This window comes from Artemia franciscana, chromosome 16 (assembly GCF_032884065.1).
Source record: "Artemia franciscana chromosome 16, ASM3288406v1, whole genome shotgun sequence".
NCBI lineage: Eukaryota > Metazoa > Arthropoda > Branchiopoda > Anostraca > Artemiidae > Artemia > Artemia franciscana.
The window spans coordinates 27,083,439-27,227,617 of NC_088878.1; the positions used below are offsets into that span (position 1 = coordinate 27,083,439).

Genomic DNA, 144,179 nt, shown 5'->3' on the forward strand with positions numbered 1-144,179 from the left:
ACAGACAGACAGACAACTTATTTTTATATATATAGAAGATATATATATATTCACAGGTGGGACATAGGGACACAACTACAATGGCGCGTAACTAATATGGTCCGTTACGACTTACGCGCGCGGGGGGGCTTGGGGGGTTGGGGCTCGAAGCGCCCCCAACAACTAGGTGTTGGGGTGGCGCGAAGCGCCACCCCAACAGCTAGTAGTCAATATAAATACATGGAGATTTTTCATCGTCATAATTCTGTGCATATGGACTGAAGACTGTCTACTGAAGATTTTAGTTTTGCGGGCTAGTTTATTTTCGGTTTTTGAGGACAAAATAATTTTTTCGACAGTAATTTGAATGGGAACAAGGGAAGGAGAACATCTTCCCCTCCCACCCTAAATATGTATGCATACTTCCTAATGAGAAATACTATACGTAAACAATGGCAAATTTTATAATTTAAAGACCTTTCCCCAGGGGCTATGAGGGGTCATGTTTTCTCAAAGACATATTCATTGGGCCTTCCAACTATGCTGAACAAAATCGCCATCCCAAAATTTTGATCAGACGATTTTGGAAAGAAAGTGGCGTGGGAGGGGGGCTAGTAGCCCTCAAATTTGAATGGGATCAATGGTAAATGGGAACAAGAACTCATGAATGTTGCATTCAAATTAAATAGTAATTTTTCTGCTGATAAATTTTAATTAATTTAACGAATAAAGTAACTATTCTTACTTTAAAACCACAAACATAAACATACAAACTTTAAATAAAATAACGAATTCTATTGGTGAAAAAAATTTATTTAATAAGGTCTTTAGGTAAATTTAAGACTTAGTTTAATCTAGTTTAAATTTATCATTTTTCAAACAGTTTATGGTAACTAACTGTAAATAAGGAGCGACCCGGCTCAATAGTAACCGAAACCTTAAAAAACGGAATTTTGATACAAATAGTTACTTCAAAGGAATTGTATTTTGATTTTGAATATATAAGTTTCATCAAGTTTAGTCTTACCCATAAAAAGTTACAAGCGTGAGAAAATTTGCCTAATTTTAGAAAATAAGGGAAACACCCCCTAAAAGTCATAGAATCTTAACGAAAATCACACCATCAGATTCAACCTACTGCCGGAGTTTTAAGCTCCTATCTACAAAAATCTACGGATCACGGATGCGCGTTTACTTGTTGTTTTATTCAGGAGTGATCGAATCGATCCAGTGGTCCTAGAATGTCGCAAGAGAGCTTATTCTAACGGAAATTAAAAGTTCTAGTCTTAGGACCAAAAAAGTGAAGGGCACCTAAGCCCCCTCCTAAGCTAATTTTTCCCAAAGTTACCGAATCAAAAAATGGAGCGACTTTAAAAAAAATGGAGCGACGATTAAAACTTAAAACGAACAGAAATCATTCCGTATATGAAAGGGGTTGTCCCCTTTTCAACACCCCGCTCTTTGCGCTAAAGTTTGACTCTTTCTCACAACTCTACTTTTTTAAAACAATAAAACTTTAGCATAAAGAGCGGGGCGTTGAGGAGGGGACAACCCCTTTCATGTACGGAATGATTTCTGTTCGTTTTAAGTTTTAACGTCACTTCTTAATTTCAGTTGAAAAAACTTCCTTTTTTTTATTTAATGCTTTTAAGACATGCTTTATAAGATTCTAAATGTTTCACTATAAATTTTAATTTCATTTCTTTTAGTCATACCAAGTACCTAAAAAGGAGACCTATCTCTGCTTCCTATGGAAAAAAGTGACTATCCCTGTTTTCCAAGGTCAGGGACTGTAATTCTTTTTTATATAGTAGGGCTTTCAACCATGATGATTCCAAAGGTCCACTTTTCATTTTAATCCAACGTTATTTTCGTTAGGTTTTAGGCTCTTCCTGAAATTTCTATAAATTTATTTTTACAATAAGCTTATACAGATAAAACTAATTAAAATAGTAGTTACTATTTCCGAATCATTTTTGATTTTCGATTTTTTCTCACTAAACATTTTTTTATTTCAAACCACGTTGTTAAAATTTGAAAAGGCAACCGGTAAACAAAGCATCAACAATTAGCAACTGGCTGAAATTAGAGATCCATAAAGGCTGATTTCCTTGACCATTAACAGGGGGAGTTTAAAATTTAATTGATTTCCTTGACCATTAACAGGGGGAGTTTAAAATTTAATTTGTATATTTCCGCATTCGAAACATAATTTATTTATATTTTCTGCATTTCTGAGAAGCTTCCAGTTCATTACTAGATAAACTTTAGCGTAAAAAGCTGGGGATTTAAGGGATGTCAACCCCCATCCTATAAGACACAATTTACTTTCGTTTTGAGTTTTAATCTTTCATAACAAAAAAGTTTTTTTTTACACAAGTCAGAAATGGTGCCATATCTTTATGACTTCGAGAAGTCGAAATTAGTTTTCCCGAGATAATAAATTCAAAGTTGGAAAGTTTTATTTTGAATTTAAATTATACTAGAGACCTCCGTTCTTTAGCACTGAGATCTTACTTTTAAGATCTTTCTGCACAGATTACTGTTCTTTAGTTCATCACTGTTCTAAGTTATCTTACAGCGCACTGATGTTAACAAAGAGTGCCAAGAACGCCTTTTTTCTGCCAAATAGAACGATGCTGAGAGAACTTTGATGACATACTCATTGTTGTTCTTAGACCACAGATCAGAGCAGAATGATGAAAGATGTTTGAATAAAAATGACATAAGAACTAAGATCTTAATCCTCAGATTTCTCTTAAAGTCGTTTTCTGTTCATGTTCAGGGCCCGGTTTAAATCTTTGACACCCCTAGGCCCAAGCATTTTGATGCCCCCTAGGCCCAATCAATTTTTTTGGAGAGACACAGAGATTTACGGGGTATCCGGGAAAATTGAAGGGATGGTGGAAGTCCTGAACAGAAGGCAACTGATGAGTGATGAACGAAAAGTAATGCAAGAGAGGGGTGATTTTGAGCCCTTAGCTGCCATTCTTGGGAGACATCTGATATAGATGTCCTTGTAAGTGGCTACAGAGTTCCTGTATTGTTTTAAAATCACTTTTCTGGCAGCGCTAGGCAGCGCTGCAGTAGGCAGTGCGCCTGGCACTTTGAGAATAAATTACATCAGTCCAGTTTTTGTCTAAAAAATTCCCTCAGTATTTTTTTTTTGCTCCTAGGCACTGTGCTTCCCTAGAACCGAGCCTACTGGATCTTTGCGTAAATCCTGCCCTGACAATGATTAGCAAAAGAATATAACGCTGTTTAAATCAAATCTCAAAGTTACAATCAGGCCGAAAGCGTTTGAGGGCCTGACAGATGGTTTTGTAATATTAACTGTTGTCCTTCAAAACTGCTACTATCTTCCCAAGTTGCTGTTAATTCATTTTATTGCGTGTCTTGACCAAGTCTGAGGTCGATGTTGCAACGTTTTAGAAATGTGGGTTTTCACCAGAAACACCAGAAACATCAATAGTCAGTAGTAAATCTTTTTGAAAAACATGTCTTTATTGGTTTCAGATACTGAGGCCATTAGAGCGATCATACAGTAGTTAAAATCCTTGTATCTGGAGGTCCTGCAGCCAGAACTATACAGCTGGGAGCAAAAGACAAGTTGACAGAAAAGGTTGCCAATCATTTACTATGGTGGCTTGTCAGCAGCGTTGCCAAAGCACTATAATTATACCGTTTTTGGCACAATTTAGAGGTTGTGGTACATTTAGAATTTTTTTGGTACAATATAAATTTTCCGGCACATTTTTGTATAACTTGCTCTTTTCTGCCCGGGACATCTGTTCAAGTTCTACTTTGGCGAAAATTCTCCTCTTGTTACGACAAATTTTTAACCTGCTATTCAGATGGTACAATTTTAGTCGGAAAGCTATGACAGTTTGTTTTGAAGTGTGGGTAACGCAGCTTATCACCTTCGAATAACAAAATTCCAATGACTGTCACATGGTACTAGGAACTGCTTAAATGATTCCCAATCCTCTCTGTCACTGAATTTTGCGGATTTTTGCCAAATTTTTCTGAAAGAAAGTTCGGTTCTCTGAAATCCTCCAAAAAAGTAGAGTTGATTAAAATTAACGATTTGAATTTTATGTGAAGGTTCGATTATTTACGAACATTAAAAACGAACATAAATCCAGGATAGTAGAAACACTAGCCCATGCAACTCCTAGGAAGAATATATATAAAAAGGAAGATACGAAATAAGAAAATAAGAAATATATGTAAATAATAGGAAGATAGAAATAGGAAAATAGGAAGAATTGTACGCGACCATCAAAGCTGGAAGGATGCGACGAAAAGGCAAGTGCCCGGTTCCCAAAAACTAAGAATCATTATAAAAGTCATGTAGCAAAAACCCTGCTTGTGTCTGCAGACCCTGCAGCCAGAGCTGTACAACTGACAGCAAAAGAGAATTTGATAAAACAAGCTGCCAATTGTTTACTGTGGCAGTTTATCAACTTCGAATGATAGAATACCACCGACCACTATATCGAAACTAGGACTTAGCTTGAATTTGGAAAAATTAGTGCGACCAGGAAACTTTAAAGTCTTCTTTTTCTAGTCACTTATATTCGCTAATACTTTCCCCTGGAACAAAATTTTGCCAATCAGAGCTAGATATAAGAACAAAACAAAAGTAAAAACAAAAGTAACAATAGATATATTAAATTAAAAAAAGCAAATTTTTTCAATTGAAAGTAAGGAGCAACATTAAAACTTAAAATGAACAGAAATTATTACGTATATGAGGGGGTTTTCCCCCTACTCAACATCAGACGATTTTGGGAAAAAAGTGGTGTGGGAAAAAAAGGGCCTAGTTGCCGTCCATTTTTTTGTCACTTAAAAAGGACACTAGAACTTTTCATTTCCTTTATAATGAATTCTCCCTGACGTTCTAGGCCCACTGGGTCGATACGATCACCCCTGGAAAAAAATAAATAAAAATAAATAAATAAGCACGCATCTCTGATCGTTCTTCTGGCAGAAAATTACAAAATTCTACATTTTTACAGGTAAGTGCTTAAAACCATTACAGCCGGGTTCTTTAGTACGCTGAATCTGAAGGTGAGATCTTCAATAAAATTCTATGACTTCTAGGGGGTCTTTCCCTCTTTTTTCGAAAATCAGACAAATTTTCTCTGGCTGGTAGTTTTGACGGGCAAGACTAACCTTAATTAAACTTATATATTTGGAATCAGCATAATAACCAATTATTTTGATATATCTATTGGTATCAAATTCCATTTTTTAGAGTTTCGGTTACTATTGAGCCGGGCCACTTCTTACTTGCAGTTCTTTACCACGAACACATCGCATAGTTGAAACACGGATCTAAGCATTTAACCCTCCCCCTGGCAATTGCCCTTCCTCCCGGGAAATACACCCCGGAAAATATCATCAGAAAATACCCCCGAAAAATACCCCCCAGAAAATACCCCCCTCCCCCGAGGAAAATACCTCCCGTAGAAAATACCCCCATGGAAAATATCCCCCACAAAAAATACCCCCTATAGATGCCCACCGTGGAAAATAAGGCTCTCCAAATTTGAGAATTTTATTTGAGATTTTTTTTTCCGTAAGAAGAAGGAACTTTGGTACTTCTGTATAATACGCCACTCGCTCAAGTTCACGCTGTTTAAAACTAGAGAAAATCCCGGTTTCTTCATTAGTTTCTTTCAGCTTAGCACGTGACAAGACAATGACAAGTGACAGAATTGATGGGAAACAGAATATTTGAGGTAGATATCAGTGCATAATGGGGGTGGGGTAAAGTATTTGGACAGTTTGAAGTCAAAAAAATAATTCTTACTTTATAATATGCAGAATAATTGTACCTAACACATTTTGTATTTTTCATATTTTCCATGGGGAGGGGGTATTTTACACAGTGGGGATATTTTACATAGCTGGGTATTTTACGGGAGAGAATTTTCTGTGGGTAATTTACGCGGGGATATTTTCCACGGGGGGTATTTTCTGAGGGAGGAGGATATTTTCGGGGGTGGGAGGTATAGTTTCCTAGGAGGGGGTATTTACCAGGGGATAAGCACCGAGGGAGTAAGCACCGGGGGAGGGGGTAAGTACCGGCCACCCTGAATCACCATGCGTTGGCCGAGTACTGATGAAAAATATCGTCGCAAACTTTTCTGTTGCTCTCAAATGGTCAAATGAAAAGCCATCAGCTCCTGATATCAAAATATCAGATAATAGTTGGGATAGAGCTCCAAAGTGAAATTGACCGAAAGGGGGGGGATTTGTGACCGTCGATGAACGTTTCGGGAAGATAAACTGCAGAGAAGAATAATATATTGAAGAGGAGTAATTGAATGATGAAGACTGGGTAAACAGAGATCAGACACAGGGCCACAGAGCTCATCTCGTCAAGGGATAAGAAGGCCTAATACAACCACAAAGAAACGAAAGAAACTCAAGTTAGGAATGCATTCCTTATGCAAAATACTGTTTTTTTAACGAAGTTCTGTAATAATGATGAAGATATGTAATGACGATTAAGATATTTCTATCAGATGCATTTTGGTAAAATACGAGGTGTGTGTGAGAGAGGGGGGTATCCACTTTTGATTACCAATCCATTGAATCCCCTTTGAAATTTATACAATCACCCTTTCCATATGTACTTTATGTTCCCCCAGGACATAACTTACAATCCTTGCCCTGAGGGATCTGGGGGGTTGTCATCCTCAGTGACATAATTTCCAGACTTTTCAATCACGTTGAACAAAATGGCTATCTCGAAATTTTGATTGGATGGGTTTGGAGAAATTTTGGGCGTTGGAGGGGGTGTTTGGAGGTGTAATGATGATTAATATTCCCTGATATGCATTCAGTCGTTTCTATGTTATAGATATAACCTCATTAATTACGTTTTTACATTTAACTATTTGATATTTTCCTTTTACGTCTGTTATACGAAATATGTGAATACGTGTTAATATGCGTATGTTGTTTTTATTGTTTTACCACTGTTGGATGTACTGCTTGGAGCCCTGTAAGTCATTTCTCAGCAAAAAAAAAAAGAAAACATAACCACTTAAAGTTATGAAGCATATTAATAAATTAATGGATAATATAGATGTCCCAGTGTGTATGGAAAAACAAACGTTCGATGAATATCTACTTATTGCACAGATGTTGGTTGAACCATGGACTACCACCAAATGGATTCAAGGGCACAGCTTGGGTTTTGAGTTGGGGGGGGGAGTATAAGGAATTTGCTGACAGAATCGTACAGCGTGCTGACAAATGCAGACACATAAGCTCAATTAATCTAATAGCATAAGGTAAAGTGCAAGGTGTCAGTACTACACGATGATACCTTGGTTGTTTTTTTTTGGGGGGGAAGGGGTCCTCCCCTTAGCAGCACCACTGAATAAATTACTCGAGTATCCTTAATCGTTGTAGATTACAGCAAGATTCTAGCTTGCAGAATTGGGTTAAAGTACAAAAATGTTATTTCAGTCGGTTTTTACTAAAATTATGTCTTCTTCCTGGACAAGACTTAAAAACTACCTAAAAAGACTAATTAACAAATCTTAGCTACCCTAAGAGCTACCATATCTGTAAATTAGTTGATCTATATGGCACGGTGCATCATACACGGTGCATCACGGTGTATTTGACGCAGGCTCATAAGAAAAATGAAGCACATATGCTCATCTTAGGAGTGCTGTTGTCGTTGAATAATCTTAGCACTACAAAGAAGGAAAAGAGTCTAATCAAATCAAACAGTTCGTGACTACGAACTGTAATAAGGAGCGACCCGGCTCAATAGTAACCGAAATTCTAAAAAACGAAATTTTTAATACCAACAGTTACATTAAAAGAATTACATTTTAATGCTGGTTTTAAATATATAAATTTGCTCAAGTTTAGTCTGCCAACAGTTACATCAAAAGAATCATATTTTATTGCTGATTTTAAAATATATAAATTTGCTCAAGCTTAATCAAAGTTACGTCATCAAAAGTTACGAGCCTGAGAAAATTTGCCTTATTATAGAAAATAGGGGGAAACACCCCCTAAAAGTCAAAGTAGCAAAAAAATGTTGATTGGAAACTATAGATAATTTCATCCAATAGAATTTAATATTAAAAACTTAATTAACAAACTGAAATTCTTAATATACTTTTACTCCCTTGTTTTACTTCAATAATTCCATTCCACGTACACACATGTTTATAGCACATATTATACTATACCATAGTGCATGTTAATGGACCACCATTTCCCCCTCAAATAATATTCTAGTGGGAATCCTTAAGAAATTATTGAGCAAAAACTCCAATGACGTGTCGGAAAACAATTTTCACTTCTTGTACTATCCCGTTATATAGAGACCCAAAAACTCTTCCCAAACCTCACTAGATCTTCCTACTTGGGGCACAAATTAACAAAAATTTTGGGAGAGGGAGCAAGGGTGTGTTTTCAATGAAAATATAAAAACAATTTGTTTAATATAGGGGGAGGGGGAATTTTTTCGACTTTTTCTATGAAAATCCCGAAAAAGGCCTTCTTCAGTGTCTAGGTGGGCAAATAAACAAGAAGGAGAGGCAATTCACCTTCCCCCTATTGATGTACCTGCTTCCTACCTCTTTCATTGTATTTTTTTAATAATAGGAGTTGGGGGTGATTTTGGCAGCGACATAGAGTGTGCTTAGTGGTGTCAGTTAGCAAAAAGAAGTGCGGAAGGACAAGGACTTTTCTTTTTATTGAGATAAAAAACAAGGAATTTTCTCAAAATCTAGGGGTATATTACCCCCTACCAATTGGTGTTGCTGAGTGTTTTTCTAAAAGGAATATAGAAACAACAGAACTTTGAAGAAAACGCGCGGCAAGTCCCTATTTCTTCAATAAATAGTGCCATAGATCTTACTAAAAAAAAGAAGGAAAAAAGAAAAATGAGAGAAAGACACTAAAAGGACTATCAAAATATCTGGATCAACTATCAATACAAAACAATCAAACAATTAATTTTTGTATTAACAAGACAACAAGTAAAGGTAATAATCGTACACTTGCAATAAATTTGATTTCACATTCATGAAAAATCGAACTTTGTGAGTTTACAGTATCAAAAATATGTTATTGTATAAAAATAATTTAACATATGTACAATGACCAGCTAGACTTAAAGGCCTAAAACTGAGTCAATAATATGAACAACACCATTAACTGCAGGTATGTCTCCTTCAACAACATTTGCACCGTTAACTTTTGTGGCTCCTGAAAAAAAGTGTACATTAGCAAGTCTGAAAACCTACTGGCAAAAAATTAAATTTAAATAGAACTTATTAATCAAAAGAATTACAAAAACTATCTGTTCTCTTCAGAAATAAGTAATAACAGAATAGGCTTACAAAACTGCGTCACAAAAAAACAACACAAATGGAACAAAGCACATTTTTTAATACAGAAGTACAGGCATTTTTATTCTCTCTTTTCAGATTTGAATCTATCTAATATCAGTGGTGGCAAATGGTAGGGGAGATTTTAGAGGGTGATCAGCCCCAAGAATTTTGCCCCCTCAAAACGACAAATTGTTATTTTTTGGCATTTCTATTAAAAAATCAAAAAATTGCCATTCCTCCTAGATTTTGAAAAATACTTGTTGCCCCCCCCCCATAAATTGCTGGGAGTCGCTGCTACTTCCTATTAATTTTTCTCTTTACTTATATGTCACTCCTGAGACCAAAGGTATTAAATTTGAAACACGATTTGTCAAAAATACCGATTTCTGCTTAATAATTTACACTGTAAAAAAAACTCAAATTTCGATAAAATATATTCCAACAGAATAACTCTGCTATGGGAATTTAGAATACCGTTGATTAACCCGAAGATATTTGAAGAGAATCCGAACATTCGAAAAATGTTGTTTTTGGTTTTTTGATAAGCGGTTTTGACTAGGCGTTTTGACTAAGGTATTGACTAAGGCGTCCAAGATAAGCCGAAGACGGTTTTAATATTAAAATTTCTAATTTTTCGCAAATTCCAAAATTTTCCGCGATTTTTGTGAGTCAGAAAAGGGAGAACGTTTTTGCACAGAAATAGAAATTTCTAAATATTATAGGAGCCAAATAGGGGCTCTAGGCGTTTCCCCTCCGAAAAATACCCCCTTCTCCTGCAAAATACCGTCCTCCCGCGTAAATTTTCAACAATACTCCTTTTAATTTTTGCTAGTTTTGCTAGTAAATTCCATTTCCTTGGCACCTCTCAGCGAAAAAAAAACCTAATTTTCTGCGGGTGGAACTTACCGGGGGTATTTTCTGCGGGGGATTATGTCCCGCGGGTGGTATTTTCCGGGGGAGGGAGATTTTCCGGGGGGGTTTCCTGGAGGATAAACGCCAGCTGAATTAACCGAACCTGCTTTGTTTGAGACCATCGAATAAAAATGTTGTTTCCAAAAAAAATGATAATAGCTGTTAAGTTACGTCAACAAAACTATCAAAACTGAGCCAAAGAGGGCTGAACGATGATAAAATATTGCGGTATACAAGCTAAAAATATAGAAAGTTAACCTAAACAATCTCTTTAGAAATGGTGTTACCATGATCAAGATCGATGATCAAGATGTCTATAGAGGCGTAGCTAGGATTTCCGACGCCCAGGAGTAATGTGCCCCCCCACCATCACTACCATATATAATTCAACAAAATATTGTATTTTCAGATTAAAAGAAAACCTGAGTTTGGTGCCCCCTTAGAGACTGTGTCCGGAGTCATCCATCCTCCTTGCCCTCTCCTAGGTACGACACTTGATGTCTAATTAATTTTAATTAGAGTGGAAACATTCTCGTCTTAAAGCGAATTCGTCAAAAATATATCACCTTCAGATAAAATCAGCACCCACTTGAACGTTACGAGTAGAGGGTTGAAGGGTAAGTATTATCCCTCCCCTTTTGGTATTTTTGCTGGTTTTAATGTCGATCTTCAGTTTGAAGTGTGGAAATAGCTTATATATATATATATATATATATATATATATATATATATATATATATATATATATATATATATATATATATATATATATATATATATATATATATATATATATATATATATATATATATATATTCTTTTTTTTGGAGAACATACATAACAAGATATGCGTGCTACTGCAGCGTGCTATTATCAATTAGCGCATGGAATATGATAACTGATAAAAGTTAGCATTGTTTTTAGACGTGGTAATGCTAAGATTGCATAATGGCATTGTTAAATTGCATAATTGCATGACTTAGCTTCATCTCTGAACTGGTCGATTTATAAATGAAAATCACCATCATTAATGTCCGTTAGAGGTGGCATATCCAGGATTTTCTTCACTTGGGGTTACAAAAACAAACTTGAAAAGAATTGTTTGTTTGCGAGTCAAAAATTTGTTTATATGCATTTTTGTCATGTTTTACGAGTCAGATAGAAATTTCAGGAAGGGGATTCAAACCCAGTAGATGGGTGGCAAAAATTTTCATGTGGAAGGTATTGGAATACATGGGATTATATAAACAGGTAAAGCTAGAGAACGCCTATAGGAGTTAAGCATAAAAAGATCATAAAAAGGTTGGTGTATAAAAACGCCAAACTATTCTATATACCTATTCTATATATTTGTTTTTCCCAAAATTGAGGAGCATATGCAATACATAGATGAAATTACAAAAATACTACCACAAATGAAACAAAAAACGACTAACAAAGGCTTAGAAAAATAAATGAGCGAAATCCGTCAAGAAAATTAAAGTACATAACATTACTTAAATTCTGGAAAAAAATAAAAAGAGAGAATAGAGAGAATATTCTAGAGAAAATATTTTCAGACCTACGATAAAAATTATCTATCTTAATAATAGCTAACTATAGCGGCTCTTTAATTTTAAATCTCAAGACTAATTCTGTGTCACTGAAACTAACTGGAAAACCAGATAAAAATTTACAATATTTAAAATAGAAAGCATGAATTGAAGAAAAATCAAAGATTTTAAAGTCTCAAAAAAGAAAGGGAAGGACAAAGAGCATACAGAAGGTTTTCAAATGGAAGGACAAAGAGCATACAGGCATTTTTCGGGGGGGGGGGACATTTCTTAGGGGGAGGTCCAAAAAACGTTTTTACAAAAAGCATCAAAATTTGTTTACAAGCATTTTGCTACTTTTTTACAGGTTAGACATTTGGGGGGGGGATTCAAACCCGTTAACCCTCCCACCTGGATACGGCCTTCGCCACTGCGTTATAAAGAGAACCTAAAATTTTACGTTAACGGGTAGCCCACCACGTAGCCGTATTATTGAACCAAATGCCTTTCTAATTTTTCTTAAAACATTTAAATCTCATCGAATTCGAATCTCAAGCTGAAGTAAAACACACCTTTATCGTCACCCGGTTTAATTAGTATGCCCATAAATAACTTTTCTTCTTTTAATTTTATTTCTAAAGTATATTTTTCTTCCCGTAACTTAATTGATGAAATACGAAAAAAATCAACAAAAAGGAAACGAAAGGTCAGTAACCGTCACTAATACCAAGGACGAAAAAACGTATCAATTCCGGTTTTTTTTTCGTTAATCTGTCATAAAACCAGTCCGTTTTTCGGTCACTGGTGTCAGGTACTCTTAACCTTGACATTGTAGAAGACAGGTGTGATAGTATTAACGGACCTGCCTAACCACTCATAATAGGTGGAAAAAACTGAATCATACAATGAAGAGGAAAAAGAAAAAAGCTTCCAACTTCAGCATGATTTAGCAGAGCCTTGAATAAAAGCCCTGACACGAAGCTGCTCTTTATAATGTGCTTGACATAAGGGTGACAGATTAATTGTCGAGTGTATTTTATTAAAATCTGTCCACCAATGGTGTTTAATGTCCTGTCCTTGCTCATGGCATCTTAAAATCACCATTATCTATTTCTTAATTTGTTTATCAAATTTCTAAATATTTTGAAAGAGTTAGCTCTATACAGGGGTGCTAATTGGAAACTCCCCCTCCTGTTTTGCCCTCCCCCTTATATTTTACAAAATAATTTTTGGTATCTTTAGTAAAAAATGAAGTTGCCTTTTCTCCTTAGCTGTTTTTTTATTATTAAAGTGGAAAAAATCCCCCCCCCTGTATTTTCGTAAATTAGTGCAATTTCATGATTTTTTAAATCATATACCATTTTTTTTTGTTAGGCTGAAAATGTTCTAATCCCGTCATTTAGACCATCCTTAAGGTAGTATTTTTTGCGTTTAAAAAATCTAAGAGGCTTGGCCAGCATTAAAAATTCTGAGGTGTCCCTAGGGGCATATTAAATTTCAAGTCATTTTATTTTTATCATTTTTTTTGGTGGGCGGAGGGGGAGTAAGGATGGCTGGTAGTGAGCGTATTTGTAGGGTTTGGTAAAGAGTAATGTTTACCCATACATGTTTATAAACTTCAGTTTTGTTTTCAATTTGTTTAACTATTTTAGTAAAACCCTTTTTTCATCTTAAAAAAGTTCCTTTAATCCTCCGTAACTATATTATCTGTTATTCTTGTTATATATGCTTATTTTAGGTTAGGATTATATTACTTTACGGATATCATTGTATACTACGCAAGCACATGGACAATAGTTTTACTTTACGAGTGGGGGGGGGAGTTCAAAAGGGAGAAAGTCAGAAAACGTTCAAAATAGATAAAATGGGTTGAAAACGTATAAAATTATGCATGAAATTGTTAAATTTACGCAATTTTAGGGGGATCGAACTAACATGATGTATGCCCCCTCCCTTCACCTACAGAAGATACGTAACTGCCGGAGCGTCTGAAGCTAAGTACCATCAGCAAGAACGGCATTCGTCAGTATTGTGACCTATATTAAGACAGAAGTACAGCCTGGTTTGTAGTTCTGTGAGGAGGTGACACAACCGATTTGGAAAACTGTAGGGGAGTTCAGCAACAGAGAAATATTTCTGATGTTCGTGATACGACTAAAATATCTAGTGTCAATAAGTTTTATCATTTATGCGATTTTCAAGGCTAGGCAAACGACAATCTTGTGTCAATTGAAACAGTTTTTTTTTTATAAACCTTACGTCATTGAAATGATATTGTTTTTTCTATCTCTTCACTTTTCAGTATTATATTTTTAGGCATTGGTTCCTATCTTTTAAACACAATTGTTTATTAACATTATTGCTATTACGGTATATTTTCGGCTTCTCGCTCCTTTTTCAACACCTCTTTATTTTCATGACCTCTAAAGAAAGAACAGCAGAACCGTTTTGACGTCTTTAAGAAGTTCATTGTGATTTAATGAAGAAGGCTCATTCACAACGAGTAGCCAATCTTTTGGAGTATAGTTGCCCTCCAGTCTTTTGGTTACTTAAAAAGGCAAATATAACTTTTAATTTTTTACAAACTTTTTTATTAGTAAAAAATATACGTTACTTACGAATTAACTTACATAACGAACTTTTATATTTGTATATTTTTATTACGTAGATAGGGGGTTTGCCCCCTCGTTAATACCTCGCTCTTTAAACTAAAGCTTAAATTTTGTCCCAATTCCTTAAGAATGACCCCTGAATCACAAAGGCCGTAGAATAAATAGTTGAAATTACTAAGAATGCCTATACCAATACTATATAATAAGAATTACTATACAATAGAATAATACAATAGAATAAATACAATACAATAGAATAAGAATTACTATACCAAAAAGATTGGAGGGCAACGATACTTATTTCACTAGTATCAAGAATTAGCTATTGCTAATTTGAACTAATAAGATTTTACATAGGATATTCTGATTGGCTGAAAATTCCTGAGAAATTCTCATTGGTTCAAATCAGCAGAAGCTAAATCTCGATATTACCAAATTCTCATTGTGAGTGGGTATTAAGCTAAGGTGAGAACGGGGTTTAATTGGCTTAAGGCCGTGATTAAGTGAAATAGAAAACATCGAGGTTCAAAATCAAAGTTAGGGTAACCTTCTGTCTCTCAATTCTCTAGAGACCGTCGATTGTCAAAAACCCTTCAAATAGCACTTATTTATTGGCGGAAATAGCAGGTTAATTAAACCAGCTTGTCAATCTGGTCTCTAGGGGTGTTATCAGCGATCTGAAAGATTCTTTCTGGCAACCGACTTATAAAATTTTCAGGTAGCTGAAAAAATTATATGGGACTGTTCGAAAACAGGAAAATAAATCGAAAAATGGTTGTAATCATCTTACAGTATTATTGTCTTCTGCTCATGATAGTACCGATTTTGTTCTAAAAGCAATATCCTTCATAGAGTACAATTACGAAAAAGAGCGAGACATTCTAAGATTTCTAAGCAATTAGAGGAAGTAGAGCAAAATCCTAGCAAACATTTTGTAGCATCTTCAAGAAGCTACAGCCTGATATTAAAAGCGGTATCTTTCCGCAAATAAATACTTTTGAGTACTTTTTAAATATAAATTTTCGATTTTAACATGGAATTTTCGGGTTCCATCAGTTCACTTAATCACGGCCTTAAGCCCTACTTCTTTACTAAAATCAAGGTGAGCAATTCGCGAAATTAATAAATATACTGTATACCTAACTGTTACTTGAAACAGTAATACACACTTTGGATCAACTTTTATTGCAGCCTTGACCTTCTAAAACTCTGCCAAAACAAACCCAAACAACAGCAAAGGGTACTATTATTTATGACGGTTTTAGGATTTATATTATTGGACAAGAATAACTAGAAGAGCAAGTATTTAAAGAATTTGATAGCAAAGAGATTGCGAAACGTGTTTCAGTTGGCGAGGAGACACGCCTGCCAACTTTTTTTCACAAGTTTCAAATATTACCTTACTTAATGTAAGAATGTAAAATGTTGTATGGTTGCTAATTCAAAATAATCCACCAATCAGAAAGATGTTTAAATTCTTATGGATATTATGTAAACTAAGGTGAAAAACCTACTTAGCAGTGACGGTTCTATGCCTGGATAAGGGGGAGGGGACAGCTGCCCCTCGGTTTTCCTGACATCTGACATTAAATTACATTTATTTATATTTCATACTTCTGTGGTATACCTTGCCCCCCCTCCAGAACAGGAGACCTAGAACTGCTACTGCTGTTTAGCCATTTGAAATCCCATGATAAGAGACCAAGCAGCTCCCATATATTCGGCTGAAAAGTTAGGGTCAATTAATTGTTCCTATACATAATGCTAGGGCCCAGGGATGTAACTCCAGCATTTTTATTAGGGGGCAAGAGGGGTCCATATTTGGATAGTCAAGTGGCATAGGCTATATAATAGTTTTTTCTTCAAATTTTTGCGGGAGGGCCACTACCACTCCTTGCCCCCCCCCCCCCCAAAAAAAAAAGATCCCCCTGCTAGGACCAGCTCTAGATTTCCAAGATCACGTTTTTCAAGCTTAATACCCCAGTCTTATCATAGTCATTGGTGTAATGACCAGAGTGGATTTAATTTATCGCAAAATTAGGCAAATCAACTAAAAAAAAATCTGACAGTCCGACAGTTGGCAAATTACATGGTCAGGGGGATTTATCATTTTTTCCCCAAGCCACCAATGACCAATGACTGAATTTTTCAGGGGGAGGATGAAGGCGATGGGCCTTTGAGGCCTGAGCCTTGGCCTGCAGTTTATGGATCCCCTCAATTTTAAAAAATTATGTTAAGTTGATCCATTAGTTTGAATAATCTATAACACTATCCTTTTAGCCCTTGTCTTCTAGTTTAGTCCTGCTAACCAACTAAGAAATCAACCCAAATAATCCAGTTCAATAGCACCACAAAATAATGCTGCCAATAGGAATTTAGCAATGCCCCTATATCCCTTGCGAGAAATCTCAAGAGTTCAGAAGATTTTAGATAATAATAATACATATACATCACTTGATATACTTTTTGATATGGGAATTTTAATTATATAAATTCTACCAAGATCCTAAGCCAAGGCCTCCGGCTGAAATTTTGATATTTTAGGACAAATCCAAAGAAGTAGCAACCATACCATAAAATAGGAAAAGTGGATATATCGTAGTACAGTTTTTGACTGGAACAGTTTTTGAAACGGTAAAAACCCTTTCTTCATTAACAGCAGTAGCGTCACCCCCCCCTAGGATTTTTTGCCCTCAATCCGCTGGGGGATTTTCATTGAATAATGCCCCTTTTTCGGTCTTTTCATTGAAAAATTGAAAAAACCTCAAATATGCCCACCCTTTAGATTTCGAAAAATAAATTTCACCCCCCTCCTCATATCATGAATTGACTTAACCTATTGATAGGATAATAGTGATTTCACTTTGCCATTTGCTATAACGCAAGATAAGGAAATTTATCAGTTACCAACTCATGAAACATGTTGTTGACTTTGTATAAAAATATTTTGCCTAGACATGTACACAGAAAGTTTTTGGGAGGGGGAGGGTAATATTAAAAACACTTGATAAACTGATAAGAGGTAGCAAGCAATCAAAATTGGGGGGACTGGTCAAACTTGGGACCACCCCCCTCCCCATGGATAAAGCCTTGCTGATGACCAATCTTAACTCTGCTTCGTTAACTCTAAGAAACTAGCTCAGAAATTCCTACTTTTGACACAAGAATCGCGCAACCCTCCTTGGGCTATATCCTTGCGGTAAGAAAATGACTTACCTCTTTTATGGAAGACGTGTAAAGGTACATTGGCAAGTGAAACTGGGCTCTGGAAGGCTTGAAGCCCAGCTGTGTATATGGCATCTTGGACAACATGCTTCAAAAGTAGCTGTTTCAAAGCAGTTGGGTTACCAAGAATCTTGTTCAATTGTATTTTATTCACCATTCTGAAAGCATTGTCAGTTGGTGCGAAAATTGTGAAGGGACCAGCTGAAAAAATAAGTGGATCAATAGTCGCTTAAATTTAAAACACTAACTGCCGCAAATTTGAGCGGCAGCAAGTTTATTATAGCACACTATTTCTATTGCTTGCAAAACTCAATTGCCATTGGAAATAATTTTTGCAGACACTTCCATCAGCAGTGGTACAAATATTGCACCAGCGACAGATGCAAGAAGTGGTGGCAAAAGGGCACTGCTCCCTGGTGTGGGTATAGTTTACTTTTTTTGCAGTTTTCACTCACGTTCATACAATTATGTCACTGGGTATTTTTGACATTTTGAAAAATACATTTTTTTGGTTTTCATCGAAAAATACTAAATTTGGTATTTTCGTTAAAAAATTGAAGTAAAAAAAAATTGATTCCATCTAGATTTTGATGCATAAATTCACCTCCCCAAACATTTTTGAGAATTGACCCCCCTTGCTTCGTCAATTACATAAATGCCAATTTTCAAGCTACAAAGTTACAATTCTAAATAGATTCTATTCTCCTTCCCTATGAATCTGTAAAAAAATTAACTATTCTAATCCTCTCCCCCAATTCCAAATACTTGTCCATTAATGTCAGATCCTCTAAATGAGGGGCCCAGATGACCTTCCACTTGTCATTTAGCATTTTTAACCATTTACATTACTGACAGACAAAAACTGCCATTTGCTGTCTGTTTAGTTTCATATGGTAAATATTAAGTCTTGTCTCCGTTTAGGGATATGTTTCCCAACTTACAGTTGGTTTTAGGACCACTACTTAATTGCTACCCGGAATGGGGTATCAGGTTATTTTGGGGGATAAGGGGTAAACTATGAAAGTCATTTTCATATATATTTCAAAAATTGGAAAACAAGGGGAGTTCGGTTTTTAATGAAAAAGACCTCCATATACAGCTTTTTGTAGTAGCAGCTGGCAAATTTAAAAACAAGGAATTTGGTAAAAAAAAAGAAGAAAAAAATAGCCTAAAAATATATGGCATCAAACAGCTTAAGAAAGTATAGCTATCGTTTGAAGATGTAGCTGTCTTTGGAAATCCATTTATTGTTAATGGTTAGTTCTTACGAACAACAGCGTTGTCAAATTAGCTTTGCTTATGTATTTACATGATTCAACACTGGCGGTGGCAACACTGACAAAATGTGGGACTGCCTGAAAAACCTTACAATTTTGAAACAACCAAAAGTTTAAAAACAAAAAATCTTGGATAACGGGGGTTTCAGGTATGGATAGACCTAAAGCCAATCCATGGGGCACAAAATATTTTATTTTGATGCACATGGTGAAGGCCAGGTACAGAATAAATGCTTGGAATAAAATTTGGCTCTGCCAGTGGCATTTTAACCCCCCACCCCTGAAACGCCGTAATTATTGCAATTTTTTACTTTTTGGGGGACACATTTCCTAAAAATCACTCCCTGGACCCGCCCCTGTTCTTGATAGTTTATATGAAAGAGCATGTTTTATGTATTTTTATATTTCAGAGAATGGGTGTTAGGCCTACCCCTCCCAACTGGGTACAGCCTTAATTGCCTTCTCTGTATTTTTTTTCAAGTCGTGTATGAAAACGCGACGTAGCAGTTTGTCTAAATATTTTCGCAACACATAGGCTACGCATCTGCTGAGAGGACAAAATTGTATAATTACTAAATTTGTAGTATTCTCGCGGCAATATAATTATTCGTCGGAAGTAATAAATTTACATGAATAGCCCGAAGAAATAGCAAAATACCATAATCATTGCCTCTTATATTTGCTTAACATTGACCTTAAAAAGAATTATTTAAAAGTAAAGAAAAAAATTACTAACAGGTTTTTGAGTCACATCCAATTATCTGCTAAATTATATACAGTAATCAATAAAAAATAAAGTAGGAATGCACAATTTAATAGCAAACATTAAAATGTAGTAAACATTTAAACACGGATAATATAATAGCAACACTTTTCGTAACCAAAGTCAAATTAATTAAAATTATCAAGAACTAAGCGCACTGTTTAAAAAAAAATAATTGAGTAGTTCAGTTGCCTAATCAATTTAATCCATTGTTAAATTTTAGGGATGTTAGTGTCAATGTATTGAATCCGTCACATTGAAACATTCCTCATAGTGGAGAGAGTGCTGGATCAAACTATCCATAGTAAGATATTATCAGTAACGAGATGCCCTTTTCAATAGAGCCGTTCCAATGGTAGGGGGTCTGGGGCAAAATTATTTACACCGCCCCCTCGTCCCAACTCAAATATAAGCAAAAACCAAATCAAAGAAAAAATTTTGATCAAAGTGGGTAACCGTCCCTGTCCTTCTGCAGCCCTGGCACCCAGGGTAGCTGCCCCAGTCCTTCTTTAAACGGCTCTATCTCAGCCCCCTCGTCCTAACTCAAATATAAGCAAAAACCAAATCAAAGAGAAAGTTTCGATCAAAGAGGGTAACCGTCCCTGTCCTTCTGCAGCCCTGGCACCCAGGGTAGCTGCCCCAGTCCTTCTTTAAACGGCTCTATTTTTCGAAAGAAACCAAAACTTTAGAAAACAGATTTTGATTACAATATATGCCTCATCAGAATTTACTTTTCATGTTGATTCTAAATTTGCTCATGAAAAATTTTTAGGGCAGGAAAATTTGCCTGATTTTGGAAAAAGGAGTTAAACAACCCTAGAAAAAGGGTATCCCTTTTATGCAAAAAATTTATTCATTGATCAACGGTTTGACAAGGTATTTGGACACTGAGTAATAAATAAATACTTTCAAAGGCAACTACTACATGAAGCCCTTAAAACACCTTCTTATATAAAAAAAAATATTTTTTTTTCATCTGGAAATAAGGAGCAGCATTAAAAATTAAAACGAACCTACATCATTCCAGGTATGAGGGGGATTGCCCCCTTCTTCACGTTAAAGTTTTCTTAAATTTAAAAAAAGCTTTTTATTCTAATTAAACGGCCTTTGTGTTTCAGGAGTCACTCTTAAGGAAATGGAACAAAAAGTCAAACTTTAGCGTAGAGAGCGAGGTAATAAGGAGGGGACAACCCTCTTCACACACGGAATAGTCTTTGTCTGTTTTAAGTTTTAAGGTTGCTCCTTACTTTCAGTGGAAAAACACTTGTTTTTCACTTTATTTAAGAAGGCATTTAAGGAAATCAAGTGCGGATTTGATCGAATTATCACAGAAAAAATAAAAACTTGAATATAAATGTTGAGATATTTGGACGTAGAGATCTAGATCTAAAAAACACGACAGGTTATAGCGAAAACACCAATAAAATAGTGAGAAAATAAAAGGACGAGGGGCTAGTATAAACGTCATATTATAGGTATGACCGCCGTGAATATAGACAGGACCCTACTTCTTAAGGGGCGTATCTTATCAGAGATGGGATTAAACTACAAAAAAATATACGAATTGTAAAAAAATATAGGAACAATGGGGGAAAATAATTGAAGATCAGAACCGAAGGCCTCCCCGTCGCGTACATATCCATGTTCGTTAAACAAAAGTTTAGCATTATTTAAAATTACCTCTAACGTCGCTAAGCACAGGGACAAGTCCAGCTTTTTCAATTGCAGAGGTCAGCAGCGTGAATCGTTTCTTCTCGTCAGCCTTCAATGTTGAGTACACATCAGCTTGGGGGATGGGGAACATTACTCGATCAATAATATGCACAATACCATTGGTGGCTTTTATGTCTGTCTTCAAGATCCTGGCACCGTTCACAGTAACGACCTAAGTTAATCAGCATGATTAAATAAATATAATTAATTAGTTTAATTAAAATAAATTATACCATTATGTTTAATTTTAAATTATAGAATAATATAATTACTATAATATATTGTTACATATACTACATATATTATTACATATACAATATAATAATATAAAATGTTACCATGCAATTAAACAATAATTACAATTAAGTAATGTTTAAATCAGTGTCTTTACAAGAATTTTAAAAGAGATTTTTCTGATGTAAGTATAATGCAAAGTTAAAACTTAAAACAAGTAAAAAAAAATGTGCTTCGTATTTTATGCCAAATACATCTTCAAAACTAGTTCAAATAAACTTGTGCATGATATTTCCCTATATTTGTAGATTTTTGAAAAGCTAGCACTTAACTGAAAAAAAAAACAACATAAAAACAGGAGCTGAAATATAAAAGACTCACAATAGTATTTCATAAGGCTCTCAATAGTCTTTCTATAACTTTTAGCATACAATTAAATTCTCTAAAAAACTCAAATAAGGTCAGTTTTCAGTAGAGCACTAGTTGTCCAGAATTGTAAAAATACTTCTGTCTTTATGATAATGTATAACTACACCTCTGTGGCAAATTTAATGGCTTTGAGCGACACATCATTAGGAATTTATACAGACTCAATTTACTTGCTTTTAATAAAAAAATATCCACCGCCAGGCTTGTATCAAGGATTTTGTTCAAGAGGAGGGGGGGGCTCACAGGTAATATTGATTATCAAGATTTCTGTTTTTGATAATTTGTTTGCATGTATTTTGGTTAGTTTTATACGAGAAGGACAGAAATTTAGAGAGGTGTCAAATCTACTTATATATCTGTAAGAGGGGCTTATTTCCCCTGTACCCCGTCTTTTGTTTTCCTATACCTCCGTGTTAAAAAGTGTGCCTTGATTCTTTGGTTTATTTTTATGAAATACTTTGCAAGCTAGTCTCACTATCCCTTGTTTTTGGAAAGATTAATAGTCCCGGCTTTTCAAAACTGGATTAAATAATAATGAACAATGAATTATAATCAATAAATAATAATGAACAATAAATTGGACAGAAATTTAGAGATGGTCAAACCGGCTTAGATATCAGTAGGAGGGGTCCGATTTCCCCTGCTGTAACCCGTCGTGCCTTGAATCTTTTGGTTTGTTTTTGTGACACACTTTGCAAGATAATCTCACTATTCCCTATTTATGGAGAAATAAATAGTCCCTGATTTTAAAACCGGATTAAACAATACTGAACAATAAATTTAGACAGAATAGAAAATGCTATTTCTACCAAAATAAATAATTCCATCGTTTTAAAAGGTGGGTTCTCTTGATTCTAAATCCTGAAGGTAAGTCTTGGTCACAGGTATATCTTGATTGATTCTTTTGTGATTAATATTAAGCCAGTAAGAAGAATGCAAAGTTTTTGACCCACAGTATTTTTTAAGTAAATTCACTGTTTTTCTGTGGTTTTACTCGTTTTTAATTTCTTTTATTGTAAGACTGACCGTTATATAATTACTAAAAATATGATTCGCAAAAAATACAGTTTTAACTCAAAAATTTGCGCAAGGAATAAAGGCAACATGCTATCCATTATGTTTTCCCCTCTGTTGGCCAACGGCGCACTAAATCTTTATTTTGTCGCTGGCACGCCAAGAGGTCACATATGAAATTCGCACCCTTCTAAAAAAAATTGACAAAAACACTTTGCCAAGCAGTTCTCAAAAGGAAGATTAGCAGTACAACGTATGTTCCAGTACATTTTGATCCTCCTCATCTATATTGCCCTGCTGAACCTCTCTTAGAGAATAGCATCGAATTTTTTTTTGGCAACGAACCAAATTAAAAATTGTCAGGAGTTAAACAATACTGAACATTTTTTAGAAGGCTATTTAAATTCTCCAATTGAAATTCCCCTATCCCACATGGGAAAAATTAAACTTTTATTGCCTTCCTTTTAAGTTATACGCTAATTCTGATGGGTGGAACCAATTTATAATTTGGCTCACTATAGCAGAAGTGTGAACACTGCTTTTAAGGACGACAGAGACGATTTATGTCCAAAACTATTGGCTAAAACACTCACTTAAATGAAACGAAGTTTCAGCTTAAATTATAAACTTGCACAAGAAATGACGGTTATATTCTAGGTATTAATTTTCCCACTCTCTGGGCCTAGGAAGATAGGCCACGTTTAGCGGATGAAGGATGATTGGTCGCAGAAGTCTGTTATTCTTGGTCCTTCGTTTGGGGCCAAACAAAAAGCAGGTTGTCCTTGAATGGGGTAAGAATAGGCTATAGGAAAGGATTGAAAGGAAACTGGAACTTCACGAGAAGGGAGAAAAAGTGAAGCTTCCAATAGAATGAGGTGGAGGAGGACTGTACGCAGCTCTATTGACCTAAAGCGGTTTAGTGTTGCAATGACTTATTAGTGGCAGTTGTGTAAGTTGTGTTAGATGCTTAGCTTGAGGACGACTGCACGCTAAATCTTTATTAATAGTGTAAAACTGACTTGCAAAAAACTACAGTTTGCTCGAACTATAAATTTACGTAAGAAATGATGGTTATATTCTGTCTATTAATTTTCAGGTTCTGTGAGTATTCAGCTTAAGGCCGGCCACACTAAATCTTTATTATGGATAAAAAATCACGAAAAAATGTGGCCTTAAAATTTTTCTCATATATTATATCATTACTATACGATAATTACCAATCAAAATATGCGAAAGTGAAAGGTAGTTGTAATAAACACATTGTTAACTAATAGTTGGATAAACTTGTGTCCAATACTTGCGGTATTGTCTTTACGGAAAGTTCGTGGTTTGGTAATTTGATCCTTGATTGAAGATTGAATTACATTCTTTCGGTGATATCAAGTCAAGAAATCTTAAATTATGATAAAAAAAAAATCTGGAAAATCTGAAAATAACAGGAGGGCGGACACACCCAAAAAGCCGACCTTTGCACATAACCATGATTTTCGTTTTAAGGCAAGGGGAGGAATCTTGATTTTTTTTAAAGAATTACTTTTTGCAAAAAAAGTCATAAAAGACACACATTTCTCGAAATTTTTGATCCTTCTCTTAATCAAAAGTAAAATAGACTTGTAATTCTTTACCCGTTCAAAGCTCTTCCAGCCCTTAGTAAGAACTAATAATAAAGATTTCGAAGTTTGCTTATAAAAAATTTTATGGCTATGTAACTGCTTGTACTTTCTACTGGGTTAAAATTTCATACAAAAGAGCCAATCACGTTTTGAGTTTCTACTAGCTCAAAATTTGATGTTGCTAAAACATGTAAGTACTACAACGAGTAAAAAAGCGGCGCTATTTTCCTTCCCTTTCTGACAGGCGTTTAGCAAATAATTTGAAATACTAACAGAGTTAAAGCCAGGGTTCTTCAATAACCTGGTGATTTGTGTACTGATTTTGTGTTTTTTTTTTGTTTAGGCAGTGTAAAAAATCACTTTAATAGTGATAAATCATTAGGGATGGCAACCCTGGTTAAAGCACACTTTTTTTACTTGGAAATGTAAGAGAGTAATGTGTTTTTTCTCTTCTAATCCTTACTTATGTTCAACTTACTTAAATATGGACGAGATTTTAAATTAAGTCAAAGCAATAGCTTATTACAACTAATTCTAGTTTCCAATTGAAATCATTGAAGCCTACCCAGAGAAAATGTTTATAACAAAACCATTTAATGTTCTTTTATTTTTACGACACTTTAAAGTTCCATTAAGTGTTTTTTTTTTCTAGATCGCTAACTTTTAAGTTGATGACCTTTAAGTTCTGCTTCGATTTTAAAACTATATCTCAGAGAGAAAATTTAATGCTTGACCATAGTTTTTGAGGATTATTTATTTCATCGACCTGAATTGTATATTAATTAATATATAATAATTGTACAATCAGCACAATCAGCACACAAGAAACAGTATTTACGTATTAGGTATTAAAATTACATTAATTGTATATAATTTTGTTTGGGGGGGGGGGGGTGAATCTTGTATTGTTTGTTTAAATGAGAGAGATTTATTTGAAGTTTGAGTTGATTATGTTTATGTTGTGATTTGTAATGGAATATATATTTTTATTTGTTACTGCTGTACATCTACAAAACTTTAAAGTTTTTCTTAGTGCGGCAGCATTTTGTAAAAGATGTGTTTTGGTTTTGTATGTGAAGAAAATAAAATTAATTTAAAAACAGCAAAATTTCAGTAGTCTTTAGAATTACCGCAAATATTATGGGTTGGGCAACAGGGACACTTGGTAATTGGCATAGGTTTTACTGGTATTTAGAGGACACTGGGGTTAACTTTTCAGTACTTACGTGTTATCCCGACTACACTTAAGAAGTTTTATCTGTTTAAAACTGGTTTTTCTGTGTGCACTCTTAGCTTAGCCTGAGTGAGATAAACTGCTATACAGGTATATTTTAATTGAATATTTAATATATACAGTTGGTTAGATTAGATATTTAATATAATGCGTTCTGGGCGGCCTGCTTCCCAAAATTCTCTGTAATAGTTTCCACATTTTTTTTTTTACTAAAGTATAATACTTTCATCATATTTAGGTATATTTCATTATGATTAACGTAACTTTCACTTCTTGAGTGTGGTCGGGATAACACGGAAATACCAGCTTTTCCAGTCGTGTAGCAGCGTATAACCATTGGCTAGGTGGTATTTGCACCTTTTTAACTATCAACTCCCTCATTTCATTTAGAAGAATGAGAAACTATCAGTCAGATCGGAGCACGGAATAAAATAAATTAAGTGAATGTTCTTAAGCTGACCTAGCCAGCCATGACAACAGACAACAATTAAAGATAAAAAAAAAAAAACATCAAACGAGACTAAAAAATAAATAAAAAATAGGACAGGCCACAGTCTCGTTTGTTGTCTGTTAAATAAAATAGGGTTTTTACCTTTCTTTGAGTAGGTAAAGAGTCGTTCAGCACAAATTTTCTTTGAAGTTTTGAAAAAATTAGTAGAGCTGGGTAAAAGAAACTGTGTTTACGTATTATGACGACCACACTGTTGTTCTTGATCTGTTGTAAAACCGATTTCTCTGTGTGAATTCGGAGATAATTAGCTTAGCTTGAGTTAAATAAACTACTATACAGGTATATTTTAATTAAATATTTAATATATAGAGTTGGTTAGGTATTTAATTTAATGAGTTCTGGGCGACCTGCTTTCCATTATTCGCTGCTGTGGCTTCCATAATTTATTATTAAAGTAATATGTTTTCATCATAATTTGGTATGCTTCATTATGATTAGCCTAACTTTACTTGAGTGGGGTCGCTATAATACGTGAATACACATGAAACTTCCAGGAAACAGGTTAAGTGGTCTTGGAAACCTTCAGATGCATTATTGACTTAAATATATTATTTATCTATAAGATATCCAAGAAAATGTGCCCAGAAACGGATGGTTTCACTTACCTTCAATGGTTTCCAGTCATGGTCTTCTGCTTGTGTCACCTTGAATCTCAACGGAGTTCCAACAACAGACTGCAGCAAGAAGTTATCAGAAAGGGCAATCGATGGAATCAAGTTTGGTACCATATGGTGCTTCAATAGCTAAAAGATAAATATACGTGTTACTCGCTGTGATTAATAATTTTATTCCTTTTGAAAACCAAAATTATGGCCTTATCTAAAATTCAATAAGACCACAATTAAGGCCACACCATGTGCTTCAATAGCTACTGAAGCACACCATGTGCTTCAGTGCTTCAATAGCTAAAAGATAAATATACGTGCTACTCGCTGTGATTAATAATTTTATTCCTTTTGAAAACCAAAATTATGGCCTTATCTAAAATTCAATAAGACCACAATTAAGGCCACACCATGTGCTTCAATAGCTACTGAAGCACACCATGTGCTTCAGTGCTTCAATAGCTAAAAGATAAATATACGTGTTACTCGCTGTGATTAATAATTTTATTCCTTTTGAAATTATGGCCTTATCTAAGATTCAATGAGACCACACTTAAGGCCACACCATATAATGCTTCAATAGTTGAAAGAACACTATGATTAAGATGAATGATATGTTCTTCAATTAGCGAGAAATTACTGTTTTGTATGGTCACACACAGTGTCTACCATAAGATGCTCCACTAATCAAAAAGAAAAAAAAGTGTACAGTTGGGGCTGTTGAGAAGTAAGCACTATACAATTCTGAAAATAATTTTAAAAAAATCCTAAAATAGTCACATATATCATTCCTATAAGTGCTTCACTTTACTTTGTTACGTATTTCACTTTACTTTACTATCTATTAAATAAAATTCGATACGTAAATTCTTTGCAGCCGAACAGTATTCTTTTCAATTTTTAAGGATTTCTGTTAAAAAAAAACAACTATACGTCGGAATGAACCACTGATTAAAAAGGGTCTTAGTTACGGTCTTATTTCAAATACACACAAGTTCATACGCTAAAGTCAATAGTTATTTAAATTATATCTGCTACTGCCTATGGATAATATAAATAATACATTCTTTCTTGTAAAAAAAAATAATAATAATAACATTGTCCCAGGTGCAATTTTTGGCATCCTGGCAATGACAGAAGGAGGAGGGATTGAGGATTGTCATGATCGTGAATGAGCGGCATCTTGACTGAACATCAACTATCTTCCGAGCCCTCTTTATCTTTTTGAGGATCAGAAATAGCTATTTACATCTTGGCAATAAGTAGACACCGATATACATCCAAGACAAAAAATTCTAGCTTTTTCTAAAATGAAATTCTACCTTTTTTGGATTTCTGAGCATTTCTAATCCGAATTATAAAAAAGACTGCATCCCCCCTCCCAGAGAAATCTTGCGTACATGACCTGGGTTCAATCCCACTCCTAGTTAAATGTTTGACAGTAATAAATTCTAGCAACTTCCTTTGAACGTACCAGATAAAATCTATTTTTCTTAGAATTTAAATTGTATAGAACTTAAATTATAATTTATTCGATAGAATTTAAACAAAATTAAATTAAATTTAATATTGCCTAACGGTTAAATTTTGCTTACAATACAATTCCAGACAACAGAGACCAAATATTTTAAAGAACTTGAAGAGCACTTTTTTTAATTAAAGTGAGAATTTTGACTGAGTTAGTAAAAAGAAAAGTCTGACAGAAATCAAAATCCCCCTTACCGATTTCAAACCTTCTGGATCTTTTTCAAATTGGGCGAGCGAAGCTTCCTTTCCTCCGAATTTGGCAGTTAAAAAGTCAAATGCCTTATCTGTTGGTACAAACACTGTGAAAGGACCTAAGAAGGAAAAAGTTGATTAAAAAGTACCTTTCATCGTAATAAATAATATTTCTATCTCGTTATCTAAATTCAAACGTGTCTGAAACTAAAATAATAATTCTATTAGGATACTAAGGACATCAAAATGAAAACGTCTTTTGTCCCCGTGCTCCATCTTAGGCTTATTTATTCCTGAAAACCAGGATTTTCTTTTAATTGTTACAAGAATATTTAGGCAAAAAGCTTCGCGCTAAGTTTCCGTGAACAGCGTTGCCATCCTGAATCGTGAAATAAACCAAAAATAAGTGGAAAATAATCATGTGAATTTGACTATGCTCTTTGCTTGTAAATATTCAAATATAAACAGTCTTTTTATTCTCTCACAGGTTATTTCCTGTTTACGCGTGTAGCCTGGTAAACATCCTTAAGGTACGCTTTTATCTTTGTTTTATTCATCTGATTCAATATTTGTATTTTACATTATGAAAATTAAGTAATAAAAGTGATATTGTTAAAATCAGAAGAAAATGAGGATTCTAGCGATATGTGAATGAAGATTGCTACAATAAACTGATAAATATAAAAAAATAGGATAATTCATCTTTCTTAGATGTTCTTGTAAGTGAATTAACTAAAAATTTGAAATGTTTTAGTTATGAATGATTGTAAGATACTTGCGTCTTATAACCACCACACTCAAGTTCTGTCGAGAAGTGAAGTTTGGTTAATGCTAATAAAACAAAACAAAATATGATGAAAATATAATACTTTAACAACAAAATTATGAAAACCATAACTAAGAATTATGGGAGGAGGGGCCGTACAGACCGCATTATATTAAATACGTAACCTAAACTAACATAATCTAACTGAAATACCAACCAAATATTTAATTAGAATATAGCTACAATATAGTTTCCCACCAAGCCGAAGCTAGCATTGTCGAGTATAAAGACCATGAAAGCCGATTATTGTCTTTGTGATACATGATCTTGAGTGTGGTGGCTCTAAGACAGAAGTACCGATTTTAATAGCGAACTCGTATGTTTCTTTCCAGTTCCTATCCGACAGCAAGATGTTAGAGTTGTATTCTTGCATAATTTTAATCATTCAATCATTGCTTTTATACCCAGTTTACTACCAATTAATTTGTTGGTCTTTTGCCACAATAATCAGGAAAGTCAAACTTTCTAGAGTTCCATGATAATTTATTTTTTTCGCTCATTTTTCAAAATTGGCGAATACTAAGGGCTAAAATTGTATGACGGCATTTGGAAATATTTTCATTAAAAATTGAGTTTCCATGTTTGCCTGTTTTTTAAAAGGGAAATAAAACTCCTTGGAATGAGTCCAGGTTCATTCCAGTAAGATACTGCTGAACTACTAAGTTAATCTTTTTCTGATTTCTATGTTTTAGAAATTTGCCTACTTGACAGGTCTACACCTATTGGAATTTACACAATACAACATTATACCCTAGTTTTTAGTTTCTTTTTCTCCACTTCTAGTTTTGAAAATGCAATTCATGTTACTTGAGTAGAGTTTTAAGCCATATTACTGGTTTTCATCTAAATTTAGGAAATGAATTTGCAAACCTTTGAATTTTCATAAATTGGGATTGTGTAGAGTCGTAAAGCTGAAATCACTTTTCATGAACTTGAAGATCTATTTTGGAAAGTTCCAATTTTATAAAGAAATGTTTTTGAAGGTGCCCTCTAGAGGGAGGAATGGAGGTAGGTACTTCAATGTACCTTCATGAAACATATTTTGGTCTGTAGATCTACCTCTGAAAGTTTAACTTTCCTAGCCTAACCGCTTTCCATGACAGTAAAAAGCAGCTTGTCTACAATTCTAACAAGGTATTTTCTAATAGAAATTGTTTTTAACTGGTAGCCCCAAAATTGATTAAAGTTGCATATCCAAAATAAGAGCAATAATAAATAATAATTAGTGATTATTAACAAGAAGAGATTATGGACGATCATGGTTTCGAAGTCAAACAAAAAAATGTATATTAAACCAAGAAACTAAAACTTCAGGAACTATTTTTTCAATATTTTAAACCTAAAGCTAAATAAAAATTTTGTTTAGTGCTTTTTTTTATATTTCATTAGGTTAAAAACAAACGCGGTTCAAATTTCGTATAGGCGGATTTTGTTGTATTGACTTCAAAACTGTGGATCTTCTGAGAAAGAAAACTTGATATGATTTTATTTAATGAAAAACTTTTCTTCTGGATATCCTTCGGAAACATTTTGCGGTAGAAAGTATCCGGGGAAGAAATGTTTGTCCCGATAAACCTACCTTACGTAAATTTCTTTTGAGCCACAAGCCAAAAACTACGTAATTTTCTTATTGTGGTTCAGAGCTCAATAAACTGCAATTACGCCATAAACAGATATGATTCTGTGGCCCATATTAAATTCTTGGAATATTAATCTCTATCTGTAAAGGACGGATCTCACGGAGTCAATAAAATTATTATAGATGTCCTCATAGTTAATACATCCGTTTTCCTCACATGACTTTGTTGACTTTATTGCAGTCACAAAAAAAGTTAAACTTTTTCAACAGAGCCAGCAAGGTTCCAATAGCAGAAGGCTTCTAGGAAATTCCAAATGGACAACTAGAAACTAATAACAATTAATCACTTCTCTGATCTGAAATAACCCACACATATGTGATATAACAGGCTAATAATGTGTAGAAATGTAATAGTGTCTACTTGTTCAAATCTTTTGCTTTGAAAAAAGTAAAGGTTACACTAAAAAATACCTTTAGATCAAGACTATATTATTAAATAAAAAAATGCTTAGGAAGGTGGCAGGGTCGTACCCAGGATTCTTTTTCGGGGAGGGGGGTTACAATTTTTTTAAAGCACCAACAATTTGTTTCTAGTCATTTTTTGCTACGTTTTTACGAGTTGGACAAGCATTTTGGGGGGAGGGGTTCAAACCCCCTTCCCCCTGGATACTGCCTTGGAAGGTATATTTCTCCGCTCCATGTCTGATTAAATTTAAGGTTATTTGGTGCAAAAAATTGCTGTAAAGTGAAAAAAGATAAAATTCTTAGGCTATATGAGCGGGAGAAAATACGGTATAAAGCTTTATGGAAAATATTATTAGCTTTAATGATGCTGTGAGAGCCATGAATAAACATTGTATAAGTTTCTAAGGTTCTATGGAATTGCAGGATTTTTTCCCATGAAATTTATTTTAATGGTCAAACCACGTTCAATAGAGCCCCATAATAACGTACATGCAACAAGTTATTCCACTCACTTTCCATCAATTACAATTAGCCCTTTTCGATACGGGGTACATCGAATCACTGCATGTGGACCACTTCCCCTCAAATTACAATTATAATTTTGTTCTGAGTTTTCTAAGAAATAAAATCAGCATAAATAATTATTTTTTTTCAGAAGACAAAAAACACAAATATAAACTTTGTATTTATGATAAATCAGACAATAAAAGTGGCCGCCAAAGTTTTGATATCTTGAGAAAAGTATTTCAATGATTACTTGATGTAGCTGTTTTTTATTTACTTTTTATGTCAATATTTAGTTATTTATTGTTTTTAATTTTTTTTTTGTTACTATTTGTTGCAATTGAGCAGATGGTTTAATAGATTGATTCATTATATATATAAATATTTTTTTCTGTTGGAGTAGCACCTTTTAACGCTATGAAATATGATAAGATTTATAAATGTTTAAAAGATGACAATTCTTACCTTGTTTTTCCAGTACGTCATCCAGTTCGGCAAGAATAACCAAATCAATCAAAGAATTCAGGCCAAGCTTCTCGACAACATATGGAATGGTGCCAAAAGCCCACTGTGAATCATTTGCTGGTGTTGTTGGAATTTCTTGTGGAGTAAATACTGGTGGCTGTTGACCTGGAATACCTTGAGCTGAGAGTAAAGCTTGCTGTTGAGCCAACTGACCTTGAGAAATTCCGGCAGGTGCAGCAAACTGAGCAGCGTTAAATCCAGTAGGGACATTAGCGATCTGGGGCTGGTAGCCTTGCTGCAGAGCAAATTGTTGATTAGGTTGAACCGACTGAGCAGCAATGGGGCGTGCGACAGGTTGTTGAGGTGCTACCTGAGGGGTTCGATAAATCGGCTGAAGAGGTAATTGTGAGTGCGCTTGCGGTAAAGAATGCTGCTGTTGAAACTGTGGCTGAAGTTGTGACAGGGGAGGCGGTTGGGGTATTTGTGGCTGAGCTTGTGGCAAAGAAGGTTGTGGGTAATTCTGATGAACTGGAAGCTGGTTTTGATACACTTGTGGGTTTACAGGAGCTTGAGCTATCGATTGAGCAGAAGGAGCCTGATACACTGGCTGTTGAGGACGTGAAACATATGCCGGGGCAGAAGGTTGATTATACGCTGGAGCTGGCTTAATTGGAGCTTGTTGATGATGAACTGCTGGAGTTTGGTAAACTTGAGCATTCTGGCCATAAGACTGCTGTGCTGCTTGGGGAACCTGCTTTTTTGGATATAAAATGTTAAAAGGCACAGAGTTAGCATTAGTATAAGGCTTTTGTGGTTTTATAGATTTATGAGGATGCTGACCAAAAAAAGAATGAGGAGTGACCGGGCCAGCTTGCAGTTTCGGTACAGGTAAAGGCTGTGTTTTAGTATAAGTCAGTGGTAAATTTTGGGCAGAAACAAGCTTCGTTTTGACGACCTTCGGTGAATCTTTACTCACTACTATATTGGGAATATTAGTGACGGGTTCAAGCTTTTGGTTCCCAATTGGCAAAATGTCATGTTGTCTGGGAGGCGGTGCTGTCGGATAGTCAGTCTTGAGTACAGAAGGAGTTGGAATTGTACTGTAGTCGGGAGTTGGAGGGTGAGCAACATATTTGGGTTTTTGATGTAAGTTTGGCTTGTTAGGGTTAGAAGGATCTTTATGTTTGGGATAGTTTACTAATTCAGGCTTTGAAGACGTATCCTCAAGCTCGTCATGGGTCGTAATTTCTGTTAAGCTAGGAGGTGGATTAGTCTTGTACTGTATCCCATATGTAGGCCTTAATTGCTGTATTTGTTTCAATTTGTTGTCTGTATTGACTATGGGTATCGCAGCTTCCACAGCTTTATTCGCTGGATCTTCATAGCTAGAAATTGGCTGGTATAAGTTATTCTTTGGGGGAATATAAGCTAAAGGTGTGGTAGAAATAACAGCATTTGTATAACCTATGGTCGATGTGTCAGTTGAGGGATAGACCAGAGAGGTAGCTACAGGAGGCTCAGTTTCAAGAAGTAATTCCTGAGGTTGATATCTATTATAGACTAAATCTGTGTCGGCTTCATTTTGACTTTGGTCAAAACTTGCTGCACCGGCCTCCTGAGCTAGACTTTTTTGGGGTTCTTGATATGTATAACCTTTAGGTTTGTCCCTGAAATAATTTACAGAATTTTGCTGGTATTCTTCATTATTTTGATTGAAGCTGAAATCGTCTCGAACATTTTTTTCAGTTGTATACAGATTTTTACCAGAATTAGGATTGAATAGCTGATATCCGGGCTCTTGAGGACTTCTAAATCGTTCATCAGGCTTGAAGAAATTCGTGTCTGGGATTTCAAAAGGCCTTTGGAGGCCATCAAATAATCCCTGCTCCTCATATTTTACCGGCTGTTGTTCCCTCGAGGGGATCTTTTCAAAATCAGGAGGGCTTTCAAATCCAGAGTGTCTTAAATCCTCACTTCCTACCCCCTCCGTCTCTGTATTCTGTTTTTTGTACCCATAACCAGGCTTTCTAGAGGCAGATAATCTATTTTCGTGGAGGACATCTTTATTGGTTTTTCGATCTTTGCTTGTATAAACTTTTGGCTGTTCAGTTGGTCTAGTATTACTTTTCAATATTTCAAAAGGTTTAGGGGAATAAAATCTCGGGGTGGTTGGAAACCTGGGACTGACGGTTGTTGTGTCATACAAGCGATACTGTTGTTCTGCCTTTCCATTATTTTCAGAGTAATAATCTCGCTCCTCAGTATTGGGTTGGTGGTGATTCTTTAATGTTTCTTGGCTGGGCTTTAAACCTTCAGGATTATCAATTATACCTTCAGTGTTTTCAGAATGAAAAGAAATCTGACCATTAGAAGCAAGATTTTCACTTACTGTGTTTATATTTTCGTGATTTATGCTGTTGTGACCTCCAGCTGCTGATAGTCCATGTGAATGTTCATCTTTTACTTTGTGAGAATACCCAAAGTCATGCCCTTCTGTGGATTGGCTTTCGTCTCTCAAATGACTGCTCTGCTGTGGAAGTATATTTTGGTGTTTCCTGGGAATCGTGCGATGACCGTAAGGTACTTGAGTATCTTCTATTTGGTATATCGGAACCTCTGCCTGATCATCAGTGATAATGCTAGTTTCTACTTCTTGGCCGCCTGGATTGTTAAAATATTCTGGAATACGATATTCCCCTTCCCCTTGAAACTTGTTTGCATATCCTATTGATTTAGATTGAGGAAGAACAGGTTCTTCGGGATTAAATCTAGAGTGATCATCGTGATATCGAGGATCTTCTAATTGATTGGAAATAGAGTTCGGAGGAGGTTCAGTCTGATGTTCAGCTGTAAAAGGTCGATTGTCAAAGTTTCTTGTCCAGTTGCCATTAGGGTAGAATAGTGCACCCTGTTAGAATAATTAGTCGTGTTAGAAACAAACTACTGGTTAATAATAAAGCAATAAGTTAGGCAATCTAAGGTAACGCAAGCAATACCTGGTTATCAAGATTCTTTATTTAAAATTTAGTGATGCCACAGTGGCAATAGAAGCAGCTGGATAGCCTTTTGAGGGATGTCCCGTAATTATCTCCTTTGAGACTACGAAATAAAGGAAACAGTCGATAAAACATGAAAAACTTCCTTGAGAGAAAGATTTTCTTATGTCTTTCGCTCATCCCTTCTAAATAAATATTTTTTACTATGCTCCCATAAAAAAAATAAAAACAAATGAAAAAAAAAAAGACTGAATAGTAGTGGTTTAGCGAAGTGGTTACATTAGTGCATTAAGTTGATTTTTTTTTATTGGAGGCATATATTTTTGGAATAGGCTAGGTATTTAAAAATTACTTCTGAGCATTTAAAATACTTTTCCAACCCCCTTAGAATTACTTTTGAGCATTTAGAATACTGTTTCAACCGCCTTGGAAGTGAAACAGACGACTGTGCCACAGTGGTCTCATACTGAGACCACTTTTGACATATTGGTCAAAAGAACCATCTAAAAAATGAAAGAAAAACTTGCAGGAAAAATTCCTAGATCCACTTAGAAAAATCTTATTTAAGAAACTTGAAGCTCAAAACTGTGCCCGACCTTTGCTCGAGTAAATTTCAATTTCGATTTTTTTTTTTCTGTATTGCTTGGAACACAATATTCAGATATTTAGCCTCAAAGCAAAAGTCGCAGCATTTTTTTCTGAAACTTAGTTTTAGAATTAAAAGAAACTTTCATCGCAATTTCTTTATTTTTTTTTAGTGGCAGCTGCTAATCTATAAATGAAAAAAATAATCTTGGACAACCAGGAATTCACTTTCTATACGGCACATGGATTTAAGGAAATATAGAGTTCAGTAATAAATCGAACCAAGTCCAAAACCGGCATCTGTCGGGAGTTTGAGCTAGCAAAGCTTATGAAATACACCTAAAGATTATTTTCACTGATCAAAATTTTTATGTTCATTTAAGGCTGTTTTTTTAGCTGAAGTTAAAATTCCCAAGTTCTAAATAAATTAAAAAACTTGCAAACTATGTCTTTTAAGACAAAAGCAGGACATGGTTCACTTTTACACTGAACGCTCCGTATATATATATATATATATATATATATATATATATATATATATATATATATATATATATATATATATATATATATATGATCCAGTTATCCACCACCAAATAACTAAAGCTGATTAAAAAGAAGCACGTGTTACCAGGCGTGTGAAAAAAGAGGCACTCAAATAAGCTGAAAATAAAAAGAAAAAAAAAGAAAAAAGAAAGAGAATAAAGAATCAGCAGAAGTAGTAACCCTTAATAATGGCTACTAATAAGTCACTTAAGTTTCTCATTAAACTAACCCAATTTTAGGACTAGTTAGAACAAAACTTTAAACAAAATTTTCTATGTTTACGGCAATAATTGTTACCGATTTGAACGTAAACTTGAAAGTTTTAGTGTAAATTGAAAAGTTTTTTTTTTACTCTCTTGAAAAAATTATAGAAATCTGCTTGTTTAAAACTTTTTTACCAATTATTTTTAGTCAGCATAAGTAACCATCAACTTAAAAAACATTTTGTGAAAAAAGTAAAAGCTTGACTAACAAATATTTACGATTCTAAACTAGACTACCCTCTAACTAGATTTCTGATTAGTACTGTGTAGTTTCTTTGAATTTTGATTTCCTTTTTTCTTAATAAAGCTGATTTGTATGGCTATTCACCCTTACTAAGAATATATTTTATCTAAACAACTTTTATACTAAAGTTTTACTATATCAATATTTGAGTAGACGCAATCTTATGATTCTGTCGACTGGCTTAATCTCAACACCAAGTGGAATCGCGTTAATTGGGTCCAAAATTTTACGTGTATCTACTTTTAACGGGCTGGACAATCATGTTGGGGTTGCACAGCCCCCCTCTGAACATCTGCGACTCCTCTGATTATGGTTAGGAGCAACAAAGCAAAGGTGGTGTTAGTTCTACAACTACAAAAGCTCTATTTCAAATAGCCATTTAACCCTGTGCTGAAAATCGTCAGTCATGTAGTCTTCGCTTATGGGTTAGGACTCGCCGTCAAGTACTTAGGCTGGAAGGAAAAACTTGCTAAAAGTAATAAAACCTATGGGCGGAGGCATTAAATTACTATTAAATGAGGAGGTATTAATGTGAACATAAAGACCAATTTGGATTAGTTACCAGAAAGAGCTAGCGAGTTTTCATGCCATGACCACCTTATCCAGGTAGATAACTTCGAAGACCACACTGCCTTTCCATGACGAAAGTATAACAGTTCAAAATAGGGATGAAACCTTTTTATTGACAGTGAATAGATATAAAAATTTTTAACTGGATATTTCGAACACATATACAGTGTTCATCATGAGCAGTAAAACTACTGCTGATCACTACTGACTGCTGATCAGTTTTACTGCTGATGATGAACACTGCATATGTGTTCGAAATATCCAGTTGAAATTTCTTATATCTGTTCACTATCAATAAAAAGGTTTCATCCATATTTTTAACTGTTATACTTTTATCCAGGTAGCAGAAAAATAAGGTACTTGTCTGTTAAATAGAACGCACTCAAGAATGATGCTGTAGAATACCTAACAGTAACCGATGTCCCTTCCTGGATCGGTGAATTTGCTTATTTTGAGCGAGAAACTAAGATGTATATATATTTTTTATAAAATAATTAATGTACAGAGGTAGCTAGGGGTTAGGTTAGCTATTTAATAAAATGCGTTCTGTTTGGCCTGCTTTCCACAATTCTTTGTCGTAGTATCCTTAATTTTGTATCTAAATTGTTATATTATTATCATGTTTCGATGTATTTCATTAGGATTAACCTAACTGCACTATTTGAGTGCTTTCCGATTAACAGGCAAGTAGCCTACCAAAAAGTACTTTAGGACATTTGGAAATAAATGTGTTTATTTTTATCATTCTAGTTTTAGTCATTGATTTAATAAATAAATGCCCGTCCTGCTTACGGAAGTTTGTATGCAGATCTAACAACTATTCAGGATCTTCAAGATCTTAATTATTCAAATGGATTACACTAAGCTTTAGTGTTTTAAACTTTCCATTTTCGACGTTAGACAAATTTAAAAATTGGAATTTACAACAGGAAGTCTGTTATTTCAGCGGAAGGAGTCCATGCATTATCATCACCAATTAGGATCAATTAAAAAGAAGAACAATAGCAGAAGATAAATAAAAATACTTCCTTCAGAAATGTCTTCAATGTCAATATCATCCCCCCCCCCGTCGTAGGAAGAACAAGTAGATTTGATAAAGGAACAGGGACACTAAACAGGGAAGTGTACAGGGGCATTTTTTTTTTTAATCTAAGAGGGGGCAATTTAGTTATTTTTCGATATTTTGGAATGAATATGTAAAAAGCAATTTTTTTCAAAATCTAGGAGGTGCTTGCCCTCCTACACCATTTCCCTTCTATCCTCACCTCAGTTGCCATTCCTGTAAAAGAGGTCCTAAGAGGAATGAGAGAAATATTTGAATCCTGCCTTTTTGAAACAGATGAAACAAAATTTTATTTCTAAGCTAACCTGGTTTAGTAGGTTATTTAGTACGGCTGTATTTTTTTTTAACACTGTACATAAATAATATACAGTAGAATCACGAATCAGTAATATTTGGCTACTACAGTCTTGGCGCGTATAAAAGCTCCGCCCATATTCTCGCACGTCCTAGTTCATCAACAATTCAATGTATATTATCCTGGAAGACGTAAGTTCGCAGAACCTTTCTCAAAATGCCTTTGAAACCAACTCAAGACTTTCCAACCAACTTGTAATTTCTAAAAGCATCTAATAATAACATTTCAGTACTAATTACCAATTTTTATAAAAGTTAGGGTTACAAAGGTGAAGCCAAGTTTCATGTTCAAGAGAAATTTGACTTGTCTACCCGTGAAAAAATCTGATGTCGCTTATGTAATTTAACGTTCTCTGGAGCACTTGCATCTTCATCTGGCTTTGTATAATGGTTGAGATAGGGAATGATTCTACTGTATACATCTATCTATTGTGGTTTTTAATAACAGCTAAAGATAGAGCATGTCGAAGACCCCAAAACTCTGTTTAATGCACAGGTCCATTACCTAAATGGATACCAGATAAATCGTTGACATACCTAAGCAGGCAAGTACCAACCTAACAACTAACCAGAATGGTGGTAATAAATGATGGTGACAGGGAAGTATAAATAACCGGTTTAACTCCTTTAAGCAACTTTAATGCTGCTACTTTTACAGGTGGAACCTTCATTGATGGCATGGATGAAAAGTCCCAGAAACTCGCAAAAACACATGCTGCCTGTAAGCAGGGCATGTAACCGCCCCCCCCCGCCGTAGTTTGAAAAAAGCGCTAACTACAGAAGAGAAGGGGTGAAAATGCCAATGACAGAGCCGAAGCTTTGTTGCTGCCCCCCCCCCCTCCCCAATATAAATTTCATGTCAGCCCCTGTCTGTTAGCCGGTATATACGGTAAATATTGGGAATTAATAGATGTAGCCAAATAAAGTTCAAATTTTGGAGTTCAAACATACAAATATGGTGAAATAGAACATATTTTTATGTACCCCTTTTATGCACACATTAATTATTCATTTTGTGTTGCATTATATTTATTATGTGAAACAAATATGAAATAAATGAAATAAAAATATATGAAATAAAAATGTGAAAGACATAACTTAAAATGTTATTTTAGAAATCTCCCTGGGGGAACTTCAGCTTAGCTCAATTCAAACACAAAAAGGACAACAGTAATTTGAAAATAATTATTGAATTAATAATTTCAAATACTAATTTAGAGTTTTAATTATCCATGATTATGACTCTCTTTATGACAGTCGTAAATCCTAAGTAAATTTTTAGCTAAATTTGGAACTTAATGGGTTTTTTTAACTTTTACAGCTATTATTATTCTTAGTAGAAGTATTATTATACCCGTTTCAAATTATTACTTTATGTATATTAAACTTTTTAATAGACTTTTTACGAAACCTATTTCAAAAAGTTGAGGAAAGAAGCTTTTTGAGACCTAACTTTTGATATGAATGATTTCGTAATAAAAGGGATAATGAGTGAATTTTAATAAGCTGAATATTCAAAGTCCTGCAAGTAAAGTACTACAGTCAATCAGGCTAATTCGCAAATTTTATTTTAATTAACAGTTTTTAAGCGCAGGAAGATCGGCCTTCCACAATTTACAAAAATCAACACAAATCATTCATACTGTTCACGGTAAAAAAAAAGCACCATGTATTGATGGTGTTGTGCTTAAAAGCACTTATTTCTGAGCGAAAATTTGTCCTTCACTTTTTTTGAAGACCGATCTTCACGCGAAACCGACCAATCACGACTAGACAAGGCTTTTAAAAATGACTAAAAACAGGAACAAATATACTATACGAATATTTCTTCTAGTATTCTGCAAAAGTGACATTGTTGTTTTGACAAAGGTAATTCACAATTATATATATATATATATATATATATATATATATATATATATATATATATATATCTATATATATATATATAATATATATACATATTTGTATATATATTTATAAATATGTCTATATATATATATATATATATATATATATATATATATATATATATATATACATATTTGTATATATATTTATAAATATGTCTATATATATATATATATATATATATATATATATATATATATATATATATATATATATATATATACATAACATATATAGACATATTTGTATATATATTTATAAATATGTCTATATATATATATATATATATATATATATATATATATATATATATATATTATATAATATATATACATATATAGACATATTTGTATATATATTTATAAATATGTCTATATATATATATATATATATATATATATATATATATATATATATATATATATATATATATATATATATATATATATATATATATATATATATATATATATATATATATATATATATATATATATATATATATATATATACATATATATACACTAATGTTTTATACTGTAAAAAATTACATATTTACATATCATGTTTATGTCTGTTTATAATTTCGATATTTTTGCTCGATTTAGGATTCGCTGTAGTAAAATGTGTCTGAGCGATTAAGTGATGTCGTTTCTTTGAATCGTTATCACTTTTTGGCAATGATGAAGGCTATCTTTTTAAAAGTCCCGTGCTTTAAATTCACCTGATCGGCTCTTTGTATCCCCTCCAAAGAGAAATTCAACCCATCTCCCTAAAGGGGCTTCTTAATTTTAATAGTTAACAATAGTCAACATGGACGACCATCAACATTCGATCATTAACAAGAAGTTTAAACCCCCTGAAAAGATATAATTGATAGACTACAAAAAAAATTCTCATTGTAAATGATTATACCAGAGTGGCCCTGTACAAAAGATAAATGAATTTCAATCTCAACCATGTGCTACTCGTGCATGACGTCTACACAAGCCGCAGTAGACAATGCTTCTTAAACCATGATTTGCAGGTTCACTAAAAAGTCTAACTCTGCATATATTTACTGCTCTGATGATTGAGCATTTTGTAATATCTTTTAATCTTATAATTTGCGGCATGTTTTGAAGAATCAGACTTGGAATCAGTAAAAAGGGAAGTGGATCAGAAACCCCTACTGCTCCCCATGACAGTAGAATCACCGAGGCGGGATGCGGACTTTTTACTTTTTCACTACCGCATGATAATCAAAGGCGCAAACTAACTGCAGGGAACGTTTGAACTTTCAAAATGAGGATTATTTAAAAGAGACATAGCAAATTTTTTTTAGTTTTTTACCCTCCCCCTTATCTGAAAAAAAACTCAAAATTTCTTAGTCAGTTTTTATTCGTTTGGACCGTTAACACCACAATATAGAAGTATGAACTGAAAAATACAGAAAATTTAATCAAAGGTTTTGCCGTATGATGCTCCTTAATCTATCATCTCTTAAAATATACAAGTCTTGGATTATACTCAATCCTCCCTCCCTTCATTTCAAATCGCACCTCTTTTCGACTGCCGGTAGCACTGACAGAGGGTGACCTAGCATTCATTAAACTGCTGACAAAAATTATACCCCCGGGTATAAGCCTCGAGATGGACCTGTAGAGAAGGAAACATGTTAAGAAAATAATTTATGCTTCATAATATGCAGAGTAGTTGTAGCTAACACAGTTTGGCTAACACATTTCCCCCCTCCTCTTTGATGGTGAATTTTTCAATTGACTCATCTAATGAGATAGTTAATAATAAACAGATTTAGAGTCAGTATTTCATTCCGAACCCAAATATAACATTAATTTGAGTCGGAAAAACGTCCCCCCACCCTCCCTAATTCGCAAATATATAGCCTGAATTGTATATAGTCTACGTAATATTTTTTTAAACATTTTGAAAAACTGGTAAATCAAGTCGAAGGAAAGAGTGACATGAAAATTCAGTGCATATATACAACTGAAAGTATATATTTGACCATAAGGGTGTAGGGGATGTAAAGTTCATTTCCAACGCAAATGAATGTTTAATTTGGATTCAGAATGAACTTCTGATTCTAAAGGTAAGTGTATTTCTTAACTATCTCATTAGTGAATTAATCAGAAAATTTACTCTTTCGATATATCAGCTTTCAAAACTGTAATTGCGCCTACTGACTCTTTGCGCCCTTTCACAGCATTAAGTAGAGGGAGTCTGTATCCCCTCCTTCATTCGGTAATAATCAATAGAAGATGGATGAGGTTTGAGAAAGGAACTCAAACCTAAAAAGAAACCTCTGAAATTTACTCTTTCGATATATCAGCTTTCAAAACTGTAATTGCGCCTACTGACTCCTTGCGCCCTTTCACAGCATTAAATAGAGGGAGTCTGTATCCCCTCCTTCATTCGGTAATAATCAATAGAAGATGGATGAGGTTTGAGAAAGGAACTCAAACCTAAAAAGAAACCTTCCGAAAATTTTCATTTTAGTTTCATTGATTTTATCCTGTTGTAAGTTTTTTCTCTTATATATTTTGTATTGCTGAGGACGGCCCTTGGATATAGGGCCGAAATATTCATTCTAATTTGTTTCCAACTGTGTTGAGAAATTCCCTACTGTTCTTCTTTTTTTAGGCGTTTGTGAACTCATTTTCCTGTAAAAATACCTGTTGATATTGTCTTTTATCCTTTTTTGATGAGCTAAGATTTTCTTCAGATGTCACCACTGTCAATGTAACTAAAAGACACTGTAGAAACAGCTTCATAATTAGTTGTGTACTGGCCTGGTCAAACTGAACTCAACTAACTGACATAGGGAGACATAAAAGGTAGGCTATCTAGTGAAAGTCATTAACAGCAAGGTTGGGGTCACTTACGTCACGGCTGCGTCTACCCGCTTGATTGCAATTGATGAAGCTATAAGTTTAGCGGAACTACACAACAACAACCGCTAATGGTCATAAGTGGATGAGAATGAATTCAAGCGTACGTGAAACGGAAAGAGGTTTTACTACAGCCATTTTTATTTTACGTTATTTCTCCAAAAATTTCTGAGCCATGACGAAAAACTCGCTATATAACCAAGAGAGTGAATGTAGACGATGCTACAACAACTTATTTCAGGAGGATGGAGAGCTTCAAAGAATAGGACAGATGAAATATATAACAGTCACTGGAAATCAAGAAAGGAACAGCAATCAAGGCACTGCGTTCCTCACATCATGCAACGCTGTCAAATTGAGATTTATTGGTTGGTTTTGTTCCCTAGCACCTCGCTTGGTTCTCAATACACCGGCGGATCCAGAGGACCGGAGGCTTCTGACTTTTTCTGGCGCCCTCTTTCCCTGTTTTTTTTTATTCTTATTTTAGATTTAACTTTTGAATTCGGTTAATTATTGGTACCTTTGTCATATTAGCACCCCCCCCCCTCTCACTTGTAGATTTAATTAGAAAATTAATCATTTCGTACATGATTATTTTTCCATTGTCTTAAACACCTTAAAATCGTCCCTTGTCAAAAAAACTGTTATTATCAATAAGAACATATGTACTTGTATGATATAGCCCCGACCTAATATTCTTCATCTAAGTAGAACCTGTTTATCTGACGCTCAATCCAAATGAAACATACCTAAGTATGATAAAAATATAATACTTTATAAACAAATTTGGGCTATATATTTGCACATTAGGGGTGGGATAAAGTATAGCGGGTCTGCATGCCTAATTTGTCCGGTACAATTATTCTGCAAAGAAAAAATTGTTTTCTATCTTCACACAGTCTAAATACTATAAACCCCCTCCCCCTAGTGTGAAAATATATAGTCCAAATTATATAGTTCCGATCTATTATGTCCCTTCTCTTTGTCTTGTCTCACGCTAAGTTGCAAAAAACTAACGAAACAAGAGCTAAGAGCTCATATGGCACTTGTGACGAGGCCGGAAGAGCCAAGAGCTCATATGGCATGAGCTCTAGCAAAATTCTAAGAGTTAATGGATTGCTTTAAAAGGAAAATCAGAGGCTTAATATCGGTCGGGATTTAAAATAAGAGCTCTGAGACACGAGGTCTTTCTAAATATTAAAATTCATTAAAATCCGATCACCCACTCGCAAGTTAAAATACCTCATTTTTTTCCAAGTTTTCCTCTCCCTTCAGCCTCCCAGGTGGTCGAATTGGGGAGAAACACTTTATCTATTCTCTAAGGCCAACCTGACTTTCATACATAATGATGATAGAAGGTAATAAGCTTACCTACGCTATGGATGTCAGGTGATTGATTTTTCTTCTAACGATAATTTCGACAGGACCTGTGCCTGTCATCATCAGGTTACCTTCTATCATCATAACACGCCTACCAATTTTCATCGTCCTAGCACGTCAAGAAGCACCAAACTCGCCAAAGCACTGGACCCACCCAACTCCCCCAAAGAGAGCGGATCCAGTCCAGTTGCGTCAATCACATATCTACGACAATTGCTTATTCTACCCACCAAGTTTCATCCCGATCTCTCTACTCTAAGTGTTTTCCAAGATTTCCGGTTTCCCCCTCCAACTCCCCCCAATGCCGCCAGATCTGGCCGTGATTTAAAATAAGAGCTCTGAGACATGAATTACTTCTAAACATCAAATTTGATTAAGATCCGGTCACCCGCTCTTAAGCTAAAAATACCTCAATTTTTCTAATTTTTCTGAATTAACGCCCCTCCAACTCCCCCAAAGAGAGCGGATCCGTTCTAATTATGTCAATCACGTATCTAGAACTTGTGCTTATTCTTCCCGTCAAGTTTCATCCCGATCTCTCCACTCTAAGCGTTTTCCAAGATTTTCGGTTTCCAACATTTCTGTTTTCCCCCTCGAACCCCCTATGTCCCCGTATCCGATTCGAAAATGGAGCATCGGAGACATTAAATCTTTCTATATATCAAGTTTCATTAAGATCCGATCACCCATTCGTAAGATAAAGATACCTCAATTTTTACGTTTTCTAAGACTTCCGGTTTCGCCCTCCAACTCCCCCCGACGTCATCGGACCTGATCGGGATTTAGAATACGGAATCTTAAGCACAAGATCCTTCTAAATTTCAAATTTCATTAAGATCTGATCTCCTGTTCGTAAGTAAAAAATATCTAATTTTATCTAATTTTTCCGAATTACCCCCCCCCCCCCCCAGATCCCCCAAAGAGAGCGGATCTGGTTATTTCAGCCACATATCTTGGACTTGTGCTTATTCTTCCCACCAAGTTTCATCCTGATCTCTCCACTCTAAGCCTTTTCCAAGATTTCCGGTTCCCCCACCCCAACTCCCCCCCAATGACACTGGATCCGGTCGGGATTTAAAATAAGAGATCTGAGTTACGAGGTCCTTCTATATATGGAATTTCATTAAGATCCGATCACTCCTTCGCAAGTTAAAAATACTTCATTTTTTCTACTTTTTAAGCATTAACCCTCCCCCAACTCCCCCAAAGAGAGCAGATCCGTTCCGGTTATGTCAATCATGTATCTAGGACTGGTGCTTATTTTTCCCACCAAGTTTCACCCGATCCCTCCACTCTATGCGTTTCCCAAGATTTTAGGTTTCCCCCTCCAACTTCTCCCAATGTCACCAGGTCCAGTCAGGATTTAATATAAGAGCTATGAGACATGCTATCCTTCTAAACATCAAATTTCGTTAAGATCTGATCACCCGTTCGAAAGTTCAAAATACCTCATTTTTTCAAAATTCTTCCCTCCTCGACGCCTCGCTCTTTACGCTACAGTGTGACTTTCTCACAACTCTACTTTTAAAAAAAATAAAAAACTTGAGCGTAAAGAGCGAAGCGTTGAGGAGGAGACAACCCCTTTCATAAATGGAATAATTTCTGTTTGTTTTAAGTTTTAATGTCGCTCCTTACTTGCAGTTAAAAAACTTGTTTCTTTTATTTAATTTCTGAACGTTTTCGAATTAATACATGTTTTGATTTTGGCTCATCGCACATGAATAATTAAAACGAAATTTGCATATTAATTTTTTTTTTTTTTGCTAAATGGTTTTCTCATAGTTTTGATCGGACGATTTTGATAAAAAAGGGGTGTGGGAGGAGGCCTAGTTGCACTCCAATTTTTGGCTACTTGAAAAGGCAATTAGAACTTTTTATTTTTTTACGAACCTTTTTGTTAGTAATAAATATACATAACTTACGAATTAACTTACGTAACGAAATTCTATATTTGTACATTTTTATTACGGATATGAGGGGGTTTTCCCCCTCGTCAATACCTCGCTCTTTTCATCAAAGCTTCAACTTGGTCCCAATTGTTTAAGGATGACCCCTGAATCAAAAACGCCGTAGAATAAATAGCTGAAATTACTAAAAGTACTTTAGCGCAAAGAGTGAGGTAATGTGGAGGAGACGAACACCCTTATATAAGTAATAATTTCTGTTCATTTTAGGTTCTAATGCTGCTCCTTACTTCCACCAGAAAAAAAAACTTTTTTTAAATTTATTTTCTCATTATTTTTTTAATAGTGCTAGAAAATCCTTCACGGAAATTTTCTTCTCTCATAATAGATTCCTCCATGGAATAATCCTCCTCCCACGTAACCCCCTCCCTCAACCGCCCTTTAACGTGAAAAAGTCCCCCTGAAATCGTCGGTGTACACGTCCCAATAACCATTACTATTTTTAAACAGTGGTCAAAGTTTGTAACTTGAAGCCCTCCTCCGGGGACTGTGGGGAAGTAAGTCGTCCCCGAAGACATAATTATTAGGTTTTTCGGCTATGTTGAACAAAATGGCTATCTCATAATTTTGATCCAGTAGCTTTGGGAAAAAATGAGCGTGGGAGGGGGCCTAGGTGCCCTCCGATTTTTTCGGTCACTTAGAAAGGGCACTAGAACTTTTAATTTCCGTTAGAATGAGTCCTCTTTCGACATTCTAGGACCATTGGGTCGATACGATTACCCCTGGGGAAAGAAAAAAAAATAAATAAAATAAAATAAACACGCATCCGTGATCTGTCTGGGAAAAAAATACAAAATTCCACATTTTTGTAGATAGGAGCTTGAAACATCTACAGTAAGGTTCACTGATACGCTGAATCTGATGGTGTGATTTTCGTTAAGATTCTTTGATTTTTCAGGGGTGTTTCCCTCTATTTTCTAAAATAAGGCCAATTTTCTCGGGCTCATAACTTTTAATAGGTATGACCAAACGTGATGAAACTTATATATTTAGAATCGGCGTAAAAATTTGATTCTTTTGATGTAACTATTGGTATCAAAATTCCCGTTTTTAGCGTTTCGGTTACTATTGAGCCGGGTCGCTCCTTACTACAGTTCGCTACCACGAACTGTTTGAAAATCCCGTCTCACGGTCATTAAAACCAATTTCAAGCCCTACGTGTTTGCCAAGATCTACGAACGAGATTCTGAAAGGTTTTTGACCAGGACGGTTGTCTTGATTTTAAACATGTTTTTGCGGATAGCCCATTGAATCGAGAGATACCTGATTAACAGTAGAAAAAAAAAAATTAAATTGAGGTTTTTTTAAGAGCTGCTGAAACTAATCAGTTTTTTGAAAATGGAAACTATGAAGTTTTTTTGGGGTTTTTGGAACTAGTTTCTGTCTTACTGAGCAATTACATATTGCTTTTCATTTCTTCAAGACCCTTTTACTGATTTGAGCCTGGTTTTTGCATGTGGCCTCGAGGCCCCCCCCGGAAATCCTATTTTTTTAGATATCTCGGCACTTTACTTGCCCGGAGGTTACATACAAGTAGCATTAACAATTTTCAAATTCACGACAAGTCACAATTCTGAGTTGGGGGAAGGGGGCAGAAGAAAAAATTGCCATCTCTATTTTTATTTTCAGTGTAGTTCATGATATTTCCTATAATTTCGACCTGATCTGGAAAGCCTAAGGGCAGTCGTAATAAATTCTTTGTTAGGGAACAAAGGTCAAGAAAAGTGCTTATTTAATGAGAAAAAGGGCGTGCGTCTTTTTTTTTCATAATATAAAATGTTGTTATATTTGTCACATTGCTTGTATTTGGTATTTTGTGTTTTTGTCAACCCCCCCCCCATGTGCTTGCGAATGAGCCGAGCTTGCTTAACAGTAGAGCATCTTTTGCTAGAGATTCAAAAGTTTAGAGAGAATTAAAGTAAAGTAAGAGAAAGAGTGAGAAGGAGAAGTAAGAGAGTAAGAGAAATAAGACAAAGAGTGAGAAAGAGAGAAACGAAAAACCTACATTTCAGTAAAAGCTTAGACTTATAAAGAAAAAAAAAATAAATTTAGAAGGCAATTATATAAAAATTACTGTTGCTAAATACTTCAATTAAAGAAAAAAAAATAATAGCAATAAAACAAATCCATTTAGTTGGAATAACCAGGTCCGTTTAGTAGTTCCAGTGAGCTTGTTTGATCGTTTAAGGGCTTACTTTGATCAACCTTTTCACAAAAATCTGAGAAGAAAAGAAGTTCAATTTTATAAGGTCAAACCCAAATAAAAAGCTCACAGAAAAAAAATGGGACATTTGAAGAAAAGACATTGAATTCATTACTATTAAGATGTTTTTTTTTTCAGATATATCGTTTGCATCAAAGACAAGAATTACCCAGGGAATTAGGTACCCCCAGAGGGAAGAAGAGGCGTTATATTTGTCATTTGCCCTCCCTCCCTTGCCAAAGAACATATAAAACCCTCGTAAAATTTGAAAGGTTGTAATATGTCTTTGACGAAAAACGTCTCTTTCATTCCTTTATCCCCCTCTTCTCCGTTAGTTTCGAAGACTTGCAAACCTAAAAATATTATAGAGTAGCCAAGGTGATTCATATAGAAATTTTTTTTTTTTAATTCTCATAACATCACCAGTAAAGTTTCAATTATTTAATGCATCGTATACATAAACAAGGGGTATTTGGATGTATAATCCTTCCAAGATATCTATCTCTTAATGACTTTTCTAATGATTTATCTTATTTTCCATTCAATTTACTTTATTATTATATTTTTAAAGTTGTGCTTTCCTACAAGTCCTGGATATGGGCCTTACTGGACTTACACGTTCCTTACCGAACATATAAAAATGTCATTTGCTTTGCTTACACTGTTTGAAGGGTGTAAAGCAGGCTGTATACATAAAAACATAATTTAACAACAAATTTGTGTTATCAAATTTGTTCATTGTATATAAGGGACTATTTTCAAACTCAAAAATCCTACTTTTAATACACTGTTAGAACACAGTGGAAAAACAGCAAAAAAGAACAACTTTTGACCATAAATTGAATAATAATTTATTATTATTATTGAATAATTGGTTATTATTGAATAATAAGCACCAAAAAATGATAGTTAGCTGAATATTAAATTTAAATCAAGGTATTATATTCAAATAATTTAAGCATAGTTAAATGGTGTAACCTATTAAATTTATTTCTAATATTTCTAATTTATTTGTTTGTTTCTCTCTATTACTAATCTAATTTATTTGAACTCCTGGAGATGCCTTTCCTAAAGGGAATTCCCGTAACCAAAATTTAAACAAGATCTGTTAGCGCTCTGAAATTGTCTCAGAATGACCATCGAAAGAAAAGAACTTAATGGGGATACCAATAATATAAATTAATCAATTTAATCAAACGGAGTGCGTCATCAATTATTTCATAATGGAAAAAGGCGTTATTCCTGGTTCTCAGGTATTTCTGATGACCTTGGCCGTATCATCAGTGTTTACATAAAATGCTTGTAACACTAGCATAACACGCTAAAAACGAAGGACAGGAATATTGATTCATTATGCCTAAGAAGAATGTCGGACAAAAGGAACAAGTTCTGAGAGGACAATAACCCCAAAAAGACCTTGCAAGGGTATTTCAAAAATCTGTTTTTCTTTAGATTGGTTGCGTAAAATAGTAAGTAATTATACGACTTGACCAGGATAAATAACTGATAAGGGTAATCCCACAGATAAAGAAGTATTTGGAAACTTCCTCATCGTAATTGTAAAATTAAATTAAATAAAAAACTAGTTTTTTTAACTGAAAGTAAGGAGCGACATTAAAACTTAAAACGAGCTGGGTTGTCCCCTCCTCAGCGCATCGCTCTTTACGCTAAAGTTTTAAATTGTTTTAACAAGTAGAACTGTGGCAAAGAGTCAAACTTTAGCGTAAAGAGCGAGGGATTGCGGAGGGGACAACCCATTTCATATACGGAGTAATTTCTGTTCGTTTTAAGTTTTAATGTCGCTCCTTACTTTCAGTTAAAAAAACAAGTTGTTTTTTAATTTAATTTCTGAACGTTTTTGAATTAATGCATGTTTGATTTTGGCTCTCCGCACATAAATTATTAAAGTGAAATTTTCATATTAGTTTTTTTTTGGCTAAATGGCTTTCTCTTAGTTTTGATCAGACGATTTTGAGAAACAAAGGGTGGGGTAATTATGTTCTGGGGTAATTCTGGTAATTATGTTCTGGAAATTAATACTGTATACATAATATATAGTATAATACATGAAGTAGCTGACTAGAGCGCCTTCAACGGCCAATGGAATTAATAAACATAGAAAAAGGCTGGTAATTATGTTCTGGAAATTAATACTGTATACATAATATATAGTATAATACATAATATAGCTGACAAGAGCACCATCAGCGGCCAATGGAATTAATGAACATAGAAAAAGGCTGGTAATTATGTTCTGGAAATTAATACTGTATACATAATATATAGTATAACACATAATGTAGCTGACTAGAGCACCTTCTGAGGCCAATGGAATTAATAAACATAGAAAAAGGCTGGTAATTATGCTCTGGAAATTAATACTGTCTACATGATATATAGTATAATACATAATGCAGCTGACTAGAGCGCCTTCAGCGACCAATGGAATTAATAAACTTAGAAAAAGGCTGGTAATTATGTTCTGGAAACTAATGCTGTATATATAATATATTTGTATATGGTTCTAGGCGTTTACTGAAGATTGGTTATTGAACATATGGTTCTAGGCGATACTGAAGTTACTGAAGATTATGAATATGATTTTTGAAAAAGGGGAAGTACCTAGCGATTTTTGAAAAACCTTAATTAAACCACTGTCTAAGAAAGATGATAAGAGTGAGTGTGGTAATTATCGAAGCATTTGTCTGGTCTCTGTAGGTAGCAAATTACTTAGCATTATGATACTTTTTAGACTGAGAGATGCTCGGCACAAAGTTTTAAAAGAAGAACAGTGCTTTTTTAGAAAAGGTCGAGGATTTGTCGACCAAATTTTCACTCTTAGTTTAATAATTGAAATGTGCCTTAGTTTGCAAACACCTTTGGTCCTCAGTTATATAGATTATGAGCAAGCATTCGATTATGTTGATAGAAGAGCTTTAGCAAAGGTCTGATCCTTATGGCACACCAGGTAAATACATTAAAATGATCAGTGCTATGTACGTGAATAACACTGCTGCGGTTAAGGTAGGAAATGAGGTTATCAGCTGGTTTTGTATTAAATCAGGAGTTAAGCAGAGTTGTGTTTTATTTTCCTCTATATAGTAAAGTAAGTAAGTAAGACGACACTAGACCCTTAAGGTCCAAATCGGTGGTGTTGATCTCTGTCTCGTGGCATATAAAGAATAAAGAATGAATGAATAAGAATGAAATAATAATAAAAAAACGCATGTCTGTTTTTAGTAAGGGTTGAACGTTTCTGAGCAATACTAATATTTTTAGTTTAATTTTGAATACAAAAACCGATACATTTAACGGTTTTATATTTCATACCTATAAAAAAATAGAACCTTCTTTAGAGTTTACAAATAGATCATTACAGTCACTTCTTTTTTAGTAAGGGTCGAACGTTCCTGAGTAAAAATAATTTTTTTAGTTTCATTCTAAATACAAGAAATGATGTGTTTGACGGCTTTATGCTTCATATCTATAAAAAATTAAAGTCTTTTCAGAGTTTACAAATAGATCAGTAATGTCACTTCTGGTAAAAATAAAGAATAATTGAATAATAATAAAAAAACACGCATCCGTTTTTAGTAAGGGTTGAAGGTTTCTGAGTAAAACTGATGTTTTTAGTTTAATTTTGAATGCAAAAACCGATAAATTTGACAGCTTTATATTTCATACCTATAAGAACATATAGCCTTTTTAGAGTTTATAACTAGATCATTACAGTCACTTCTGGTAAAAATTAACAAAAAATAAATAATAATAATAAAAAAAAACACATCCGTTTTTTAGTAAAGCTTGAACCTTCCCGAGTAAAAACTGATGTATTTAGTTTAATTTTGAATGCGAAAACCAATATATTTGATGGCTTTATACTTCCTACCTGTAAAAAATAAAAGCTTTTTCAGAGTTTACAACTAGGTAAGTACAGTCACTTCTGATAAAAATAAAAAATAAATAAATAATAATAATAATTAATAATAAAAACGATAATACTTTATAACTATAAAAAATCAAAGGCTTTTCAGTTTTTACAACTAGATCAGTAAAGTTACTTCTTGTAGAAAAAAAAAAAAAAAAAAAAAAAAAAAAAAAAAAAAAAAAAAAAAAAAAAAAAAAAAAAACATGTGCCCGTTCTTTTAGTAAGGGTTAAATATTTCTTAAGTAAAACTGAGTGACATTTTATTAATGCTGAGATTTTTAATAAGAGCTTTGAGACACGATATCCTTCTAAATATCAAATTTCATCGAGATCCAATCACCCGTTCGTAAGTTAAAAATACCTAGTTTTTTTCTAATTTTTCAGAAATACCCCCCCCCCCAACTACCCCAAATTAGAGCGGATTCGTTCCAGCTATGTCAATCATGTATCTAGGACTAGTGCTTATTTTTCCCACCAAGTTTCATCCCAATCCGTCCACTTTAAGTGTTTTCCAAGATTTTAGGTTTTCCCCTCCCAAATCCCCCCCAATGTCACCAGATCCGGTCGGATTTAAAATAAGAGCTCTGAGACACGATATCCTTCCAAACATCAAATTTCATTAAGATCTGATCGACCGTTCGTAAGTGAAAAATCCTTCATTTTTTCTGTTTTTTCCGAATTAACCGCCCCCCCCACTCCCCTCTAGATAGTCAAATCGAGAAAATAACTATTTCTAATTTAATCTGGTCCGGTCCTTGATACGCCGGCCAAATTTCATCGTCCTAGCCTACCTGGAAGTGCCTAAAGTAGCAAAACCGGGACCGACAGACAGACCGACAGAATTTGCGATTGCTATATGTCACTTGGTTAATACCAAGTGCCATAATAAAAATACACAAAAACGATTTTTCTATTCAGTTAAGTCCAGCTTAAAATATGAATCACTTTAGGTTCGGTGTAATACAGAAATATGAAACTTTTGGGTTGGATTCATTCCGAAGGGCTTAGGTTTGAATTCAAACAAAGAATCAAAGGATAACACTCACCTTGTTTAGACCCTTAACGCCCCAAGACTATGCCATCGGGTATAAATCAGGTGGTTTAAAATCATGTTGAAGAATGATGTTTCTCTTCATATTTCAAAATAAACCACAACAAAAATAAGGTAATTCTTAATGTGATTAAGAGAGAAACTAATGAATTGTTTACAGCATTCTAAAGTCTTCCAATAATGGTTTCGTTGACATATTACGGAACGGAAGCTTACCCCCACCTCCTCCACACTGACTACCAGATAAAACTTTTCCGATCTCCTTTTCATACATAATTTCTGAAACACAAATTTCATTAGGGACACGAATTTTTACCTGAGGAGGCGGTCCTGGAGGAGAAGGCATTCCAGGGAAGTTCCAATGTCAATTCGAAAGTATCCTCAGAATTCAAAAATTTTTATAAAGTATATTGGACCACAATGGAGTAAAAACGATGAACCCCAGCCAAGAGCACATCCAGAATTTTTGTTCAGGGAGGGGTATTTTTTCGGGAAGGAGGGGGAAAATGTCTTGCAAATCGCACCAAAAAGTTATAGGGGGGGGGGGCAAAAAATGCTTTACAAAACATTCCAAAATTTGTTTATTTGACTTTTTGTTACTTTTTTAAGATTCAGACAAAATTTCAGGGTGGAGGGTCAAACCCCGTCCCCCCTGGATATGCCCTTGGTCCCCAGCTCGCCTGAATAGAAGAAAAACTGATACCGAGTTTATCAGTTGGAGGGCAATAGTAGTACAAAAATATCGGATGACACGTTCTTTGGATGACAGTTTTCCAAAGATCTTCCTTGTCGGCCAACCATCTAGGGCCAGACGAAAAGCAGATCGTCTCCAAATGGCGTTGGAGGGTGTTGTATGGACAGATTTAAGGGAAGTTGGCCTTGGGAGGATGTAAAAAGGAAGGCATTGAGTAAATTGGGATGGAGGAGGGGCGTGATGGCCTCAGGCCGCCTGGTGCTGCAGTGAGTTGTTAGTAGTAGTATTCTTGCACCTCGATTAATTATTGCCAAACTTTATTCCTGTTAAACTACACATGCCAACTTCTGGTACCTATTATTACCAAACTTTATTCATGTTAAACTACACAGGCCAATTATTAGTACATTTCGGATAGGTTGAACCGGTAAATTATTCCATGTTCTGTTGTTGAAAACCTTGGAAGATGGGTGTTTCTTAATATGTGTCAGGGATTATATTATAATACACATGATGTATAAAAATGTGAGGCAAGAAAAACCCGTCTACTTCCGCCTATGAATGTGTGATGAACTAGACGGTCGTGCTGTAAAAACGGTTTGGCAATTTTAGTTTTTTTTTTTTTTTAACGTTAAAACAACATGACCATATAGTTAATCGATCTGCAGAAAATGTAAAAAAAAGCTTGCAAGCTTCCCTATAGCTGTCTGCGTCAAGATACCAAAAATTAGTCAGGAGTATCCGATATATCCTTGTTTTTTCTTCGTCCAGGGAAATACAGTGCTGAGGAAGTAGGTATTGCAGTAACTCCAGCAATTTTCCGTGACTAGGGAATCGCTGATGCAGCTACTGCAGAAAGTAGTCCATAAATGGAATAAACACAGAAAGTTGGAAATACATTTCAGGATCCTCTTACACTGCTCCGTAATTATCCCTACACATTTGTTTTGGAGCTCATTTGGGCACTCTAATGCTGATTTCAGGATCTTGGCACAGCTCAGTTGCTTCAGTATAAATTGGATGAAGCGTAGCTTTACTCGTCTCTCTCACTATCTCAGGTCTCTAACTTCGCTGTTAAGATCGTTAGCGTGTTAGCGGCTTTGATCTTAAGAAAAAAGTCGACAAATTGTGAGACAGACTAAAAACTTTATTGACAGTAACCATATCTGCAACAAAACTGCATCTCTTAATAACAGATAACGAAGAATAGGCTTTGCTTGAAGACTCAGAATCTGAATCAGAACGTTCCTGAATGTCTCTCATAGCCTTACAGATAATAATGAACATCTCTTTAAACAACATGATTGCTTCTAAGTGCTCCACCCATCTGGTATCGTGAAGTTTGTTCAATCTTGTTCTTTTTGTCCCTGTGATAGGATTTCTTTCTTGAACAATTTGTTTGAAAATTGCAATGTGTTTAGGTGAAATTCTATAGAGATTAATGATTTCTTTCAAAGTTTCTAGACAATTTCTTGTAACAGGTAAGTTGTACGAATGACTCAGGGCTAAGTTTAAGGAGTGTCTTACATAATGAACATAGACTGCACGGGGATAAAATTCACGGACTAAAGCAGCACAACATTGAAACTGGCTGCTCACAGATGAGGCTCCATCATAAGCCCCATTAAGTTTTTGTGTTGCGAGAGCAACACTTTGGTTTTGTCGTGTTTTTTTCCCTAGCATCCCGATTTCAGTTTATTCCTAGAAAATGGTAAGGTTGAACCTCTGCGGTTTTTACGAAAAGTGTGGACCTTAGGTCCACACTTTCATCCGGATTGATGAATATGACTTTCATTTTAGAAAGCTTCGTAGAGCTCTTGCCTGGGGCCAAAAAGGATGGTTTTTGCTTGTCCCTCAGCCAAAGCCTATAGTATGTGAAGTGACTTAGAGTTTTATATCCTATGTCAAAGAGAACTATCTGAAGTTATGCAGTCAAGCTTTCGTTTCATCAAACCATGTTTCTGCTTTCTAGTGGAAGGCTCCGTTCTAGCAGGCAAGCAGGCAGGCATCTGTTTCAAATTGAAGATGGACTAAAATATATAGGTGTTAAATATATGCGGCAGTTACCCGGCCCCACAGCCAATATTTCTTCTTTGAGTTATAAATAGAAAAATTTACAAACAAAAAAGTGGGGACCGAAAGTGCTGCCATCTATTGTTTCTACCCAATTCTGTTCGCGATTTCAGCTGAGTTTATCATTCGGTTTTTCACACTTAGGATTGCGATAGAGAAATGGTTTCAGATGTACCTCTTAAACTTTAAAATTTCTCTGATTGCTAAAGAAATTGCAGTTTATCCTTTGCTCCTTTCTAAGTGATGACGTTAGAAACTTGGCCTACGGCAAAAAAAGTCAACTTTTGAACTAAGACAGACAGATTTTTTTTCGACGGCAGTCGATAACTCTTGATAACCTGATCAAAATATATGTCATTCATTTTTTGGTAGAAAAATTCCTTCATGGGATTTACCAGTTTGAAAGTTTAAAGGGATTGACAAATTCAGTAGTAAGGTACACACTGAAACCAAAAATAGGCCAATACGAATTGTGAGACATATAGGCGAGTTTTAAGCAAAAGCCAGATGTTAGCTCATAATTATCTTCGGCAATGAGGGGTCCGCAATTTTTGCTAGTTTGTGTACAAATTATTTGTTTCCGGTGTATTTGATGGTAAGACCAATTTGGTTCCAGTGGTAAGACATGTAGGGGACTTGTAAGATATAATCGGCTGATGATGTTAGGCTACAATCATCTTCACTGATGGCGGGTTTGCAACTTTTGCTTGTTGCAATGAAGGGTTTGCAACTTTTGCGAGTTGGTGTACCTAGTATTTATTTTAAGATCCTTACAGATTAACAACTTCAGTGTTTAATCGAAGCGAGGAAACAAAACCAAAGTGTTGCTCTCGCAACACTTTACTCGGCGATGCCGAACAAAGGTTGCCGCAACACCTCACGTTGCCCATGCAACGTAGATCTAACTAGATTGATTTCCATTTCACCTAAGGTCTGTATCAACCAACGAAGATATATCGACCAAACTGTTTCTTTTTAAAAAGTCTATAACTGTTGATTTCTGTTTTGACATGATGGACGATTAATTACCAAACAGTGTTGTAGAGTTCTATATAAAAACTGAAAAAGCAAACACGTGATTTAAATGAATTTCAACAATTTTAGGAACCCGAGATTATAACAGCCCGTTACTTACTTGGCGGCAGCCTGGCATTGTTCCCAACTGCATTTCCATAATATTTCGTGAGGAGAACGTCACGCATTATTTGCTTATTGTGCATACATTACTTTATACCAATTGGATTAAAGCCCATAATGAATTTGGTTAGTTTTTAAGACAGTGTTGTTTAAATTAATTTTACAAAATAAATAAATAATTTATTTTTTATCTTCGTTAAAATAAGATTCGCAGCATACATTATCCTTTCGTATTAGTCAAGATCTATAAGAATGTCGACCCTACGGGACAAGTTCCGCAAGTTCCGGAGGAAGCTGTATTTTCGTTATAGCCCCCCCCCCCGCCCCTGGATTCGTCCCTGTTTCATACCCATAGAGGAGAATGCTTCTGATGGTTGCCTCGTAGTGAAATTTGTGCTTCTATGCTTTCATAGTGATTTAGTGAGTTGAATAAAGCTGGCAGAAGCTAGTTCAAAACACCTTTCGATTCAGTGTCAAACAACTAATAAAAACTCTCAATTGCTCACCCTCCGACCAGTTTAATTGAATGTTCGGGCGAGGCCAGATCCAGGAAAACCTGAGCAAGCATCACAAATCTGTCACCCATCTCGAGTTTTTTTTGTTATTGTTATTGTTATTGTTATTTTTGTTATTGCGTTTGTATTGTTATTGTTGTTTTTTTGTTATTGCGAGTGACTAACCAAGCCCAGGAGCAGTGCTGTTATATTAATACAAGCAACATCGCTAAGCATTGTCTTGCTTGTTTGTATTCCATTTTTCTAGCTCTTCATTTTTTCTAAGTAGAAAGAACACTGGTTCAAAGTAGTCAAAGTGGTTCAAAGTAGAAGAACACTGAGTGCTCTTTGTAGTAGGAAGTAGGAATATACAGCGCCACCTCTACAACAAAGCCACTGCATAGCTACAACTGCACAACGTATGATCTAATCCACTCTAAAATCATTGTGCGATGTGATGTCGTGAAGTCATGTGCTTGAACTTTTTGAAGTTTTGCCGTTTAATTAATTAATTAACTCAAATTAACTAATTAATTAATTAACTCAAAATCGTAAGAAAAAAAATTACCAGCCATTACTAAATTGCCTGTATCAAAAACCAATCTGAACAGATCCATTTTAAATTCAGAACAATTTCCATACTGAAGCTCATGGGCAAATACCAAAATAAATACTGAAATTTTTTTTAATATTTCAAAGAATATCAGGAGAAGTGTATTCTCCTGATGAGCCCTTGTGTTGGGTTGTTGCCTCTGAATTATTTGTCTTTACTGTTTTTATTGTTTGGTAAATGACGACTTATACTTATTGACGACATGACTGCCTGTCCATGGATTATTCTTTATGGTTGATTGAGTATGGCTATGCTGTGCTGTTGCATTGGTGATTTCTCTTCTCGTTATATATTTTTATGAATTTTCTTAATTTCTAAAAATATAACAAATGCTGAAAATTTCTCGTTTCCCGCATCTCCACTAAAAGATGCACAAGACAAGATCTATTATGCACAGGGTCATTCGATATCCATAAATCAACTAAATAAATTCCAATAAATTTAACTACTTCTATTAAAAAAAAACCTGAATATCGTAATTTGCCTACCTATCTTTTTCCTAACTTACAATTGCAGTTTGCTTAACTCCATTGTTTAACCTTAGATAAATAAGTAAATAAATAAAAAAAATATTTAAATAAGTAAAACAAATAAATTATTTATCTCTTTATTTAATCTTCGATTCTACACGTTTGCAATGCTTTCATTTTGAACATATTTGAACGAATAAGAAAAAAATTATATGTTTTGCATACTTCAATATTATTATTCTTTTTATGTTATTTGTATTATTTTTTTACTATTATTCTAATTTTGTTCTTTTTTTTATTATCCTAAAACTCTTTTACTAGAAGTAGTTTAATTAGACGTAGTTACACAAGATCTAAGCCACTCTAAATCTATATTTATAAACAAGTTATATTTGTCGCTGAATTCTGTATTTTTCGAGAAAAAGGGGAGGGTTGAGCTTTTTAACTAGAAAGTAAATACACAGAAGATATAATCCATTCGGATTAACGAATCTTTTTGACTACAAAAGGCCTTGAATCGACCTTTCACCAGTCGGGGTCGATCCTCGTACTGCCAAGGAGAGACCAACCCACTGTGCCACTACTTTCTATATAGGTTACAACTTCAAAACAAGATTTAAATCTGATATAAAATTTAGCCTAAATTATGGAACCAGGCTAGTTCTGGAAATCCTGGAATTCAACGGCTTATTTTAATCCTGGATTGTAAATCCTAGAATTAAAGAGTTGCAGAGTAAGTTAACCTTGACAAAATTGTTTTTTCATAGTTGGGACAGCCTTGCAAGAAGCAAAAGAGGTGATGTAGGGAATTCAAAAGGCTGGCATAATGCCAACTTGGGGTTTTAGATCCAATCCTAAGTTCCATTCGTCCAGTACAGTATCTTTTCGAGTAAGTAAAAGATCATGCTTCTGCACCACAAAAGATCTAAGCCACTCTTTCGTTTCCAATGGTATCTACTTGCAGTTCGTTGTGGTGACAAACAAAGCAGTGTCTCCTCCAATCCCCAGTTGGGCCAGACTCTAAGATCTTTCTCTGAGATCTTTGGTCCTGGTACAGTCCTAGCGATGAGTAAATCGGCATCTCCACTCGAAGGAACGACTTTGCATCCAAATTGACAAATTTCGTGGAGAAAGGTGGAAAGCAGTGGAAACAATCTTTATAACGCTAATGTTTCTGGGTGGAATGGGTCTATGGGGACTCCTTGCTCACAGAGACAGATCTGTGGGACAGATCTGAAGGCAGCCACACTATCCTTGCATTGGTGTCAGTTTACCCTTGATGTAGTGAAAGTTAACAGGTGAATTTCAAAAGCTTGTTTTTACCAGGATTTAAATGGAAAATTTTCCTTTTTCTGTTTTTACTCATTTTTTTCTTAATGTCTTCTTGTTTCCCAGCACGAAACAAGCTTTAAAATTCACTACGTGAATGAAGCCCTCTTGAATAAACCAGCAGCCCAGAAAGGTGTTCTTAAGCTTTTATTTTAAGTTAAATCTTGGAACCTGGCTAGTCCTGGAAATCCGGGAATCCTGTAAAGCTAGGATCCTAGAACCTAACTTAAATCCTAGAAATTCTAGGTAGGCAAAGCGCAGAGTTGAAGAGACCCAGAATAAGTAAACCTTAATAAAAATTCTTTTTCATAGTTGGGACAGCCTTGCAAGTAGAGAAGAGGCAGATATAGGGAATTCAACACTGGCAAAGTATCACTTTGGGGTTTTAGACCCAGTTCTGAGTTTCATTCGCCCAACACAACACCTTTTCAAGACCATGCTTTTGCACCTTTGCTAAAATCAATTAAAAAACTTAATTTTATTCCATTAAAATGCAAAAGTAATAAAAACAAACCTCGTTTTATTTCTTTTTCCGCACATATTCACCCCCCTGTTGTGTCAATTTTTTCACCTTAGTACAATCCGAGACTGCGTTTTCTTCTTTCGGTTTTGGCTTCAAAGCAGAAGAAGGAGGCCGGTTCAAAACCTGCAGAAAAAATAGACATAATAAATAAAAAGGACAAAACCGCCAAAAAACAAATTAGAAAAAAAAAAAATTAGTAAGTAAACATCGGGAACCTGAATGGTGTCCTGAATGGTGCAAATCCAAAATCAATAAACTGAGCATTGTATTTAAAATTCCTGTAATTCTAAAAAATAATACATCTGAGTAGCAGAACCTCAACAACAAAAGCAGTTTACTAGGAAAAAAGAATTGGGATACAAATAGTATGCTAACAGAATTGTTATTAGAGTCCCCTTTATGGGACCTTCTCAAGTAAGGCTTAGTATGGGCTATTCCTAGGTATGGCTTATTCATAATACTTTTCAGTGCGATTGTAACGAGAGAACTGGGAAGGGACATAAACGATAAGTTGGAAAAATTATGATTTAAATTTCTTCAAATAATATTGAAAATTAGCAAAATTAAATATCTAATTCTATACAAAATTACCTCGACTTTTGTCACAACTCTTTAAGAAAGACTGCTCAGACACACGTTGAATTTGAATAAAAGCACTTTTAAAGCATTTTGAGGCTTCAGTGGAAAGAGCGAGGGTTGGAGAAGGGGTGGCCCCCTCATAAACGAAATACTTTCTGTTCGTTTGAAGTTCTAATGTTGATCCTTATTTTAGTTGAAAATTGTTATTTTACTTAATAACGTTAGACTTCTAGGAATAAACTACACTATATATTAAACAGTTAGTCTGCTTTCATTGATTCTTTTCAAAAATCTTAATTAATATTATGAATTTCTTTTTTTTTGTTGATGCCGTGACAAACAAAAGCAAATACTCGAAGTAAAAACTGTTTTCAGTAAAGCGCAACATCAAGACTCTGACGTTGCTTTTAGAAGCCTTTAAACCGAAACCTGTTCGAGTAAAAACAAAAACTCGAAAACCCGAAGTAAAAACCCGAAACATTAACAATAATCTCGTCGTTTGACAGTTTCAAAATGTGTTTTTTAGTTCATCTGTTTATTTTAATTTCTCGCTTATTCACGACAATTTTTTTCTTTTTTCACGTTTCCTTGGAGGGTAATCTCTTATCACAAAAGCAATGTCACTTATCTATCACAGGTGAGCACAATCAGAAGTTTAGGGGATTTTAGGGGAACTAGAGCCGATTTCTAAGAGTACAGACAGATATTATAAGTGTGACTGAACCAGAGACCCCGTATTTAAAATTAAAGCAAAAAAATGAACTCAAACAACAGAAAAAAGAAAAACTAACAGCAAAATACACAAAAAGAAGAAAAAGCTACGAGTTAATTATGAGAGCATTCAATTCTAAATTAGTTAATTTCTAAGAGATTATCATTAGCCAATTATTTACTAATTAATCAACTAAGGACATTAATCATTTACTAATTAAAAATATAAATTAACCATTGACTAATAAGTAATTTATGTCTAAGACGATTAGATAAGCGCTTTATTTACAAATAGGGAATTTTAAAATAACTTTGAAAAACTTTTTATACGATTTATATAATAAAACTTTGTAATAATAAAAATAATAAATATAATAAAAAATATAAATAATATAATATATATAAATAATAAAAATAATAATATATAAAATAATAATATAAATAATAATAAAAAAAATTAAAAAAACTTATACGAGGTTACAAACTTTCTAAGGGGTTTTCTTTCGATACTTATACGAGGGGACGTAAAACCTTTTTATTCGCTTATATGTAGGTATATAGTACAGCCCTTATTACCAGCTTTTTTACAAACTTGAGTTTTCATATTCCATCTCTAGTTTAAAGTACTAGGCTATTATATTAGGTTGCTCACTCCCTTTTTACCTTATAATTTTAATGTTCATGTGGCAAATTTTTAGCTTTCTTTTTTTGGTCGCGTAACTAAATTGTCTTTTGTTTTAATTATTTTATTTCATTTTTAATTTTACGAGTTTTCATTGTTTTGACATTTTTAAGTATTGGACATTGACCCTTTTATAATTTTTTCGTTGTTGTTTATTTTGGGTTCTTTTGTTTCAAATGATCCTAAAATGCAAATTCGGCCCATTTGGGCTTTTGATAGCCGTTTTTCAGTAATAATCCTTAAATTATATAGGCCATATACAGTAGGCTACTATTCAAATACTGTTTCATTAGAATTTCACTTACATAATCGTTTTTTTTACTGACCTCATCTACTAAGCCTTTAAGCTGCGTCTTCGACACGTCTTTCATGTGTGGATAGAATATCTTCACGGAGGACGCGTTGAAACTGGATATAACAGTTCCACTAGTTTCTGACTCAGATTGATTATCAACATCATCAGCCCCAGGCAAGCATACTTCCTTGTTTGAATTGACATCACTTTTTTGTAAATTCACCATAAAGTCTTCGAAAGTGTTTTTCATTCCGAATGTAGGGGGCCACTCTTTCTTCGAGTGATGAGCCATAGATGGCCCCTAAAAAAAGAAAAGAGAGGGAACAATAAGAACATTTTTGATGATTTCAGACCAAAAGATAAAAGTTTTGAAACATAAAAAAGAATAGGGGGTTTAATCTCATCTCTTTAATCAGCTTAAAAATGATATTGGCGAGCGGACCCCTATGTAACAATCAATTTAATACTAATTACGGCTATGTCAGTTTTTAAGACCTACAAAATGGTAGACATTTGGTTTTGTCTCTTATAGACGTGTAACTGACACAGCATTTAGACAGGGCCAAATAGACCTTAATAAAATGAAATTATTTTGAGATTGGCCTTATCGATATGTATTATCTGAGATAGAGATAATATTACCTGAAATAGTGCATTAAATATGGTTTTTAATTCCTATCTCCTTAAAACTTTCTCACGAAACATCTGCAAATTCATCACAAAAATAAAGAGTCTAAGGGTAATTTATCATACCCTTAGTCTGGTATCTTGGAGGATTTGCTAAAGAAAATTCCAATCATTTTCATAAAAATGAAAATTAATACACGATTTTTTTTTTTTCTTTTCTTTTTTTTTTTTTTTTTTTAGTTGTCACTTACAAAAAGGGCAGGAAAAGGGAGCATGCAAAAGAGGGGAAGGGGGATGTACACCGCCGACTAGGAGTTTTAAACCATGGAGAATACAATGACCCCTTATTATGTTTTCCTTTTTTTTTTTTTTTTTTTTTTTTTTTTTTTTTTTTTTTTTTTTTTAGGAATGGCATTGAAAAGTACAATTTTTGGTGTCATATGGTATTTTAAGATGTTAAGACAAATTTATGAGACGTACATGGCAAGGTGGTAGCAACCTGCTAGGAGTGGCAGAAAAAAGAATTAGAAATTAATAATGAGATACACATGGCACAACATGGCACATATGGTACATAGGGCACATCATATAACATATGATGTTACTTTTTTTCAAGAAGGGGACCTCGAAGTCTCCAGTTGAGGGTTTTAGACCATAACAAATCGATTTGCTATCTTAGAATATGCAGCTGTGTGGCACAAAAGGCAGATAATGTCACTTTTGTTGCTTTAAAAAGTCATCATCATAAAAAAAAAGGCAATCCTTGCACAATTCATGTCATCATCAGCGGGCGATTTATGAATAGACAAGGAACCCACTGTGGCATACATGTCAAATTTTAGAGCCGTTTTTTATATGGAGGGAGAGAGAGGCTCAAAATCTCTTTTATAGGATTTTTGACTATTACAAGCCAATTGGCTACATTAGAATTTACATTCCCCTGTTGTTTGACCCTCTTTGGGCAAAAACTGATGTTTGTGGCACGAGATGGCCTAAAACGCCACTTTACTTTTCCTTTGGAATATAAGGGGGTCAAACCATTTCGTTAGGATTTTAGCCACGTAAAATAGACTGGCTATCTAAGAATTATCATTCTTTGGCATTGTGAACTTCTATTGACAGAAATTGCTGTTTTATGGCACAAAATAATAGAAAACGTTACATAACTGGAGCAAAATCTCTTTTATTTCTTATAAGGGTACTAGGTATTGCCATTTCCGTTCAAAAGCCCTATCCCAAAATACTAAGACCATCCTAACGGTGCAATTTCATTTCAGCTCAAGACTCTACTCAAGGGACTTCTGACTCTTTTAAGAACGATAAGAAATTAAATAAAAAAAAGTTTTTCAACTGAAAGTAAGCAGCAACATTAAAACTTGAAAAAACAGAAATTATTCCGCTTATCAGGAGGGGAAAGGTATGCCCTTCTCAATCTCTCGCTCTTTACGCTGAAGTTCAACTTATTGTCCATTTCTTTAAAAATGACTTAGGATAAGAAGCTTTTTAAAGCACAAAAACTTTAGCGTAAAAAGCAAGGTATCGAGGAGAGGGCAATCCTCCTCATATACGGAATAGTTTCTGTTCGTTTTAACTTTTAATGCTGCTAATTACTTTCAGTAAGAAAAATTGATTTTTAATTTAATTTTAATATAAGACGACAATTCAATAGCTGAGATTTAGCTTTATTCACCAACTGAATTGCACTTTAGGACTTTATTTGGCATTTTTTTCAGATTAAAAATATGTTGTAAAGATGTCAGAAAGATGCGAAACCACTGAAATTTTTCCAATTTTTGAGGAATCTTATAAACTTTCTCTAAAAAAGGTTCTGGTTCTAAGAAATTATCTAAGGAATATCATAATTTAAAACTGACGAGTAGATAGATCTGAAACAAACGAATCCAAAGATGTCTCTTGTCATTTCGGTGCAAATTATAGATATAGGCTCAAGCAAAACTTTAACCTGTGCTTTAAAAAGTTGAATTTGAAACAAAACTAGTTAAACTGAACCAAATTGAATAATTTAAAAAGTTACTAAACAGCGGTAACCACCATCAATAGCATCTCGAATAGCTTGCTAAGTTTGGAAAAATATAAGCTTCATTAGAGTTAAACAAGAGTCATGCTCGCAACACTGTTTATGAATCGCCAACGCTGTCAGATTTGCTAACAATCCAAGTTAAAGTTTGAAGCGGATAAACATCATCAACACCATCTAGAACAGTTTTTTAAGGCTGCAGCACTGGCTTTATGAATGCGCTAAATGAAAGTTTGCTTTTTAGAAATATTTTTGGAAGAAAACATCTTTTGAGTATTCCGCCAAAATATTTCTAGGTATGTGGAAATTTATATTTCTTTCTCATCTTTTCATCAATTTTATTAATGGATTCCATCAGTTTCATCTTTCTGCTTTTAATCTACAGGTTACTTTTATAACTCCAAGTTAGTTTGCAGTTGGGGTCATTGAATTCTGCTATATTTCTCGCAACATTAGTGTCAGAACTTTTTTTTTAGTATTTATTCAAATCGGTAACTCTTTTCCGAGACATAAATTCCGTACTTATACGTTTTCCGTGCTTAAATCGTTCAATATGTAAAATCGTTTTAACAAATACAAAATCAATAGTACCAAGCACACAATTGGTCATATTCCAGTCAAACCATTTAATACAATAGAAAAACAGCAAAAAGGGACAGAACCCCCTCTTCCGCACTTTAAGGGCAAATTTGACATATTTCACCTTGGGGTAGCGATGCCAATTTCGGGTATGTTAATAACCTTGTTTTTCTCTATCGAATGGTGTAAAATTATTACTCTTACAATTTTTTTAAGGTCTAACCGTATTTTGCCTCTACCAATCGGCCATATTATGGACACACCTTTGATTATATTTCGGTCACACAATTTGCCACCTTCTGTATTAACTGCCACTATTTCACTTCGGCATCATAAAATTAAGATTTTATGTTTTGTCTATTACTCCATGTGACTTTGGTTACGAATTAATAAACGTTGATCAAACGTTAATGAATTTATTTTCTCTTCGTGGCTACAGTGAAACATTTTCGTACACGTTTTAACTGGAAAGTATAAAAATACGTGTTCGGTTTGAAATCCCTACAGAATATTCTATCAGGTCCTGGAAAAGAAAAAAAAAAAGTAAGTAAAGGATACGGCATTAGACTTTACAGTCCGTACCGGCGGTGCTGATCTCCGTTTCTTGGTCCTTCAGCCAGGAAGTGCAATGGGGGGGTTGGGGGCCAGCCATCCTGTGCTTTCACACACCCTTCCTGTTTACCTTCCCCAGATTTCTCCAGGTACCCATTTAGAGCTGGGTCGACTCTGGCTAAGCTTACAGAGTCACGCCACTGACCCCCGTCCCAAACTGAAGAATTGGGTACACTGGGATTCGAACCCGCGTCCTCTCAGACAAGGGATCCCGAATCCAGCGCACCAACCCACTCGGCCAGGTCCTGGAAGGACTGAATGCAAGAAAAAAAGTGCCTTATCACACCCTACTCGTTAGTATTTTTGAGAAAGAATTAATTTTTTAGAAAACAGGAAAAAAGTAGCTAAATGCATAAAATATGCGAGCCATTAAACTCAAGGGAACCCATGCGGCTAAAATAAGCAATAATTTCATCTATAAACAACCAAGACAGATACTAAAAAAAAAAAAAAAATGCAAAACTAAAAAGTTGACAATAACAGACACATACAGTTAATTACATAGTTGAAGCTATATAATTATGTAACTGTTGTAAGAATTCCTTGTTATTGCATGCATGGCTTACTTACCATGGATCGAATCTCTTCTTGGTATAGCCTTGGAGATAATTTTATTTGTATGAATTGATTCATGTTAAATAACAGGTACCAGGTGTAAACAAGATGGTAAACGAGGCACGAAAAGGTTTTAGAAAGGGTAGTTGGTGTTGGATGCTTAACCGGTGTTGGTAGCTTTGCTTAGATGTGAGTACAAATAGTTTGTTCCTTCTCAGTCTCATAGCGTAAACTTACTGGTTTCTACAGCGTGACAGCGTGAGTCTAGGATCAGCTTGGATCAGCTGCTTAATTTTGCATTACACTTCTTCTTTCTTTGCCTTCGAACAATATTTTTATGAAGGTGTTTTTTTTTTTTATTTCGACCAAGCTTTATTGTAGGTTTTTGTTTATATTTGGTTTTTGCTTGACAATAAGAACCCATGAATCGGTTCAGCCTATTCTATTTGCTCTGTAACTTAACTTTTTTTCAGGCATTGTCAGCAAACTCAAATCCCAAGGCTTCCGTGTAGCACTTTTGGATATATCCTTTTATCAATGAAACTTGGTATTCAAACAGCTCGTTGTAATTAACTTAAAGTAAGGAGCGATGCGGCTCAATAGTTAACGAGACTTTCAGAAACAGAGTTTCTACAGTTTCGGTTTCTACAGCGTGAGTTTAGATTTATACGTGACATTAACGCTAGATTTATTTAAGTTTGTTAGTAACAAAAGAAAATTACTAACAAAAGAAAAATTTTAACCCATGAGTCCTGCTTAAAAAATAGTTATGTTACTTATGTTCTGGTCACTTGAGCCTTGTCTTAGTGCTTATCCTTTTTGGTATTGTCGGAGTAGTAATGATAATGAAAAATATGTAGTATTATAATAACTCTGTTCCAGTATTAATTAGCAGTAGCTAATTAGCTAATTAGCAGTTCTAGGAAATTGCAGCTTACTCTGATAATTGTAAAAAAGTTTGAAAAATAAAGATAGCTTGACTCAATTAATTCTTGCACAATGTTCGGTTGATAAGTTAATCGGAGATATCGAGCCATGGACGAAGGTGTATTAACAATATTCTGTTTAAAGCAGTCTCGCTGGAATAATTAAAATATTATGGAGCATTTTGTTTGCTCGCAATTTAGTTAGTAGTTAGTTTATTTTAATAAACATTGTTTTTTTTTGTTCTTTGTTTTTAATATTTTTTTTCTCCTCTATTTTTTTGTTATTTTTTGCTAGTAGCACACCCTCGCAAGCGACGCTTTTGGTGTGCTACCGATTGATTTTGTCTCTGTTATTTATTTTGGATAATAAATTAATACTACTACTACTACTTATTTCAGTGCGAAGATTATGCAAGATTGCACTTTAATTACAAGTTTGATTTCTGATTGTCAACTCTTTAATCAAATCTTTTGATTGTCTTTTTAAAACGATACAATTAAAACCAAAAACTATGATTCTTTTAAAAATAAAATCTTCGCTCTTTTTTAACTCTTGTGTTGAATTCACTTTATCTCAAGTATTAGCTACGGGTTATTTATAGCCCTTCTTTTTATATTTATTTATCTTCTTTCATATATTTATTGACCAGCAGGGTTTTGATGTCTACACGCTACTCTAACTCTTGTTAATTTTCCAGACTCTGTTTAAACCAGTTATCCTGTTAAAATCTTTCTACACATGGCAAATACTTGAACTATATTATCAACGGGATATAAAAAATAACCAAAACATGTAATTTAGAGTTTATGATCCAGAACAGAAATATAATCCAAAATACCTGAGCAAAGAAAGCTGGCAACGCTGTAACAGCTTCCTGATCCCTGCCACTAGATGCATTGAAGTAAGTGAGTTGAAATTGCATCATACTCTTGCAATGATCTGCTAAATACGAATTATATTTTTTCATTTTCGCAATTTGAGCTTCTCTTTCCTCAAGCTTCGATTTCAGCTTCGCTATATCCTTGTTATTTTGTATTTTTAGTGTGTTTGTCTCATCAATCATCCTAAAATAGGGAATGAGTCATACAATCTTTTTTCAGCAAATTTAAAATGCTTTAGTCAGGCACGTGCCAATGATTTTTTTCGAGGAGGAAGCAATAGCAAACAATTCCGGGGGGAGGAACGATACTTCATATTAATTTAATTTGATATTTTTACTAGGAAGTGCCCAAAATTCATAAGGTACTTGAATGATAAACGCCCTACCGTTCAAGTTGTTCATTCATTGACGCATTATAGAATCGTCTTTTTTTCGTTAGTTTATTTCAGCTTAGCATGAGACAAGACAAAGAGAAGTGACAAAATAGATGAGAAATATATAATTTGGGCTATATAAGGAGTTATATAAAGCTTACCGAAATAAGTTGAGTACCGTTTTAAGAAATGAAAGGAAGGTGGAAAAGGAAGAAATAAGGAGGTGGAACGATGCCCTAGAAAAACCTGGGGATCAAACAGTTCGTGGTAACGAACTGTAGTAAGAAGCGACCCGGCTCAGTAGTAACCAAAACTCTAAAAAATGGAATTTTGATACCAGTAGCTACGTCAAAAGAATCGCATTTTAATACTGATTTAAATATATAAGTTTCATCAAGTTTAGTCTTACCCATCAAAAGTTACGAGCCTGAGAAATTTGCCTTATTTAAAAAATAAGGGGAACACCCCCTAAAAGTCATAGAATCGTAACGAAAATCACACCATCAGATTCAGCGTATCAGGGAGCCCAATTGTAGAAGTTTCAATCTCCTATCTATAATAAAAATCTGGAAATTTGTATTTTTTGCCACAAGGCAGATCACGGATGCGTGTTTATTTGTTTGTTTGTTTTCTTTTCCCAGGGGTGATCGTATCGACCCAGTGGTCCTAGAATCTTGCGAGAGGGCTCATTCTAACGAAAATGGAAAGTTCTAGTGCCATTTTTAAGCGACCAAAAAAATTGGAGGGCACCTAGGCCCCCTCCCACGCTAATTATTTTCCCAAAGTCAACGGATCAAAATTCTGAGATAGCCATTTTATTTAGCGTCGTCGAAAAACCTTATAACTAAGTCTTTGGGGATGACTTACTCCCCCACAGTCCCCGTGGGAGGGGCTACAAGTTACAAACTTTGACCAGTGCTTACATATAGTAATGGTTATTGGGAAGTATACATACGTTTTCAGGAGGATTTTTTGGTTGGGGGGAGAGGTTGAGAAGAGGGGGGTATGTTGGGAAAACTTTCCATCGAGGAATTTGTCATGGGGGAAGAGAATTTCCATGAAGGAAGCGCAGGATTTTCTAGCATTATTTAAAAAAAAGTGTTTTACTGTTTTGAAAAGTATAGTTGAGAGAAAGAATCTAACTTTAGCGTCAAGAGCGGGGCGTTGATGAGGAAGCAGCCCCTTTCATATACGAAGTAATTTCTGTTCGTTTTAAGTTTTAATGTCGCTCCTTGCTTTCAGTTAAAAAAAAACTTGTTTTTTTATTGACTAATAAAAGAAGTGATTGAATTAAAAACAAATAGTGTTCCCGTAGAATTAATTAGTACAAAGGGTGAGACTTTAAGTTTGGAAGATGATATATGCAATGAATTTCAGAATCATTTTTCAAATATTAGTCCAAATCTAGCTATGTCAATTGTGCCTGATATTAGTGATCCGACGTACGAATCTTTTTTGGGGGACCCGATTGATATCTCTCTTCATCTTAGGCTTGTAACAGTTGATGAAATTAAACAAATTTTTTATGGGTTAAGTAGTAACTCATCTGGTAGTGACCAAATCATATTAAAAACTCTTAAGTTTATATTCCCTATTATATCTCAAGTTTTATGTAAATTAATTAACAAGGTGTTTTCGTCAAGAGAAATTTCCAGATTGTTTTAAAGTTTAAAAGTATTTTACCCACACTTTCCCGCGTTTTAGAGAAATGTTTTAGCACTAGAATGATGATTTTTTTTTTAGAGGAAGTTACTGGTTGAGACATAATTTGGGTTCCGTAGAAAAAGAACAACGGAACAGGCAATGATTTATTTGACAATGTGGCATTATGTGGCAATGTGGCATTAGATAAAGGTTTTAAAGTAGGTGCAGCATTTTTAGATCTGATAAAAGCTTTCGACATGGTGGACTATGAACTTCTTCTTAAAAAGGGTGACGTGTATGGTCTGAGGGGAAAAGCGTCTAATTTTTTAAGAAGTTTTTTAAGTAATCGCTATCAGTATGTTCAACTAATTGATTCTTCTTCGGGAGAAAGACTTGTTGAAATAGGCGTTCCACAAGGATCAGTTCTTGGTCCTATATTATTCTTGATGTTTATAAATGATTTACCAAAGCCTCTAAATAATTTTGCTACAGAATAAATGAACTAACGGTTAACCCCACTAATGCAACAGTTTTGCTTTTTGCTGATGACACAACAGCAATTACCACAGCTAAGACAGCGCAGCTGGTTGAGAAGTCGATGAGGAAATCAGTTGATAAAATTGTAACCTGGCTGAGGCTAAACAAACTAAGGATAAATATAAGCAAGTCTAATTTTGTCATTTTCTCACGATCGCCAGGTTTTTACCCATGGATGAAGGAATTAAATACGTCAAATAGAGTTATAAAACGGACTGTTTCTTTTAAATACCTTGGGGTTGTAATTGACGAAACTTTATCTTTTATGCAGCATGTAACTTTAACTAGTAAAATTCTGGCAAGAAATCTAAGTATAATGAAGAAACTCAAATATTTTTTTCCTAAATCTGTCCTCCACCATTTTTATTTTTCTCTCATACACCCATATATACTTTGTTCAAGTATTTGGCTCTCCACTTTTCCTTCTATCCTTAAGCCAATAAGAGTTCAACAAAAGCACGCAGTTAGGCTTTTAGCAGGGATTCCTCCTCGTCAATCTATTGGGGAATTTTATCCAACCTTGAAAACTTTGCCAGCTGCGAGCCTCCGTGAAATTTATGTATTGTGGTTTATTTTATGTTATGTATGTTATATTATGTATATTATGTATTATGTATTGGTTTATTTTTGGATTATTGCAGGATATTCAACCACGCTGTTTTTGTGATTTATTTTGCGTTAGGTCTTTTGTTCCTTCACACGATACAAGGGGTAGTGTCGATTTAAGTGTACCTCGAGGCATTTCTCCCCGTTCACGTTTTTCTGTTTTGTATGGAGGTACACGGAAATGGAATAGTTTGACGAGTAATATAAGGAGTATTGGAGACTCTGTTATATTTCGAAAAACCATTAAGGAACTGCTTTTTGTAGATAATGAGTTTTGATTAATTCATTTATTTTATTTTTTGTGGGGGTTATGATGATATGTAGTTCCCAGAGGAAAAGTAAAGTAATGATGTTTCTTTTATATTTATAGTTGAGTGTGGTAGTATTAATGGTGTCGGTGACCTAGTGTTCTTTTATTTTATATATTTTGTTTTCTCTGTTTCCCCCTCGGACAAGCTTTGCTTTTTAGGGGAGGTAGTAGCCATTTTTTGTTTATTATCTGTTTAATGAATAAATCCTTCTCTCTCTCTATACATTTGCACATTAGGGTGGGGGTAGAGTATTTGGAGAGTGTCAAGTTAGAAAACAATTCTTACTACATAAATTGCAGAATAATTGTATCAAACACATTGGGTATGCAGACCCACTATACTTTACCCCTCCCCCTCCTAATGTGCAAATATTATAGCTCAAATTTGTTTCTAAAGTATTACATTGTTATCGTACTTTGGTACATTTCATTAGGATTGAGCCTCAGAGAAACGTCTTAGAAGGACATAAGGTCGGGCGCATATCATACAAGTACCATTCAAAGTAATTATAAGGAAGTCTGGCAGAAGCGGGCCTGAAGCCCCCTGGTTACGTCCCTGACATTAGCCCAGATATCTATTATTATTACTAAGTATATATTTATTTGTTTATCGTTAGTGAGAGTAATCTCTATTTCTCAGTGAATAGATGAATATTTTGTTAGAGTGAATTTGATTAAGTGTTTTTTATTAATGAGGTGAATCTCATATGCAAGAAAAAGGACCGGTTTATTGTATTTTTCTCTTTTTTTCTAATTTTGTGTTGCTTCAATAGGATTAGTCCTGGAGACAAATCTTTTTATCATTAAGTAGATTTTCTTTATTTTTGGGTATTTTGGTTGTGAATGTACAGATTTAATTTTACAATAAACCAAACTGAACCGAACACAACGGATAAATTCTTAGAATCATTATACTGCAAGTACAGGGACGTACTAGTACAGGGCAAGTACAGGGGCCTTGGCACCACTAAAATTCTAAATTTTTACGAATTTCTGAAAAATTTCAATTCAAATATAAACAGGCAATAACTGTATACATATCTGTTAATTTTTTTAACAGATGAGACTTTTTAACTGTTAACTTTTATTGCAGTATCCGTTTATAAACAATAATTTTTATAAAAAGTCAATGAATAAGATCTCCATATACAGTTACGTGGATCTTGGCAGAAGTGAGTGCCAAATAAAAAAAAGATACGTGGGTGGAAATTCAGCAATAGTAAGCTTAAAACATTTGGCACTAATAGGAATCAATTTATAGTTAAGCTATAAATTTTTACGGACAAAAATAGTTGCCAAATTTAACTAATTGGTTATATTCTCTTATTTCCATGGTTCAACGGTGGCAACGCTGTCATACCGCCCTAGATCTTCTTAATGTTGGAAAAAAAAATCTTAGAAAACCATCGTTTCCAGATATGAACAGACCTAAGATGAAACCAGGGAGCGAAAAATGTTTTTATTTTGCTTATTTAACTACAGGTTACTTAAAAAAAAGAAGCTTCTTGGATCAATTATGTATAAACCTAAAATATTACTAGATGTTACAGCACTTAGTATTAGGCAAATGTTTGTCAGAAACCAGACAAATCAATTTTTAATAAAAATAAATAAATGTGTTAATAATAAATATAATAATAGTAATTAATAATATTATAATTATAATTAATAATACTTGTATGATTATTAATAATAATAGTTAATAATAAAAACAATAAAATATGATAATACGAAGGACATCAAAATAAAAATATTTTCCCCCTTGATCTGTCTTAGGTGTGTTCATGCCAGAAAAACATGACTTTCCAAAATTTCCCTTTTGGTTGTTTCAAAACTATGAGATCTTTAGATAGTATCACATTATAAAAGAAAGAAAACGTGGATGAAAAATTAGCAAAAACAAGCTAAAAATATACGACATTAAACAGCTTTAAAAAGGTATAGCTTTCATTTAAAGATTTAGTTGTCCTAAATAGTTGGAATTTTTTAGTGGGAATAAACAATGGTTGAACTTAAAATTCTACAGACAAAAAGTGCTGTCAGATCTAATTGTTTAGCTTTGTTTATTCATTTTCACGGTTCAACGTGAAAACTCCGATGAAAAGGTAATACTACTACTACTAACAACTCACCATAGCACCAAGCCGCCTGAAGCCAACATAGCTACGCACGCTTCTCCTCAATCCCAATCTATTCAAAGCCTCCCTCTTTACACCCTCCCCGGAAGTTGCTATTTCCTTTAAATCTTTCTTTATGACATCCTCCCACCCGGGACGAGGAAGACCTGCTTTTCGTTTAGCCCTAGACGGTTGGTCGAAAAGGACGGCTATTTCGTTGTTCAAATGAATTTTCAGAAATTAATCAAAATATAGGCGATAAATCACAAGCTCCCCAGCCAAAAAAATGCTTCAGACCCACAATCGGGGAAAAAATTCGTTACGGTGTCCAATACACAGTAGGAAAAATCATAATTTTATTGTCGCACAACTGATCATATTTTTCACCTTGCACTTCCAAATTTTTCAATTTTCAGTAAGAGACAACGCTCAAGCACTGCCTATAGTAATGCCCGAAAAACACTTGGCGTTTTTTCCCGATCGGATTTTTTTTTACTGCTGCCATTCTAAGATAAAGTAGCGTTTAAGCACTGGGCGGTAAACATTCTACCAACGCCACATCAGTCAATCACAGATCTGACCTAACAAATAAATTTAATTAACAATTAATATTAATCAATGAGTGAATATTTATATTGCGGCTGGGATGAGCCTTATATTGTGGCCAGGATACAAAAGATAGGGCTAATTTAATTGTTTTATCTTTAATTGCAATTAATTCCTTTGGTAATTTAAATGGAGACGAGGTATTTATCTAATGAAGTAGGAGGCGTCTGATGCAAGCTGCAATCCCTTTGCCACATCCGACTTTGTTTTTTTTTTATTGATGTAATTTTGAGGTAAGTTGGATATTCAAAGCAATTGCCTGTTAAGTAGGAGCAAGTTTAGGACTAATTATTCCATATTAGCTCATTCAACAGTCTTTTTGTATTTGAAAAAAAAAAAGAAATTTACCCCCTCCACTCTTACACAATAAAAATACATTGTCCCCCCTATATACCTGTCAATATACTACATGCCTAGCCCATGGAGGAAGGGGGAAGTAGTTAAAACATAAGCTATACTGAACACCAATAGGTTGAAATTATACTAATACAGATGAATTCAGATGTTGTTAAAATAGTATTTAATTTAGGAAAAATAGATTAGATTAACACCCGCTTTGTTTTTCATTTATGATAAATAGGCTTTGATTTGTTTAGCGTCGAAGGCAGGGGCTAATTTGGGCCAAACCCCCTGAACTTCCCATCTCAGGATAAGAAATTCATTTATGATTTCCAATTTAGTTTTTTTTTATGATATATTCTTTGCAAGCGCACTCTCTCAATGCAAACAAAACAGCGGTCGCCAGCAGACTCGACGACGAGTGTGTAATCGTGCCACAAATACCACATATACATTAGCCACATAGACCACCATTTTGGCGAAAAACGATCGTTTATTTTACCAATCATTTATTGTAGTGACATGGGGCGGCTACATTGCTACCACCGGCATTAAATAAACGGATTATTTAGTTTACCCCCAAATGTGTGCGTCACAATATCATCCTATTCACCTTTACTGGTACGGCAGCGGTGGTAAAAATCCAATCGGCAAAAAATGCCAAGTCTGTTTCGGATCTAAAGAGCCATAAGGTTTCAAAGTATTATCATTTTTTCCCCAGGGGCACTTCATATCGAAAGGGTGGTCGTATAAACTTCGGAGGGGCTCATTCGACGGGAAATCAAAAGTTCAAGCATCCTTTTTAAGAGTTAAAATAATTGGAGTGCAACCATCCCCCCTTTCTTTTCCAAATAAACCCAATCAAAATTATTAGATAGCCTTTTTGTTAAAAATAGTCCAAAGGTGAAATAATTATGCCTCCGGGGGTAACGTAACCCCTCTGGAGTTTACACAAGACTGTTGATTTTAATCTAATATAATACAAAGTATATAAAAAGCTAAAGGATATTACAAAGGATATTATCAAGCTAAAAAGTTTGTTCGAAACCGCTTTCTTCTCTTCCTAAATAGTATTTAAACGATTACTATTAAGGAGTTTTTCTTCCTCTAGGACCTAAAGCGAGAGCAGAGTCGATATATTTCGAAGTAGGAGCAAATAAGAATATTTGATTCAGTAAGTAAAGGTCACGCATTTTCCTGCCTCATCACTTTAGTCCTAGAGAGCAGAGTCGATATATTTCGAAGTAGGAGCAAATAAGAATATTTGATTCAGTGAGTAAAGGTCACGCATTTTCCTGCCTCATCACTTTAGTCCTAGAGAGCAGAGTCGATATATTTCGAAGTAGGAGCAAATAAGAATATTTAATTCAGTGAGTAAAGGTCACGCATTTTCCTGCCTCATCACTTTAGTCCTAGAGAGCAGAGTCGATATATTTCGAAGTAGGAGCAAATAAGAATATTTGATTCAGTGAGTAAAGGTCACGCATTTTCCTGCCTCATCACTTTAGTCCTAGAGAGCAGAGTCGATATATTTCGAAGTAGGAGCAAATAAGAATATTTGATTCAGTGAGTAAAGGTCACGCATTTTCCTGCCTCATCACTTTAGTCCTAGAGAGCAGAGTCGATATATTTCGAAATAGGAGCAAATAAGAATATTTGATTCAGTGAGTAAAGGTCACGCATTTTCCTGCCTCATCACTTTAGTCCTAGAGAGCAGAGTCGATATATTTCGAAGTAGGAGCAAATAAGAATATTTGATTCAGTGAGTAAAGGTCACGCATTTTCCTGCCTCATCGCTTTAGTCCTAGAGAGCAGAGTCGATATATTTCGAAGTAGGAGCAAATAAGAATATTTGATTCAGTGAGAAAAGGTCACGCATTTTCCTGCCTCATCACTTTAGTCCTAGAGAGCAGAGTCGATATATTTCGAAGTAGGAGCAAATAAGAATATTTGATTCAGTGAGTAAAGGTCACGCATTTTCCTGCCTCATCACTATAGTCCCAGAGAGTAGAGTCAATATAGAGAGCAGAGTCGATATATTTCGAAGTAGGGGCAAATAAGAATATTTGATTCAGAGATTAAATATCACGCATTTTTCTGCCTCATCACTATAGTCCTTGTCCTTACAATATTTTGTTTAATAATATTTTATACAAAATAAAAACTGTAATTCTGTATATTAATTAATAATCAATTGTAATTCCGCTTATTATTACCAAAAATTCGACCTTTCAACGGTCTTAGTACTGAAGTCTTGACTGGCAAAAAAAGCCCCTAATAATCTGGTTATTTTTGACGGTTGGTCTCTTTAGAGGGAAACAATTTTAGAGAATAAAACATTTATTACTTCATAATACGCATAAAATTTGCAGTCAGAAGATTTTATTGGTTGCTACCAATTTCATTTACTTTTTTTCCACTTTTATTTTTATAAATACATCATTTTCCTTTGTTCCTTCTACTGCGCTTATTTGTATTTTAGACATTGACAATCAACGCTCGATATTTTATGACAGTAAATAAGTAATCAGATTAACTACTATGGTCCCTTCTTGACTACTAAGGTCCCTGCATCAGCCCTGCAGTCTGTTGCTACAGCAGGCTTCGATTACTGGATTACCAGGCTAAGGTTAAACCCACTCCGCCACCACATGACCGATATTTTATGTCGGTGGTAGTTAAAAAAAGAAATTTCAAAGATTTTACTTCAAATGAAGGGCAACGCCATCTGCCATTACTGTTCAAACATGCAGATGGTGTTGTATTGCCAATATTTGAAACATCAATCACAGTGGATTTGCATCGTTTTTTTTTGTCCTTTGGTGGCGCAGTGGGTTTGACCTTAGCTTGGTAATACGGGACCCAGGGATCGAATCATGCTGCAGGAATGCACTGCAGGGCCGACGCAGGGACCTTAGTAGTCAAGAAGCGTCGTTAATCCGATACAATACAATACAAGAAGCATCGTTAATCCGATCTTAATTTTTAAAGATAAGGCTATGGTGGCGCAGTGGGTTTGATCTCAACTTAGATAAGACATTTATTTCAAAAAATCTCTGTCACAAGCCCACAAAGGGCCGAATTCGGATTTCGGAGTCAACAAATCACATGGTTGCACTAAAACTGGCAAAAATACAAAAAAGAAAAATCATAATGAATAATCATTTGAGAGTCAATAATTAAACTGAAGTAAGTCAACTAAAAAGTTAAAAGGATAAGAACCGGTCAAATTAAACTTAAACAAATACAATTCAGAAAAAGAATTAAAAGGGACATTAAAAATGGGAAGGGGGGGGGCAAAATAAGCAAATACGGTCGAAAGGGGGGGGGATAAGTGAATAAACACAAAAAAGAGAACGAAATATAAAATATATAAAAATTAAAAGGGAGGGATAGGATTAAGAAAACAGGACGAGGATTTTAGGAAACCAATCGGCATTATTATGGACTTAGAGGGGTTTACTGTCATGTTTCTAATCTCATTGAGAATACTCACAGGGTCACTTATTAAATTTCTGAAGCAAGTTTCACCCACCGTTAGGTCATCAACAAACTTTCATTGGTCAGGAAAATCCTTAGCAAGGCTGTTAACCATGATTGAAAAAAGGAAGAGACCTAGGAGAGTACCTTGGGGTACGCCATTGTGGACAGGGAGTGGATTTGAGTAATGATTCTGGAATTTGAGAGCTTGCAATATATTTCTTAAGAAGGAGGCAACCAATTTCAACAGTAAGGGAACAATATTGAACTCGCTGATAAGTTTCTTAATTAAAATATTGTGGTTAACAAGGTCAAATGCTTTCCGAAGGTCAATGGAAATTAAATTTAGCCAGAAATTAGGCTTTTCGAGGATTTTTCCCATGTGGTCGATAAGAGAAACGAGGTATTGGGAAGGAGAAGTGGATTTTAGGTTACGGACTTGCTTTAAGTCAGCAAGAGGTAAAATAGGGTTAAGATTAATAGGACAAACACCTTCAAAACTAGACTTTCGTTTTTCTTTTTCAAAGGGGTTATAAAATTCTGCTTCCAAATTGTTGGAATTCACCCGGACTCCGTAATCTAGTTAAACAGAAAAAAACAAGGGCTTAGAAGGGAAGTCACCGAAGGCACTAATAAGAGGAAACGAGATATTCAAAGGCCAAACAATTGTTTTTCTTAGTTTTTCAATTCTTCTTTCTATCTCAGACGGGGAAACAAGTGGGAAAAGAAGGGGATAGGGCACCTGTTGGTAATTGATCGGACAATGCTGAAAGGCTCTGGATTATGGAAGCGAGGAATTTATAGATTAGCGCCAGTAACATCAGGGGACTCGGGTAGATTGAAGTTAAGCTGCTCAAACCTCCCGTCACACAGCTTTTTAACCTTGGAATACCAATTTTTCGGTTTATTAGTTCGACCTTACTTTTGTAGTACGATCGTGCCAATTTACAAATTTCTCTTTTATTTGATTTTCTTAGTTTATTGGCTTCATCCGGTTTACCATTTTAGAAAAACTTCAATTTGGTCTTAATTAGTGCCTTTATAGTTTAGTTAATAAAGAGTTTATCACTGGAGCACCTATTAAATCCTTTTTCTGGAATTTTTTTTTACATTTATCAATTAGCTTTTTGTGGAACGTAGCCATTTTCTCATCAAGATTTTCTATACTATAAATATCAGACCAATCTTCAGTATTCAGCCACATACCAAAAGAAAGAAGACTAGAAATTTGAAGAGGGCGATAAGTGCCATAAGTTATTGAGAAAGAATGCTTAAAATTTGAGGAAGGGGATAAAAAAATCGAAAGATGGTAATTCGCACCTAATGGGGGCAAAGCTGAGGGAGGGCTGTAAAAATTATGCATATTAGTTAAATAAAATCAAGAGAGGTATTTTCCCGAATCGTTGGCATTTTGACAATTTTCTTTACTTTAAGTTAGGAGCAAAAATAATCCATTTTAAGGTCGTATCACCAACTTAAACAAGGACAGCATTAGAGTACTTAGAAATAACAAAATCAGCACTTGTCTGCAATTGCTGAATGAATTTACGATTTGAATCGATATTTTGATTTGGGAAGAAATAGAAAACAGCTATTGCAATAATATTAAATGGACGAGGGACTACTTTTGGTCTAGTACTTAGCCAGAGGATTTCCTCTTACTCGGGTGAACTAGGGACTCGAATAGCTTTTGGGTACAGATTACTCTTAGTAAAGAACAAAGCACCACCACCTTTTTTTCCGAGTGGGTAAAGGACGGACTTTAACAAACTCTGAATAATTTGTCAGGCGCAGGGACCCAGGGTTATGGGACTGTAATTCAGTATTAGCTACAATATCCATTAGATTTGGTTCTGAAAGCACCTCGAGTTCGGTAGGCTTTTCAAAATTAAGACTTTCAGCATTAGTAAGTAAAAGTTTAGGAAAAACAAACCGATTTGGTAATCTCGACAGGGAGACTTGATGAGTTTGAGAATTTCCTGGGTGAGGTTTTAATTTAATATTATGATGCTTTGGAGATGAAGGGTAAGAGAAGGATTTACCTTGGGGATTTGGAGGTGGGGGACGGACAAGGATATAGACGAAGCATGATGAGGAAGGTGCGACTTGCTTCCAGCTGATGGGAAGCGAGAACATTTAAGATTTATTACAAGAGAATTATTAAATGCAAAAATTCTCACACCTAAGTCACGTTGACAGTGTAAGCACGAGGGATAAAACAAATTGGCCCAAGGTGGGGTTTCGTGTAGATTGGGTGAGAAGGAGTCAAATTGGGAGGATTTTTGATAGAGAAGAAAAGGGGAGATGGGAAGGCAAGAAGGTGCCGGGAAAGGGAATGAGCAATATGAGCAAGAGGGGATTTTGGGAGGGTTTGGGTGTAGTAATGTCTACAATGGTGATTTGACTGGTCGTGAGTAAATTTCTGGGTTGGAGGGGCGTTTTGGGGAGAGGATACCAGGGGCATGTTGCTTTGTATCCGATAAGGAGGTAGGTATTGGGGGGTATTTAATAAGGCAGGAATGGGATACGAGCTTGGTAATACGTGACCCAGGGTTCAAATCCAGCTGTAGTAACACACTAAAGGGCCAATGCAAGGACCTTAGTAGTTAAGAAGCTCCATTAATCCAATACATACATACAAATAGAAGGATCAAATGAAAATGATATATTTAGAAAAAGTGCAAAAATGCCAATGGAAGCAGACACAACCCCGAAAATCTGTTGACTACAATTTTGGTCCGTATTATTAAGTAAGAATTGTTTTGTTTTTTTCCCACATTTCTTTCTGATGAAATATTAACCACTGAAATTTTGCTCTTATTCTATTTTCAAAAACTGCCCTAAACAAATATGAATCGAGGTCTTACTTTTGCTTAAGCTGGTTCAACTGTTCCTCAAACGAAACAACTAATCCATGAAGTTTGACATCATATTCATCAGAGAGTTGTTGACGCATTTTACTGGATCGTTCACCATAGTCTTTACGAAACTCTTCCATTCGCTGACGGTTGTCTTCTTCACTTTTTTGGCACTTTTCCAACAGAAGATTTTCTTTTGCCTCAAAAGATTTCTTCAATTCTGCCTAAATTAGGAGAACGGAAGATCTAAGCCGAACTGGCCTACCATGACACAACAAAGAAATTAATAGGACAAACGAGTCTATTGCTAGTATGAAGAAAAATAAGAGTAAAGGTCAAACCAGCATTTCACCAGTATAAAACGAGAGGTCTTCAGCGCTAAAAGAAAACGAAAAAACAACTAAAATCTAAAGCGAAAATAATATATGTATATATAAATAAAATACTTCGGTGTTCGCAATTACATAGATAATGCTCTCAAATTGAAAAAGTATCTGAAAACTTTTGTTTTAGCTCTAGCAGAACATATTTCCGAACATACCATCCATACCATATGTACAATTAGAGAAAACAACAGCCATTTCTAATGAGAAAGGTTTTTTCGCAATGGGCTAGGAAAGACACAGAAATAAAATACATATTTCCGCGGATTTGTCAACTAGTATGGGCACTGGAAATTTAAATATTGATTCTATTTGCGACATTATTTTACAAATGAACGCACAATCAAAAACTATAAAAAAGTCTTGCAAAATCACAAGGGGATAAACATAAAAACCAATAAGATTGGCAACACTGGATGCTAACATAAAGATTACTTCTCTACAGAACAATTAGGTTCATTTAAATTTTATTCTCTTACTTTTACCAGTTACTTTTGTGACTTCATAGAAGTAGCTCACTATTTTTATATGTGAGTATCAATTGATTATACATATTGTTTTCTTTTTACTATATATACATTCTTTTAGTTTTATATTTTAGTTGAGCCCTTTTTCATGTTTTTCTCTTAACGCCGAAGACACCTTTTTTCATACAGGCGAAATATTCGTTTGATTTTCTTCTTGTTCCTCATATTGGCCATTGAACGGTTTGATTTCTCTAAATTTATTTTGTAGTTTTGAAATTAAGAGAAAAGTCAAAATTTTCAAAAATTTCAACAAACAATATTTTTTTTAGTTACATTCTTATATCTTTTGTTATTAGCCATTTAGAGATAAATTAAATAACTTACGTGTCCTCTCTTCATGCAATTAAAGACAACACAAAACACACACACACACACATATATATATATATATATATATATATATATATATATATATATATATATATATATATATATATATATATATATATATATATATCATGAAAAGAGAAATCACCAATGCAACAGCACAAACACAAAAAAAAGAAAAAAAAAAAAAGAAAAAAAAAGAGAGACAGAAGGAGAAAAGGAAGACTGTTTTCCTAAATTAGTGATTAATATAGACCAGCACTTGAATGAGGCCTTAATCCTACTCATCCATACAATCACATAGGTCAAAGAGCATAGCCATACACAATCAACCATAAAGAATAATCCATGGACAGGCAGTCATGTCGTCAATAAGTATAAGTCGTCATTTACCAAACAATAGAAAAAATAATAAAGACAAATAATCCAGAGGCAACAACCCAACACAAGGGCTCACCAGGAGAATAAACTGGCCTAAATATATATATATATATATATATATATATATATATATATATATATATATATATATATATATATATATATATATATATATATATATATATATATATATATATATATATATATATATATATATATATATATATATATATATATATATATATATATATATATATATATATATATATATATATATATATATATATATATATATATATATATATATATATATATATATATATATATATATATATATATATATATATATATATATATATATATATATATATATATATATATATATATATATATATATATATATATATATATATATATATATATATATATATATATATATATATATATATATATATATATATATATAGTGACCAGCCTTACAAGCAGTGATTTAGATGTAAAAAGTGGCATGTACCTACCCTCCCTTGACTCAAACAAATCCCTACTCAAATCCCTCTTCAGTACTGTTAAGAAATTTCTCAGGGGGAACGAGTGCTACAAATAGCGTTGTTTTCATCAAGGTTTAAATATTAACGTTTCACATTTAACTATTTACATGCATAATTTAATGTCTTCTTGTACCTACCCCCCCTCGACTCAAACAAATCCTTACTCAAAAAGTAGTGTCCCAAAAATGGGTCAAATAACTCTTTGTCCCTAATCTATTTGAAACCTAAAGCCGTAAGTCTTCGGGCAAAGAAGAACCTAATTTATAAAGAATAAACGGGGCACATCCCCCCCCTAAAAAAAAGGGACCCTAAGAGGCCCAAAGAAACACTTTGATTCCTGAGTTGGCAATGACCGTCTTACATCTTTTCCTCAAGGAAATGGTAAACTAAAAATCTTTTGTCTTGATAGTCCTGCGTCTTGAAACAATTGAGAAGTATTTGAATTAATAATTTAAGATAAATATTTTGATTAATCTTGATCGATGTTGTTTTATCTGGTTCCCATAAATAAACAATACAAATTCTTATAGGAGGAAGAGAGAGGACATGCTTAGAATCAAAACCGATAGAAAAAACCCTTGTGATGAATGCAAAGGAGCTCCTCCTAGAATAATCTTAAAAAATCTAATTTTCAAAACGCGTCAATGCGAATTTTTTACTTTATCTATTCCCCCCTAAAATATTGCATTAAATCATTTACTGTTGAGATTAAAAGTGCCTCGTCAAAAAGAACTAAATAATCATCAGGATTTTCAAAACATGGAGGGCCAAGGGAGGATCAAAATCATCATTTTTATTTTCACATCTTTGTTTATGGAAATCTTGTGTTCATGTAGGCGTTCCCTCAGCTGTTGCCGGGTTTTGCTAGTATAAAACTTCCCGCAAGATCATTAGACGCCAAAACCGCGTTCTAGAATACGGGACCCCGGCGTTGTAAACGCCAGGACTCAATTTTATCTTTCCCAGATTTGATATGACGTTCGACCTTTAGTTCATGTTTGAAAGAAACAGAAAGATTATGTGGCTTTAAATTTTTTCCTGAGACTCAGGATATATAGTAAAGTGGTAAAATTTTTGTTTTCACTTGTAGGAGTAAACTAAATAAGAGGGGGAGGGGTGAATATTTACTTGTTGTACCTTTTTTAATCTTCTATCTATAAGATTATCAATAAGTTCAATGAGGCAACTATTGCAGGATAAAATATCTTTAGCACAATTTACCTCAAAGGATACATGAAATTTGGGAACAGATTTTTAAAACTCGACTAAAGAAATAACCACACTTTTCGACTAGAACTTCTTAAAGTACGATCAAATCTGATTGCTTGATCGAACGAAAACTTATACAATCATAAAATCGAAAAATTACACAATCAGAATAAAAAGACTAAACATGGAAATTCACTATTCAATAAGAAAGACCAGCATATGTTGTTTCAAGTTTTTGGCAGAAGCGAGTGCCAATAAAAAAAAAGAAACGCGAGTGAAAAATTAGCGAAAAACAGGGAAAATCTTTCCCTCGAAGGTGTATTTGTCTCTGGAAATCAACAGATTAATTGTTTATGTAAAATAAAAATAAATACGCGAACTTCTTAAAGTACCAAGGATGATCAAACCTGATTGCTTGAATTGATCGAACGAAAACTTATACAATCATAAAATCAAAAATTACACAATCAGAATAAAAAAGACTAAACATGGATGTTTAAATTTCAATAAGAAAGACCTACATATGTTGTTTCAAGTTTTTGGCAGAAGCGGGTTCCAAAACAAAAAAAGAAACGCGAGTGAAAAATTAGCTAAAACATATGAAGCTAAACAGCTTCAGAGAGCGCAGCTTTCCTTCGAAGGTGTATTTGTCTCTGGAAATCAACAGATTAGTTGTTTAAATTTTTATGGAGGAAAAGCGTTATCAGACTACGTAAGTTCATTTTGGTCATTTATCTTTACGGTTCAACGTGGGAACACTGCCGACAATTTGACACTACCCTAGAAATTTTATAATCTTGAAACAATCAAACGAAAAATACAACGAAATAGTGGTTTTACACTATGAATACACCAAAGATGGGTCTAGGGTAGACCAAAGATAGGTCCAGGAGGGCCAATTTTTTTTTTATTCTGATGCATCTGGCACTTTAAAAATAGAACACATTGAGGAAGAAAAGAGAAATTACCTTTTCTGATATTAAATCTTCAACTTCAATTTGCAATCTCTGTTTTTGGTCCAAAATATTACGCAATTCCAGCTCAAGTTGACTGTTCTTCGTTGTCAACTCATTTAAATTTTTGGTTAAACGATCCACTTCTTCCTTCAATGTTCGACTACAGTTATTGGCTTCAGTAAATTCTTTCATCAGCTTCTCATTTTCCAATCTCAATTTTACGTATTTATTTTCAAGGTCACTTAAAGAATTCACAAGTCTCCTATTCTCTTCATCAAGGATAGAACAATCATTGTGTAAAGTTTTATTATTTCCTCGCAAGTCTGTTAACTCAAGATTCAGTGTTCTGGATAGAGCATCTACTTCTTGGTATTTTTCACGTAGATTTTCGGCAATTTTTAGGACTTCCTTGAATTTAAGTTCCATTTCCTGAGCTTTCTAAAAATAAAATATGAAAAAAACAGAAGGTCAGGTTTTTCTGTCAAGAGAAACTTTGTCAGTTCATGGGGATGGGAGGTTCTTTAAGCTCAATGAACGTAGTCGATATATTAAATAAGTGACCCCCTTACTTAAGTCCCGTCCATCCTCGTGGGACGTCTTGGGGCCACTCCTTTTGAAAGGGCATGAGCCGAGACTCGATATGAAGACTGTATTGTGCTGTTCTGGAGAGTTGCACAAAGTGCTTGCACTTGAAGTTATCAATACACCGCTTTCGCGGTCTTCTTCGCGGTCACTGTCTGTCAATCTGTTTGATTTTTATCAAGGATTGGGTCAGGCGATATTAGCCGTCTTCACACTTCCACGTTGGTCCCCCCCTCCCACTCCCTTTTTATCTTAACCTTGTTAAAATTTTGAACTTTCTTTTTATACGGTTCCTTTCCTAGATTTTATTTTTTTTAGTCACTAAACTAAATTGTCTCTGTTTTTTATTTGTTTTAATCCCCTTATAAATTCTGCGAGTTTTAATCTTATTGACATGATGATTTTTTTTCCGATCTTTTTTTCTTCTGTGTTTATTGACTTTGAAATGCGAAATTAGCCCACTTGGGCTTCTTATTCATTTTTTTAAATTAATATCTTCTTATTTCTTTAAGACCCGTTATGAAATTATTTCTAGAGAACCTTAAGTTTTTAAATTCAATAGGCAAAGTCCCTAAATCTGGTCAATAAGGAATTCTTTCTCGAAATGGTCTAATCCAATCCCCTGGATGGGTCATCTATATATCAGGAATATAAAAAAAAGTTTAAATGCGAATTATGCTCAACATGGCCCCGTGATAGAACTAAAAGGGGTGAATATGAGAGATGGACTATTCAAAAAATTTGGCTTTACGAAACCTGTATCATACGGTGCCAAGAACAACAAACAACCAAAAACAGATAAATTGTACAAAAAAGCGGGATAATTGTAGAACAAAAATTCAAGTTAAAAAAAGCTTCAAAAGCTTCCGTCCTGTTCACACACCTTTTCTCAGCATTACAAAGCTGCAGTGGGGTTACAAAAACGGTAGAAATAGTACGTTTCTTAACTTCCAAAATTTCTTGAAATTTCGTCTTTTCTTCTTCTGAACCCCCTTGCATGGAGCTATGCATACAAGAGATAAGTTTTCTATAACAAGAAGTTTGTTATTGTTATTTCGGAAGTCTCCTAAAATAAGATTACATCACACAAAAAATTAGCGTATTTTCAAGAAGCTACGAACTATAGAACGTTAACGCGCGGCCCCGGGCCAAAAATAACAAAATAAGCTAAAATGATATAAATTCGATTTACTAGCTTATCCAATGACGGGACCAGGCGTGGCATGGACCAAGCTGGTGTGGCGTAAACTGGCGTAGACGTGGGACAGGGAAAATAAAACAAGGTTAGATGATGCAAATTCCATTTACTAGGCTCCTTTTATTATAAACGGCATGGACTGGCGTGAACATAGGCATGGACCTGGGGTAACAAAACAAGGTAAAATATATTATATACTGATAGCGCAAAATAAATTTGAAATTATTGACGGTTGATCGATTACTGAAGAAGCAGCAGAACACCTGCTCCAAACATCGTCCTGATAAAACCTTAAATATCAACATGCGCCGATATTATTATTTTTAGAGAAATAAGATGTATGTCCGACTCGAAAAACGAAACAAAATTGAACATAAACAAATTTTTTACGCGTTTTTTTGTAAAAAAAAAACAACAAAAAATCCATTTGTAAAAGCCCCCACCCCCCCAACCCGAAAGAAAAATCCTCTATATGGCCCTGTTTGTGATTAAGGGTTTCAAAATTTTGAGCAAAAATTGCCTATATTTTCAAAATTATCTTTTTGTAAATTGCCTACATTTTCAAAATTCAAAATACATATAACCTGGTTATTATTGTTATTTTCTTTCAACAAGAGTATACCTAAAATAGCCACTTTTCAATGAAAATAATCTTCCTGTTTGCCTTTCCCAGATTTCTTCAGATACCCATTTAGAGCTGGGTCTAGTCTCGCTGAGTTACAGACTCACACCACAGACCCCCGTTCCTAACCAAATAAACAGGGACGTCAGGACTTGATCCCCTCATGGACAAAAAATTTCAAGCCTAGCGTGCTAACCACTCGGCAAGAACTAGTGGTAAGGAGGGGGGTAGAAATTTTTGAGAAGAGGAGACAATTTCTACCACTCCAGTTTATGCTGCTTTTATGGAGGCTTTCAGAGAGGAGTAGACCAGAGAGAATTTTGATACACGATACCAGCTGCAAAAAGTAGAAGCTATATACTTATAGCAACAATACAATATTTAAGTAACGTCCAAATAGAAAATATTCTATGCTCACCACAGGATTAATTACCTCTTTCTCTTTCTTCAACTCTTTTTCTAAATATTCTTTTTCTTCTCGAAGTGACTGCACTTCTTTTGCAGAACAGTTTGACATTTCTTCCAATTTTTTGATGGCACATTGGAATTTGTGTTTTGTCTCCTGAATAGTTCTGTCTTTACGAATGGTCGATGCGTTTGCCAATGCTAGCTGCTCTTCCAGCTCAAGAACACGACTTTGCAATTTGACAACTTGCGCCTCATAGTGCTGTAAAAGGACAGACCAACATTCAATAGAGTAGACGACTTGAAGGTGCAAACACTACCTGTAAGTAGCCAGCAGACTCTGCTTAATTAATATAATTATTAGTACACGTAAGATGAGTAGAGGAGACCACGCCTTTCTCTCCTTCCAAGACAGAAACCATTTTAAGCTGGTAATTATGCACTGAGATGATTGAGAGATATGGAATAATGTTCTAATTTAGGTTTATTAAAAATTTGCCTTATTCACGCTATTACAAAAATCATATAGTGTTATATGCCAATTAAAACAAGTCACTAATCAAATAAAAACAGGAAAGAGCAGAAAGCTCATTAATTATGCAAACAAACAGTTTATCGTATAATAAAACGATCTTAGAAGTCTTCTAGACACTATTGACATTTATCTCATAGTCACGGCTGTATCTAGAGGGGGGGGGGGGTAAGTAGCCAGAACCAATGTGCTGGCTACTAGCACCTATGCAATAGCATAGTCAGAGCCAATCAGACCCCGATAAATTACTAGAGACTATGAACATTTATTTCGAAAAGGGGGAAGTACCTAGCAATTTTAGAATTTGGAAACTACCCCTTTGTGGGTAGTTTATAGGGAAAAGTTCTACGTTAAGCTTAATTTAGCAGCTAGATATCTGACTTTGTGGATGCAGCTCAAGGCTATTTTCCTGTAAATTAGTACAAAATTTCGAGTATACTCAAAAGAAAGAAGTTGCAAAGAAAGCAGGTGCCAGGGGCTCTGTGTGATAAGGGGAGGGATATTTAGAAAAATTGAGTTGATACTTCCAGACGTCTCAAATAGTAAGTCACCACAGTTTGTTTGTAGAGCAGTAATGTATCTGGGGATCATGTTTACTAAAAGAAAATCCTAGTATTAAGTAAATATAGTGTTTCACTTAACTGTTATCTGATGATCGCTGATGTTCATTTATTCTGAAAAATACCTGTTTTGGTATATTAATTGAAAAATGGATTTTTGCTATTTTTGAAACGAAACTTGAAATAACCGAAAAATTGTCCCTCCCCCCAGATTAGGAAGAATATATTTTGCCTCCACCCTACATTTCTGTGAAGTGATTCTTTTTACCATAGCATTACAAAAAATCTACCGTATTCTCTTCCTGGCAATCACTATAAAGTAAAAAAATAACTTTGACTTTTAAAATAACTCATAAATTTTATACTTTACATTATATTAAGATAAAACTCATGATTGTTATAAAACAACTGATCATTTGACTCTTATTTGGTCCTAATATAAGAATGTTCATGCTAGTTGTACAAAAGTTTCCCAAGTACTAACTAATAGGGGCCTGCCTCCCAAGCATCAGCACTTTGCAGAACCCCTAACCTCTGAGCCATAACAGTGGCGTAATTTTGTTAAAATCCTTGGGGGGGGTGTAAAGTTGGAGCCAATATTCCCAAATCAAGTGAAAAAACAGTGAAAACTGAAACATGAGTCATATAGTACCATAAAGTTAAAGATATACTCAAGAAAACTGATCTGTTTCTGTGGATGCTAGAAAAATACTCGTTTATCTTAGTTTTAATAAGATTTTGAAGAAACTAAGCTTCAGCAGGGGGACAAACTGGGGCTGGTGGGAGGGGGCAAACCGAGGCCTGGGAGGGGCAGTTGCCCCCTGCCCCATAAAAAATTACACCCTACCCTCTCGAGTTTGTATTTATATTAGGCAAACGGTTAAGGTAATTATTGTAAATAAGTAATTACCTCTCTTTTGTCTTTTTCTTCATCCAAGTTCAAGTGATCACTGATACAATACAGACTTGACAGATTATTCAGTGCAGAATTAGCAGATCTTTTAGATATCTCTGGTTGGGTATCTTTATGTGTTTTTTCAGTTAAAGAATCTCCAAACTTTTTCAATTCTGACAATTCTTTATCCATATTAGAAAATTCTATTTCTGATCTCTTGATCACCGGTTCTAAAATAGACAATCTATGTTGATAAATGGATTTCACTGTATTTTCACCATTCATTGCTGAATCATAGTGTTTCTCTTGGGTTGAAATTGAATTACTCTGCCTTAAAGGAGCAAGCACTTCCTCTGCGCCCTTTCCTTCATATACTGCTTCCACACTTTTTGATGTTAAAGTTGATCTACTATCATCTGATGCAACAATTGTTATTTTTTCTTTTATATTTTCTGGTAATTTGTCATGACTTGCATGTTCACCTTGTATATCTGTAATACCATTTTGATTAGCTTTGGATAAACTTTCAAAGTTATTTGCTAAGTTTTTCTTTACTTGCTTTTGGTCCTTTTCAGGTTTTTTAGCTTTGGGCATAGGTGTTATAAACTTAAACAAAGATTCACTAAGCTGTGAAACGCCAGCATCACTAGCTTCAGAGCCATCTATATCATCAGAGGTCAGACTCAATGGAGACAACTGAATGCTGCTTATGTTGGACTCTGTATCTTCCATCATCACCAAAGACCATTAATCTGGAAATTAAATAAACTAAAAGAGTGTCCTTTAATTGTGATTACTGTAGTTCTAAGCAATCACCTAAGATTTGATTTTCCCACAAACATATCTGCACATAGAAAATGATAGGGATATATAACCCTATAATGAATCCAAGGACCCCTAAACAAGGATTTATCCAGGATTCAGTTTGGGAGCGGGGGAGGATTTACAGGAAAACTTTATATTGCATTAAAAATTTGCCTATATGCATATCTGTCATGTTTTACAAGTCGGATTTTTTAGGGGGGGGGGGCAAACCCAATAGCCCACCCCCCTGAATACAGCCTTGCCTCTAATTGAAAAATTTCAAAGAAAATAAAAAATTAGAAGAAATATAGGTACACATAAATATAAATTTAAGGGGAGTTAATTTTTTATGGCACTTGGTATCTACCAAGTAACATGTAGCAATTGCAAATTCTGTCAGTTGGTCTGTCAGTCCTGGTTTTGCTAGTTTAGGCACGTCCAGGTAAGCCAGGACAATGAAATTTGGCAGGGGTATCAGGAACCAGACCAGATTAAATTAGAAATTGTTGTTTCCCCGATTCGGCCATCTGTGGGGGGGAGGGGGAGTGGGTGGACGATTAAATTGGAAAAATTAGAAAAAAGGAGGTATTTATAACTTACGAACGGGTGATAAGATCTTAATGAAATTTGATATTTAGAAGGATATCGTGTCTCAGAGCTCTTATTTAAATCCCAACCGGATCTGGTGACACTGGGGGAGGGGGGGGACCTAAAATCTTGGAAAACACTTAGAGTGGAGGGATCGGGATGAAACTTGGTTGGAAAAAAAGCAGAAGTCCTAGATAGTAATTGACATAAGCAAAACGGGTCCACTCTATTTGTGGGAGTTGGGGGGGGGGGAATGGTTAATTCTGGAAAATTAGGAAAAATGCTGTATTTTTAACTTACAAAGGAGTGATTGGATCTTAATGAAATTTTCATATTTAGAAGGACCTTGTAACTCAGAACTCTTATTTTAAATCCCGGCCGGATCCAGCGTCATTGGGGGGGGGGGAAGTTGGGGGGAGAACCGGAAATCTTGGATAACACTTAAAGCAGAGAGATCAGGATGAAACTTGGTGGGAATAATAAAAACAAGTCGAAGATACGTGACTGAAATAACCGGACCGGATCCACTTTCTTTGGTGGAGTTGGGGGGGGGAATAATCCTGAAAAATTAGAAAAAATGAGGTATTTTTAACTGGCGAACGGGTGATCAGATATTAATGAAATTTGATATTTAGAAAGATCTTGTGCTTTAGAGCTCTCATTTTAAAACCCGACTAGATCTGGTGACATTGGGGGGAGGTGGAGGGGGAAACCGAAAATCTTGGAAAGTGTGAAAATTGAGGTATCTTCATCTTACAAATGGGTGATCGGATTTTATTGAAACTTGATATATAAAAGTATTTTATGTCTTAGATGTTCCATTTTCAATTCGAATCGGACGCCGAGGACATAGGGGGTTGGAGGGAGGAAACAGAAATCTTGGAAAACGCTTAGAGTGGAGAGATCGGGATGAAACTTGATGGGAAGAATAAGCACAAGTTATAGATACGTTATTGACATAATTGGAAAGGATCTGTTCTCTTTGGGGGAGCTGGGGGGTGTTAATTTGGAAAAATTAGAAAAATTGATGTATTTTTAACTTAAGAAAGAGTGACCAGATCTTAATGAAATGTTATATTTAGAAGGAACTCATGTCACAGAGCTCTTATTTCAAATCCCGACCAGATCTTTTGACGTTGGGGGGAGTTGGAGGGGGAAACAGGAAATCTTGGGAAACGCTTATAAATGTCGTAGATACATGATTGACATAACCGGACTGGATCCGCTCTCTTTGGGGGAGTTAGGGGGTGGGGTTCAATGATTTGGCGAATTTGGTGCTTCTGGACGTGCTAGGACAATGAAAATTGGTAGGCATATCAGGGAGCTGCATAAATTGACTTGATAAAGTCGTTTTCCCCGATTCGACCATCTGGGGGGCTGAAGGGAGAGGACAAATTTGAAAAAATGAGATATTTATAACATACGAGTGGGTGATCGGAGTGGGTGATCGGATCTTAATGAATTTTGATATTTAGAAGGATCTCGTGACTCAGAGCTCTTATTTTAAATCCCGACCGGCATTAAGCCTCTGATTTTCCTTTTAAATCAATCTATTGATTCTTAGAATTTTGCTAGAGCTCATACCATATGAGCTCTTGGCTCTTTTGGCCTTGTCACAAGTGCCATATGAGCTCTTACCTCTTGTTCTTTAAGAAGATCAATTATCTCAAAAGGGGTTTTTCTTGTTTCACCATTTTCCTTGGGCGCTGTCTGACATAATATGAAGAAAAACCATTTTATAAGAGGAGATACAAACATAAGGATTGATGTATTGGCCTGAAGATTCAAGCATTAGACCACAGTCCTTTCAATAGTTTTCTGACTACCTAAAGGATTTTTTCTTTCACCAAGATGTCCTTTGATATCCTGTATATTCAAACACTGCTTGAAATTTTCATCTTGGTGCTCTTAGAATTAAAAGTAGTTGCAATAGAAGTAGTAGTTGTAATACTAGTAGTAGTAAATGTAGCAGTGGTAGTAGTATTAGTAGTAGTGTGCACATGCTGCCTTTTGGTTAATTGATCTTCCTCTTTAAGCATTTTCTGAAAGTTCTAACTTTATAACTAAAACTATTCTTGAGACACATGCTTTTGAAAATCTGCATGCACATAGTGCCTTATGATTTAGTTCAATTTTCTCCTCAACATTGTCTCGAATTTTCACCTTCATGCACTCAGCCTTAATAGTACTAGTTTCATAGTAGTAGTGGTTGCAGTAGCAGAAATAGTAGCAGTAGTAGTATTGTATTAGTAGTAGTAGTGACAGCAGTAGCAGCAGTATATGTAATGGCAGTAACCTAGTGTGCACATGTTGCCATTTCATCGGTTGAACGCCCCCTCATGACACACAGGAAGTTTCACCTCAATACAGTAAGCCATTTCAAAAATATTGCTGATGTAACCTTTTGATCCCCTTTTCATCTTAATACTCCTGGCCTTACAAGTACTTACAATTGAAGCAGTAGTTGGAATAGTTTAGCAGCAGTAGTAGGTAGCATTAAAACTAGCAGTGGTAGTAGTGTTATTAGTAGCATGCATATATTACATTTTAATCAATTGATCTTTCCCTTTAAGCATTCTTTGAGTGTTCCCACTTAATACCCAAATCCATCCTTGAAATATACCCTTTTGACAATCGGCATGCACATTGTGTGTTTTGATTTAATCTAAATTCCCCCTCAATATTATGTCAAATTTTCACCTTCATATGTGTAGCCTCAATAGCACTAGTATCATAGTAGTAGTGGTAGTAGTAGCAGCGATAGTGTTGTATTAGTCGTAGTAGTAACAATGGTAACAGCAGTATTAATAGCACTAGTAGCAGGTAAATGTTGCCTTTTGGTCAGTTGAACATCCCTCTCATGATACCCTAGAAGTTTCATCTTGATACAGAAATGCAATTCCAAAAATATTGCTGATGTGCCCTTTTGACCCCTTTCTGATGTCATTTTCATCTTAATGCTCTTAGCATTACAAGAAGTTGCAATTGAAACAGCAATTGGAGTAGTTTAGCAATAATAGTGGTAGTATTAACAGTGGAGAATAAGAAGATAAGACATTTATTTCAAAAAACAGATATTGCTGAAAATTACACTGGTATTAGCGTTAGTAGTAGCATGCAAATATGACTTTTCGGTCAACTGATCTTCCCCTTTAAGCAGTCTCTGAGTGTTCCAACTTAATACCCAAATCCATTCTGGAAATATGCTCTTTTGACAATCTGCATGCACATACTGCATTTTGATTTAGTTCAAATTCTCCCTCAATATTCTGTCGAATTTTTACTTTCATGTGCGTAGCCTTAGTACTTCTAGCATCATAGTAGTAGTGGTAGTAGTTAGAGCAGTAGTAGCAGTGATAGTATTGTATTAGTAGTAGTAGTAAGAGTGATAGGAGCAGTATTAATAGCAGTAGTAGTAGGTACATATTGCCTCTTGGTCAGTTAAACACTCCCCTCCCCTAATGACACCCTAGAAGTTTCATCTTGATATAGTAGGCCATTCAAAAATATTGCTGATATGCCTGTATAAGCAATCTTTATGCACATAGAATGTTTTGATTTAATTCAGTTTCCCCTCAATTTTTCTTCAGGTGTTCATTTTAATATCCCCAGTCTTGGTAGTACTTGCTACAGAATTAGTAGTTTTAGCAGTTTAGCAGTAGCTTGCAAATTTTACCTTTTATGCCCTTTTGACAACCCATACACACATAATGTGCATTGATTTAGTTAAACACTCCCCTCAACATTCTCTGAAAGGCTAACCCAAATGCCCTTCATCTTTTTGGAAAGTAAAGGAAAGGTGTGCCCAAATTCCTCAACAGCATATACTAAATGTAAACAATGGACAAATTGCCTAACTTACAGAACTTGCCCAGAGAGCTGTAGGGCATCCTTAAAGACATAATTGCCAGATCTTTCAATAATACTGAACAAAATAGTTGTCTTAAAATTTTAATTGGATGTGTATTGGGAAATAATAGGCATGGAGGGCTGGTTACCCTCCAATCAGCTTTGACTCTTAAAGAGGGCACTAGAACTTCTGATTTCTAATCATATGAGCCCCATCTGAAGTGTATACAATCACCCATTCCATGAAGATCTTGGAATACTGGTCATAAATTACAACTCTTGCCCCTAGGTTCTGAAGCAGGGGCGGGGGTGTTGACCTGGGAGGCATTATTATATGTTCTTTGGACTATAAAGTTTCTATGATCGCCCTTTCCATACAAACCTTATATACCCCAAGGACAAAACATACAATCCTTGACCCCACCTTCTGGGGGTTGTGTCAACCCTGAAGGCCTTGTTATATAATCTTTGGACTTTTTTTTGAAGAAAATGGCATTCTCAAATTTCCACTGGATACATTTTGGGAAAAGAGGACATGGTGAGGGGGGCTAGTTGCCCTCCAATATCTTTTGACTATTAAAAAAGACATTAGAACTTCAGCTTTCCAATTGAATGAGCCAGCCCTCTCCAAAGTTTACATAACCACCTCTTCCATAAAAACCTTATATGCAGTAATGGGCAACTAGTAAAATTTATAGCCCTTACCCTGGTTCCCCTCCAATCTTTGGAAGTTTTTATGACAACTCCTTCTATATGAAGGACCTTGGTCAGGAAAAAAAACAGATACTCTTTGCTTAGGCAGCACTATCGCACAGCCTGTGATATAATTATGATTTCATCCACCATTTTATATACAAAAAAGGCAGTTTTATTGTAAAAAAAGATGCCTTTATTTTAAATAACGTTTTTTGTCAATTACAAAAGGCACTAGATGTGGTGTAGCAACTTCCTTTAAAATGAACCATTAAATCAGTTCTCTATGATATTCCAGTGACCTGCTAATAGTGGAAGAAAAAAGATACTTTCAATGCAAAATACTGTGGTTGCAGTCACTTTCCTTGCTTTCAAGCCAATGGATTTTCCTTGTTATTCAAGCCAAGGAATATATAATGAGTAGGAGGTAATAGGCTTGGGAGTGTCTGTGCAGGATTTTGACTCTTGTTGATAGAAGAGCATTGTCAAGTGCTGAAAACCATTTTGTGTCCAAGATGGACCCAGGATTGCATAAAGCCTCCATTCCTACTGGAGGTCCCAGGGACTTCTTGCTGTCTGGTTCTAAGTTGGCTTAAGCACTTCAGTGTAGACTTGATAAAATATGTTGATCCCTGTTCTGCACTGGTACCCAGGATCATTGCTTTTCCTGAGGCCAAAATAATTTCAATGATTTAAAGAACATGAAAATTGGAACTTGGAATGTTACCACGTTGAAAAATGACTATTGTATTGACATTTTGACTAACAAATCCAGACAATTTAAACTGGACTTATTAGGAGTTTCAAAAACTCATATCCCAGGGGTAGGAAGTATGAAATTAGGTAATGGGGTACATAGACAGGGAGTAGGGCTCATGATGAATAAAGAAGCTGCTAAGTCTTTTTTAGGCTGGGAAGGTCTTAATAATAGAATATTAATTGCTCATTTTATGATTAAAAAGTTCAGGGTTTCAGTTATAGTGGTATATGTCCCTGTTGAACTGAATGACAGTGATACTTGTGACTCAGATGAATTTGACTAATGAAAATAAGCTGCCATTCCTCAATCAGCTATAAATGACAATGTTTTCTAACTAAACAGTTTTCCTTAGAAACATATGTTTAAACTGTTGGTTATGATGGACTGTTTTACCTATTTGAACCCCATTAAGGTCTCAAAATGCAATTTCCCTTGAATCAGTACTGAATTATGAAAGAGCATAAAAAGTATCAAGTGATGAACTCATTTTTGCTTAGCTAAATTATGTTGTCAACTACAAATTTACAAGAAATTTGCAGTTTCCAACAGAATTTAGTTAGGACAAAAGTAAATACAGCACTTGATACCTTTTATTATGCTGTTTCATGGTTCAACACTATTTTTGAGGAAAAATTCGTTGTCACATATAACTAACCTCTCTCTTTCTTATGGTATTTGTCCTCATTTATTTAAAGTTGCTAATGGTGTACCTTTGCAAAAAAAAAAAGGTTATTTGTCTCTGATTTTGAACTATAGACCTATTTCTCTTCTTCTTGTCATCTTTAAGGTTGTTGAAAAAGTAATATATTATAGACTATCTTAATTTGTATTTAGCACTAATACAACCTAATTCTCTCATAACTAACCATCAGTGTGGCTTTTGTCCAACTTTATCTCCTTGCAAACACTCTCAGATACAATAGAGTATGTGCAAGATAATATAGACAAGGGGTTGTGTGTTTGGGTCATTTCTTGACTTTTTGAAGGCATTTCATATGGTTGACCATATGGTACTTCTCTCTAAACCATCTTTATTTGGAATGCATGGAGTTCCTCAAGATCAGTGGTTCCCAGCCTTTTTTGGTCCACATACCCCTAATCAAGGCCCCAAAATGTTGTGTGCCCCTTACTATAGAATTGTTGTTTTATTGTCTTCTCAACTAAGATTGTAATGTCAAAAACATGATGTTTATTGTCATCTATAATGGTGCATAAATGTGTACATACAAAAAGGTTCATAAAACTATGGACAAAAATCAATGTGACACTTGAGGGTGCTTTTTTGCTAAAATGCTATCAAATATTAGCCAAATGTCAATAATGGCAACTGTCAGGTCACTTTGTACATTCAATCTATTTCTGTGTTTGGTTTTGATCAATTTGTCAAAAATGACACTTCACAAAGGTAAGGAGATCCAAATGGCAAAAAAAAGACATGGCAGTTTCACTTAGCTCCTTATATTCTCCTTTTATCTCCAGCCAAGACTGGGAAACTGTTACAAATTGGAAATTCAGTTCTAAGGTGTGATGACTGGCAAGTTCAATCAAATTCTCTGTAAGCTTATCACTAAGACCAGGGCTTGAGGTTGCATCCCCAACAAATGGATCTTGGATCCTATCCTGAGTTCTATCTTGGGCCATAATCAATGGGAAATATGACAAAGTTCATCTTGCAACTTGTTCAGATGTTCCTGAATACAATCACAGATTGTGTTGAGGTTGTTGATTTCACTATTGTCTGCAAACTTGTCAAGAGTTGGGAAGACACTAATGCTGTTTCTTTGAACCTTTTTTAAGCCAGAACTTCATTATTTTGAAGAAAGCATACATCTTCAAATTCAGGGACAGTTTATCCATCCAGAAACCTTGCATTAAAAGATTCAGGTCATTCAGTTTGTCAAAAATATCTGCAAGATAGGCCAGCCTGCAGACCCATTTCTGGTATTCAAAAAGTACAATGAATTTAGGCTTTTGATCTAGAAGAAACATATGAACTTCTTGTCAGAGTTTGAAAAGTCTTCTTGAAATCTTCTAACAAGACAACCAGAGAACCTCTGTGCACAGAAGTAAATGTTGATGCACTGAACCCATCTCTTTGCACAGCAACTTGAACAGTCTTGAGTTCAGTGTTAGGGCTTTGATTAAGTTGGTCACTTTTAAAGTCTTGTTGAGGGTCTTGTGCAGATGTGTGTTTATCCTTTTTGATGCAAGAGCTTGCCTGTGAATGATGCAGTGCAACCACTTTAAATTGGGATTTTTCTTCCTTAGCAAGGTTTTGAGCCCTTTATTCTTCCCTGTTAGAGCAGCATCCCCATCACTGCAAACTGATTTATACCAGTCCCACAAGATGCCCCTTTTAAATAGTTTGTGGTAATGAACTGTAGTAAGGAGCAACCCAGTTCAATAGTAAACAAAACTCCAAAAACAGAATTTTGATGTTAATAAATACACCAAAAGAATTAAATTTTATGCTGATTTTAAATATACAAATTTCATCTAATTTAGTCTTTACCATCGAAAATTATGAGCCTGAGAAAATATGCCTTATTTTGGAAAATAGGAGAAAACACCCCCTAATTGTGATAGGATCATAACAAAATCACAACATTGCATTCAACATATAAGAGAACACTACAGTATCGTCAGATATATAATTTCCCAAGAAAATCGCTACTGCAAACTAATTTAAATAGGCTATTAGCCCTGCCAAACTAGCCTAAGGTATGAAATTACCCTAGCAGTTATGGGGAGAAATTCTATATCTGCCAATTGTTCGGCTTATTAGACTATGTTTTTTGCGTTACTATACTTTCAAAATATATGTTTAGTGACTGTAAGAAACCAACTACAAATTCCATAATCATTATTGGAAAAGCAAAGGTGGGATAATTTCAATTTAAAATTTTTTGCCAGAAGAACGCAGTACGGCAGTAGTGAAATCAATTATAGGATAAATTAAAATCTTGTCATTGCGAAAAATGCGAAGCTGGCTTCGCCTTGCGAAGACCGCTTCATGCCTAATAACACCAATATCAATTGTCATCTAAAATAACTCTTACTTTTGTCTATTTAAGAGTGACATTATATGATGAATTTTCAATGGATAGAAACTTGGTCCTCTTTAGGGTAGACCCCAACACCGCCAATGAAAGAAGTGCGTGGAGAAAAATTACGGCGGCGCGCGTCAACTCTTATTTTTTAAAAGCAATTGTTACTTATGGTGTGTGAAGTTACTTAACATGCTAAATAATTATTGAAAATTCCAGAAAAATCGAATTTTAGCCAGAAAATTAGAATAAGAACTTATAGTAAGAAGTGGCAGCGGCGTATTTAAGGGGAGGACAGGAAGCCTGCCCCTCCCCAAACATTTCCATCTTTTTCAGACTTTTCTAAAGAGCGTTTTCTCTTACTGGCAGCGGTCCTTTCAATTTATTGCAGCATGAAGCTAGTCGCTACTTTGCCTGTGACCACGAACAGCAATGAATGATACTTCTTATTATTAGGATGTGTGAATGACTATCTGCGGTCGACAATGGGAAACGACAGACTCAGTATTCCTACGGTAATGGCCGCTGAAAAAGAATGAGTATAGAAACTGGATTTGGACAAACTAGTCGTCAATTTCACCAAGCAGAGAAGTCGCAGCTTCCTCCTGTATTAGATATGTTTTCTTAATATTTTTTTGGCATCTTCATTAAAAAAATTTGAAAACATTCCTTGCCCCTCCCCTACATTTTCGTGGATTGGCGCCACTGTTTTCCGTTAAGGTTATGCCAATTATGATGAGTTAGCCGAGTTTCAGGATAAAATAAATGACAAAACTAGGAAAAATTTGACCTTCTATATATCCTCTTGAATTTTAATAGACTGTAGGTGACACTAGCTTAGCTCTATTTAATGCCAAAACTGAATTTTTATGGGGCCAGTGATCGGTACATTACTAATCTGTAACGTTAAGCGGTAGTTTTGATTTTATCAATCTTTGGAGGTGAAAGGTACGAAATTTCGATCAATTTTACAGATTGTTTTTGTAAACATGGGTATCAATTGACAAAAAATGTAGGGGGAAGTAGGCAACATGCATTTTTCAAAATCTAGCAGAGACATTTTATTCATTGACTTTCTTAAATAAGAATTCAATATCTTTGCTTAATCCTAAACCTTATTTTAGGGATAATAAGAATAGTACTTAGGTTTCGACGTGAACGAGAAAATTTCAATGTAAAGAGACCCAAGTAAATTCCCGTAACTTATACTACTTAGGGCAATGTGCATCCAGAAAAATAGGGAGAACCAGGAATCTATAAAAGGTGACATGAATTTGAAACAAAAATTGCATAAACCACTTTTTGCATGAGTAGCTCTGGTTCGTCTACTTTTTTCTCCAGGTGTAATCATGTCAAATAATAGGTCGTAGAAAATTAAAAGAAGGCTCATTTGAACGCTGTTGATGTTGTTTGGGGTTTGACGCGTTGGACCAATAGGTCATATGCGTTCGTATCACTCAGTTATTCTATGCCTTCTATAATCCCTAGTTTGCTTGGGTGTCACTTCAGTCAGTATTCACTGAACCAGAACAGTATCACTTGACTTGCTAATGGAGGAGGGTTATTCGCCTGCATTGAACAACAGGCATCAAAATACTGCAACTATGCACTGTCAAACAGCAATTAAAATACATCTACAACACAATTGTAATAAGTAATACAATTTTGCACATTATAACCATTCTCATATAACCCCAGTGCAGATAAAATATATCTAAAATGATAATTAGGACAATTCTAAAATCAGTATTATATAGGTGCAAAAAAAAAAGCTTTTAGGCAATGAACCAAACGAGTAGTCTTAAGAAATCTACCTAAAAGGTTTGTGCTTAGTCGTCTAGCCCGTGGAGGAGACGTTTGGTGTCCCAGAACAGAACGTATGGTGAATGCATTAAATGCCTTCTCTCAGCAAATTCTTAGTACTTGCCCTCTTTTTCATATTTTCTACAGTTAAAGATGATGTGACGTATATCTTCATTCGCTCCACATGTGTCACAGTTGGGGGATGGGGCTATTTTTCACTCGAACAGTGTTGATTTTGTCTTTGCATGGCCGCATCTAAGACGAAATAGGCAAGTAGAAAGGATGCGAGAAGTGAGGTACATTTCTTTTGATGGCTGCTTATAATCATAGACATCAAGGAGCTGAGTATGGGGAGAATGGAGCCAAACCTCTTCTTCTTCCAAAATTTTTGAGCTGAATGAAGATAGAAATTCAGGACCAGTAATAGGGGTTTGAGTGATCAGGCTCAGTTGGGAGGTTTTTTTTGCAGTCTGATCTGCCAATTCGTTTCCTATTATACCACTGTGTGCTGAAACCTATATAAATAGAACAAATATACCCTTTTTTGCAAGTTCAGTAACCAAATTTTCAATCTCAATGGCAACATTTCTTGTTTGGTGTTGCTGGTGAGAGAGGTAATCCAGAGCTGAAAGTGAATCAGTGCAGACAATATACTTCTGATGTTTGATCTCTATTTGACTTTATATGGCTTGAAGTGTAAAGTTAATTGCCATAAGCTCTGCAGAGAAAATTGTCAGGTTGGGGGATAACCCTTAGGAAAGAGACAGGCTCTAGGAGGGTATAACTGCACAACTACATTAACTTTTAATTAACTACATTAACTGCACAACTATATTTTGTTTCTGTCTTTGAGCCAGCTATGTAGACTTGGATGTATTCCTGATATTCTGCCAACTTTCCCAGGAATGTGATTTTCATCAGTGCTTGGGGTAGGCCCTCCTTTTTTCCAATGCTGATTTTAGGAACAATCAATTCCTCGATTATTTTGGAGGCACTATGCAAAACATCATCAAAATCAACAGTCAGCCTGCCATTCACCATGAACTCTTCCATGCCAGGAAGGCTAAGGAATCTCTGGAAAGATGATTTCTCTGTTGGTTTATATGGGCGTCAGGTCTATCTTGGATATCACCACTGACTTTACAATAGTTGAGGCAAAGGTTGTGGGGGCACCTCTTCTTCCAAGGCAGAGAGCATTAATGAAATTTTGTCTTTGCTTGAGACTGCCAATCAGCTCACCCAGAGTATGCATGTCCCGTATGGGGCCCACAAGTCAATAACACTATTTACCTAAGTGACCAGCTTGAGTCAATACAAAAAAGAGCAGTCAAAGTAATATTGTGCGATGCTTTTACCAAATATAAGTTAGTATTATCCACTTTACAAATTCCCTCTCTTCAAGAGCGTCGTCTCAGTTTGATCCTTGAATTTGGCCAATATCTTCTCAGAAGTGATAAAGACAGATTGATACTACCACCAGTTTTAGTCAAACATCGAAGTACTAGGTTGAAGAAAATTGACAGATTAGCAGCACCTCCTTCACGCACAAATCGTTTTTCCAACTCATTCATCCCTTTCTTTGTATCAAAGTATAACAATTGTTGATTTTATCTTATTTGTCTTCTGATTTTTTTGTCGTTTGATTTAATCCTTTTTTTTGTAAGCACAAGCGCCATTTAGTTTTATGACTACGAGAGATTGTGCAAATAAAACCGATTCTATTCTATTCTATAAAGGGTCTCTCCCTACAACTGCAACAGCAATATTATCAGCATACAGAAAAAGCTCTGCTCCAAGGACATTTTCCGGTTGATTTGAACGAAAGTCACAGAAACTAGAGTTCTTCTTCTTCAATAGGTGAGATTGCACTGCACTAAAGTACTGTCTTCAGCGATTTTGTGGCATAAACATCAGTTTCTGGTCAAAGATTGCTCAAATCTGGAGGAAATCGAGTATAATCGCGTTTGAGCATCGATGGTAAAACTGTTGTTTTATCTTTATCTATGTTCCCCAGAGATGATCAGGAGAAGCATTGGAGGCTTTTTCAAAACCCTTTCATGATAGAAATGATAATTTCTGGCTTCATTCCCGTTTTGAAGTCTAGACCTCCCCCTGTTGCTTTTACTGTCTTTCCTATAGTTTATAAACTATAGTTTATCCTAATATATGTGCTCCAGGATACACTCCACGTGAACTGTGGACAGATCCACGGCTAACTTTGGAAGTATATTTCCACTCGCACTCCAACGAGCGCAAAGCCTTGGGAAACTTACACAAAATTTATGCTTTACACACATTTTTGGGTTTCACGAGCTCCACATATTTTGGCATCCACATATGCGTACTAGCAACTCTTGGTGAGAGAATAAAAGAAGTTGAAGCTTCTTATATAAATAGCCAAGACGTTTGATTCACTGTCCAATGCTCTATCTAAATATAAAATAGTTTTGTCGCAAATATCAACGGTCAAGTCTGAAAAGAAATGGATCTCCGAGAAAATGAATGAAAAACTGAAATAAAAAGGACATGACTTTCACAAATGCACCTATTTGCAGCAAAATTAGGTTATTTTTTAGTATCCAGGGGGTATATGGTTAGATAGGAGGGTAGTGGTGTCAATTCAGAAAATGTAAAAGGAGTATATTTTATTTTACAATACCAATGTGGGCAGGGGTGCTATCTCAATATATTTTCACTACAGTACCGTTTTTTCGGGTATTTCTTCTTCTTCTTCTTGTGTTTCCGAGTTTTTGGATGTGTCATATCTTGAATATACCGTCAGTCATCAGCTGCTTACTACCAGGTCCAAAATAGGTCTAGCAGAGAACGTTGATGAGGTACGTTTTTTTCTTTTTCAGCGAGTGAAAAAAAAAACTGTTTAAAAATTGAACACGCTTCCAGAATCAAAATTGTCAAAATATGTCTATTTATAATTATATAGTTTATATTTATTTATATTTATATATAATTTATAATTATAATTATTATTTATATTCATAATTTATAATTTATATTTATATTATTTATAATTTATAGCAAAATATGTCTAGCAGAGAACGTTAATAAGGTACGTTTTTTTCTTTTTCTGCGAGTGAATAAAAAAACTTTAAAAATTGAACACGCTTCCAGAATCAAAATTTCATAATTATCATAATTTTACAAAGTTTTGAAAAACACGATCAATTTTTTGAAGTCATTGACATTAAATGAGGAAAAATGTCACATTTGGTTGCTTTATTGACGCCATATGCGTACTAGTTTGAATTTAGCGCCAAAAACCGCTAGTCAGATACACTTTGCATGAGCGGTCTAGTTTAACTTTCCAACTCTAGCCCAGGGCAGGACTAGAGCAACATCTTGGGGTGAGGAGTAATGTGAAAAGGATGCCAATAATTGAGCAAATTGACAAATTCATTTAAAGAAAGAGTGAAGAACAGAAAAAACACGGAATTAGGGCGCCAGGAAAATCTTGGGGAACCTAGGGTCCTCCCAATCCCTAATCTAAACTATCCGATTCTTGTCTTATCACAAGTAACGGTCTGGCAGCTTTTCACTAATCGCGAACAATCGAAATAATTATTAGGATGTTAAGCCACCTTCGCTTTCTAACTCGCAAATAACACCCTTCATTGAATAGTGAAGCGAAGCAGCTTGTCAAGGTGATCGAAGCAACACGTATTCTTGTACTAAACGACACAAGTTACATTCGAAGAGGTCGTCGCTACAAAATTAAGAAAAGATGGCGCTAGAGTGTTACAAATAACAATCTCTTCTACCAAAGCTTAAAATAATGCTTAGTTTTATGTGCTTAGTATTCAATCCCATTTCAAGAATTTTATTTGATTTTTGTTGTTGTGAAAAATCCATTAAAAGATGGAAGAACAGGACAAATTTACAATTTTTAACCAAGTTTTGATATTTCTCTGTAAAAAAAGAAACATCTGGTTCAATATTAGATTTATTTAAAATTATTTATTAAAAAAAATTGTTAACAGATTATCTTTTTTTTGGGGGGGGGGTACAGAAACACTTTTAAAATACATCAAAAATTTGTTTATATCAATTTGGTAAAATTCTAGTTTAGCTACTTTTTGCTATCCTGGAAAGGGGAAGCAATTAATTATAATAACGAGCGAAGTGAGTTTACGAGACCATGCCTCGTTAATTAAATATATAAATGTATCAGTTTAATATAATAACAAGCGAAGAGAGTTAACGAGGCAGTTTCGTTTTTAACTAGTTTTTACTGGATTCGCGTTACAAGGTATCTTTTCTTTACTTCCTTCTTTACTAACACCCTTCATTGAATGGCGAAGCTAAGCTCCCCCGTCAAGGTGAGCGAAGCAATGTCCAGAAAAGATTAAAAATGACGGCGTTATATATGTTCTTCAGCGATTCAACTGATACTCTGGCAACAATTTTGAGTAGAGATAATTCATTAGTTTAGTCTGCAGCAAAATAAACCTATTAACTACTTTATCAATTTATCCAAAATCGTTAAAAAATAGAAAAAAACTATTTTTTTTACATTTTAAATTATTTAATTAAGTATCAAAGCCGGTTTATGTAGGACAGCGGTATAATAGAGCAATTTGCAAATTTTGTTAGGCAAATTGTCTAATTTCTTCAATCCATCTCAAATTTAAGAACTCAATTCTTTTTTGTTCGCAGACGTTTTTCGGTTGTAGCTTAAATTAATTCCTAGGCTAGAATATAACTTATTTTTTATTCATATTGGGAGATCAGCGACATTTAAGCTGTTTAAGGGTTGAATAGCCATTCTGATTTTAAGCTAATTCTATTAGATGACTGTTTTAAGTCTAGCAGTTTCATTCCAAGCATTTGAAACGGGAGCCACGCCCCTCTTCCCACAATTTACCTAAAAGTGTCTGTGAATTTATAGCTGTCTAAAACCTACAGCTGTTCCCCTGTGCCATTAAACCAGTACAGACGTTAATCTCGATTAGGGGGATTAAGCTCAATCCTGTTTATAACGATCCCCCACGGTCTCCCCCACGTGTTAATAACGATCGTATTTTCAAATTTAAAAGCATTTGAAAATCATTCCCCTGACAGATCTTCCTTGGAAAATTCTCCTCAAATACAAAATAACAACCGTATTTATAAATTTTGAAGTATTTGAAAAATTAGTTTACAATTATTAAACTTGCCCGCCGGGCGTTGTTAGATAATTAATACCCAAAAATGCGACATTTGAACGAAAAGAATTGTCAAGTATTTGTGGTCAGGGATCTCTAATTTCAATCAGTGCGAAAAGTATTAAAAGGGTTTTGTACTTAAAACTTTCGCAACAGTTTAATCAATAGCTTCTTAAAGTTTCTTGGCAATCGGATGAACAGTTTAGTAATACATACAGGACACAAACAAAGACAGAGACTTGGTTTTGTGTATATGTATAGATGATTATTTATTTACTTATTATATTAATTTGCTTTTTTTTAGTATTAAAAAGTATTTGCGAGTATGTACTTAGTCAACTTATATCATATTTATTTATTTTTTACTTATTATAAAGTATTTACTTGCTTGAATCACAGCATGCAGTGTCATCTACTAAAACATCTCTACTTAACGCGTTGCCATCTCATACACAGACTCGACAAATTTGGGTGGCAGCAGTAGCAATACACGTAGTAACTTATAGTATACAACACTAGCTCCACATGCGTCTTGTTTTATTTCACCAAAAAAAGGTTCATTTCATCTAATTGAAGCAGTTTGCAGGAACTAAACCAGTCGTTGAAGCCTAATTATCAAAATTGATTGATTCCGCACTCTTATGGCTATTATCAACTCGCCTACTACAATACTTTTTCTTTATTATTTGGTATATATTCAGTGAATAAATTTAAGGGTACCAACTATTAAATCAGCATATTAAAGACCTAAAGCATTTTAAAGCCAATTTCTTATTAAAAACAATAAGACAATAAACGCCCAACACTGGACAAAAAATACCTTAAAACTTCTAAGTGCAAGTAAAGTGACCCTCGCATTATAATTATATTATTAAATAGGCTCGCATTAATTATAAATATATAGGCTGCTATAGAATGGAAAGTTCCTACCAGAAACGTATTCAAGAACGGGGTAGTAAGAGTACCCCGACCTCCCCCCAAAAACAAAACAACAACAACAACAATATTAACTCATACGATTATAAATCATCCTTAAATGAGTCATTCAATATCAGGTCAATTATACCATGACACCTCTTGATTTTAATTCTAAGGAAACATGGTAGATTTACTCCTTCAAATAATAAAAGAAAGCAGTGGCGCCGATACACGGAATTTTAGGGGAGGAGCAAAGACAGTAGGGTGGGGGGGGGGCCAAAAAGGACCAGTTAGCCATGCTAAATTAGAAAATAGCCCTCCCCCCTGCCCCCCTAATTGGCACCTCTGAAAGAGTCTCTGTTCCAGAACATGTGATTCTACTAATTTACATTACCTTGTTTGTTGTTTTAACAATACTTTAATCGATTATAATAATTTTTTTGCTTTTTTTTGCTTTTTTATCATGGGTTACTAGTCGAAAAAAGTTAATCAGCCTCAATATTTCGTACCTATATATTTCTAATATAGAAATGAAATAATTCTATGAAATAGAAATGAGAAGACGCTTTTCAAAGTCTAGGGGTGGGCAATTGCCCTCCCCCTAATTGGCACCCCTGAAAGAGTCTTTGTTCCAGAACATGTTATTCTACTAATTTACATTACCTTGTTTGTTGTTTTAACAGTACTTTATTCAATTACAATAATTTTTTTTGCTTTTTTATCAGGGGTTACTAGTCGAAAAAAGTTAATCGGCCTCAATATTTCGTACCATCTCCTCTCAAATAAACTTTACTAAGAATATGCGCCTGGTTTCTACAGCTATGTCATCTTGCATATGAGCCACGAGGAGGAAGGAAAAGGAGGAGGACAGACTTGTTTGGAGAAGGAAAGACCACAGAAAAAGAATTTGAAAAAAAACGCAGGTTAATTACATTAGATATCTGGCTTCTTTAGACTGTCTTTCAATCATGCCAAAGAACATACAGCACCATCTATTCAAGCCAATCAGATTCACTATCAGAGTCGATAACGAATTCAGGTGGCGGTGGAGGCTCTGGAGTATACTCTCGAACACCTTCAGCAATTTTTACGTTAATAGCTTCCCTTAGTTCCGTACTTTTATCAACGGATGAAGAATCATCGGGAGCTATGGGACTATGAACAACAACCGTTTGTTCCGTATTCTTTTCTACTGTTGGGGAAACTGCTGAAATATCTGGGGATGTTTCAGAAACTATGTCTTTCTTATGAAGAACTGGTGAGCCACTGTATCGTTCTAGCGGTTTCTTCACTACTACTGGTAAAGAGGGCTCTGGGAGAATTTCTGGCGTTCTTACATGGCTTAGGCCATCACCAAACATCGACTGTTGTGTAGGAGGGGATATAGGTTCACTACCATCATTACGTTTCACTGGCGGGATATCATAACTTTCTTCCTCAACTACCTCAGGATCGCTACCGTAAGCCTCTGATATAATGGGTTGAGCAATAACTTTCGATGACCTTTCAGTCGATTTCCTTAATCCTTGGTGGGTACTTACAGTTCTTTTAGGGTCAGGAGTTGCGGTTTTAGGTCCACCTACATTTGTTGTCAAGGCGTATGAACTGGGCAATTCATTGGCTTCATTTTTTGATGAGCCTATATAGCTACTACTGGACTCACTCAACCCTGATACAACGGGTTGAGATATAATCTTCGATAACCCTTCAGTAGACCTCTTAGCATCTTGATGATTGTTAATAGTTTTTGTAGGCTCGGGAATGGCGCTTTTAAATTCATTCGCTTTTAGTTCTGAGGTTGAAGTACCCGGTAATATCTTGGTCTCCTTCTTCGGTGCATGGCTAATATCACTACTGCTCGAACAACTTTTCTCTCCGGTATCTACGTAAGTTAAAGTGACTTCCTGAAAATATAGAACATTAAAAGATTAAGGTATAATTGAAAGATCAAGGCTTTTGAGTGTGGCACCATCTATTTTATATGTAATGATCACTACAAGAAATATTTTTTTAGTCAAAATGCTTCTTAAAAATGATTAAAACTTAAAACTTGATTTAAGTTAGACATATTATTTACGCTTTCATTTAAACTATGGATTTTAGGTCGTACAACTCCAGCTGTTGATGGATCATGCTTTGATAAACATAAGACAGTGTATGAGCAAAAAGAATAGCCAACTAGTTTAATAGTTTCGAAATAAACAGGACATTCCATATTTGTTTGGTTTTAAAAATCTTTATACAAGAAATTCTACAAATAGTTAAATCACTTAAAGCCTTTAAGTGTGATATCGCCGATCAAGGCCGCTGCATCCAGGCGGGAGAAGATTCGGGGGTTTGACCACCTCCCCCGACTCAGAAATGTTTGTCCAACTCAGATAACTTCGAAGACCACACTGCCTTTCCATGATTATTTTTATTCATGTCTTTTAGTTTTACTGCTGATGATGAACACTGTATATGTGTTCGAAATATCCAGTTAAATAATTTTATATCTATTCACTGTCAATAAAAAGGTATCATCCCTATTTTTGAACTGTTTTACTTTTGTCCAACTCGTAAAAACAAGAAAAAAATGCATATAAACAAATTTGTTATGTTTTTTAATCCCCCCCTCCATAAAACAAACAATTATCCACCCCAAAAATCATGGATCAAGACGTCAATGTCCATTCAAGTTGATTTCGCCATATTTGTGGCATAACACGTGAAAATTGAATTATATTTCAAGTTGCAAAAAGCACCAAAGAAACTCATATCACTGAAACTAATGCTTAGCGGAAGCGATTTAAATCTAAGACCTGTTTACAAGTGATAAATGATACATATTTTTTTTCTTTTATATTTTACATACTCCTATAATTCATATCGATTGGTCAAATCGATTTTTCTTTTAAAAAGCTAAAGCACCTTCCTAAAAATTATGAATTACACACACAGAAAAACCAGGTATTTGACGTATTCCTTAAATTTATATCTATCGGTCAATCCAACTTTTCTTTTAAAAGTTAAAATGACTTCATGCAAATATGAAAAGAAAAATGGAAGAATTGCTTACTTCACAGACAAAAGAACCCCAAAACAAAAAAACTACGCTACAAGTCACGTTAGAGCAAAGTAAATAACAATTAAGGGTAAGTACAAGATTTCATAAAAAATAGGGCGAATGAATTATCGACAGCAGTAACTCCTGATTTTATTGTTATCTGATTGAATTTTTTTGATAACCTCATCTCACATACAGGTGGCGTCAGTGCATAACAAGGTAGGACTTGAAAGTCCACGTCCAAGGTCAATGCCCATTCAAGTTGATTTCGCTATATTTGTGGCATAACACGTGAAAATTAAATTATATTTCAAGTTATAAAAAGCACCAAAGAAACTCATGAATCACTGAAATCAATGTTTAGCGACAGCGATTTAAATCTAAGAACTGTTTACAAGTGACAAATGATTGTATTTTTAGTGAATACCTTGCCAAAGTCACCACATTAAAGGTGTTTATATTACATTCCATGCTCTCTCATCTATTTGTTTCTTAAAAATTATTTCCTATTTTTTAGGCCACCTAACGTAAACAGCAGCTTTCAGAAGGGTGACGGGAGGGGGGTTGTAATAAATCAAGAGGATCAGGGAAAGAGAGTGCAATTCATGGAGTGGGATTTAAAGAGAATGGAGTACGGAGAATCAGTGAAGACTGTTTGAAAGAAAAACAAAAAATTGAGCAAAAATCATACGTCTTAATAGTAAAAAATTAAATCTTAAAACTATTTAATCATTTCTATCTCATAGAATCACAAAAATTTAACTCTTAAAAACTTTTAAACATAATAAAATCTCAATAATAGAAAAAATGTCTTCATTTAAATCTTATCAAAATTAACTGAATCATTTCTTTTTCATCAGATCACATGCAAACTTAAATCTTTAAAAAACTCAAATCTTAATAAAAAGTTGAATCCTAACAAAACCAATCGGGTCATTTCTTTTTTATAACATATCATGAAAACCTCCATCTTAGAAACCTTTACTCTTAGCGTTAATAAAATCTTAACAACAAAAACTCAAATCTTAATATAAATCTTACCAAAGCAAAGTGGATGCTTTCTTTTTCAAATAAAACTTAAATCTTATTCTTAATAAGAAAACAGTATTTTATAATTACTAACAAAACCAAATGGATAATTTCTTTTTCATAAGATATAATAAAAGTTTAAATTTTAAAAACCTTAACTTTTGATTTTAGTAAAATTTCATTAAGACAAAGAAAACTTGACTCCTAATATAAATCTTATCAAAACTAAACGAATCATTTCTTTTTCAGAAGATCACATAAAAACCTTAAAAAACTTTATTGTTAATTTTACTAAAAATCTTCATAAAAAACGATTAAATCTTAATATAGATTTCAGCTAACTAAGGGGATCGTTTCTTTTTCATAAGACTTAATATTAATATTAACAAATGCTTAATACTGAAAGACTTAGTTTTAACAAGATTTATATTAAGACCTAATTTTATTTATTATTAAATCTTATCAAATTAAGAGTTAAAGATTTCTAAAATTCAAGTTTTTATATGATCTTATGAAAAAAAATGATCCACTTAGTTTTGTTGAGATTTATGTCAAGATTTGAACTTTTTTGATTACTAAGTTATTAAGGTTAATAGGAATTTATTTTTTTAACTTGAGTGTATAAGTGATCTTATGAAAAGGAAATGATTATGAAAAAGAAAAACTTACTCTTAATAATAATTCTAAATATTAATTAAGTCTTAATAAAAAAACTTAACTGTTAATTTTAATAAAATCTTAATAATAAAGAAAAGTTAGGTCTTAACGTAAATTTTGTCAAAACAAAGTAGTTCACTTTTTCATAATATCAAAAAAAAAAACTTAATCTTAATTTAATTAAATCTTAATTTAAAAACTAATCTTAATCTTAGAAAAACTTAAATCTTAAAAAAAAAACCTCAACTCTGGTTTTGATGTAAAAAAACTCGGATTTTAATGTGAACTTCAACAAACTAAGTGGATCATTTCCTTTTCATAAGACTTAATCTTAATATTAACACGTTGCTTAATGTTGAAAGACTTCATCTTATTAAAAACTGTAAATCTTAATACAATCTTAAAAATATCTAAATATAAACCTAAACACAACTAAGTGAATCATTTTTTTCCACAAAATCACACATACACTCAAATTTAAAAACGAATAACTATTAATTTAATAAAATCATAATTATTCATCTTAATAAAATCTTAAAAAAAATACTTGAACCAAAATATAAATCTTAACATAACTAGGTGAATAATCATTTCTTTTAACTCAGATTTTGATATAAAAGACCCAGATTTCCACATAAATTTCAAAAAACTAAGTGGATCATTTCTTTTTCCTTAGACTTAATCTTAATACTAACTCTAAATCTTAATAAAATCTTACTTAAAAAATTTCTAAGTCTTAGTATAAATCTTAACACAACTAAGTGAATCATTTCGTTGTCATTAGATCATACTAAAACTTATATATTGGAAAACCTTAACTATTAAATTTAATAAAATCTTAACAATAATAAACAAATTGGTCTTGATATAAATCTTATTAAAACTAAGCAGTTCATTTACGTTTTTCATAATATCAAAGAAAAACTTAAATCTTAAAAAACCTTACCTCAAGCTTTGATGTAAAAACAGACAGAAATATTAATATGAATTCCAATAAACTAAGTGGATCATTTATTTTTCATAAGACTTAATCTTAATAATAACTCTAAATTTTAACGAAACCTTATTAAAAATAAATAAATCTTAGAACAACTAAGTGAATCATTTCTTTTTCATAATATCATATAAAAACTTAAATCTTGGAAAACCTTAACTCTTAATTTCAACAAAATCTAAAGAATAATAAAAATTAGGTCTTATTATAAATCGTATTAAAACTAAGCAGATCATTTTTTTTTCACAATATCAAAAAAAAGCTTAAATTTTTGAAAAACATTAACTTAGATTTTGACGTAAAGGGGCTGAGATTTAATATGAATTTCAACAAACTAAGCGGATCATTTCTTTTCATAAGACTTAATCTTAGTATTAGCAAAATGCTTAACATTGAGAGACATAAGATAAATAATAATAAGATAAAATCTTATTAAAAAATTCTTCAATCTTAATATAAATCTTAACACAACTAAATGAATCACTTTTTTCATGAGATCATACAAAAACTTAAATCTTGGAAAATCTTAACTCTTAATTTTAATAAAATCTTAATAATAATAAAAAATTAGGTCTTTACGTAAACCTTATTAAAACTAACCAACTCATTATACTTTTTCATAATATCACAGAAAAACTTAAATCTTAAAAAAACATAACTCAGATTTTGATCTAAAAAGACTCAGATTTCAATATTAATTTCAACAAATTAAGTGAATCATTTCTTTTTGGTAAGACTTAATCTTAACATTTACAAAATGCGTAATATTGAAAGACTTATTCTTAATAATAACTATAAATCTTAATAAAAGAATTCTTAAATGTTAATAGAAATCTTAAAGCATTTCAGTGAATCATTTCTTTTTCATAAGATCACTCAAATAAAAAAAGAACAACTATTAATATTAATAAAATGATAAATTGAAAACTCAAATTTTGAAATAAATCTCAACAAAACTAAGTATATAATTTCTTTTTCATAAGACCAAAAAAAACTGAACCTTATGATTATTTGTTTTTCATAAGGGCACATAAAAGTTTGAGTATTAAAAAGCCTCAATAAGAAAAAGGGACTTGAGTCTTAATGCAAATCTTACAAAAACTAAGTGAATAATTTCTTCTTATCTTAATAAAATCTTAATAAAAGAAAAAAAAAAAACTCAAATCTTAGCATAAATTGCATCAAACTAAGTGGATCATTTCTTTTTCATAAGACTTAATCTTAACAAAATGCTTAATATTAAAGGACTGAATCTTAATATTAACTCTTATTGTTAATAAAATCTTAATAAAAGACTTAAATCTTAATATAGATCGTATTAAAACTAATTTGAATTTAACACAGCTTAAATTTTTACGCAATCTTAACACAACCTAAATTAAAAAAAAACTGTTAATCTTAATAAAATCGTAACAAAAAAGATACAAAATAGCAAAAAAGTAAAGTTTTATTTCCCTGCATAAAAAACTAGTTATTTTTTTTGATGATTTACTATATACACAATTATATATATAAATATATATATATATATATATATATATATATATATATATATATATATATATATATATATATATATATATATATATATATATATATATATATATATATTTATATATATAATATATATAATATATAACGAAAAGAGAAATCATCAATGCAACAGCACAAACACATTAAAAAAAAAAGAAAGAAAGGAGCTAGAAGGAGAAAGGGAAAACTGTTTTCTTAAATTAGTGATTAATATAGACCAGCACTTGAATGAGGCCTTAACCCTACTCATCCATACAACCACATAGGTCAAAAAGCATAGCCATACACAATCAACCATAAAGAATAATCCATGGACAGGCAGTCATGTCGTCAATAAGTATAAGTCGTCATTTAGCAAACAATAGAAACAATAAAGACAAATAATTCAGAGGCAACAACCCAACACAAGGGCTCATCAGGAGGAATACACTTGCACTTTAAATTCTCTACCCAGTCAAGTGTTGTGCCTACCACAGAATATCCATGGCATCTCCGTGTCAGGTATCACCCCCAAAATACATGCCTATGAAAAAAAAACCCAGCAAATGTAGAACAACCAAGTAACACCAAAACAAACTTATCCTGTTAATATATTCCTCTTTTTAGCAACAATAGATAAACAAAATGTGATAAACGTGATATACATATATATATATATATATATATATATATATATATATATATATATATATATATATATATATATATATATATATATATATACATATACATATATATATATATATATATATATATATATATATATATATATATATATATATATATATATATATATATATATATATATATATATCACGTTTAGCTTGCATACAAAGTATCAAAATAGGTTACTTTAGGCTAAAATTATATTTAATGTGTAATTATATAATATATATTATGTTATACATTAATGTGTTTTAATTTTTTTTTATATTATTACATGTTCATAATCCCATTCCATTGAATTTGGCTTGGACAGAAAATATAGCTACTACAGAAAATATAATCAATAATTATTATAACGAATGTTATTATAATTATTATAAAAATCAATAATTCTTTCTTAACAATAAAAAATTATACTTTCAAATAGACTATAAAATCGATGATTATGCTCGCAAATTTGTCCATTTTAAAATGGACAACAAAGCAGCAAACGTTTTTTTTTTCTCGAGAATTTTTTCACTTATATTCATAGATTCTTCACTTATAGATTTTTATAGACGCAAATAGACTTATAGACGCAAATGAATTGGGCTTTACGTAACTACATCTTTTTAACTAGATGATTGTTTTGAATTATAATCATAGATTAAAAAAACGTTTTCTACCTTTGAACCTATTTTCAAAACGAGTTAAAAAAGAATATTTTTTACACATGTTTAACCATGGCATAAAAGCTTTGGCACTGAGCCAATGTGGTAATGAAACGGGAAACTAAATGGCTAAAATCAAAACAATGAACCACCTTTTCCTTTATCAGAATCCATTTTATTGTTTATTTCTCAACTGGGTTTGATTGTAGACGAAGGTTGACTAACTATTTTATTATAGTAACAAGTAATAAAAAAAAAGTTTATTTCTTAACTGGTTTCGTTTGTAGATGGAGCGTGACTTACTATTATAATATAGTAACAAGACAAAAAAAAATTCCCCGACAGCCTAGATAAGATAGAATAATCAGACAAAAATGTTTTATGCATATTTGTATTTTCTCTGAATTTCCATTACGTCTTCTTTCCACTACCATATACATATTTAAATAAATAATATAATATATCTACAATACTATATTTATCTTACAGTCTAGTGGGCCTGATTAAAAAAAATAATTCTTTTTTAAAACAATCGAATTTTTTTTTAAAGCTCGACCCATATATATATATATATATATATATATACATACATATATATATATATATATATATATATATATATATATATATATATATATATATATATATATATATATATATATATATATATATATATATATATATATATATATATATATATATATATATATATATATATATATATATATATATTTATCCATTATAGGGTATAAGAAGAGAGAAATAGCATAATTTTAATATATACGATATTTAGAATACTTAATATGAATTAATCATTGGTGTTTTAAAATTTTAATTGCTATTTTTCGGTTTCATTCTTTAGGCACAGCATAACAAGCTGTAGCCTCTGCAATCTGTTAAACCCATTATCTTTTTGTTTTTTCATTAATGAGTTTATTGATTAAGAAATCTACTCAACTTAAAACTAACAGGATTTGTGTGTAATGGTTCGTCCACCATTCAGATGTGAATATCCACCATAATGGAATTTCCAGGGAGGATGCTTTCGGGGGGGGGGGGAGGGGTTAGATGTTGGTTAACTAAAAAAAATTGATTTTCTCCATTAGAAATAAAAATACCCTTTAACTGGTATTTTCATTGAAAATGTCTTTTTTGCAGAAAACTAAAACAAGAAAAGATCCCACAAATCAAAATTTAAAAAGTATATTTTAGCCCCCTTGCGTTTTTGTGAGTTGACGTCACCCAGCCCCCTCCGTAAATTTTGAACAGCATCTTCTTTGGTATTTCCACTAAAAAAGAAAAAACAAATTGTCCTCATCTATTGATTTGAAAACATTCCTTTTCCGTATCTTTATTTTAACAAGTGGGAAACATCCGTACCCCCTACCTATTATTCGGGAACTGTGACCCACTGGTGGGCTATTAAAACAGCTGAGTTGTTACGCAAAAACTACAGTTAGAAGCTATATATGAGTCAGAATATTAAAGTAAGTCCTAACTTAATTTAAACCTAGTCTGGCAAAATGAGAAATTTGATTAAATTATCAAAGATGAAACCTATGTAATGATTCATGTGTTTATTTTAACTAGTCCTTGACATAATCATCATAGTCAAAAATTCTTGATTTAAAGTTACTTTTCTTTCCCTTTCCACTCACTTTCCTTTCTCTCAACTAAATTCGTGTTTCCTTTATTCGTCTTCAGCAACAATCGACTTTATTCAGCTTGTCACTTAAAACTAAATTCAGACTTACTGTGATACCCTCCTTCATGATGGATTTTATGCTGTCAGTAGAGTTTTGAATAAGAGGTTACTTAATATATTCAGTAATTATGGCAATTACTCAACTTGCTACTAAGAGAATGAATTCAGACTTACTGTGACACACTCCTTCTGGACGTGTTTTATACCGTGAGCAGTGCATTAAATGAGAGATTAAGTGATATGTGATATACTCAGCAATGATTGTAATTATTCAGCTTTTCACTTAGAGAACTAATTCAGACTTACTTTGACACATTCCTTCAGGATGGGTTTTATACTGTTGGGAGTGCATCGAATTTGAGATTATGTGATATATTCAGTTTATATATCAATTACTCAGTATAATAATTAATTGAGCATATTATTCAGTATATTTATTAATTAATATTCAGTATATATTAATTATTAATTAATCATCAATATATTAATTATTAATTATTCAGTTTAATATATTGTCGCTTAAAACTAAATTTAGACTTACTGTGGTACCCTCCTTCACGATGGATTTTATGCAGTCAGTAGAGTTTTGAATAAGAGGTTACTTAATTTATTCAGTAATTATCGTAATTAATCAACTTGTTACTAAGAGAATGAATTCAGACTTGCTCTGACACACTCCTTTTGGATGTATTTTATACCGTCAGCAGTTTATTAAATAAGAGGTTATGTGATATGTTATATATTCAGCAATGATCACAATTATTCAGCTTGTCACTTAGAGAATGAATTCAACCTTACTTTGACTTACTACTTCAGGTTGGGTTTTACACTGTCAGCAGTGTATGAAATGAGAGATTATGTGATATGTCATATATTAATGATCGTAATTATTCAGTTTATCACTTAGAAAATGAATCCAGACTTACTTTGGCACACTCCTTCATGATGGGTTTTATACTGTCAGCAGTGTATTAAATGAGGGATTATGTGATACGTGACATATTCAGCAATGATCGTAATTTTAAGCTTAGAGAATCAATTCAGACTTACTCTGACACACTCCTTCAGGATGGGTTTTATACTGTCAGCAGTGTATTAAATGAGAGATTATGTGATACGTGACATATTCAGCAATGATCGTAATTTTTAAGCTTAGAGAATTAATTCAGACTTACTCTGACACACTCCTTCAGGATGGGTTTTATACTGTCAGCAGTGTATTAAATGAGAGATTATGTGATACGTGACATATTCAGCAATGATCGTAATTTTTAAGCTTAGAGAATTAATTCAGACTTACTCTGACACACTCCTTCAGGATGGGTTTTATACTGTCAGCAGTGTATTAAATGAGAGATTATGTGATACGTGACATATTCAGCAATGATCGTAATTTTTAAGTTTAGAGAATTAATTCAGACTTACTCTGACACACTCCTTCAGGATGGGTTTTATACTGTCAGCAGTGTATTAAATGAGGGATTATGTGATACGTGACATATTCAGCAATGATCGTAATTTTAAGCTTAGAGAATTCATTCAGACTTACTCTGACACACTCCTTCAGGATGGGTTTTATACTGTCAGCAGTGTATTAAATGAGAGATTATGTGATACGTGACATATTCAGCAATGATCGTAATTTTTAAGCTTAGAGAATTAATTCAGACTTACTCTGACACACTCCTTCAGGATGGGTTTTATACTGTCAGCAGTGTATTAAATGAGAGATTATGTGATACGTGACATATTCAGCAATGATCGTAATTTTTAAGCTTAGAGAATTAATTCAGACTTACTCTGACACACTCCTTCAGGATGGGTTTTATACTGTCAGCAGTGTATTAAATGAGAGATTATGTGATACGTGACATATTCAGCAATGATCGTAATTTTTAAGTTTAGAGAATTAATTCAGACTTACTCTGACACACTCCTTCAGGATGGGTTTTATACTGTCAGCAGTGTATTAAATGAGAGATTATGTGATGCGTGACATATTTAGCAATGATCGTAATTTTTAAGCTTGGAGAATTAATTCAGATTTACTCTGACACACTCCTTCAGGATGGGTTTTATACTGTCAGCAGTGTATTAAATGAGAGATTATGTGATACGTGACATATTCAGCAATGATCGTAATTTTTAAGCTTAGACAATTAAATTCAGATTTACTCTGACACACTCCTTCAGGATGGGTTTTATACTGTCAGCAGTGTATTAAATGAGAGATTATGTGATACGTGAGATATTCAGCAATGATCGTAATTTTTAAGCTTAGAGAATTAATTCAGACTTACTCTGACACACTCCTTCAGGATGACTTTTATACTGTCCCCAGAGTATTGAATATTTGGTTGGAAGCTTCGACTTAGTTTTTTGTACACTTGATTCATAATCTTCTTAATCTTGTCATTACATTCTTCACGCGTTTTCTGGATTTCGAGTGAATGTTTCCTCTGAAAGATGGAAAGGTATTTTGAAAATACTAAAAGTTATTCTTACCAAAATTAGTTGTTTTTTAAGTTTCCTTCCTTCACAATAGGATATAACGTATTTATTTATACAGGCATTTCAGAAACCTTCACCCCCCCCCCCTAGATTCGGAAACCATTTTGGAAGCTTTCATCAACAAAAAAATAAGCTATAAAATAAATTTAAAAAAAACATATAAAGAAAAAGAAAAAGCAAAAGAAAAAAAACTAACGATAAGAACTCACATTTTGGTATACCAGTTTCTCTGTATTTTTATTTTGTTTTATTTATAAATTGATTCTTGATTCCAGATAAGTAAAATATAGTACCAAAACAGTCATTTGTTACCCATTTACATTAGAAATCAGTTTTAGATCATTTCTGTCAGAGCTGTGATCAACTAAAGTTACTCCTGAAACTCTCCTCGTTATTCATATATTCTGCAACTAAGCAAAAGATTAACTACATTCACAAAAATTCACTAAAAATTGGGTTTTAAAGCGTTTTCGCTTAATTTATGATCGATAACATATACAGTAATCCTCGTTCATCTTCATGCTGTGTACCAAAGAGTATTCGTAATGTACAAGAGATAAAATGGTAAATATATAATTTTGGCTATATGTTTGCACATTCGCGGGGGGAGGGGTAAGATATTTAGACAGTGTGAAATCAGAAAACAATTATTATTTCATAATATGCAGAACAATTGAAGCTAACACATTTTGCATGCAGACCAGCTATACTTTACCACCACCCCCCTAAAGTGCAAATACATAACACAAATTTGTTTCTAAAGTATTATATTTTTATCATACTTATGTATATTTCATTAGGATTAACCTAACTTCACTTGTTGAGTGGTCAGCGCTACAGATAGATAGATAGATAGATTTATTCACACGAAACCCCAATTGGGCCATGGTGACATACACAAAACAAGTGAAAAGAATACAACAACAAACATAGACTGAAAAGACATTAAACTAATTATTTACTAAAACATCACGATACCTCATACCTACCGGGACGAACTTTCCAAAATCCGATCTCTCCCCCCAGCCTCCCTATATCATAGAAGTACCATTGTTCTTATTATTAGACTGATAAAATGCCAAGTGTCATCAAACGCAAGATGGTGTTGAGTTTTTGTCAATATTAGGACCAATTCACACTCATGAAAGTTAGACATACTTTTTGCTGTATAGCTTCATACTTTTTACTTTTCACTTTGTATCTTTACTTTTGTAAGTATTTACATTTTTATACCGAGCAAAGTACACTCAAAGCACAGTTGGCCTAACCGAATATCGAATTTACAGAGGTTTGGCTACACAGCGAGGAGAACAGAAGAGCATATAAGCAAAAAAAGCTTCAAATTCCTTCCACCACCAATACAGTATCTAGTACCTGAGCCTGTAATACCTAGACTACACATTCAAACATTAATGCAGCACCGCATTTATTGCTTTGAAAATTAAGTAAATTTAAAATTAAGAAAATTAGTAAGAAAATTTAGCCGTAAGTTCGAGTTAAGCACCAAATTTGTTGCTGTCTAGTTTTTGAACACGGAGGCAGCAGCTGGAAAACAGGAAGGGCGATTTAACGGGTAAGAGTGCTTTTCATTTCTCGGTGGATTTATGTTTACAACATCGCCATATTTACATAGTAGCTAAGCGTGTAATAAAAGAAATGCCCAAGCCAATGCATAGTCGCACCTGTTGACAGCAAAAGCTAAGATTTATGAGTGATGCTTTTTTTTTAAGAAGAAATAAAAAAATATTTTTATAGAAGAAAAAAGTATAGCTCACAACAGCCGATTCTCACCTTGAGCCTTCCACCATAGAGGCTAAAAGCAGGAGGACAGAAGAAAACAAGGCTTACAGCAGTCAATTCTGACCTCGACACTACCACCATGAAAGAAAAATCTAGAGAACACAAGAAAACATACCTCACACCAGTCAATTCCAACCTCGAGCCTACCGCCATGGAAGAAGAAAGGAATAGGACAGAAGAAAGCATGGCTTACAGCAGTCGACTCCAATCTTGCGCCTAACAACACGGAAGAAGAAAGCAGGAGGACAGAAGAAAACATGGCTCAAAGCAGTCGACTCTGACCTTGAGCCTACCACCATAGAAGAAGAAAGCAGGGAAAAAAAGAAGAAAACACGGCTTAGAGCAGTCAATGTCGACCTTGATTCTACCACCATGAAGAGGAAGGCAAGAAGACAGAATAAAATATGGCTCACATCAGTCGATTCCCACATTAAGCCTACCACTATAGAAGAAGAAAGAATGAGGACAGAAGAAAACATGGCTTACAGCAGTCAATTCTGACCTTGATCTTACCACCATGGGAGAAGAAAGGGGGCAGAAGAAAACATAGCTCACAGCAGTCAATTCCAGCCTTGAGCCTACCACCATCGAAGAAGACATTTCTGACCTAAAGCAGCCGATTCTGACCTTGAGCTTACCTTCATGGAAGAAGAAAGCAACAGGACAGAAGAAAATCTGGCTCGCAACAATCGATTTCAACCTTGCGCCAAACACCATACAGAAGGAAACATGGCTCGCAACAGTCAATTCTGACCTTGAGAAAACACCATTGAAGAAGAAAGCAGGAGGACAGAAGAAATTTTTTTCTTGGCACAAGAAATGGGTCAAGAAGAAGTGGTTAAAGACATATCAAAAGATTATAAATAGAATCTTTCGAATTAAATCAACAGACATTGATTATTAAAAACAATCAAATTCAAACAACTTAGTAATTAATAAATCTTCAGGTACCACCACTTTGAACCATATTCGATGGTACATTATTTTCTTTGTGAACGTTAAAGCTATAAGACGTGATTCTGATTGTAATAGAATTTCAGACCTGTTGGATATCGAACGTTATTTAGAAATTATTTATGAATTTGAATAACATTGAAAATGGATATGATAATAAAATCATTCTACATAATATAAACTAAGAATTTTTACTGTTCAGAATTATAACATTTTTATTTAAACGCAAATATACATACAGTCTAAAAAAAAGCAGTACACAAGCCTAACGGCATATCCCCACGTAATATTCTATGTTCCATGCGTAATGTTTTTACTAAAAATTATGTTCCATGCGTAATTTTTAGTATATATATATATATATATATATATATATATATATATATATATATATATATATATATATATATATATATATATATATATATATATATATATATATATATATATATATATATATATATATATATATATATATATATATATATATATATATATATATATATATATATATATATATATATATATATATATATATATATATATATATGAAAAGAGAAATCACCAATGCAACAGCACAAACACACATAAAAAAAAAGAAAAAAAGGGAGACAGAAGGAGAAAAGGAAGACTGTTTTCCTAAATTAGTGATTAATATAGATCAGCACTTGAATGAGGCCTTAACCCTACTCATCGATACAATCACATAGGTCAAACAGCATAGCCATACACAATCAACCATAAAGAATAATCCATGGACAGGCAGTCATGTCGTCAATAAGTATAAGTCGTCATTTACCAAACAATAGAAACAATAAAGACAAATAATTCAGAGGCAACAACCCAACACAAGGGCTCATCAGGAGAATACACTTGCCTATAGGGTTTCGGCATTTTAAATTCTCTACCCAGTCAAGTGTTGTGCCTACCACAGAATATCCATGGCATCCCCGTGTCAGGTATCACCCCCAAAATACATGCCTATGAAAAAAACCCCAGCAAATGTAGAACAACCAAGTAACACCAAAACAAGCTTATCCTGTCAATATATTCCTCTTTTTAGCAACAATAGGTAAACTAAATATGATAAATTTTACCAAATCACAAATAATAACACTTTGCAAAAAACCTGAATGAACCAAACAATTATAGAATTCATCTTTACCATGTGGCTATTTAAAAAAAAAAACCGCTCTATTAGAAACACAATTCAAAATAAATGGCGCTGCACCATCATTTTGCGAACCTCCGAAATTAGCCGAAAATTTCTTTAAGTATTTCCAGATAATTCTTTTGGTATTTATTTAAAAGTTCGTTATAATGAGAACTAAATTTTTTAAATTGCCAAGTTAATTTATTTGCAGAAAAACCTCTTAATATCAATTTTTGGCTTAAGATTTTACATCTATTTTTAAATTCAATATAATTACTACAAATCCTTGCATAACGAAGTAACTGTGAGAAAAATGACGAATATGTGATATTTGAGTGTATATAACTTTCAGGGAATGGGAAACTAATCACTTCAAAATCAAAATCATCCGTTTTATTATACATTTAAAACTTAATTTAGTATTATCAGAAATATTAATATTTAAATCTAAGAAATGATCTTCATGACCAGCGCCATGACTAGGTTCAAGAGTAAGCTCTGATAGATATATATTTTTAGAAATATCAATGAAATCCTTACAATTTAAGACCAAAATATCATCTAAATATCTTTTATTATTTGACAAAACATGTTTAAAATCATTTGGATTATTCTTATCCGTCATATATTTATATTCTAGTTGACTTAAAAACAAGTCAGCTATAAATGGGCTGGCATTCCCCCCCATGGGAATTCCCACGATTTGCTTGTACAAATCACCACCAAATCTTATATAAGTATTGTATAAAACAAATTCTAATAACTCAAAAATCATATCCAAGCTGTAACATCTCAAGTTAACAGTAGTCTTAAAGCAATTTATATATATATATATATATATATATATATATATATATATATATATATATATATATATATATATATATATATATATATATATATATATATATATATATATATATTATATGTTTATATTGCTTATAATATGTTTATACCGCTATACTATGCTGTACTATGTTTGCTAACTATGTTATTTATAACTAAGTATTTTATTTTTATGCTTACCTACGGTTTTCATACGTAAAAAAATAAGACGGTTTTGATACCATTCCCTAGCTGATATTTAACTCTATCTTTCCGCCGAATTACATTTTTAGTATTTGGTGTTTTTCAGATTAAAAACACTTGGAAAACTGGTTAAAAATCTTTGAAAAATGATAATTTTCTCCAATTTTTTAAGCCGATTTGGAATATTCTTCAAGAAAACGTTCAGATAATTACGGAGTTCTCTGTGAATGGACAGCCTTGAGACTAATGAATCCAGTGACATCAGTATTCCGTCCTTTTTGTGTGAGTTACAGCTGTAGGATTATCGAAAAATGCCTTGTTTCAGAGCAAGGTTGGTTCAAGGTTCAAGGTTCAATCGGGTTAAAAAAAGGAAATAACTAAATTTAAAGTACACTGCTCTGTGACAAAACTCACGTTGAAACCCATTAGACTCACGTTGAGACCCATAAAACCCAAAGGCCAGTACTGAAAGTAAAACAATTACTATATTTGGTAAGTGCATAAAAAAGGCATTGAGTAGAGTGTTAATCTTGTCCCTAATATTAGTTATGGAATCTCAAAATAAACAGAAACACAGAGAGAGAAAAATTAGTAACAGAAAAGCTGAAAAAAGGGTATACACAAAAAACCATCCTATCTGATATCAACTCACATGAACTTCAACGACATGCGTTGCGAGCTTGTCCCTGGAGTTCATTGCAGTGTCTGCAAGTAGTTTCGTCTCCTTCAAGTTGGATTCTATGGAGCGTCTGGTCGCCAATTCAGCCTTTAATTTGTTCCCGATTTCATACTCCTTAGTTTTCAAAAGCGCCTCTAAACTTGTAATTCTAGATCTTAGCTCTAAAAATAAGAAAAGAGCAAAAATGAGTTCCAAAGCATATCTTAATATACAATAATTCTATGTGCAATACATTCGAGAAAGCAGTAGAGACAGAACGAACAGAAGCCGAAAGCCCAGATTTAGTTCTACTAATGAGAAGAATATCGTCTGCATAAGCAAGATATGAGACATTTGAACTACCTAAAAGGTAAGTTGTTGGAAGACTATTCAAAATATCAGCAATACAGATTTCGTAAATTGATGGAGATAAAACTCCACCTTGTCTTACGGAGATCTTTAAAATAGAAGGATAAGATTTAATATGAAGGAAAGAATGACCATACCAAAATTTTAATAAAGAAACAATAGAAACATTCACTCCACACTTAATCAAAGAAAACAAGGCTTGGGAGTGAACTACAGAATCAAAAGCCTTAGATAGATCTAAAGAACAAAAATAAAGATCATCGCCCTTCCCGGAAGCATCAGAAAGCAGAGTAGAAAGAACTTTATGGGCATGCTGACATCCCAAACCAGGCTGAAAACCAAACTGGTCAACTCCAAAATTTATATTATCTGTTATAGAAGGGAGAAGTAAATACTCAAGGACTTTGCTTAAGGTACAAGAAACAGTGATAGGACGATAAGATGAACATGAAAATGGATCTTTTCCCCTTTTTAAAATAGAAGTAACTGTGCCACACAAGAAACTGTCCGGCACGACAGAACAACACAAACACATTTGAAAAAGTAGTTGTAAATGTAAAAAGTAGTTGTAAAATGTAAAAATTGTAAATGTAAAAGTAGTAGTTGTAAAAGTAAGAATTTTAATAGCCAGGTAAATTGAATCATAGGATATGGGTAATATATCCTGCTGAGATAGAGCAGACGGTAGCATACGTTTTAAAACAGCTGAAAAACGGGAATGAACTGCATAATTAATCCGGGAAAAAATAGCAGCATAATGCGATTCCCGAGCTGACTTAGAAATATAATTGCAAGGACCATCACTAATAATTTTACTAGAATTTAAAACTTTTTTCCAATCACTTGGGTTTGATGGAAAATCAAGACCCCGAAATCGGACTGCACAAAGGTATTTCTTATAAGCAGATTTAGTGGGATTTTTAATACTGAAGACAATACCAGAAGCAGGCCTTCCGCATTCTGACCATCTACGCAACCATAATTTTGCACGGTTCTCAATCGACGTCAACCCTGAATCATTATTCCACACAGGTTGACGACTCCCTAACCTAACTCGTTCACAAGGGACAGCACAAGACTCAGCGTTTTTCAAACACGAAATAATTTGAGAATAGAATGTAAGTATAGGACTGATCTTTTGGCACAATTTTATAATCAAGAACTAAATCTAACAAGCAGTCAGTTCTGTCCGAGTTATCTAAAATATTGCAGTTCAAGTCACCAACAATCAGATATGTAAGTTCGGAATCAGCGAATTGCTTCACAGCTGAGCATAACGAGGAGTAAGCATTCCACGTGCATTTTGTGGCAAATAAGTGTTAATAATAACAGTATTGCCTAACTGGATGGCAAGAAAATGATCGTTCGAGCATAAGCAAGTGGGATTTAGACCACCTAAACTCCGCTTCGCAAAACATACCAGCCCTCCAGAGGGCCTGCTAAAAGTTGTGCGGGCATTTATAAGAAATAACTGATGTGATGTACTTCGTTGTAGGAAACTGGAACTGGTGGAAGAGAGCAGGTGTTCCTGTAAACAGACTATATCATAGTCATTTATGAACTCGTCGATCACAGAGGCTTTATCCTTAGTTCCATTAATATTTAAAGAGAGTAGGGATATTGAGCAAACCATCACTTGGCAGCAGAAATCAATTTTTTAAGGACTTGACATTTTAGGCTAAACGACACATGCGGACCACCACAATTCGCACATTTCGCAGGGAGTTTACAGGGAGAGTCTTTCGTAGAGACATGAAACATATATATATATATATATATATATATATATATATATATATATATATATATATATATATATATATATATATATATATATATATATATATATATATATATATATATATATATAGTAATGTAAATTGATGAGCATATAAGTTACATTATAAAGACTCCTGTATTTGTGGCATCTACTAACCGATTTTGAAACATAACTTGAAAATAAGAGATGCTTCGAATCCTGACGTAACCAAATTGTAAGTTTAAGCTAAAGCATAAGTTTTGCTTTATACTAGTGGTTCCCAACCGATTTTGGGCCATGTCCCATATTGGCATTTCTAAAATTTTAATACCACCCCCCCTCCTGACATATCAATCTTGTAATTCAAAATCTTACATGTATTCGCTGGAGGACGACCCAAAATTTAGCATTTTTTCGGGGTCGTCCTCTAAACACATTTTATGTTAATGAAAACTATTGTCTGCATTCTATAGACGTCTTCCAGAGAACTTGCCAGCGCATTTATTTGTGTACTGGATTTACTGACCACATCTCAAACAGTAGGTGTACAAAAGTGTGGTCCAATCCAGCTTTCTAGGGCTATAATGAGCAAAAGGTTGAGATCTCTAGGACAAGTTGTGCGGATGAAGGATTAAATATTGATGAAGATTGTCCTTGTCCGCCAGGCTTTTAAGGCCAAACGAAAGGCAGGTCGTCCCCGGTTGGGCTGGAAGGATTTCATAAGGGAAGATTTAAGAGAAATGGCAACTTCTTGGGAGGGTGTAAAGAGGAAGGCTTTGGATACATTGGGATAGAGGAGGAGCGTTCTTAGCTGTGTTGGCCTTAGGCGTCTTGCTGCTGCAGTTTTAGCAGTAGTAGTATTGTTTGTATAAAAAACCTTTTATACAATGCATGACGTCATTGCAATACTATTATGCGTGTTATTTGGTCTTTAGATCCATATGAATATGACCTCAACACCATCGAACGTTCGGCGACACTTGACATTTTTTAAGTGTAATGAAATAAATAGCTGATTTAATTTGTGCAGCTGGTAATACTATTGTATCACTAAGTGTACGATCTTAGTTCCTGACAGAAAATGATTACGAAGTTTGAAAATATGCCAAGCGTCGTCAAACGCTAGATGGCGCTGGTGTATTTCTTTGTCGACATTAGGGGCAGTTTCCCCTCTAATAAGTTACTCATACTCTTTGACAGCAGTCTAAATGAGGGAATAAATAATTCTTAAGACCATACTGGCTATGCATGACCAAATAAAAGAAATTGAGAAGATTTTTTCATAAAATTTTAGCTGTTTTTGACATGTTTACGTATTTAATGTTGACCCTTTTATAAATTTTTCGTTGCTGTTTATTTTTGGTTAAAGTGCGAGTTTGGCCCATTCCTAGCAGTCCTGCAAGATCGAAGACCTCCCTCTGGGTTTGATGGCCCAACTTCAGGTACATGAGAGGTAGTGCTATTAGTGTGGCGCTAGTTACTAGTTACTAGATTTAATCTATGGAGCATTACAATTTTTTAATATCTGCTCTAGAGTTTCATCTTCTTTTGGCCAAATCTGCAGAGCGAGGATTGATAAGTGGGGTATTATTCATTGAGCGGCCACAATTTTCCTCTAGGCTATATTCAGGTTTAATTATCTCGTGTCTATAGATTCGTGACTATCATACATATCAATTTGTCAGGAAACCTCAAAATTTGAGCCCTTTTTTCGTGCCCTAGACTCTTTCCTCGCCATTTTCCCAGGAATGAAAATTTTCCAGGGATGTTACTCTATGTCATATCTGAGCTCTATGGTTCAGATATGCCTCAGATATGACCCCCCTTTGTCCAGTCGTCAAAGCACACGCGAAGGCAAACAGCTTGGTCTAATTATCTAAAGAAGGACACGCCAAGAACCGAATACTTGAGGAAGAGCTTCATCCGGCGTTGCAATTCTATCTGGAAGGATCTTCCTGGGGATGTTATTCCTGCAAAGCCCTCTGTTGACTCCTTCAAAAACAGGTTCAACAGGCATTTAAAACCTCAAGGTTTCAGAAAGAGGTAAATGAATAGTGGCTTATCAGATACCTTAAAGTATCTAGCGCTGTGAATATGAGAATAAAAATAAATTTGGTATAAAAGTATGCTGGAAAATGGCTCATACAGCCGATGAGCCACAGTCTCCCATGACCCAGAGCTTTACAGTCTCCCATCATGGTTGCACCACTAGCAGTAACCTAATGACCTCAATCTATTACATGAAACTAGCTTATAATGTGGCACACATTTAAATGTCGTACCAATGAAAAACATGTTCTATTATTGTGGGTGATTCAGTTTCTAAGAGACAGAAAACAGATGGTGAACGTATTTGGCAAGGATTCTGACATTCCGGGACAACTAGAGAGGAAACGGTGTCCCCCCAAGGCATGGTCTTGTGGCCCATTTTAAGCAATATCTATAAAAGATGTTGTGCAGGTGCGTGATACCACACAAAAAAGTGAGATACAGCGTCGTTACTTTACAAGAGGTAAGGAGACCCAGCATCATTGGGATAAAATGTTTCTGCATTTTATCTTAAAGCTGCTAAAATTGAAGCCATGACTACTGTAAATCCTCAAATTTTTAGTTAATAAGTATCAAAGGAAAAATTTGTTTTCACTAAGAGCTTAGAAAGTTGGCTCTGGCTCTGACTTAAAATTATGCGAACAACGGATACGCCCACTAATCTTTTTCTTCTTTTTTTCTAAGATCTGCTTAAAGTAACATTATCATAGTCATCTTTGCCTCTCATCCTCTCTATCCTATCCTCTATCCTCTATCTATCTCTATCCTCTCAACCGTTTAAGAGAAAGATTTAAACATTTGATTTTATTCAAATTATATAAATGTCAGATATCCGCTTTACACTATGATATGGATGCAGTGAAGACGTAAAAAGTACAATAATCAAGACCCGAGGTGTCTATTCAAAGTGAAATTGGTGTCAGGCATGTCTTCACAGGTGTCTGGATACAGTGAAGATCCAAGGCCCAGGGTGTTCTTTCACAGTTAAAATAATTAAAAGAAAAGATAACTCTTCGAACCAAGATTAGAATATTGGAAGCTACAGTGATGACTGTGGTCAAGTATGGTTGTGAAATGTCAGTACTTCGTAAGGCGGAGGAGGATCTGTTGGATGCTGTCCAGGAGGATCTGTTGTATGCTGACCAGGAGGATCTGTTGGATGCTGACCAGGAGGATCTGTTGGATGCTGTCCAGGAGGATCTGTTGGATGCTGTCCAGGAGGATCTGTTGGATGCTGTCCAGGACGATCTGTTGGATGCTGTCCAGGAGGCCTGTCTACGAATAATTTTGAGCCCCTGTTTGAATGACTGCATTTCAAACAGTAATCTGTACGAGAGATTTTGTACTCTTCCAGTTTCTAGGGCTATAATAAAAGAAAGATTGAATTGGCTAGGACGCGGTATGCAGATGGAATATAGCAAATAGCCAAGGTTGTTCTTTTTGGCCATCCATTTGGGTCTAACTGAAAAGCAGGTCATCTTCGATTGAGGGTGGAAGACATCATAAGAACAAGTTTAAAAAATTTCGGAACTTCATGAGAGAGAGAGAGAGTACAGAGTGAAGTCTCCACAAAGTTCGGTTGGGTGATGAAAATGTGCTGTTGCATTAGCCTCGAATGGTTAATTTATAGAAATGTCAGTTTCTAGGACTAAAACAAAGCAAAAGTTAAGTCACATTAAGGATGACAGATTGCCAAAAATTATTCTTTTTGGCCATCTATCGAGGACTGAGCGAAAAACAGGACGTTGCCAAATAATAACAGAAGAGGTCGTAAGAAAGGATTTAAAGATATTAAAAGTTCTTGGGAGGGGTAAACAGAGAATCCCGGAATAGATTTGTGGGTAGCTGTGTTGGCCTCAGGCAACTTGTAACTTGAACAGTTACTAGCAGTAGTAGTAGACAGACCCTTTATTATCTTTTTTTTATAAGATATATCACAGTAACATTTTTTTAGCGGTCCCTGCACTATCCTCACAGTCGTTTTCTAACATAATTTTTATGGATGGAAAAACAAAATTAGAATGGGCTTGTTTCAAAGAATATGAATTCTAATATCTATTGTGGTATTTTGCCCAGAGGAACTCCTTAATCTTTGACTTAATTTAAACCCCAAACAGAAAGAGAAAAAAAAGTATTTTTATTATTTTAATTAGTCTTGTACTTTTGCTCTATAGCGCTAGATGGCGTCGACTACTTTTACTTTCTCAGAGACAAACATGAGTTTCCTTTACCAGTTTTCTTTCTACTCTTTATTTTTCTTTACCAGTTTTTTTTTCTTTTGACTTACCTCTTTCTTAACTTCTTTACATACCATATTTTCTCTTTGCCTTACCAGTACTCTTTAGCATTACTTAGAAGAAGGCACTTTTTGATTAAAACAAAGTCTCTTAATTGTCAGAAGTACTAAGTTGAACAGAAAAAAAACAATTGAACTATTTCAAATTCTGGAGTCCAATTGAAAACATTAGGCTTCGTTCTTAATCACTTGCTCCGGCCGAGATTAAATACCGACTGGAGAATTTAATAAATTGGATGTTAAGCTGGGGGACATTGGGGGGGGGGGGGGTTAGGTCCGACAGCAGGGAAAGCATATGGTACCCACGACAGTAAAAATGAAACACGATTTTTTGAATTGGTTAGATGGAAATTGACAAGTATCTTTTATTTCTATAGGCCAGTCTTGGCCTAATTAACTTAAGTTGGTCCCAGAGATCAAATATTATAAGTTTTGCAAATTAACACAAAAAGTAATTGCCAACAGTTCCCAAGACAAGGACAAAGTAGACAAAGTAGAATTTATCACTTTGACCAGGCGGGTCGCAGTTTGGTCTTTAGTGGAGCATCGCCCTCATGGTGATAAGCACAAACTGAAAAAAAAATCATAAGGTGGGTTCTTTAAAATGAAGTAATTAAGAATAAATGTTCAAAAATGAGAATTTCGTTTTTAATGAAAAAATCTCCCATATGCAGTTAAGCAGTTTTCGGTTACACAGTGGTGCCAAATTAGAAAAAAAATATGGTTTAAAAATTAGCAAAAATAAGCTAAAACATTAGCAAAAATAGCGCCAAACAGCTTATGAAGGTACAGCTCAATAAAAGGTATTGTAAATATTCGCGTTTTTACCGATTAAAAGCGTTGTCAAATTTAACTAATTAGTTTTTCTAGTTTATTCTCACCGTTCAGCGTGGCAACATTGACCAAATGTAGTAACTGCCTAAGAAATTTCTTAATTTTCAAAAGAATATTTTTAATAAATCACGGTTTTCAGTTACGAGTAGGTGTGCTGGGGAGGGAGAAATGTCAAATTTAACTAATTAGTTTTTCTAGTTTATTCTCACCGTTCAACGTGGCAACATTGACCAAAATGTAGTAACTGCCTAAGAAATTTCTTAATTTTCAAAAAAATATTTTTAATAAATCAGTTTTCAGTTACGAGCAGGTGTGCTGGGGAGGGAGAAATGTTTTGTTTTGACGTCCTTGGTAATTGAATGATTAATAAAATATTTAATTAAAAATATTATTTCTATTAACCTTAAAAGGTTGAGAGAAAAGTTGAGATGGCTAGGGCACGTTCTGTAGATGAAGGATGACAGATTGCAAAGATTGTCCTTTTTGGCCAACCGTCTAGGGCTAAACGGATAGCAGATCGTCCGCGGTTGGGGTGGGAGGATGTCACAAAAAATATTTAAAGGAAATGAGAGCTTCCTGCGAGGGTGTAAAGAGGGGGGCTTTAAATAGATTAGGTTGGAGGAGGAGCGTGCGTAGCTGTGTTGGCCTCAGGCGGCTTGGTGCTGCGGTGAGTTGATAGTAGTAGTAGTAGTTACATTACTATGATTTACCTTCTGTTTCTCTATGTTTTTCTTGACGCTGCCCATCTAATGAGGAGATTTTTAAATTTAAAGCAATTATCTCTTCGTCCATTCGGCAACACTGAACTTGCGACTCCTCTAATTCTTCACTTAATTTTTGATTTTTGGCATGCAATTCCTCATTTCCTCCATCAGATATTTTAGATTTCAAAGCCAATGCCAATTCTGCAAGTTTCTCAGATAAGTTTTCAATTTTTCCTTGTTTTTCTTTGACTTCTTCTTTTAAAGTGCGATTGTCATCAACAATTTTATTGATTGATGATAATATAATGAAAGGGTCAATGAAGTTGAAATTTTGTGCAGATGTCTCCCTTGCAGCATCTAAAGAAGTTACCTATAATAAATATATAAATTAAAATTAAAAAACAAAATTTACAATAAAAGGCTGAATTTATTTAAAATGACAGCAGGTTGGTCCAGTAAGGCGGAAAAGCTAATTCCTCATTTAACAAAATTTCAGGTGGCGATGGAAGCAGGAAGACATCTAATAAATAGAAAAAATGTCCGGCTGGACTTAGACGTCGGCTGACGACATTTCTTAATTGGATGTTAACCTGAAGGACATAATTGTGGGGGTTAAGGTCCGACAGCTGGTAAGGTATATGTTTAGGATGAGATAATTAGCCCCTAGTCCGCAAACCACTGGCTGTATTCATTTTTTGGCAAGTGGGGGAGGGGGAGATACTGAACCAACAGGCCCTTGTCGGCTGAGCTTCGACTAGGTTTGGTGAGTCCACACATTGACTCATTAACGATAATAACAATAGAATCGGATATTAGGGACGTTATATACCTAATCAACATAAATTCTTAGGTTAAAGCCAGAATTTTTAACAGGACTTAAAAAGTTGCATTTTTCCTGACATAATACGGGTAACACAAGAAAGGAAAACACAATGGTACATAAAAAGCAAAAATGAAAGCCCAGATTATGAGTTACAAACAAAGATTCATAATGACTTCAAGCTAATAAAAAAAGTAGGGACCTTATCCAGTTACCTCTAAACATTTAGATTTTTATGAATTTTTTCATATTTTCTCCTGTATATCTGCATAAGTCACCTATTTTTTAACGTTTTGACGGCCTTGCCTGTTCTCTGAAGAGAACTTAGAATGAGAAAGAGAACTTAGAAGAACTTAGAGAACTTAGAATGAATAAGAACTTTTCTTATTCATTAGAACAAGCTATAATTTTTCGATCCGGCAGATACTAAATTATTTGTTTAATATTTTTTTATATTAGCTTGAAAAATTTGAGTTTTTATGGATATCAAAATTAATTATTGCTTAAGCTAGTTTTTAGATTCTTGGTAGTTTTTTTTATACTGTATTTGTCATTCTTGAAGATGTTCTCTTTGTCGTAAATTTGGCTATATAGAGAAAAAGAACATCTTCCCCAATTCTTTTTTGGCACAGAAAAAAGATAATTTTAGCAAAACCAGGGGACAATAAGCTAAGATAGCCTCTTCACGACACCCCTGTCGGTTGAGCAGATAATACTCACTTCAAAGTAAGTGAGGGGGACCTGGGAGAAAGCGAAAACTACCTAGATATATAAATAGGTCTTGAAAAAAATTCTTTCACTATTAGCTAACTCAAACATGGGCACCCACATTTAAGATCGGGGAAGAGGTCAGTCCTCCATCCTATCCCTTTTTAAGACAAAAATAAATGAATGTTGCCATTACCTGACAATGAGGTAGCCCCTCTAAATTTTTAAGCGATGTCTGGGTTTAAATATTTTTACAAATCTTGTCAGAAAACCCCCTCTAAAGAATATTCCTGAAAATCTCCCAATCACAGTTGAAAATTGTTCCCATGGAAAACTCTCGTATGGAGAATTTCTTCCATGTTAGATCCCCCCATCCCATGGAAAAATTCTCCAGATAGTTCCTAATCACGATTAAAATCTTCCCCGGAAAATATCCATATGTTAAATTTAGTCAGCAAAGGCAAAGTGACAAAAGAATTTCGCACAGGAATTCTGGTTATTTCCCCAGTGTAAACATTTTCCCTGGAAAGCTCACCCCCAGAAAATTATCACCATGAAAAATTTCCCAGGCAGAAAATTCCCAATCTCCCCCCCATAAAAATGTCTATATACTTCCAAATAATAAATACTGAACATAAACAATTAAATTTTGTAACTTCCAGCCTTTTCCCCAAGAAACTGTGGGGTTCCTTTTATCACCAAATGAATAGTTATTGGACGTTTTATGCTAAAAAAAATGGCTATAAAGCTTTGATAGAACGACTTCGAAGGGGGGAGGGGGGATGTTGGAGGGGGCTAGCTATCATCCAATCTTTTTGGTTACTTAAAAAGGTCATCAGAGCTTAGTATTTCCAATAAAGTGAGCCCTCTATCAATACGCATATAAATGGGAAAGAAGCAAAACATAAAAACAACAACAAGTAAAAACGCACCTATAATCTTTTTTCTGGCAAAAATACAAAATTCCACATTTTTTGAATGGGAGCTTGAAATCTCTAAAGTAGGGTTCTCTGATATGCTGAATCTCATTATGCGATTTTTATTAAGATCCTTTGACATTTTGGATCTATTTCCCCCTTTTTCAAAAATCAGGAAAGTTTTCTCGGGAATGTAACTTTTCCTGGGTAACATTAAAACTTAGAGAACTATGTATATTTTAAACCAGCATAAAAGTTCAACTCTTTTGATGCATGTAATGTTATCAAAACTCTATTCTTAATTTCGGTCACTACTCAGCCACTTCTCTCTTTACTTACAGTTCTTTATCACGAAATGTTTAATATATCCCAATCTTTCTTAAAATTGCTTCTATATTAATAACAAGAGCTAAAAGCTCATATTGACACTTGTGACGAGGCCGGAAGAGCCAAGAGCCAAGAGCTCATATGGTATGAGCTCTAGCAAAATTCTAAGAGTCAATAGGTTGATTTAAAAGGAAAATCAGAGGCTTAATGCCGGTCGGGATTTAAAATAAGAGCTCTGAGTCACGAGGTCCGTCTAAATATCAAAATTCGTTAAGATACGATCACCACTCGTAAGTTATAAATACCTCAATTTTTCTAATTTTTCCTCTCCCTTCAGCCCCCCCAGATGGTCGAATAGGAGAAAACGACTTTATCAAGTCAATTTGTGCGGCTCCCTGACACGCCTACCAATTTTCATCGTCCTAGCACGTCCAGAAGCACCAAACTCGCCAAAGCACTGAACCCCACCCCCTAACTCCCCCAAAGAGAGCGGATCCAGTACGGTTACGTCAATCACATATCTACGACATTTGCTTATTCTGCCCACCATATTCAATCCCGATTTTTCCACTCTAAGCGTTTTCCAATATTTCCAGTTTCCCCCTCAAACTCCCCCAATGTCAACAGATCTGGTCGGGGTTTGAAATAAGAGCTCTGAGACAAGAGTTCCTTCTAAACATCAAATTTCATTAAGATTCGGTCGCCCGTTCTTAAGTTAAAAATTCCTCAATTTTTCTAATTTTTCCTAATTAACACCCCCCGGCTCCTTCAAAGAGAACATATCGGTTCCAATTATGTCAATCACGTATCTATAACTTGTGCTTATTCTTCCCATCAAGTTTCATCCCGGTCTCTCTACTCTAAGCGTTTTCAAAGATTTCTATTCCCCCCCTCCAACCCCCTATGTCCCCGGATCCGATTCGAATTGAAAATGGAGCATCTGAGACATAATATCCTTCTATGTATCAAGTTTCATTAAGATCAGATCATCCATTCGCAAGATAAAGATACTTTAATTCTCACGTTTTCCAAGAATTCCGGTTTCCCCCTCCAACTCCCCCCAATGTCACCGTATTTAGTCGAGATTTAAAATAACAGCTCTAAAGCACAAGATCTCGAGATTTAAAATAACAGCTCTAAGGCACAAGATCCTTCTAAATATCAAATTTCATTAAGATCTGATCACCCATTCTTAAGTTACAAATACCTCATTTTTTCTAATATTTCTGAATTACTCCCCCCCCCCAACTCCACCAAAGAGAGCGGATCCGATCCAGTTATGTCAGTCACGTATCTTGGACTTGTTTTTATTCTTCCCACCAAGTTTCATCCTGATCTCTCCGCTTTAAGTGTTTTCCAAGATTTCCAGTCCCCCCCAACTCCCCCCCCCCCAATGACGCTGGATCCAGTCGGGATTCAAAATAAGAGATCTGAGTTACGAGGTCTAAATATGAAATTTCATTAAGATCCGATCACTCCTTCGTAAGTTAAAAATACCTCATTTTTTCTAATTTTTCAGATTTAACTCTCCCCCCCCCCCAACTCCCCCATATAGAGCAGATCCATTTCGGTTATGTCAATCATGTATCTAGGACTTCTGCTTATTTTTACCACCAATTTTCATCCCGGCCCCTCCACTCTAAGCGTTTTCCAAGATTTTAGCCCCCCCCCAACTCTCTACAATGTCACCAGATCCGGTCAGGATTTAAAAGAACAGCTCTGAGACACGATATCCTTCTAAATTTAAAATTTCATTAAGATCCGATCACTCGTTCGTAAGTTAAAAATACCTCGTTTTTTCTAATTTTTCCGATTTAACCGTCACTTGGTAGATACCAAGTGCCATAAAAACTATAAAAATTGGACTTATAATTTGCTCTAATTCTGTAATCCTGAAAATAAAAATGAAATTTATTAGACAAGAAAATATTTCATTTTGCATGGTAGAGTGACTTCTGCACCACCTTATCTCAGTATTATACTAGATGCACTAAAAAACAAAAATCTTGATAAAATCTTCCAAATCTTTCAGAAATCAAACTTACAAACATCTTCCCCAAAGCATGACAAGTTTTTAGACCCCCCAATGGCTATGCTTAACGATAAAAGAAGATAAACAAAATTTTAATAAATTCATTTAATAAATGTCTTAGCAAGTGAATAAATAATGACTTTTCCGCCAGGGATGCTAAGCCGGTGTCACCGCAAAAGAATAGCCTTTGTATTTATCTTCTTGAGTTAAAAAATAAAAAAAATAAAAAGCCCATTATTCGTCAATGATACAGTGATTTTTTTGGGAGTAATTTTTACTGTATGTTGAAAATGAGCATTTTTACGTGAAAACAAATCTCTGTAACCCAAGCACATGGAAAGATATCTTCTGTTCAAACCCTCTGCATGATTTCCCAGAGTAAGGTTTCTGGACTTTATGATTAGTCTCATATAATACATACCAGATACCTGATATTCAATTTTTATCAAGTTTTTATCCTGAGATTGCCAGAAATCGTTCTTGTCAGCCAACCATCTAGGACAAAACTAAAAGTAGGTCATGCCCGATTGGGGAGAGAGGATATCGTAAGGAAAGATTTAAGAGAAATTGAACTTTTTGGGAGGGTGTAAAGAGGGAGGCACTGTTTAGAGTAGGATAAAGGAGGAGTGTGTGTATCTGTGTTGGCCTTAAGCGACTTGGTGCTACGGTGAGTTGTTAGTAATAGTAGCAATAGATACATGAGAAAGCAATTAATATATATTTGAGGACTGAAGGGTGGGAGGCTCTTCATAAATTATTTCAGAAAATTGCGGTTAAGAGAGTAGAAATGAACTTTTTCATATTACCGACCCCTACCTACCCCTGAAGAATATATCACATAGTTATTCCTAATGGTTAGACCTATATGACCAAAACAGGTATCCTGTTTCACCCCTTACTCCCTTCACTTAACTATACAAATATTTACCACCATCCCTGGCAAGATTCAAATAGGTGATTATGCTCATATGTACCTACAGAAGAATCAAGAATCAAAGTAAACTAAAACAATTTTTTTTGACAAGTCTTTGCACTGTCTAGTCTTTGACTAGGCTTGGTTGAAATTGAAAGCCTGAAAATGGCACGGTAAAGGAGTGGTCAAAATAATATTTTTCTGAGATCAGCCCCCTTGTAAATTCTCAAGGCAGTAGGTAAATCCTTTTCACAAGACTCAGAGGTGGGATCGCTCGCCATCTCCCTCTGTATCTGCGTCAGGTAGTACTTAGCTGTCAAACAAAGGCAGGTATCAAGAATACATTTAAGCCACATGCAAAAATAGCAAATAAGGAGAAATATTGTTGCCCTTGCTTAGTACTGAAAATAAAGTCTTTACTTTGAGGTGAAGCACTACGCAAAAAAGTACTGAGTAAAAAAAGAACTGAAAAATTAGTAAAAGTTTACCTTCTTCAGTATCATATCTAATTTTGCAGATACTCCAGTGGCATCTTCTCTAAAAGAACTAGGTCCTGGCTCGGAGTTATTGATTGGAAAACTCTTGCTGATTTGGAGAGAGCTACTTGGGCGACTGGAATGCGTAGGGTCAATAATATTAACAATTGGCTCTTTCTGTGTAGCCAGGCTGTCGGAACTCCCAGCAGCAACCAAGGGTGTGGCATACCCAATATTGGACATTCTGTCTTTTAAAGAGTTATGTTTGGGGGTTATCTCGACGTCACTAAAAAAAAAAAACTTTATTTAAGGACTAGGTTGGTCTATATTATACATAAAGTACGCATGGTTTGGAAAACATGTGATCTGGGTTAACCCTATATTGTCTGTGCTTCGTTCTCGTCTGTTACCTATTCTTGAGCAGGGGCAACAACAGGAGGGGTGAGAAGGTTGCAGTTACCCCTCTCCTAGATTTGAAGGGGGCAACAAAAAAATACTTTATTGTGCCATAACTGCAACAACAACAAAATTGACACCCCTCCCCCAATCTTTTAGTGAACTGGCACTCCTTCTCTTCAGTAACTCCGTCCATGTCTCCAGAGAATATCAAATTACTACTTTAACACATGTTGGCTTGAGCTTTTTAGAGATAGTTTTCAAATTCATGGCAGTGGAGTTAATAGAAAGTAAATTAGCGATAAAAATAGAAAAGATATCAAATGGAGATCAGAAAAATATAAACAAACTATCTATACTCGATCTGATATAACATACATGTTATTTGTGTGCATAAATTTCTTTTAAGCATTTGATCCAAATTAAATAATTCTACAGTTTTTCTTCACAATCATTAACAAAACAAGAAAACGCAGGACATTCCGATGGACCTGTATCTATATATTGTTAGTGTGATATAACCTGATATAATGAATCTGATATAACATATACATTACTTTCTTTAAGCATTATGTTCAAATTAATTATCTTTTAAATTCTATATCTTTTTCACAATCATTAGAAAAACTAGAAAAATTAGAAAGTTCCGATGGAATTTTTGCGCTGAGAACGACTGAGCAAGAGTTGCGACTGAAATATTTCCATTTTCCTCTATTTTTTTCGTTTTTACCTCCTTTTTTTGTGTTTTCTTGTTTTGTCATGCTTAACCAATGTGGTCTCAGAAATTACTCACAATTATTTCAACGATTCACATAATTGAATTCGCTTCAAATTCTCCATTTCATTTCAGATCATCCATAATTATGAGGGATACTTGTAGGTCCACATAATTTAAAACATGAAGCATGCTTTAAACGTTGTGAATAAATAATATTCATGTCAACTCTCAACAATAGAACAGCTGTTTAACTCCACTTTCTACTATAACTCTCAACAATACTCACTACTCACCACCCACTACTCAAGAATCCTACTACTAGCTCTCAACAATAGAGCAGCTGATTAACTCCACTTTCTACTATAACTCTCAACAATACTCACTACTCACTACCCACTACTCAAGAATCCTACTACTAGCTCTCAACAATAGAGCAGCTGATTAACTCCACTTTCTACTATAACTCTCAACAATACTCACTACTCACTACCCACTACTCAAGAA

General features: G+C 34.3%; 4 protein-coding genes across 7 annotated transcripts; 1 reads left to right on the plus strand and 3 right to left on the minus strand.

Annotated features, from left to right (window-relative positions):
- Positions 1-8,967: 8,967 nt before the first annotated feature.
- Positions 8,968-43,999, minus strand: LOC136037298 (transforming growth factor-beta-induced protein ig-h3-like). Of its 2 annotated transcripts, none has more exons than XM_065719941.1 (7): positions 43,796-43,999; positions 32,589-33,342; positions 28,753-28,868; positions 27,031-27,168; positions 21,358-21,562; positions 17,629-17,838; positions 8,968-9,231 (listed from the first exon to the last, which is right to left on the minus strand). In XM_065719941.1, the coding sequence occupies exons 1-7, from the start codon at positions 43,892-43,894 to the stop codon at positions 9,137-9,139; spliced, it is 1,617 nt and encodes a 538-aa protein (XP_065576013.1). In that variant the 5' UTR covers positions 43,895-43,999; the 3' UTR covers positions 8,968-9,136. The 2 variants fall into 2 exon arrangements, with proteins under 2 accessions (XP_065576013.1, XP_065576014.1); XM_065719942.1 differs by having other exon boundaries at positions 32,589-33,339; positions 43,796-43,949.
- A 17,811-nt stretch (positions 44,000-61,810) lies between these two features.
- LOC136037299 (CDK5 regulatory subunit-associated protein 2-like) lies at positions 61,811-101,966 on the minus strand. 3 transcript variants are annotated; one of them, XM_065719945.1, is made up of 8 exons: positions 101,892-101,966; positions 92,367-93,103; positions 90,393-90,626; positions 87,570-87,995; positions 83,236-83,450; positions 70,314-70,539; positions 64,169-64,438; positions 61,811-61,993 (listed from the first exon to the last, which is right to left on the minus strand). In XM_065719945.1, the coding sequence occupies exons 2-8, from the start codon at positions 93,084-93,086 to the stop codon at positions 61,868-61,870; spliced, it is 2,217 nt and encodes a 738-aa protein (XP_065576017.1). In that variant the 5' UTR covers positions 93,087-93,103; positions 101,892-101,966; the 3' UTR covers positions 61,811-61,867. The 3 variants fall into 3 exon arrangements, with proteins under 3 accessions (XP_065576017.1, XP_065576015.1, XP_065576018.1); XM_065719943.1 differs by having other exon boundaries at positions 101,855-101,952; XM_065719946.1 differs by lacking the exon at positions 101,892-101,966 and adding an exon at positions 101,779-101,795.
- LOC136036808 (uncharacterized) lies at positions 98,987-99,328 on the plus strand. Its single transcript, XM_065719138.1, has one exon. The coding sequence runs from the start codon at positions 98,987-98,989 to the stop codon at positions 99,326-99,328; it is 342 nt and encodes a 113-aa protein (XP_065575210.1).
- Positions 101,967-109,574: 7,608 nt separating the features above from the next.
- LOC136037300 (uncharacterized) lies at positions 109,575-142,843 on the minus strand. The gene is made up of 5 exons (XM_065719947.1): positions 142,574-142,843; positions 136,375-136,738; positions 128,352-128,539; positions 122,553-122,711; positions 109,575-111,876 (listed from the first exon to the last, which is right to left on the minus strand). Exons 1-5 carry the CDS (start codon positions 142,802-142,804, stop codon positions 110,965-110,967), a joined length of 1,854 nt encoding a protein of 617 aa, XP_065576019.1. The 5' UTR covers positions 142,805-142,843; the 3' UTR covers positions 109,575-110,964.
- Between the last annotated feature and the right edge of the window lie 1,336 nt (positions 142,844-144,179).

Coding starts and splice junctions, on each gene's coding strand:
- LOC136037298 (XM_065719941.1), bottom strand. CDS start 43,894: ATGAAGCTGTTTCTACAGTGTCTTTTAGTTACATTGACAGTGGTGACA. Junction 27,169..28,752: donor ATCCAGAAGGTTTGAAATCG/GTAAGGGGGATT, acceptor TTTATCTTTTAG/CTATTGAAGCACCATATGGT. Junction 21,563..27,030: donor ATGACTGGAAACCATTGAAG/GTAAGTGAAACC, acceptor TGATTAACTTAG/GTCGTTACTGTGAACGGTGC.
- LOC136037299 (XM_065719945.1), bottom strand. CDS start 93,086: ATGATGGAAGATACAGAGTCCAACATAAGCAGCATTCAGTTGTCTCCA. Junction 87,996..90,392: donor AGTTGAAGAAAGAGAAAGAG/GTAATTAATCCT, acceptor TTTTATTTTTAG/AAAGCTCAGGAAATGGAACT. Junction 64,439..70,313: donor TGCCAGCTTTCTTTGCTCAG/GTATTTTGGATT, acceptor TTCTTTTTTTAG/GGGCCATCTATGGCTCATCA.
- LOC136036808 (XM_065719138.1), top strand. CDS start 98,987: ATGAAAATTGGAACTTGGAATGTTACCACGTTGAAAAATGACTATTGT.
- LOC136037300 (XM_065719947.1), bottom strand. CDS start 142,804: ATGTCCAATATTGGGTATGCCACACCCTTGGTTGCTGCTGGGAGTTCC. Junction 128,540..136,374: donor AAAACATAGAGAAACAGAAG/GTAAATCATAGT, acceptor TCTTATTTTTAG/AGCTAAGATCTAGAATTACA. Junction 122,712..128,351: donor CGCATGTCGTTGAAGTTCAT/GTGAGTTGATAT, acceptor TCCATCTTTCAG/AGGAAACATTCACTCGAAAT.